Source organism: Mustela lutreola, chromosome 1 (genome assembly GCF_030435805.1).
Source record: "Mustela lutreola isolate mMusLut2 chromosome 1, mMusLut2.pri, whole genome shotgun sequence".
In the NCBI taxonomy this organism is placed as follows: Eukaryota; Metazoa; Chordata; class Mammalia; order Carnivora; family Mustelidae; genus Mustela; species Mustela lutreola.
The window spans coordinates 73,455,373-73,599,551 of NC_081290.1; the positions used below are offsets into that span (position 1 = coordinate 73,455,373).

Here is a 144,179-nt window from a genome sequence, read left to right on the forward strand (position 1 = left end):
CAGAATATGAAGTATAGCATCTCTAAAAAATTATTCCAATGAATGCTGGCATAAACCATATTGTAGAGATGCCGTCAGTAGTAATGAAGGGTGTATCCTTTTCAGAGATTATAAGATTTCCTGCTTCTTGAAAGAGGAAGGAGTAGAAATCCAAGTTGAGACTTGCCCGTAGCTATTGTGATGACTCTATATCATGGTTGAAATCAAAGTACATACTTTTTTTTTATAGTATCAATTATTGAAATGGAAATACCATGAGAATCATGGTAGTTCAGTTGTACACATGACCCATATTTAAATGTATAAGTTACATTTGTAATTTCCCCTTCATTGCTTCTGAAATTTTCTCTGGAGCTCACACGTTTTCCAAAAAATTGCAATAGAAAAATTGAAGATTTTAATTACTTTAAGTGTTTTGAAATTGCTCATCTATGAATGATTTTAGTTTGTTTAGTTTTAATATAACCTCAACCATCTGTTATAAAAAAGTACTTTCTGCTATTCCCTGATGACTGATAAAAATTTATATTATAGGAGGACAAGTAATCTTACCAAAATCTCTTTCATGTCACAGTTTAGGCTAAGTTGAGTCAAATAATTACTAACAAAACTGGACGTATCTTACCATTCCAAGGATTCCAGTGATTCCCTTCTATGTGTGCTACAAATTCTCACTAGAGCTAATCATGGTTATGGGACTTTAGGTAAAGGTTGAGATGTCAAATTATTTTGTTACAGAATTCAATGAAATTTTATTGTTGAAATAATTCAGACCTATAGAAAAATTTAAAAAATAATGTAACAAACACAGGGTACACAATTTGGATTGAACAGGTATTATTTTATCATGTTTTCTTTTCACACCTTATTTTTATTTGAAAGAAATGAAATATTAAAGATCCCTACAAAACCTCATCCTTGTAACCCTTTCCTCTTTTGCCTCCTCAAAAGTAAATGGGAAACCACTCTTCTGGAGTTAGTTGTACCCCTCTATGTGTTTTGGGGGTTTTTATTACACATGGACTAGATTCATAAACAATATGCAAAATTGTATTGTGTACTTTAAAAAAATTATTTATTTGAGAGAGTGTGTGAGCTGGGGGAGGGTCAGAAGGAGAAGGTAGGATTCTTGCCCTGGTGAGCACTAGCCCAATGTGGGGCTTGATCTCATGAAGTGAGATCATTGCCCGAGATGAAACCAAGAATTGATCTCTCAACTGACAGGCCCCCAGTTGTACTTTCAAACTTTACAGAAATGGCTTATACTGTGCCATTATGTACTTTAAACTTTACAGAAATGGCATATACTGTGTGAATCCTAGTGCAACTTCGTTTTATGTTTTGGAGATATTAATGCATGCAAACTTAGTTCACACATCTTATCAGTTATATAGAATAAACTGCACCTTAAATTCTCCTTGTGATGAATATATGGGCATTTCCACATTTTTGCAGTTGTAAGCAGTAGTGCAGGGAATGGCCCCTTGTACTTGTCTCCTTTGAGCAGTTGTATGGGAATTATGAAATGAAATTTGTAACTCATAGGGCAAGTGCGACTTTAACTTTTTTAGGTATTTCTACATAGTTCTCTGAAGTTGTATAAATTTTATGCTCTCAGATTAACATTAAGGTTTATTTTTCCCCATATCTATACCAACATGTGGAAGTTATCCATCTTAAATATTCGTCAGCCTGGGAGGGGTGAAACAGCCCCTCTTTATTTCATTTCCCTGCATAAAATATCTGGGTAAGATTTGTTACTAGGAGGGGCGCCTGGGTGGCTCAGTGGGTTAAAGCCTCTGCCTTCAGCTCAGGTCATGATCCCAGGGTCCTGGGATCGAGCCCCGCATTGGGCTCTCTGCTCGGCAGGGAGCCTGCTTCCTCCTCTCTCTCTGCCTGCCTCTTTGCCTACTTGTGATTTCTGTCTGTCAAATAAATAAATAAAAAATCCTAAAAAAAAAAAAAAAAAAAAAAAAAAAAAAAAAAAAAAAAGATTTGTTACTAGGAGAGGAGAAGATAGAGCTATTCCCCTTTATTTCCTAGGATCTCTAAAAGAATTGCAGATAATGTTATGGACACCGCTGAACTTTTAAACCTCTATCTCTTATAACCCTGAATTTTAAGGTGTTTATCATTTCCTTGTTTTCTAGGAAATGTGCATTTGTGTGTGTTTGCATTAGCTTTTTTGAACATCATGAAAAGAGTATCATATTGAACGATTTTGGAGACTTAATTTTACTTACCATTATATAAGATTCATCCATGTTGTTGCAAGCAGTTATAGTTTCTACTTTCTCACATTCCATTGTGTGAATAAAACACAATTTTATTTTTTTTTTATAAAATGTAATTTTAAAAATATTCTCCAGCAGAGGGAATTTACATTTTTTGTAATATTTTGCTTTTTGCTTTTTTTTTGGTGAACATCTCATAGTGCACATGTGTGAGCAATGCTCTTAGCTAAACTGCTATGAGTAGAATTGACCAGTTGTATGGTATGCAAGTTACCAATTGTACTACTCTTTGGGAGTTTAGTAAGACTCACCTGTGAAACCATCTTGATCTATGTTACTCTCTTTAGCTTTTGCAACTCTCCGGTTTCCTTAATAGTTATAGTACCGTTCAGACATTTCATGTCATCACAGGTTAGTTTCGTTAGGCTAGCTTTCTCTAATACTTGTCACCTAGGTTTTGATTACATTTGAATAGGTTGTTGATAATAGTCGTATATTACCTTTTTAATTTCAATTGCATTATTAGTATTCTGTCTCCTTTATCATTCATATTGTTTATGTACTCCCTTTCTCTTCTTATCCCTCAGCATTATAAGAGGTTATACTTCTATGTTGTCACCTTTCAGAGATCTGACTTACACGTGTATGGAGCGTCCCTATTTCATCTTTCTAATGATTTCCTTTACTTTCTATGAGCTTGGTATTTGTTTCTAATTTTTTGTTAGATGTTTACTCTAATTCTCTAGTCTTCTTTTCTAACATGAACAGTTAAGGCTGTGTATTCTCTTCAGTGAGACCTTAACCAATGTCCCTAAATTTAAATATAGCATTTTTATTTTTATTAATTAATTTCATTTTTATTAATCTCTCAAATTTTTAAATTTCTTACCATTTATGTTGTGACCAATGAGTTCTTAATGGGTCTTTATATTTCCTATGCACAACTTATAACTTAATTGTGTTGTGGTCAGAGAACATGACCTGTATGATACCTTTCATCTGAAAAATTGTGAGATTTGTTTTATGGCCTAGTGTGTGGTCAGCTGTGATAATCATTGCATATGTATTCAAGAAGAATGTGTTTTTTTCTTCTGATTCTAGTTTGGATGAAACTATGTTAGCCGAGGGTGGGTGAGGAAGCTGGATGAAGATAGTTCATGTCTAGGCGTAACACAGGGTAACTTGCAATCATATTGTAGATTGTATACTTCTGAGATTGATGAGATAAACCTGGCCCAGATGAGGTGGTTTTGGCACTTACCCAGATTAGTTCACATGTAGAAGTAGTCCAGGATTATTTATGTCAGGCTAGGTCTGGAGAGTGGATGTCATGCAAACAGAAAGCCAGGGGGGACCTCTCTCATTCACATGTTCTGTTCTGCCCCTGGTAAGATGGACCCTCCATCGCTGTTGAAGAATGTAGCTGACATCTCTGAGGTAGGTCTTGGGTGCACTCGCTTCCTTCTCTGTGTTTTAGGTAGGTAAGCCTCACTTGATTTTTTGAAGCGGTGCTGGAAGTAGCATATTTACTATTACCGTTTGTCAGTAAAGTGGTTGTGTACCTAACGTGGTACACATTTTCATGTTACTTGCCTGGTAGATCTTCTTTTCTGTGACTAGTCTAATTAAATCTTATCTTTCATACTCTTCTTTTCTTATAGATTTGCACATATCTTTATATATTTTGGACTTTAAGTCCTTCTCTTAGGGGGAATGTAAATATCTTTCAGATATAGCTTATTTCTATGTAGATGAAGATTTATATACAAAAATTTGAGCTCACTGTGGTAAATTTATTAATACTTTTTAAAACTTTTTTGCATTTTTATAATTCTACAAATGCTATTGAGAGAATAATATGTATGAGCTACTAGATCTTGGGAACAGAGGACTGAACACTATAAAGTTCCTACTCCCATCTCAACAGTGGTACCAGTTTCTGTGATGACAACTAAAACAGAATAATAATATAGAGAATATCAAGCGTCAAGAATGGGGGCCAGTATTCTTTATCTGGTGGTCAAAGAAGGCCTTTATTATAAGGTAACATTAGAGCAGAGAACTCATCAAATGTGGAAGTAAGCCATATAGATATCTTTCTTGTGTAAGAAATCTTTCACAATGCAGTGACATAAAATTTACTCCTATATATTCTTATAAAATATTTTTTAAATTTGATTTCTATTGTTTAAAGCTTTATCTGTCAAAAATATTTGTGTGTGTATGTGTGTGCGTGTGTGCGTTTGAGTGTGTGTGTGTGTGTGTGTGTGTGATGTGAGGTAGGGGTATAATTTCAACCTTTTCTGCATAGATATCTTTTCCTATACTGTGCATTAAACAGACCACTCTGTCTCCATTGTGCTGTAGTGCTACCTGTCAAATACCAATACTCTGTATATAATTAAGTCTTTTTAATAACCTATCTGTTCTCTTCCACTGGTCTATTTGTTTTTGTACCAGTATCTTATGAATTTAGTCACCATGTGTTTTTAATAAGTCATGACTTCCAGTTGGTTGAATCCTCTTCATACTAGCGTTTTTTGTTTTTTGTTTTTTTTAATGTGTCCTGGATATTTCTGGCTTTTCACCATAACATAAATTTGAGGATGAGCTATCTAGTTTCATAAAATGCTAAGTTCTGATTTTAGTTTGATATAGCAGTTCTCATTTAGTGAGAAATGACATCTTTAAAATAAAGAGTTTTGTCATTCAAGAAGAGGGTATAGGTCTGCTCAATAAATCTTGTAAGTCAGTAAATACTACAGTTTTTTTCCTAAAATTTGAACTTACTTTTAGGTATTCTGCATTTTTAAAAAATCATTAATGACACATTTTTTTTAGAAGGGGTAACTTGACATTTCACTTTTGATTGCTTGCTAGGTGGAAATAATATATATTTCCATATATTGGCATATTTAATTCTCTGTCACAGACCCATCACTTAGCAAATTTCAATTAATGATACTTTTTAAAGGATTATATTTTATAGTTATTTGTTTTATGTTTAGAAATGTAATTTTTTATGTAATAATCTTATATCCAGCAACTGTACTGAAAATTCTTCTTACTTTTAATATTCTGATTTGTAGGTTCTCTTGGGCTTTTGTTTAGACAGTAATATCACCTGTGAATAACCAGGATATTTTAAAAATAATTATTATACTTTCAACTTCCTTTTCTGTCCTTTTTGTGTTGGTTATGAATTTCAATAAAATACTGAATAGAATATGTATGTGTATATTTTACTATATAAGCATATATAAAATAACATACATAAAAATGTGAAATTTATAATTATTAGCATCCATTAATTACATAATTTAAAATTTGCACTGATTTTTCTGTTGTTAAACTTACTTTATATTGTTGAGATCACATGATTTGATTATTGTGAATTGTTTAATACATTATTGATTATAGTTAACTAATATTTAATGATTTATGTTAATACTTCAGCATGCATTTATCTGTGTTTCAAGTAAAACTGGACCCTCATTTTCCTTGTTTTTACTCTCATTTTTTTTTTGGAGATTAGTTTTTCTCTTTCTACTTTGGGTAACAATTTGCCCAAGACAGAAAGTATTTTTTTTTTTAAGATTTTATTTATTTATTTGACAGAGATCACAAGTAGGCGGGGATGGGGAGAAGCAGGCTCCTTGCTGAGCAGAGAGCTTGATGCGGGGCTCGATCCCATGACCCTGGGATCATGACGAGAGCCAAAGGCAAAGGCTTAACCCACTGAGCCACCCAGGCGCCACCACAAATTATGTTTTATTTGAATGTAGATTTTCCTATATTTACTTGTATATTTTTTGTTCATTCATTATATATGATTGTTAAACTGCTGATTAGTTTCTAACTATTAAAGGCTTCAAAATTTCTATTCTTGAGTCATTTTGGTGATGGTGATTATTCTAGAAAGTTGTGTTTAATGTGATTTTTTCAAATGAATTAGCTTGAATTTGGACCACTTTATTAGTTTTTAAGCCTGTATTTTGTTGGTGGTTAAGACCCCTATATTTCTTTCATGAAGATTTGCTTTTACCTTGTTTGTTTATACCTTAATCCATCCTGTCAAAAGTATGCTTAGCTTGTCAGTTTTTCTTTCTCTCTTTTTTTTTTTTAAAGATTTTATTTATTTATTTGAGAGAGAGACAGTGAGAGAGAGCATGAGAGGTGAGAAGGTCAGAGAGAGAAGCAGACTCCCCATGGAGCTGGGAGCCTGATGCGGGACTCAATCCCGGGACTCCGGGACTGTGACCTGAGCCGAAGGCAGTTGCCTAACCAACTGAGCCACCCAGGCGCCCCAGCTTGTCAGTTTTTCATAGAATCATATAATGTTTCTTTTTTGTTATTATCATCATTTATGCCAATTTCTGTTATTGCCTTATTATCTTCTTTCTTTCTACATTTTTGAGCTTTCTATATTATTGTACTTTGTTAAAACTGTTGTTGCTACAATAAGTATTAATTCACAGTGATTAAATATCAAATTAAATATCAAATGGCACTGAAAAAAGTATATAGTGAGAATTTCTTTCCTACTTTGACCCCATCTACTCAATTTCCATGCGGAGATTTTATGTAGTCATATTTATACACACACCCACACAATGATTGTTCTTCCTTTGTTACTTATTAGCATATATAATTTAGAAATCTATGTATCTTGACATTAAGAAATTTGAAGGTTGGGGTTTTTAAAAATAGCTGGCTAGTATTATGTTGTATATTTGGATAATTATTTGACCATTCCAGTTCTGATGGGCATTGATGTTTTTGAAACATTGGCTACCACAAACTATAACACAATGTTAATATTTTTCTGCATTTCACTTATCTCTCTTTACACATATTTTTGCTGAACCATTTAGAAATACATTAGATACATCGTGATACCTTACCCATATATATTATATATTCAGTTGTAAAGAAAAATTATATTTTCCTATGTAATCACAATTTTATTGTCATACTTAAGAAAATTAACAAAATTCCATATATTATCCAAAACATAATTGTTATTCAAACTTCCTCAGTTGCTGCAAATATATTTAGTATATCCTTTTTAAAAAATCTGAGAATCAGTCAAGTTTCACAGACTGCCTTAGGTTGTAATATCTCCTTAATTTCTTCTAATATAGAATAGTTCCCCACCTCCCTTGTCTTGTATCACCTTGAATTTTTTTAAAAAAATCATAGGCTACTTGTTAAATAAATGTTCTCTGATTATGGATGTCTCTAATTTTTCCCCCATCATTGAATTCAAGTTAAATATTTTGGGCAAGAATTCTACATAGGTAATATTGGATTATCAGTATTGATTACATCTATAGGCCCTATTGATGGTATTTACTTTGAACACTTAATTAAGGTAGTGACAGTCATATCTCTGTGTTGTAAAAGGTCTGTTTCCTTCTTTGAAAATTATAAATATTTTTTGGAGAGATAATTCAGACTTATGTAAATATTCTTTCAACAAGGTTTCACCTGGTGGTTTTTGCACTCATAGTGATTGTTATATGAATCAATTATTGCAATGAATTGCAAAATAACTGATTTTCTAATTCTTCACTCCTTTCACGTATATTAGCTGTGATTCTTTAAAGAACAAATTTCCTTTTTTTCCCTTCTCTCCCTTCCCTCTTTCTCTCCTAGGAAAACTACACTTAATCATTTTTTAAAATGATTTAAAAATTATTTTAAAAATTATTTTTCTTTGCAATCATTATCTTTCATGATGCTCAAATTATTCCAAGTTTGAACAATAAGAGCTGCTTCAAGAAAGCTTCTCTTCTTGACCAGCTCTACTTATTATTAAGCACATCCTTGATTTATGGAATTGCATTTCTCTCAATATGAGTAAGCTTGAGTGTCTTTTCATATGTATGAAAGCATTTGTATTTTCTTTTCTGTGAAGAATTTATTAATATTCTTTGCTAATTTTCTATTAGTTTTGGTATCTTTTTTCCTATTGATTTGTATAAAGTTGTTAAATTTAAAGAGACTAGATCTTTGGCTGTAACAATATAATATATAATAATATAATATATAATATTATCCATTTTCATTTTTTACTATGTTTTTTTGCAACATGGATTTTAAAATTTGTATTCTCCTAATATTATGATTTTTTTAATGGCTTCTGGATTTTGTGTCATTTAGATAAACTTTCTCCACTCTTAGATTTTACAGGAATTCTACTATGTTTTGTTATAGGACTTGTGTAATTTCCTTTTTACATTGACACCCTGGATCTATTAGGATTTTATTTCTGTTGTAAGATATGTAGGACTGATTCTTCTTTCATCACTTGATAAAATTCTGAATGTATTTAGGTCAATTCCTGGGTTTTGTATTCTATTCTATAACTCTGTTTTTAAAAATACTGATGTCTCAGAGTTTTAACTACTAAAGAGTTATAATACATCTTGATAGTCTAGAATTCCCTCAATGCTCTTATTTTTCAGGATTAAGAGACAGCATTCTCATATAACTGCACAATCACTTTTTCTAGTTAAATATTTGGCATTTTCAGTTGGATTGTATTCTACTTTCAAATTAATTATAAAAATTGGCAGCTATATATTAGTCTTCCAATCCAAGAGCATAACATACCTTTTCATTTGCTCAAGCTGGTTTTTTAAGTATATGCTTTACCAATTTCCTGTTAATTTCATTTTAGTTTTAAATTCATCATTGTTATTTTATTTTATTTTATTTTATTTTATTTTTTAAAGATTTTATTTATTTATTTGACAGAGAGAAATCACAAGTAGATGGAGAGGCAGGCAGAGAGACAGAGAGGGAAGCAGGCTCTCCGATGAGCAGAGAGCCCGATGCGGGACTCGATCCCAGGACTCTGAGATCATGACCTGAGCCGAAGGCAGCAGCTTAACCCACTGAGCCACCCAGGCGCCCCACATCATTGTTATTTTAAATGACATAAGTGCTTTCATTATTTCATATAATTGTTTTTATATATAAACACACATATATACAATGTATGAAATTTACTGCTTTTCTGTTCATTTAATTTTATTCATTACCTTATAATACTTTGATTATGGTAGTAATTTTTCATTGCTGTTGTTAAATGTCTTATTTTTTCCAGGTAATTAAAAAATAATGAGAATTTTTGCCTTTATTTTTCATTTTTTAATGCCTAAGTTCTTTTTCTTATCTAATTGAGGTGGCTAGTACCAAATAGATATTAAATGATAACAGTGACAGTAAATTTGTCTTATTCCTAACATTAAGGGAATGTTTCTACTGTTCCCAAATACCAAAGAGTTTGTGCAAGGCAGTGCATCCCTTTCCAACTGTGTTTTATCCCAGTTCACCTCAGGGGAAAGTCTTAGCAATTGCAATACAATAGCCTGACAGTTGATGTAAGTATTCTACTTGCCTCTAATGTTGGGGTCCTTACTGCTATTTGACAGGTGAGCGAGTAAACTACAAATCTCTTTCCTAGAGTTCGGATTCTAGACTACTTTCAGTATCAACCATCTTAGATCAGATTCTCCAGACAAATACTGTGAGATGAAGAATCACATACAAGTGATCTACTAAAGAATGTTTTAATGAGTACTGTATGTAAGAACATACAGAAAGCAGGTCAGGGAGGATACATAAAATAAAGATACAATTTCAGATAAGGTCCTGGTCTGTTCCTACAGTAAGAATTTTAAGTCTCTTAAATAACTTCTCTAAGAAAGGAATTATTTAGTTCATGAAAATTTGGTAGGTTTTCATGTAAAACAAATAGGGCCTAACTTTTATTTGTTGTTGTTGTTTGGTTTTTTTGAGTCAAGCTTATCTTTGATTATCACTTTAAATTGTTATTCAATTTTTCTTATTTATTCAATGTTTCTATTTCAGTGCCATTTCAAATTCTAATATTTGTTTTCCAGAATATGTCCATTTACACTAGGTTTTCGTATTATTTGCCATATAGTTGTTCATTATAACCCTTTGTTATTTAAAAACTGTCTAGCTCTCCACGGTATTTTCTCTTTTTCATTCCAGATATAATTAACTTCCTAATTTTTCTTTGTTTACTTTTGTCAGACTTTTATCTATATTGGTCTTTACAAATAATTAAAGTTTGCTTGTGGGAATAGTTTCTTTCATCTTTTCATTCTTAATTTCTTGATTCCTTGAATTATCTTTCTTTTCTTCTTTAAATATAGTCTTTTTCTCCCAAATTCTGTGTTGGATATTCGGCTTATTTGATCTAAATTTTTCCCATTTTTAATTTTTTAAATTAAAAAAATAATTCCAGCATAGTTAACAAACAGTGTTGCATTAGTTGCAGGTATGCAACATAGCGATCTAAACATTACCCAGTGCTCATCCTGATAAGTATACTTTTAATCTCTGCATCTATTTCACCTATCTGCCCTTCCACTTCCCCTCTGGTAATCAACAGTTTGTTCTCTATAATTAGGAGTCTTATTTTTAGTTAATCTTTTTTTTTTTAAATTTTGTTCATTTGTTTTATTTCTTAAATCCTGCATATGAATGAAATCATGGAGTATTTGTATTTCTTGGGGGATTTATTTCACTTAGCATTATACCCTCTAGATCTATCCATGTTGTACAAATGGCATAATACCATTCTTTTTTATGGCTGAATAATATTCTATTATATATATGTATATATGTCTCATATATATATATATATATATATATATATATATAAACTTGTATATTAATATATCTCTTCTTTATCCATAGACATTTTGGCTGCTTCCATAATTTGGCTATTGGAAATAATGATGCAGTAAACATAGAGGAGCATATATCTTTTTGAATTAGTGTTTTCATATTCTTTCAGCAAGTAATCAGTAGTTGAATTACTAGATCCTTTGGTAATTCTATTTTTAATTTTTAGAGGAACCTCCATATTGTTTCCCACAGTGTTTGCACAAATTTGCACTCCTCCCAACAGTGCTTAAGTGTTTCTTATTTTTTGATTAGTAACTTATAGCTTTGAATGTTTTTCTTTCTTTATTTTTTACTGAGTCTCACAAATTTGAACATATACTTTCTTATTTATTTTTAAGTAATTTGTATATTTTTCTCATGTTTCTTCTTCAATGTAAAGATAAATTGATAATATATTTTTAAATTAAATTAAAATTAAAATTAAATTAAATTACTATAAATTAATGTAAATTTTTTAACAGTTGTTATTTTTAATTTTGTTGCATTGTGATAAGAATGTAGTGTTGGTGTTAATTCTTTGGAATGTATTAGAGTTTCCTTTTATCATAGATCTACACAGTTTCCTCTGTGAAAGCTTTATATACACTTTAAAATAATCTGTGTTTTCTATTTGGTGGATAGGAAGTTTTCTATAGAGCTACTATCCTAAGCTTATTAATTATATTCTTCAGATTTTTCTCATGTTTTGCTTAATTAATCTGCTTCATCTGCTTTTGAGAGGCTATTATAAATTTTCAACTGAAATGCTAATTTTTTTAAATCGAATTTTGACATAGATACAATAAAGTACAAAAATGCAAGTGTACAGCCCAGTGAATTATCACAAAGTTGAAAGACTACTGTAATTACTACCAAAGTTGTTGAATAGTACATTACTAGGACCCTGGAACTGCCTTTGTGTCGTTCCAATCACTAGAATCCAGTTATCTCCAAAGACAACTATCAGAGTTTTTACCCTATAGAGTCATTTGCTTGTTTTTTTATATGTTAATTAAATTATATAGTATTTTATTTTGTATACGTTGTCTAATATTATGTGAGAGTTATCCATATTATTGTACATAGCTGTTGTTCCTTTTTTATTGTCTTGTTGTATTTCACTGAAAAAATACAATACATTTGTGTTATTTTTATTATTTGGCATTATAAATAAAGCTACTATGAATATTTTTCATCCATATCTTTTGGCATGTGAATGTCCTGCATTTTTTGGTTTATATTCCTAGAAATGGAATTTATTAGTCAAAGCATATGTGTACATTTAACTTTAGTAGGTTTTACTAGTTGTGCCACACTCTTACTGTTCCAGGTGTTGTCATCTTTCTCATGTGGGCCGCTATGATCATGGGAATTAATACCACATTGTAGTTTTAGTTTTAATTCCCCTAATGACTAATTTGGTTTTGCAGTTTTTAAAAAAAAATTCATTGGCCATTTATCAAGTGTTTGTTCAGATTTTTTGCGGATTTTCTATTAGGTTGCCCATCTTATTCCTATTGATTTATAGGAATTTATTATTTATTCTGGATATGAGATCTTTGCCAGTTGGAAATACTCTCTCTTATTTTATGGTTCACTTTTACAATCTCTCAATCATGTCTTTTGATGAACTGAAATTCTTAATTTTAATATATTACAATATATTTTGTTTTTGTGATTAGTACTTTGTATGTCCCTTTTAAGAAATCCCTTCTTATACCTGTTGAGAACACATTTTATGTTTTTTTTAGATCAGCACTGTCTATTAGAGATATAATGGGAGCCAGATATTTGTACAACATATATAATTTTATCTATCTATTTATTTGAGAGAGGGAAAGAGAGAGAGGGCATGGGGTGGGAGGGGCAGAGGGAGAGAGAGAAATATTAAGCGGACTCCATGCCTACTGTAGAGCCCAACATGGGGCTCGATTTCATAACTCTGAGACTGTGACCAGAGGTACAATCAAGAGTTGGACGTTTAACAGACTGAGCCACTCAGGTGCCCCATGTACCACATGTATAATTTTGATTTTAAGTAGCCTCTTTAAAAAAATAGGAACAGGTGAAATTAATATGAATGATACAATTATCAACTGAAGTTTTTTCTTTCTCTAAAAATAAAATTTCAAATTCTAGTGACTATTTTACATGTATAGTACATCCCAGTTGGCCTAGCCATGCTTCAGTTGCTGATGATCCCATGTGCTAATAATCCCATGTGCTAATGAGCATCATAAATCAACCCATTTGATAAGCTTTAATGATACGTCATTTACCTTTAGCTCTACCACCCATGTCACTGTTTTGTGTGTGTGGTGTGAAGTAGCATATCTAACAAGGAAACTATGTAGCTTCTAGAATTGAAGGAGAATCTTCAGGACCTCGAGCCAACCTGGGTCCCTTTGGAATGAAATCAGGCCTTGATGATTCAGGACTTTAAAAGTGTCTCTCATCTCTGCATACTCTCTTTCGTTTCATGAGGACTTACTCAACATGGCAGGGCACATGGTCACCATTTGTTCTGAGTCACTTTCACTGGTTGAGGAAAGATAAATCTCATTCTGTTTAGTAATGTCCTGGCTCAGGTTACATTTATACCTGGCAGCCAGGAAGAGGATTACTTTTGGCCACATCATTACATGCACATATTTATTTTTATTTTTTTGAGATTTTTTTTCTTAATTTTAATTTATTTGTTAGAGAGAGAGAGCGAGCACGGGCAGACAGAGTGGTAGGCAGAGGCAGAGGGAGAAGCAGGCTCCCTGCTGAGCAAGGAGTCCAATGTGGGACTCCCTGGATGCTGGGATCATGGCCTGAGCCAAAGGCAACCACTTAAACAACTGAGCCACCCAGGCGTCCCTACATGCACATATTTATAATCATGAGACAGAAATTATTACCAGAAAAGGGAACCAACCACAGTATATCACATTTGTTTTTTTCCTAAGATACTTTTAGAGAGCTGGGGGTATCCATTGTGCATAGAAAGCACTAGCTAAATATTTGTGAATAGCACTAATTTGACAGGAATGCTTAAAATGAAGCCTGAATTAGGAGGAATATAAATGTACTGGCTTAGGAGTCATTTTTATGATACACACGTATTTGAAGACTATAAATTCTTAGTTTACAAAGTTTAAGACTGTAGATTAGAAGAGTTCGTTAATGTTGATGTTTACTCAACATTTTCCTTAGAACCTGAAATTTCTGCAAATATGTGGGTGGTTGGAAGAGGTATGTTGTGTCTTTGGTGATTATCTGCAGCTTTGCAAAATTTTTGAATATGGCTCTCTTATATGATAGTACAGTCTTTTTGGTCATTAGTCAAACTTCAAGTTTTTCATAATACTACAAAAGAGGACAAAGTTATTTGATATTAAAAGAACATTTTTTTCTTCTTTTAGAATTTACCTGACTTCCTGTCTGAGTGGGGTTGTAGTCTCAATTTATTAGTTCAGTCATTTAGCACAAAATTTAAAATCAAAGTGTCATTCTGTGTGAGGTAAAGATAAAAAGTTATTCCCTGGGATTTCTAGTGTTCTAATTTTAACTTATATTTCTTCAGCACTAATCAGTTCTCTTTTTGGGGGAAACAGAAAGCTCACTCCTCACTTGTGTGAGGGGAAAGACAGGTAGGGAGAGGAGAAGTGAAGAAGAATCTTCCCTTAGCTTCCTTTTTTATAGAAGTGTCCACAGATTGAATGAGGGAAACTACCCATTTTTACTTTATGAAAAGTGTAACAGCTGGGAAAAACTTTTTATTTTGGCTGTATAAAAACCCTGACTTGAAACACCCAAAGCAAATTAGACAGGATTTAGGTGTGATAATATACAAAGGAAGTGATAAAGGCTCAATTATTTGGATGGAAGAGCTTGGAGGTGGTAGAATTTTCTCAGGTGCCAAAATAACAGAAATGATTCTGACCTTCTCTGTGCTAACTTTCCTAGTGGCTGTTTCTTTCCTGCACCCTCCTGAACTTCCCACTCACCTCATCTCCACCTCTCTCTCACACTTTTTGTTTGTTATTCCTGTTCAGACATTTAGAAGTGTATTTAATGGTGTTTGTAAATGTAGCTTCAGGGTAATGATAATGTTAAATTCTCACTGAATCCGAAACCGTGTATAACCACAGCCAAAAGGAATCTAGGAATTTTTTTTTTTTTTTTTTTTTTTGGTGTTTGTTTTATGGACACTAAATTAGGAAAGTTAGTGGGGTTTAAAATGTTTTGTCTTTCTTACTGTTTTAAGAATTTTAACAGCACATTTTAACATTAACTTACACTTCCAATTCATTTTAAATTTATAATCATGATATAACAAAGTTTATACACTTTAGAAAAAAAAATCATACATATCACATTTTCCAAAACTATTATTCTATGTGTTCCTTTTCAGGTTTTTGCCATATGCATAGTTTTATGTCATTGTAATCATTGCTTAATTTTGAAATTGATTTTTTTGGAAATTCAATGAAACAACATGCAAATGAAGAATGTGTATCTTTGACTTAGTTTTGGGGATCACCTAGAGTTTAGGAGAATCAGAAAATGGCTATTTTCTGGAGTCACTATGATTTTTAAATCTCTTACACTCAGGTGGTGGTTTTAAATATACATTTATTACAGGTAGCAAGAAATCATTTTTATCTTTTTAATGTTGAGTAAGTCTCACAACTGCTCTGTGCACGACAGCAGCTATGCAGAATCATCCTAGCTTCGTAAAAACTAGATTTGACTGTATTACTCAGATACCCTCTCCCCACCAAAAAAAAAAAAAAAAACCTCAGCAGGAAATGTTATGAAATCTAAAAACTTTTTGTCACAAACAATGCAGCTTTGGGTTGTGTTCTATTATCAAAGTAGTTGCATGTGATATGTTTCACCCGTAAGTTAAAAAAGAAACTCCTCACAAAGCAGTGATCATTTCCTGTTTCATTTTTCATTTTCTTTTCGCATGAAGAGCTTTTGTCCCTCACTAGGAGTTGCTTTAAATCTCTGAGAAGGTCTGTTCCGAATTTACTACTTCTGGATTGGTTAAGATCCCTTTAAAGTGTGTGCTTTGTTCTCTGAAAAGCTTAGGTCAGTTGAGCAACATGCTGTTTTTTTTTTTTTGTTGTTTTTTTTTTTTTTTTTTTTTTTTAAAGAGCTGAGTAATGCTGGAGCCTTCTCATGTGGCTGATGCAAACCTGGAGAATTTGCATCATCATTAAGCTGGAATAAGTTGGTGTGACAGGCAGGAGCTTAAATACCAGCCCCTGAGGAAGCTGAGCTGGTCTGTAATCATAGGGCGGTAGCAGCAGCCGCAGCAGCAGAGGTAGTCTGAGGTGGTGGAGGAGCGGGAGCACCATGAACACACAGGTGTTTTCTGAGGAGTAATTAGATAGCTGTGAAGGAGAAAATACACCTTTGAGTTCCTACCTGTGAATACAATAGCGCTGAAAGAGACAGTCTGAAAGCAGAGAGGAAGAGGTTTGGTCAGTCCCACCAAGAGACACAAAGTTGAAAGTTTGGGGTTTTTATTTTTATTTTTTTTTCCTCCATTTCATTTTTCCTGTGTGTCACTACAATGGTCAGAAAGCCTGTCGTGTCCACCATCTCCAGTGGAGGTTACCTGCAGGGGAATGTTAATGGGAAGCTGCCTTCCTTGGGTGGCAAGGAGCTCCCTGGGGAGGAGAAAGTGGTGCTGAAGAAGAAAATCACTTTGCTGAGGGGCATCTCCATCATCATTGGCACCATCATTGGAGCAGGAATCTTCATCTCTCCCAAGGGCGTGCTCCAGAACACGGGCAGCGTGGGCATGTCTCTGATTATCTGGACAGTCTGTGGGGTCCTGTCACTATTTGGTGAGTGCAGCTTCTTCTCCGGGGGGGTATGACTGTGGTGCTGGGCAGTTTACTTTCTGAGAAAGCAAAGAGTCATTTTTAAGGAGTGGATGAATGGCACAGACTACGTCAAACTTTCTGATTTTTGTTTAAGTGTGCGAACTGCCCAAACACAGTGTTCACTGTTGGCAGGACCCTGAATTCCACCACCTTCCTTCCTGCAGCCCGGAGTCCCTTTTCCTGACTAAGACAGACTGTTTCTGACTTCCCCGTGGCGGTGAGAACGAATGCGAACTGATGACCCAGTAAAATCTACCAGGCAGTATGCTTCCTTACGTATGTTTGAGGCGTCTTGGAAGCCGGCACGCTAAATGAAACACCTGTGAAGTGAAACCCAGCGTGGCCTATTTAGACACAGAACTGAGCATTCAGCAGAAGTGTTATCGTGTTTTTATTGCCAAAACAAACCAGGGGGGATGGGGTGCAGTCTTTTTAACTTTTTAACCTCGCGTGCTTGTCAGTTCCTAATGTTTTCTCAACAGTCCTTGCCATGATATAGTGTGTGTTGGCACACAACTTGATTCCTGTGATAGGTGGGAATATTGCAAGGGTCTGAGCATATTTCAATTTTTTTTCAATCTTTCATCTCTCCCTAACACTTGTAAACTTTTAAAGTATGAAGAGTAAAATTGGAATTGGGTGTTAGCTTGCTGTGCTCTGTTTCCTTCATTTATAGTTCACTGGGTCTTCCGGGACATGGATAACCTGTTCACCTGTCTACCTGTCTGCCAAGTCAGTCTGAATAGAACTACTACTAGAAGTATGATGATCAATTTTGCTTCCAAATCTAGATCTCTTTTATTGATTGATGTTAATAGCAAATAATAAATCTCTTTTATGGGGTCGGCAAATTACTAGAAACCTACCTGAGGTAGTTATAGAGGTGACAAAAACTGGTGGACGGTCAAAAATATTTAAGTTTTGCTTACACTGTGCAGTAAATGTCTAAGATATATTTGCTCTTTTGTGGCAACTAGTGTGTTTTAATTCTAAAAGGCTCTACTCTGTAAAGGTATTAACCCAAAGATTTGCCCTAACTCTAGGGCTGAGTCCTATCTCTTGGTCCTATGTGTACCCATCCTTCCATTCTTAAGGCCTTGTCATGTTTTAATTGTTACTTTGGGTGTTCATCTAGAGAACCTAAATATCCATTGTTAGGAAGAAAGTATTTCAAGGAAAACTTGTCAAAACAGAGCCTTAGTATAGAAAGATCTGTAGAAGAATTGTTTTTCAGTTTTTAGAAAGTTTGTGGTATTCTGTGTGGGTCTAGCATGCCCATCAATAGACAAACAGAAACCTAACTCTTGTGCTTTTTAAATGACTTTGTGCACCTTTAACCTTTAATTGTCTACAAATACTTGGTAAATTGAGAATAAATCGATGTCTAATAGGAAAAAACATAACCAATTTCCTGGACTTTTCATACTTCTATACATGCAGCTCCTACTCTGTGATTGGATGTGTGTACAAAATAAAGTTATTCAGGTATAATAAAATGGATTGGTCTGAGGACTGAACTAGTTAAAATGCTATTATGCTATGAAAATATGGTTCTGTGTAAGTATACCAACTCAAGCAGATGCTCAGGGGAAAAAAAAAGTTAAAAGGACTCGCTTGGTGACACTTGAGCTGATATTCTTTGGTTACTAATCACAGGGCGCATGCTCCTGGATTAATCTACTTATCTGTATTTACATTTTGTCATTTAAATTCCTAGGAATTTTTGACAGGAGTGCCTTTCTAACAGGAAGCAAAGTAAACTGTAAGGAAAACAAATCTTTTTCTTAAAACTCTAGAACTCTGGGACTAATAGTAAAGAATCTGTGTATTTGGTTTACAATTTTTTTAAAGCCAGGGACAGTACATGGATCTTTACATCCTGTTCTGCACTTTTTTCATCTGGGTAAAATGGTTATGGAGCTTGAGACTTTTCAATGAAAATCTCATTCCTCCAGAACTCTATTTAAACCTAGGGCAACTATCCTGGAGTTTCAGCAAAGCATACACAGGTTAGGTATTGATTCTCTGGCAATAAATTTTGAGGTACTTAAGACTTCCCAATAACATTTTGTATTGGAAGCTTTTTTTGTACAGACTACCAACATGGCTACTAACAGAGTAAATTGCAGGTAGTTACAAATAAACAAGCTATATTAGTGATCCTCAATATCAAACTGTAGATTAGTTACCTTTAAAATCATCTGTACAAATTTTAAAATAATAGATTTCTCTGGATCCCTCTATTGGAGATATGGACTCACTTGGTAGAGAATAGGTGTGGGGCCTTATTCCTTATGTGTATTTAAATAAAAATTTACTTACAGGTGATTCTGATACAGAGCTAAGTTCAAGAATAGGATAAATGATAGTAAGATTCCACTGAATATCCAAATTTTGCTCCTTTTGGACAGTTCTGCCTAAAGCTTTTCTGATCAATAATAATTTCCCACACTTTCAGACTCTGAAGTAGCTCAGCCAAAAATTTTGCTACATTTGAGTACTTTGCAATATGAAGAGAATTTTTTACATAGTATCAAGATGTATTTTTCATTTTCTTGATAGTTAGTTACTCAAATTAATAAGTATATTTCATGAGGTGTCCTCAATGTATCAGGCCCGGTACTGTCTTTGGAGCCCATTATCACATATATACACACAACTCTCTTATGAGGTGAGAACCGAGATTTTCCTTTTACCAAGGAAGAAATATAGTTTTGGGGAGGCTATGTAACTTGCTCAGGTCCATGTAAATTGTATTGATAAATGCTGAAATTGCTAGCTGTTTATAATTAATTTTACCTAATATACGTAAGTTATAGCATCTCTTTTAAGCAGTATGTTATTTCAACAACCCAGAAGTGTGCACTTCAAAAAAGTCCAATAAAACCTTTTCTAGAAATAGAATATGGGAGTCAAAATTCATTTTGTTGATGAACCATATCCTACAAATTAAGTGAGGTCTTGCAAGGCCTAGAGTCTATATTTTTATGAAGAACAAATTAATCTTGTTAATTTTGATGTGCAACAGAAATATCATTAAAAGGATTCTTAATATAATGAGGTCAATTTGAGACACTTCCTTGTCTTGGTGTGAGTTACTTTAAAAATAGGTTAGTGTTACTGGCATCTATCTTCTCTTTTCCTCAGATTTGAGATTAAAAATTCTTAATAATATGGTACTATTTTAGAAGTTTATCTTTACCATTGCAAACAAAATTATACTGTTTGAATACAATGAACTCGATCCCAAATATGAGGAAGATACAAAAAGATTTTGGTGGCTTCTAACAATCAAATGACTATTTCTTCTTTTGAAATAAGGATCTCATTCAGACCAAATGATGTCACAACATCTCATATAACATAAACATTAATATATAAATTCTACTACTGGATGACTTGGTACTATTTTAACTTTATACCTTTTTATTATGTACATTTCACAGGAGCCTTGTCCTATGCTGAGTTGGGAACAAGTATAAAGAAATCTGGTGGTCATTATACATACATCCTGGAGGTCTTTGGCCCATTACCAGCTTTTGTACGAGTCTGGGTAGAACTGCTCATAATACGGTAAGAGCATAAATAAGAAAAAAAAATTAAGGAAAAGTAAATCCATTTATTATACCCTTTCTAAATCATCTTAATTATTTTTAACTGATTAGGAATCTGCATGTCATGTGACTATGTTGTAGACATGTCTGTTTCAGGGTTTGAAATGTGTATGAAATACCTCTGTCAATTATTGTGTTTATGCAGTTTTGTCACTGGCAGTAGTTCTCGAACCATGCCAGACTTTTAAGGTAACTAATTTTCTTTAATGTTCAATTATTCTCTGACATTTCTAGAAAATATGTTGACCTGAAAGGATATGAAGCATGAAAATCTGACTTGATAAATCATACCTTTTGGCTGGCCAGACAAAATTGAATGCTATGCTAATAGTTTTCTTCTTGTAGATTACATCGTTCTTTAACTTCACTGTATCGTGACCAGGAAACTTCTGTGCCTAACAACTTAATGTGTCACTGAGTTTACTACTTTATAAAAAACAAAACAAAACAAAGCTTGAGTGACTCACTTCCTCATGTTAGGCAAATCAGTGAACTATAGTTGCGAAAAAAAATTTTATTGTTGTAAGATACATTCTTCTTTCTAATTATCTTGGCTTAAATTCAAACCAAATAGTGCTAAGTCACTCTGAATAGCAAATTTCTTTTACCTTTGTGGGAAATCTTTGATGTCATCTGAGAAGTGTAGAGTATCATAGTTTCTTAAGGCTGAATGCTACCATAAAATGTGACTTGGACATTCTGATTGCAGAGTTTAACAGAAATAGCTGGAGAAACTTGCTCTTACTGTAAACTTATCAGACATATGCAGCTGAGAGCTCCTGTGAGCTTTTATCCTAACACTTGGGGCAGAAGGGGCAAATGCGGAGCTAATAAGTATCGATTTGACACTAAGCATAATTTTTATAGTCGTAGGTATCTCTTTTCTAACAAAGAGCTTAGAATAGTATTTACTCCTATAAGTCTGTTCTCATTTTAGACAATTCAGCATTATTTTAAACTCATTATAATGGAATAATGATATAGAAGTATTTTTGTCCTTTTCTAAAATCTGGGGTTTGCCAGGGATATATACCTTCAGCTCTTTTTTGATTTATTTGAATACTACTCTTCAAAGGCTAACTTAAATCCTGTCTTTTCCACAGGTCATTTCCTGTTCACCGTAGTTTATATTTCTTTTCTCTCTTAATTCTTCTGAAAAAATGCAGTGTCTCCTTCTTTGACATTCAGCATATCTTGTATTCTTACTTAGTATTTCCAGGTGTCTATGTTCTGTTTCTCCCATCAGAACTGCAGGCATTTGAAGTACATAAAACCAACTCTCACACTTTTTGAAACCATTATACTTCTTAATCAGTGTCTTGAGTATCACAGTAAATTCTTTTTGAGTGGCAATATTAAATTATTTTCAAGTAATTTAGTTCTTTTTGACCAAAAGTTTAAGTTTCAATATTTTGAATACAACATTCTCAGTATTCAAATGAGGACACTACTTATTCTGAGCACTGGCCTATCAGGATGGTGGGCTTTGTCGCCTGATATAGCTGCACTTGAATTCCTCTTCAGCTATGTATTTGTTGCATGGCTTTGGCTCATTGCTTAGCATCATAATGAACACAATCTCTCTGTTCACAGTAGTACAGATACAGTGCTCATTCACTTATTTATTCATTCCTTAAACAGCTACTGAGTTTGCTTAGTGGTATGTTAAAGAGATCTTAAAGTGGAATGAACCACAATTCCTGTTCCCAAGTAGCACATAATTAAACCTTAGTTTAACTGCAAAAGATCTGCTTCTGGTGTGTGTGTGTGTGTGTGTGTGTGTGTGTGTGTGTGTGTGTGTACTGACAGAGGAAATAACCTAGATATATTCTAGAAGCTTATTATGAAGGGTTCATCTATTGCTTTGTAATAAGGGACTCACAGTGCTTGGTTGGTCTTCCAAATAAGCAGAATAATGAATGTCTTGAGGATTGACAAGATGCCTAGGTACTTTAATATTTCTCATCTGTTGACAGCACCCATGGTGTCTAAATACTTAAAATGATGATTCAGACTTTCCAGGAATAACCTGTAGAACATAGATTTCAAGAAAAAAAAATCATACATCAGTACATAGCAGAGGTCATTAGATTGAACTTAAGCATTAACCACATATTTAAATATTTATTGGTTTTCTACTTAGGATAGATACTGTACTAAACACTGGGAATAAAACAGTGATTAAAATGGACAGAATCTTAGAGGCGCCTGGGTGGCTCAGTCGTTAAGCATCTGTCTTCAGCTCCGGTCATGATCCTGGGGTCCTGGGATCGAGTCCCATGTTGGGCTCCTTGCTTGGCTGGAAGCTTGCTTCTCAGTCTCCCACTTCCCCCTGTTTGTGATCCCTCTCCCACAGTGTCTCTCTCTGTCAAATAAATAAATAAAGGCTTAAAAAAAAAAAAAAGATGGACAGAGTCTGGAATTCATTTAGCTCAGGGTCACATGAGGGAAATAGTTATCAATCAAGAATCACATACTGAGGATAAAGTTGCTACTGTGATCAGGACCATGAAAGGGAAACCATGAGACTCGGTAAGAGGGTGTACTCATGGAACTCTCACCCAATCGGAAGATTAAAGGAACTTCCTTGAACATAAAAAGATTGAACAAAGATATGAGGTATAAAAAAATTGTCAATAAGTCGCAGGGGCTCCTGGCAAAGAGTATTCAGCTCCTTCTAGTGGGAAGAAGCAAACCAAGAGGAAGGGAAAGCTTAGACCAGATGGAGCCGTAACTAAAGGATTTTGCATATCCTGAGCATGTTTTGAAAGCACTAAAATGATGTGATCAGATTTTAATTTATACATTAAAAATTTGCAAATGATGAAGAATAAGAAAAATCATCTTTTGAGGGTTGAAGAGGAGAGGGTCTTTAGGAAAAGAAGAAAATCAAAAAATATATGGTGCTGTCTAGTACAAGCAGGCTGACCTTGGAACATAATGGTGGTTGGTTTTTCTGACAATCTAGGGATTGAGCATGGGTGCTGAGTAACTATGAGAAGAGAAGCTGAAAGTGAAGATTGGTATGAGAAATTAGATAATTCCATGAATTTGCCTGTGTATCTAAAGAGCATGCATTCTTATAGAAGTGAATGTAAAGGCACATGCAATTTTCTCTTAGAAATATTTGAAGAATTAAAGTAGAGTGGTTTGTTACCTCTTTTATTATAGACCTGAACTTATTTAATTTTCTTATCTCTGGGTATTTATTCAGTTGTGTAAAATCATAACAGCATTTCTATTTTTTAACTTATACTTTGCATCTGAATATTTCTGTGAAATTAAGAATAATCACTTGGCTCTTCAAGTTTTTGTACTGGAAAAAATAGGAAGAATACAATGTCAAGATCAAAAGCATATATTTTCAATGAGCACTTATGAATAATAATTTCTGAAGTTGGGTTTTGTATTCATTCTCCTGACCATGCTCCATTCATTAGCACTGTACCCTTACCCCATTTGTGCTTGCGGCTGGAGTTTAGTTGTTGACTTATTGAGAGGACTGCTTCTTGTAAAGCCCAGCTCCATCAGGATCTCAAATAATAAACTAGATTTTTAAGGGGGAAAAAAAGTCAGATCTAGGAAAGCAGGGACAAAATTGATAGGACCCAGTCTTGCTTTCATGCATTTGAGAAGTTTAAACTAACCACCAATGTTATAGGCCATATTTTACTTGGAATGTCTGTGACAACCTAATCAAATACGAAGTTTGGAAAATTACAGGATTTTATATTTAACATGTTCTTTATGTTGAATAACATTACCTCAAGATAGAAAAAGTTTAATGAGGATGCTATTTGTTTTTTCCTTTGTTAACCTATTTTTTTGTTTGTTTGTTTGTTTTTTCCCAGCCCTGCAGCCACTGCTGTGATTTCTCTGGCCTTTGGACGCTACATTCTGGAACCCTTTTTTATTCAATGTGAAATTCCTGAACTTGCAATCAAGCTCATTACAGCTGTGGGCATAAGTGAGTATCATTGATATAAATAAGGAAAGGAGAAAAAAAAGCACAAGTGATTAATGACAAAGTTTCTGTAAACTTTTTGCATGATGGGACTGCTCTCCACATCCTGCTCCTTTGGCTTCAGTTCCTTGACAAATTCATGTTGGAAAATAAAGAAAAAAAATAAGTATTCAGAGTGATCCCTGGTATTACATTACATGCTAGTTTTGCAATGGATCAATAGATATGATGGGTAACCTTCTGAGATGGTCAAACAAAAACCACCTTATTTGTAGAAATTTAAAGATGAAAACCCAACGATTTTATGGATTTTTGAATTAGAAATTTATCCTTCCTCACTGATAATATGTTGAATGATAACTCCCTTATCTTCCTGGAGTGCTGTTCATGTGTAGGTTGTGTATGTTGTATTTGTGCATTTTATAGTGTTAGCAAACTGTCACCCTCAGTGTTGTAGTTTTAGCTGTCCATTGATGGTCATGATAAAATTCTACTTTTAATATGTGATTATTAGTACCACTTCTTAGATTAGGTCTCCAGATTGGGAATTTATTCATTTTTATCAATGTGCCCAAATATTAGGCAATTTTTGAAAGAAATAAAAGAGGAAAATACATAACATTACATAAGTGATATGAAGCCACGCCTTTCAATATTATGGGAAACAATAAATTAAGACCAGGTGCTAATTAAATCAGTTTTAAGAATCAGTATGGTCATTTTTGAATAAGAACTATCTGGAAATAGTAAACAACACAAGAATAACTGAATTGGGTACTCTTGAAGAAAATTTCAGTTATGCATGGCTAAAGTGTTTCAGTAGAACAATGAAGAGAACAATGCGCATTTGCCAGTAGAGAGGTGAGTGTTTTGTTTACAGGAAAGAGTTAATTACATATAAAAATATCTTATGTGTAGATACATATGTTTTTGAAATTAGGCTCATTCTGGATTTGCTACTTTATCCACTAAACATGCAAACACTATTATTCTGTGAAATCTTTGAAGAAAGACAAAGAAAAATACTCGAGATAGACATTTCTGAGTTCTGGAGAGGTAATGGCAAACTTAGCTCATCATGCCCTTAACATACACTACGGATGTGAGACTCAGGGACAATTCGTTGAACCATTCCACACCTCAGTATTCTTACCTGTAAATCCACCGGAGTCTTCATAGGGTGTTTTGTGAGGATTAAATGATATTAACCAAGACAGCATATGTATAGTGGTTTGGGTAATGCCTGCAATTTCTTAAGAACAAATTGCAAAATGGTAACTATTGATACTCTTGTGAGAAAACACCATTGGCAGTTCCATAAGACCAAGGGCCCTTTCACTGCTGTATTTCTAGCCCTTCACATGGCTCTGTGTGTGGTATTTGTGTTTAATAAATATTTGTTGACTGACTGATTCTATGAGAAGAGGTCGAAGAATTTTTCTTTAACAGAAAAATCTACTTGTTAAACCTGGAGGATTACATATTTTCAGTTTTCTCAGGCAGTAGGACAATGGTGGTAAATTAAACAGAATTTGTTCAATGTAATCTTCGGATCTAATACCATGAGCTTTTGTAGGATGAACTGTCTTAGCATAGTAGTTACAGCTTTGGCTTTGAAGGCAAACAGGCTGGAATTGAAATTTATTTGTGACAGTTTCTTAGTTTTGTGATTTGGAGCTAAATATTAAAACTTCTTAAGCATTACTTTTATTTATTGGTAAAATATCTGTGAAAAGATAATCTGTCTTAGATGACTGCAGAAAGATGAAATTACGTCAGATTTTTAAGGCCTTTTGCAAAATGCCTTATCTGTATAAAGTTCTTGATAAATCTGGTCTCCCACTTGGACTAACAGTCATTATTATAACCATTATATTCTTGTCCCTCAAATCACTGAGGCAGAATCATACCGTGATCATTATATTTGAAAAGAAGATAGAGATAATGTTTTGGGGAGGTTTGTATATTTACAATAGAAGTTTTAAAAACTATATCTATTTTAGGCACAATGTATTTATGTATTTATCAACTTAAATAAAAGAATTAGCAAAGTTTCAGTAGATTTTATGTAAACATTTACAAGTCTGCAAATATTACCTAATTTGGACTTCAAATGAGACAGATAGTCACGACATACTACTACATGAAAGAGTCTGGATGATTCTTTTTGTTTATCCCAGTGCTATTAACTTTTTGAAGGGAAAATTTGTATTTTGGAGGAGAAAATGGAAACTGTTCAAAGCAAAATTTTAATGCAATTATAGGTGAGGCTAACTAAGCAAGTTGTGGTCTACCAAACTCTTGTAGTAGAGATTCGTGATGGAAGAGTTCACAAAGCCTGAGTAAATCTTGAATGAACCTGAACATTTTCTTCATTTTTGCCATTATTATAACATTAGCTTATATATTTTGATGTTCTCTAAGTCTGCAAGCTTGAGATGCTGAGGAAATATATTTCTAAAATTAGAAGCACTGAAAGGGAAAACAAGGAATTGGTATGACCCAGTGGTAGGTAATGTAAGTCAGTGGCCTCACTGGGAGAGTGAGACCTTTATAAGAAGAATTTAGCTTTAATGGAGCAACAGGGTGGATATGGAGATGGAGAAGGAGAAATTTACCTGGGGCAAATCTGTCCTATTCTGTATTCCTGAAAGTGAGTATCAGTGATTTTCTGCCTGTGAAGGATGGAAGGTTAGTCAGGTATGGAAACAGAGTTTAATTTCCTGGATTGCTTCCTTGTATTTCTTAGGGGAAGAAAGGTTTTGTGGTAGTTTGCAATCTCTAGTTCAAGTGTAGAAGAAGTGTAAACCTGAAGGATCTTGTTAGAATCAAGTCACAGGAAAAAAAGGGGATTTCAGGTTTTGTGAAATGTTAACCAGCCATTTGAGAAATGATAGTGGGGTAGGAGTGGGTAGTTACTAAATACTCATTTATCTGCCCTTTGTTGAAAGTACTCGAAAGTACTCTGTCAGTTTAATAAGGATGGAAAGTTTTTGCTTATCCGAACTCCTATCCATTTGGGTAAAGATGTCAGGCACAGGGAAGTGTAGCTGGGACATCTTATACATTCACATAAGGTGCTCTCCTCTAGCCTAGTCTGAACCTCACACCCGTGCAACACCAGCAAGTTTCCCTGCCCATGGAGCTTTGGCAAGCACTGAAGGATGTTCGATATGTAAAATGATATCCAATCTTTTGTTCTGGTCTCCTAAAACTCTTCCCTATATAATATACACTTGAATGGCAAAATATTATAACGAAAATACTTTCTTTAAAATATGAAATCTCATCCCAGATCCATTCCTAACCGTCTCCGAGCACCATTTCCTTCCTCACTGACTGTGGGTATAGGTGAGTAAAGAGCTCCACCCTGCTTCTCACGCCTGGCGGGAATAATTAGAAGAAGCAAAGAAAAGAACACTTGTGGCTGCATTATTAAAAAAAAAAAAGAAGCCAGTTCTATTCTATATCACTGTACTTGCTTTTTCCATACCATTTTCCTGGCATCATTGAATTACATGAAAGAAAATGAAGGATCCGTTCTGGGCCAGCATTTCAAATACAGCATGTGGAGTGGTTTTGCTTAAATATTCTGAAGTCTGGCTCTACCCACCCCTTTTCTACCATACCTAGGTAGGTATACTTGGTATTGAAATATATAAGCACTGAAAATCAATAACCATGTCCTTCAGGAGGATGACAAATAAAATGTAGGATCAAAGTATCTTGAAATCCTAGCCAAGATAATCATGTATCTTAGCAGAGAGGCAGGGCCACTAGGAGTTTGAAGGAACTAGGTATACTAGTGAGATCATGTGTGTCTTTTGAGCTACTTCCTTATTGTTACTTGTGAGCTCGGAATAAAAGTGTGGACTCTGATATCAGTTTACCTAGGCTCCAGTCCTATCTTTATGCTTACCTGTGTGAATGTAAGCCTGTTAAATACTAACCCAAGTTTCAGCTGCCCATCTGGAAGCTAAAGCCAATGATGGTGTCCCCATCATAGGGAGATGAGGACTAGATAACATTTTCCATGTAAAGTCCTTATACAATGCCTGCCATATAATAACAGTTTACAATTATGTAATGCTTACCAATTTTATTTTTAATATCAAGATCCTCGACATAGACTGTCTGTCCTTTATAAAGATGTTTATGGCTAGAGGTGTTTATCTTCTCTGAGATCAATACATCCAGGAAATGACTGCTAACAAAGAGAAAGGTAACCCAGGCAGCTGTTATAAAAAAACCATGGAATGATCACTTTAACCCACCACATGGCTTACCTATGGTATCCATATATTTTGTCAATTTAGCATGAAGGAGTCAGAAGTAAGAAGCCAGAGAGAACCTGAATCTGGGAGAAAAACCCATATATTCAGGCTCAGTAATCTTACTCAACAAATCCAAAGACGGACTTGAATTATAGAAGTACAAAAGGAAACACTTGCCAGTCCAGTCCTTCACATTTCCTTAAAGATCCTCTTCAGAAACAGCTCTCTTCCAATATGTATTTCTTGTCTCCAGTATTTATACATATAGCTTTTATGGCTGGGTTTCAGTCTTAGAAAACTGCACTATAAATAAGTAATTAAAAATTATATCTCCCTGTATTTTTATTCTGGTAAGAAAAAAGAGGCCAAAATTAATATAAATATAGTTTCTAATGTGTGAATTTTGCATTTATTATTCAAAGGAAGTAAAGCTAGGGGGGACCACAGAACTTACTCAAATTTCTTTTATTACAATGTGGGTAGATAATCTATAAAAAACAAAATAGATATTATTCGTTGCAGAAACCCAGAAAGCTCTTGCATTTTGTGAATCCCAAAGCCCCTTTTCAATATTGTTGGATAAGCGACATATGTAGACTTAAGTTTCTGTGTAAAGACACATGATGAAACAGCATTTCTAGTCACTTGAGGACCTTCATGGTCCCCCTGTACTGGCTGCCTTGTTACTTGTTAAGCCATGTACTTTAGGGTCATAGAGGTACATCGCAGCTGGAATTGGGTGTACCAAATAATTAGCATTCCACTCATTATTATGTGTCCACCTTCACTTCCTCCTAACTTTCCTCCCTCCCCTCCTCTCCCCTCTCCTCGCCTCTCTATTCCTTTCCATTCCTTTTTCCTCTTTCCTTTCCTTTCCCGCTTTCTCTTTCCTTTGTCCTTTTTTTCTCTCTATACAACAGCTCTTTTCTATAGTGAAGTACTTTCAGAAATAGTGTTTTAGGTTTTAGGAGCTCTATTTAAAAGGAAACAGTGCTCTTTTGTTGGTGGTGGGAACATGAGTCCAATTTTTTTCAGGCCAATGCTGCATCTCCTTAACTAAAAAAAATAATGCTTTCATATGATGACTCATTTATCACAGAGTCATTTGCATAGAAAAAAGAAAAAAAAAGAATAACTGGATGATGAAGTGGGGAGCAGGGTTGCATTAAATTATTTTCAGCACGTAAGTGTTTTATGTTGGAGAAAGAAAAGTAATTTTATTTTTTATCCTTCTTCTGATAAAGTAAAGCACTCTGCCATTAACAATAGACCTGTCTTTCTTTATGTGTTTAGCTTCAAACATAGGTAAAATATTTCTGTTAGCCTTCCATGGAGATCATTTGAGGTTCCAGCTTTTCTGATCATTCTCATCATTACTTCTTTGAAACACTTCATCATTAGTAAACCCTTATTTAACTTTATATGAGATCTTCTGATTTCTTATTTTCCCATCCTTGAATTTTTCAAAAGTTAAAGTTGTTTTACTGATTTTCACTTAAAATGCTGCATGTTCATTATAAAAATTATTAAATACAGAAAAAATAAATAAAAATAAAACAAAATGCAACATTCGGTCATCTATAGATACCTTCTGTTAGTGTTTTGGTAAAGACTCTTTCAGATTTCTTTCCTTTCATTTCTCTCTGTCTTTGCGTCCTTTATCTCTCTCTCTCTGTCCATCCATCCATCCATCCATCCATTCATCCTTCTCTCTGTAACTTGCTATACTGATCAGTAATATATCATGAACATCCTTTCATGCAATACATATCTAGCAGCACCATGATTTTTAAATGGCTGCATAATAAATCATTAAAAGCCTTCCTTTAGGGCCCGAGGTTATTTTAAAATTTTTGCCATTACTGTATATGTTATGTGTTGGTAACATTTGCACTGATTCTAAAGTTCTGAAATGAGCTAGTGATTGTATAAGCCAATGGAGACTATGAAGATAATCGATGACTGTATAATAGGAAAACTTCCTATTGCACCTGGAATTATAAAAGTCTTGTGTGTTATTTTGTCCCCTGAGAAATATGTTCATACATTTGTGTTATTTGTTTAAGAGGGATACACCTTTTAAAAAAAATAAAGCTTATAGATGATAACTGCAAACATCAGGTAGTTTGCAGGAAGTAGCTTTGGCAGGGGTGGGAGAGCTAACAATGAATATAAACTTCTGGAAAGAGCATTAAGTTGAAACCTGTGGTCTAGAAGAACCTCTGGAAGTCATTCCAGCTGAGTATAGAAGTCCGGTCTTAGAATATCATCATTCATTTCATGCCTTCTTAGCTGAAAGACAGTTTTTTTTTAAGCTGAAGATCCAACTCATTCATTCATTCAACAAAATTGTGTTGATTATCATCTTGGGCCAAGCATGGAGATGGACACTAGCAATACAGAGATAGAAAATGCTTGTTCTATCCTCTGGGTTATCATGGGTGACTATGTGGGGAAAGTGGATAGTTGAATGTTACTCCGGAAACTGTAGATGGCATCATTTAGAAAGTCTGCTGGCTTCACACTCAAGGGGTGTCCTAGTCCGGGAACACTTTAGGACTCATTACCTATAACTCTTTTTGTCTAAGTCCCTAAACACATCTTGGAAGCCTATATTTTTTAGGGTAGGTTGAAAGTCTCTCCTTCATGTGCTGATTGGAAGGTGGAGTGGAAAACCAGAGTGCTCACTAGGGCTAGTTCTGAGAGTAGAGAATAAGGTCCTAACCAAATTCTTGACATCTTTCTTGAGTCTCTCCATTCCTTTCCATTCTGGCAGGTGCATATGTGTAACATCATTACAGTAGGAAAGAGTTACCTGACTTACCAAGCTGCAGAGTCATGTTCAGCAATTTGATTGCATATTATGATGACTTCAGGATTTGGTTAGAAGATATTTTTATATGACTTTTAGGAAACTATAGTATATGCCCACTCTTATTGACATATACAAAGACCAAGAAATGAAATTTTACTGTCTGATAGTTTTGTCCAAGCTTCTCAAACTTCAATGTGCATTAAAAATCACCTAGACATCTTGTTGAAAAGTATCTATTAGGTCTAGGGCAGTGCCTGAAATTCTGCATTCCAGAATGCCCCCAGGTAATGCCAACTTTGCTGGTTAATGGGTGGCATGTGAATAGCAAGGACTTAAGATGTCTTCATGCCAATGAGAATTCACCTTCTGTACCTTCATCTGTTTGTTTGCAGCTGTAGTGATGGTCCTAAACAGCATGAGTGTCAGCTGGAGTGCCCGGATTCAGATTTTCCTAACCTTTTGCAAGCTCACAGCAATTCTGATAATTATAGTCCCTGGAGTTATGCAGCTAATTAAAGGTATGGACTGGAAAGTAAATGCTTTTTAAAACACGTATCTGCTTTTGATCTTTCCTAGCACTAACTTTCACTTGTACTAGCAGAATCTCTTAATTAGTCTCTGTTTGTGGAACTTAGACTCTATACTGTCATCTAATTGATTTGAAAGACTGCCGCATTGGGGGTGCATTGGTATTTACAGCTGAATGGCAACAAGAGAATTAAGACTGGGCCAAGCAACAAAATAAGGCATCAGTGAATTCTCTCCAAATAAATGCTTTGGAGTGAAAACTCCAAGTGGAAAAACAAATCTGCCATTGGTTTTAATGACAGATAACCATATCTCCTTGTATTTACTTTAAAATCATTCACTAATAGTAATAAAGACTAAAGAAAAAAGGATAACTGGAAAATAAGATAGCCAAAAATTCTTTTACTCTATAGCTATTGTAACTTTTACCTTGAGAATAGTCTTGAATGAAGGAGAGGCAGATACGGGAGTAACATTCCTAAAAATCAAATATCTGACCAAAAAAAACCTTATAAAAACTTAATTTTTATTGTTACATTATTTTTATTTCTTTTCTTTTTTTTTCATTTTATTTTATTTTCAGTGTTCCAAAATTCATTGTTTATGCACCACACCCAGTCCTCCATGTAATACATGCCCTCCTTAATACCCACCACCAGGCTCACCCAATCTCCCATTCCCCTCCCCTCCAAAACCCTCGGTTTGTTTCTCAGAGTCCACAGTCTCTCATGGTTTGTCTCCCAGTCTGATTTCCCCCAACTCCGTTCTCCTCCTCATCTCCCAATATCCTCTGTGTTATTCCTTATGTTCCTCAAGTAAGTGAAACCATATGATAATTAACTCTCTCTGCTAGACTTATTTTACTCAGCATAATCTCTTCCATTCCCATCTATGCTGATACAAAAGTTGGGTGTTCATCCTTTATGATGGAGGCATAATACTCCGTTGTATATATGGACCATATCTTCTTTATCCATTCGTCCATTGAAGGGCATCTTGGTTACATTATTTTTAAAGTAAAATATGCATTTCTATGGGAAATGTAATATCATCTTGGGAGAGTATTTGTAGAGTTGAAATAGGAAAAGATGAGATGGTTGAGCAGGTGATGTTATTTAGAGTTATAGGGAAGAAGGAACATGTGATTGCTTGGATTCAGTGGAAGTTGTTGGAAGAATAGGAGGTCCAGGTGAATTGATTAGTTAACAATGGGTTTGATAGTAGGAATTAAAAAAGTGAGATGAAATTATGAAAGAGTGACATATAACTTGGGCATGTTAAGTATGTAATGTTTACATTGATATGATCTGTTCCAGGAAAGGGAATTTAGGGAGAAATTTTGTGAAGTTGCAGGAGAAGAATTATACAAGACAAAAGGAAACACCAAAATTTAGCAAAATCATGGCTGATGATAGAGACATCAAACAATAACACTGAAAGAGCTGTCATTCTGCAGTTAGGGAAAGGGAGCAGCTATGGTCCATTTACTAATGGAAGATCTTAGAACTCTCTGGGCTTAATGGTCGTATCAAATCCAGCAACTTCAGCAAACTCAGAGTAAACACAATAAAGATTTTAATGCTATGGCTTACACTAAAGAGAAGACGTGAGCTTGCTCTTCTAATTCACATTGGCTGCCACAGAGCTGGCCTGCTCATTTTATCTGATCCCTTAGAAATGTAGAGAACATTATTAGTGCTTCCTTTTTACGGGCTAACTCTTCAGTCTTTTCTTCCATTTTTGTAAGGCATTTTTTCCATTTTTAGAAAATACAGAGATCCTGACTCATTGACCCTACTTAAGTTCTAGTTTAGGTTCCAAAAGATGATATAGTATCCTTTAAAGCTAAGATTTTTTTTTTTTTTTTTTTTGTCTAATGTAAGACTGTAGTCATTTTTTTTACCACCTATTTATATATGAATGTGAGATGAGGTGAGGTTTCCCAAATGTTATTTTATTGCAAATTCCTTAAGAGCAGAGATTATAATGTATCTTTTGGATCTTTTTCAACACTAAAAATAGAATGATCCTTTAATTAATACTTACGATACCTATCAGTGTTTAATGTGAACAGGCTTCCTTTTATAGCCCACCTAACAGGAACAGCTGTAAGAATATTACTACATTTAAAGTAAAATTTTAATATTTTGGAGAATATTCTTAGCAATCATATTTACTCTATTAATACAAAATGTTGATTTTTCTTTCTGTCTAACTCAATCACAAATTACTCACATTAATTTGTAACTCTAGGAAGAGAAAAACTTTACTAATACAGAGAGTACATTTATTTCCACTCTAATCAGATCCTGAAAACAGTTGTATGTTCTGCATTTACTTATGAGGACTTGTTAAAAACTTTCCTTTGAATATTATTACTCTCATATTTTTGAGACCCCTGTTATTCATCCAAAATATTCCTGAAGTCTAGAAAAGCCTCTCTTCTGTAATACTCTCAAAATGACATTTTTTTTAGGATTTATGCTTTAGGACCTGATCTTTAATAAAGTTTGGTTTTTCTTATTGCTTATTCAGTACTCTACTCTTAGAATATTATCTCTTTAGGCCAAGGAGACCATATGTCATGATAAAAGAATATTCAACAGATGTTTTTATCTGAGCTCCAGTATTTATATTTCCCCTGTATGAGGATACAGAGATGTTTTAGTAAAATAGGCATTTTTTAATTCACTGTGTCATTTTTCTTAAATGAACTATACTTTGGAATTGGATACTTTGAGGCAAAGTTATTTATTGTACAACTCAACCTTCTCCATTTTTGGTCTCAAAGCTCATACATATTGTATTAATATAAATTGTCTGTACAACCCAGGGAACAACTGAGGTTTCAGTGAAGAGAGAGCATCATAATCAGATACATTATCTACCTTCCAACCCTTTTTTCCCCCCAGATAAACAATGGATTTTATTTTATATAAGTGTATCTCAAATATTACAAGGGACACAGTTAAACTAAAAAAAAATGATTTCTACAGAAAAATAACATAGTGATAAATATTCTGAATCTTTCATATACTCACCCCTCTTTTATTTACTTGAGTGAAGACCAATTTTGAAGCAAAGTCACATTTCCCATTTGGGTGATCTCATTTGCTATTTTCTTCGAGAAAGAGACTTTTTATGCTTATCTTTGAATATTGTCTAAGTCTGAATTTTTTTAATCATCCAAAGGATATATAAGAAGAGGCCGAGTATGATTCACAAAATAGGAAAAAATGTTATGAATTAAAGCATTCAATCTACATGCTGATGTAAAATTTGCTAAGATCTATCTGTTTCAAAATTCAGCATAATTTCTTTTCAGTGTTTCTAGAAGGAAACCATGCCATTCTCTAAGAGTCAGTGGACTTCCCCTGTAAAGGGCCAGTCAGTAAATATTTTCAACTTTGCTTGCCATACAGTTTCTGTCACAACTACCCAACTCTGCCATTTCAGAGTGAAATCAGCCATAGACTGATAATATCAATCCTAAAACACAACTAAGTGGGCCTGGCTGTGTGCCAATGAAACTTATTTTTCAAAAGAAGCATTGGAAGGCAGATTTGGTCCACAGGGTTTTGTACCACTGGAGTACTTAATAGACTATAGGGGAAAACAGAAAACAGAATGAAAGTTAAATGATATGAGAAGGTGGTTCTTGGGTTTTTTGCTTCCTTCTCATTGAGAGTAGACCTGTTGATATTTCTTTCCAAGTGTAGATGCCAAAGACAGTCTGCCCCAAGATGGGCCACTTTGATATGAACATTATTTTGAGTTAAAAGCAATCAAAACCTAGCAGATTCAGGAAAAGCTCTTTACCTCCCCCTCAACTACCTGCTTATACTAGGAAGAGAGCTAATAGCAGAGATTCCTCTTTACTTAAGAGACTCGTCTTACATAGTAGGGCAACTTTTGTTTTCCCAAACTCTCCTTCTACCTTCCCGCTAATGTTCTTTCTCCTCTTTATACCCTCAGAACACTACCCCTCTTCTTAGTTCATGTAACTATCATATTGCTTCCCTGTCTTTGGAATTTCCATCTCTGTGGGGGTTCCCCTTATGTACAGTATTAAATTTGATTTTCTCCAATTAATCTGTCTTATGTTAGTTTGATTCTTAGTCCAGCTAGAAGGATCATGGAGGGCAGAGAAAATTCTTTTTCCACAACACAAGCATTATATTATCTTTAGTTAAAAGAATTCTATCATACTCCTATCAACTATAGCTTACAGAGTATTCTTTAGTCTCCTTTCATGCTCAAACTCTGTAAGAGTAGAGGCATGCTCAGACAGGAACCATTTTTCTCTTTGCTATAATTTTATTAAAAGAGAAATATGAAATAGCATTAATGGTAAGCAATATGCTTTGGGGACTCCTCCTCTACAATGGACAGTTTTAATAGATGCATCTGACAATGATCAGGGAATGAGAAATATGAATCTGAAACAGTATAGTTCATTCCCAACCCTTATATTTCTTTCTCCATGTTTATGGTTAAAATATGAATAATAAACAATTCTTTGAAAAGTCCTAAAATCTTTCTGTTCTCATTGCAGGGCAAACACATCACTTTAAAGATGCCTTCTCAGGAAGAGACGCGAGTATTATGGGGTTGCCACTGGCTTTTTATTATGGGATGTATGCATACGCTGGCTGGTAAGTTGATATCTCTAGATCTGGTGGTTTGCATGTTTCATTGATTCCTTCATTTATTTTGGTTAAGTGCCAGGCAAGGTGCTCGAAGAGTGTGAATAGTCACAATCTAGCACATTCTGCCTTTCTTGAAGTGGGAAGGATGGTGCTGCTTCCTCCCCCTGGCCAGTTACTGTGCGTATGGCTTAATGTAAGCATAACTGAGTTTTTCAGTCAAGTTGACCATTAAATTTAGCCTGATATAAAAAACAAACACATCTAGGTCTTAATGTTGCCAAAAAATCTGTTACGGACACTGACTCAGGAAACAAATGGGGAGCCCTGGTGCACATTGCCAGGGCCAACTGCTCCATCTTGGGGAATCCTGAGGGGACTGGGCAAATCGGAAGCTCCTAGCTGGGCTTGCCAATATCGTTGCTGAACAAACTCTGATGAACCTGTTGCTAGAGAAACCAACAACTCAAGCAATGAGGGTTTGGAAAAGAGAAAGAGAGAAATTTATTTCAGATGCTGGCACCTTGGGCTCAATCCTTAACAGCTGACCTCTCTGCCTATAAGATGGACACCTAGAGTTTTACAGGGAGAGGTTCGGGGTTAGAGGGTAAGTGTGAGAGCAGACAGGGTACACATAATCTTGGGTGGGGTGGGAATGTGTTCAGCCTATGATCATGGGTAGGGAAGGAGTCGTGTGGGTTTGTGGTCTTCTAGCATTCTGTTACTATCAGGACTTTTCTGGTCCAGTGGTTAGAATGTTTTGGTCATTGCAAAATGTCTTTGTGCCTCAAGAAAGTACAAGAAATAAGCACAATAAGTTTTGTTAGAGCATGAGTTAAATGGTTTTATTTCCGGTTTTAACTGTTAGGGTCTACAACTGAGCAAGGGAACTAACTGACATTAAGAACCAAAACAAATCACTTATAAGTCTGTATCAGTGAAAATATAATAGTGCCATGAGAAATTAAAGATTAATTTTTTGTTTGCCAAAAGGCCTTTAAGTTGAAGCTACAAGGGTATTTGTGAATAGTGATTAATTGATTTTTCTCTACTTTCCTATGAGAATGAAATAATTCAGATATAGAAATAAGTGAGATGTTCCCAGGAGATAAAATGATATTCTAAAAGCAGGGTAGGAAGAACTAAGATAGTGAAATCAGGTATACTAGATAATGTTACATTAAAGGTTCTTACAAATTCTTTAAAATTTCCTCAACATTTGAAAAACAAAATATGCAGCAAAGATTATTAAAATCACTATACCCTGGGTTCATTTCCTTTGTGCATGTTCAACTGTGATAGTCATTCTGGTTGATGCATTAGAACTTTGTATTTATGACTTACTTTATTCAGGAATTTGAATAACAATAATCATGGAGAAGAGTGATTTTTTTTTACTAATTAAATTTTATTGACTTAAGAGTCAGTGGGAATGACTGTTACAAGAAAGCCCACAAGGTAGAAGAGTGTTGCTTAAATATCAAAATCATTGTAGTAAAATTATATTTCACTCTTTTGGAGTAATTAGCCAAATCTCTTTTTAAAAATGATTTATAGAGCTAATACTTGTAGAGCTTTAGCTGTGAAAATGTTCTATGAACATAAAAATAGTATCAAAACCACACTAACTCAAAAATTATACAAATGCATTTAATATAAAATCTATTTACTTCTGTTTCTTTAATTTTTTGATTCGTACCTTCCAGCTAGTGCATGGAATATAAATATATGTTTCAAAATAAATAGGGTATTTACCCTATTAATCTCACTGAATTGTGAAAATATAGCATTAGAGGAAAATTAAGAGGGTATAGGATTTTAAAACTTTAACCTAGCTTTTGAAACAAAGTACGTTTGAAAGGTGTTAGAAGATTGTAGCTCTAAATGATATAGTGTAAAATATTTGTATATTCAAGAAATATTCTTACAGCCATTGTGGGTAAGTATTAATCTTGAATCACACAGTACATTTGAAGTTTTTTTATTTTTGTCCAAAGCACAATGTGGTGCTGGGCAGGGAAGAACAGAGTTGTGATCACAGGGTTAGTAGCAGAATCAACTATTCTATGGCTATTCAGCCTGGATCAAAGCTCTGGTGCCCTGGGGCAGCAGCCAAGCTACTGGGAGGGTAACCCAGAGACCAGAGTGAAGTGGGGAGGTGGTAAAAGCTTTCAGCTAGAGCCAAGTGTTGGGAGCCCAGCAATATTCAATCAGGAATGTGGAATGTGGAGATAGTCACAAGGGAGATCTGATTAATTCTATTGAATGAAGTTTCTTTTGCCTGTGAGTGTCGTGCGTCTGTTCCCACGGAATCTTAAAATATTCTTCTATCCAGCTCACTCTCCTGCTCCCAGCACCAGATATTCAGGTCAGCAGCTTCACGTTGAGAAAACCTTCTCTACTTCTGTCAGCTTTGGAGGGCTGAGAGAGTTTTCCATTTTTCTCACTCTTTTCACTTTGAATTATTTTATTATCTTAATATTCCATTTTATTGATGCTGAACCTAAAGTGCTACTCGTGTTAAAATAATTTAAAAAATAATTTAGGTGATATAGGCAGACTTTATTTAACAGTTCATGAAGTGGGCAGTCTCTACTTTAAAGAATCTCCAAAACCACAGAATGGGGTGGAAGACAGGAAGCTTTTATAGGCTAGGCTTTTATAGAATTCTTTCAAAGAATAAGGAAGAGAAAAATAGAAAATGAATAAGGAACAAGGAAATAAGTATAGATCCCAGAGTTGGCGTTTGGGGACTAAGTGGCCCCGTTTTGGGCCTAGAAATGTATTTCAGCACTCTCTTTACAGGGAACGCGGGTGTTATGTGAACTTTTGTTTATACTTTTACCCATGTGATCTTTCTCTCCACTCCCTATTTTAAAGAAGAGAAAACTGTTGATTTCTCATCGTTTCCTCATCCCTCTCTAAGGGAGGTTCAATTACTGTGCTGGTAATGAAGGCTGGGATTTTAAATGAAATGTTACCTGATACAAGTGCCTCCTGCAGAGACAGAAAAGTAACTGCTTTTCTCTATCCGGGTGGTTATACTACCCAGATGCTGCTTTGTTGGATAGGTAGAAATAATCTGATTGTTAATCTACGGCCATCGGTTTTAGAAAAAAGGAAGCCATGTCTAGAAGAAATAGTCTGTGGGTTCAGAGTTTCCGAGGAAAAGCTAATGTCTGCTTGTAAATGGAGCAAGATGGAGACGAAAGGAGTTCACAGAGAGGGTTATTCATTCCCTTCCTAAATGTGATCCTGCCTGTCTGACCTCTCTCTGTCTTTCACAGTATAATGACAAGACTAGATGGTGGAATTATAAATGGGGCACCGTAAATGAGTCTTCACTCCCGGTGCTGCTGCCCTGACAACGTTTGATGCAAATAAAACGTGTGGGGGGCATTGCAAATAAGTCAGACAGAAGCAGCTACTGTCATCAGAACTTAACCACCTAGGGTGTAAGTAAAAGCAGGGAGACCTTTGTTTTCCAGGAGGCCTTGCTCTGTTAGCAATTCAACTTCTACATGGTAAATTCAGGAAAAAGACCCTGCCAACACTTGGGTCTGAATAGAGCAGGCTTTTGGCTATGAGGAGTGCAGAACCTTTTTAGAATGATGAAAACTCCTTCACAGAAACATGATTAGGGGGAAAGAAATCATTAACCCAGCCAGGTCACAGAGTTGGGTCAGAGCAACTTTAATATTATTGCCAATGTCTGCATTCAGAGAGATAGGTCTGCTAGTCTTTCTCGTGGCCCAAGGGAACTCAACCAATTTCAGTCCCATATCCTGATCCAAAGCTAAATATTGCTTCGTGGGGTTTTTTAAAACTGTGTAATAGAAAGTTTTTCAGTGTCTTTTTTCCTCCCTTTTAAATCCTATCCTCGGTAGATTTAGTCTTTCTAAAGCACCTGCTGGGATTATTTTGTACCATTGTGTCAAATCTAATCTAAAGAATAAGCTTCTTTTTAAAAATAATTCACATAGTTGGGTACTGGAATGCATTGCCAGCTTTGTGGTACTTTTATACTCCATTATGGAAAAGCTGAAACAATAGATCTTGTGAACGTTCTCTAGAGGCCTTGAGGAGATGTAAAGCAAGGAGAATGCTATGGACTCATTGCTGGAGACTAGGAAAGCATAAAGGTGTATTTCCCACAGGATGTGAATGTTTGGACCAAAATAAGAAGCTTTCTCCTTCACACCCCCACCCTGCCCCAAGCCCTTTCCTTTTCTCTATTCTCTGGAGCTATGGCAAGTATTTGAAATTGTGTTCCTTTTTTCACAAATATTTCCTTTCTTGCTATAAACATTGTTGGAAAACACCAGTTTTTAAAACAACTATTAAGAAGGAACTGGATTATTTTTGACATGAGAAGCCTGGAAACATTTCTGTGTGTGAACGTGTTTATTTTATGTTTTTTTTTTTCTTTCTTTTTTTGCCTACATGTCCTTCCTGTACTTCCCATTGCTTAAGCCTTATAACAAACACATGAAATCCCTCAGAGTGCATATCCCAGACATAAGTATTGATTGTTGCTTGCCTTCCTGGTATAACTATAGCCTCTATCTTTAGAAAACTTACTTTCTAGTCATTAAAAAATACCCTTGATTGCTAACTTGTTAGATCACCTTACTCCTCCTGTTCTGTCAGCTATTCAAATATTTCTACTTAAGACATAGTCCTTAAAATATTAGATGCCTTAACCTTGTTAAAAGATAAACTGAAGCCTATTAAAATGTTTAAGAGTTTATTTAAGCAAAAGTTGATTTGAATCAGGCAGCATTTCATCTCGCAGATAGAAAGGAGCTCTGAGGAACTGTACAAAATGAAAGTTTTATAGGCAGGAGGGAGCAGGAACAAAGAAGTTTGTGTAGGCAAGAAAGCAGGTTGGTTTTTGCAAGGTTATTTTCATGTAAGCAATGGTGGGGATCTGTCAGGCAGATTACCTAACTAGTACCAATCAAGTGATTCTGATTGGTTTAAAATTCCTTTACTGGGAGAGCAGAAACTGGAATTGTCTTGGTTTGGTGCTGCAGGGCTATGCATAAGCACTCCTTTTTGGACTTATTGTCTAGTTTTTGACAACCATGAACGTCAACTTCCTAGTTGTGAATTTAGGTGGGTTTTAATAAAAAATGAGATAATGAGATAAAAATTTAGAATTTAGATGGGTTTTTATAAAAAAATGAGATAAAACTGATTTTCTATTTCTTATTTTAAATTACAAGATACTTTAAATATATTTAAGTCTGTTGGGCTAATATTCTAGCCATTTGGTTTTAGGTAGAAGAAAATTCATACTTATAGACCCAAGCTTCTGTGTACATATATAATGGCTGTTTTACCTTCTGCAGAATGGTAAGAGAACAGAAGAATGTTTTGAAAATATGACTCTTTTATTTTGTGGAAATGGCCTAAACCTATCAAATGAAGAGGTAGAAATGTGTTTGTCCTTATATGTTTAGCTTTCCCAGTATGAGCCCTTGGTTTTCCCATCTTCATAATTCAGTCATCTATGAATGCTTATTTGAGGATGGAATCTGCCTCAACTGTACATCTTGGAACCTTGAAAAAGAACTATATGTTGGCTAACTGAAAATAATAATAATAACAATAAAGAACTCTAAAGGCTTCAGAGACTCTCCAGCCATCCCTTTTGATTGGAAAAATAAGGGTGAAAGGTGGTAGACATTTTCTGGGTGGAACAAGTAGAGTCACAAAGTGAAAGAAAGGAATCTGAATTTGTCTAGGGTCATAACTTTAGGGTAATAGTTGAAATCTTATGAAACTTGAAAGTGAAATATTGTATGTCTAGAATACCTTTTGCCATATAAGGGGCCCATAAAAGTCTTCAGAACTTGGCAGAAGTGTCCAAAACTTTTTGTTCTTTACTTATCCACTAATAATGTAGCGACCAACAATGTGTCAAAAAACAACTTCATAATCTTGTGACTTGAGGTTATTTGGATGAGCATATACCAGAAAACAGTGCATGGAAAGGAAAAAGTGCACCTTGAGAATCTAATATCTTTGATACCATTGTTGGTTCCTACTTGCCTTTTGTGCTTATATATCGCCAACTCCCTAAAACTGAGAAATGCTATTGTGTTGTAATACTTCTCTTGCCCTACAAGCTTCGACTGACTTGCCAACACCACTAAAACCTGGATTCCTGGAAGCCAAAGGCCATTTGGTACTTAAATTCTGTTCTTACTGCTTCTGCCACACTTCGCACTGCAAAATATTGTACATTGTTGCTCCTACCCCTGTGCTCATGCAGTGTACTGAGTCTCGACAGTCCTTACACCACTTCACCAGGGATAGATGTTAGGCATCTTTGGAGACTCCACTAGGGTGATCCTTTCTCTAGAAAAGCTTCCCAACTTGCCAGTCTGGGTTAGGCCTTGTCCCTGGCTCCCATTGTGCCCTGTGCTGGTCCAGCAGTGACACCTGTGCTGTGTCCCACTATTCTATAGGCTATTCTATAAACTGTGAGCTCCTTGAGGAGAAATACTGTGGATACCCAGCTTTGTCTTCCACTGAAACATAATAATCTCCTATATTGCTGGGAGTGCAAAAATGGGGAAAAAAATAGCTTGGTAGTAAACATACATCTACCCCGTAACCCAGTGATTGTATTCTGAGTATATGTTGAAAAGAAATGATTGCATGGTCCCCCCAAAACATGTACAGGCATATTTATGGTATCTATTTATAATAGCTCTAAGTTGGAAGTAATCCAAAACCATCAACAGTAGAATGGATGGTGTAATAAAATGTGCAATGTCAATAAAAATAATGAATTATGGCTATATAAAACAGTGTGGATAAGACTCCCAAAGAAAAGTCCAGAAAAAAAGCCAGACACACACAAGTAATTATTGTGTAGTAGTAATATAAGCAAATGTTTAGTCTACTTTTTTTTTTTTAAGATTGTATTTATTTATTCAACAGAGAGAGAGAGAGCACAAGTAGGCAGAGAGGCAGGCAGAGGGAGGGGGAGAAGCAGACTAAGCAGGGAGCCTGATGGGGGACTCGATCTCAGGACCCTGGGATCATGACTTGAGCTGAAGGCAGACACTTAACTGACTGAGCCACCCAGGTGCCCCAATATTAGTCTGTTGTAATGAAAGAAGTAAAACTAACTAAAGGTGATAAAAGTCAAAATAATGGTTGCCTTGACAACAGAATGGTATTGGCTAGAAAGGGCCATAAGGGAAACTTCCAGGGTTCTAGGAATGTTTCATCTCTTGATCTTTTTGTTGGTTCTATAAGTGTATAAATATGTGAAGATTCATCAAGTTGTAGATTAAGATTTGTGCACTTTACTGTTCATCTAGTACCTCTATAAAAATGTTAAAAAATAAAAAACAACTCCATACATATGGTTTAATAGAAAAATGATTTGTGAGAGCTTTGATTGTTGGATATTTTTATCTTATAATAAGTATTGGTTTTTAAATGTTTAATAATTCTGAATTGGAAGGTTCATATTTAAAATTTGACACTTTGGGTTCTAATTGTAAAATATATTGATGATTTATAATTCATTTATATCTTTTTAGGTTTTATCTCAATTTTGTTACTGAAGAAGTGGAAAATCCTGAAAAGTAAGTGACCATATTTACTCTGAAATATTTATGAGGAATAAAATATAAGTTTAGACAGTTGAAAAAACAGAGCTAAAGAATGTCCTCAGTGTGGGCTATTTAACTTTATCCTTTTCCTCCTCCTCATCATCATTTTCTTAGGTAGATAAATTTTATTTGACTTCATTATAAATGAGATATAAAAAACTTTATTGTATATTCCACATTAAAAACTAAATTATCTGATAACCTGAAAGTATAAAATAATAAAGTTATATTTTAGGTAATCCATCTCATAAAAACTTGCATACAACTTAACATGGACTTTCAGTTGCCCACAAATGTTCCATGAAACGTGAAGTCTAAAAATTATTTTTAATAATTCATGTGAATTTTTTCATAACTGTTCAATTAAAGAGAATAATGCAATTAATGAATAGCTGGTTATTTGAAAGCTGCAAAGTAAGTGCAGAATACTGTAAGAACTTGTAAATTTTTGTAGCTGGATGATTGTTTTTACTTTTTGTTTGTAGGTAATCCTTTTGATGATGAGGTAATTTAATGATGATTTATATATTGCTCCTAAATTGAATTATTTTTTAACTCAGAACTTAGATAAGTGAATTTTGTGATTTGTATAAAAACATTTGACTCTATACAGGAAAGCAACATAATCTATGGGCAGAAGAGGGAAATTTTAAGAAGTGCCGCATAAGATATGGACTGAATTATAAAGTAATTTAACTCATCTGGCATTCATTAAACATCTACCATGTTTCAACCATTGTGCTAGGATCTTCTTACCTGATGAATAAGACTTGTGTTTATGATTTCATGGTCTAGTCAGTTAGTCGAATGTGAAAACAAATGAAAGTAACATCATATGATGCCATAATAGATTTTTAACTTCGTCTGACAGAGTAAAGGGCATACTTAACTCTGTCTAAGGAGATGTGCTTATTATGTAGAGTGTCAAATGATGAACAGGTGTTGTTTGGTTAGAATAGAGTGAGGAAGGGTGAGGGTGAGAGAGAAAGAAAAAGAGAGAAAGACATTCAAGAAATAAAACATGTACAAAGGTGAATCAGTGTGAAATTGCTTAAGTATCAGAGAATAAATTCAAGTGTTCACAGTTCACATTAAGGTAGACAAATTTTGGCACTAAGTATATCAGGAGGGAGATGGTAAGCCGGTTAGATCAGGCCACGTACCTGGGTTGTCAGAATTTTGAACTTGCAAACCAGCAATTGAGGTTAAAATGATGTTTCATACTATCTGATTGAACTGTTATGCAAATCAATATGTAATTTAAACATGTGAAAAAGTTATTTTATTGAGAAACATGAGAAATTTATGACAGTACTTTCATATTTATAACTGGGATTGTAGTAGAGAACACACATTTACCAGGAACTAGTTTCTTTTAGCATTACTTTGAAATAATAAGCCAGTTGATGACTCTAAATCTATTAATTATGGAGATAAGTAGGTTGTCCCATTTTTACTGTTTTTGAGAATAGTGTGTAAGTGGTAACACAGAGAACATACTACTCATACTAGATTTTATATATGTATATGTAAAATATGCATTGAGTTTTCATTTTATAAAAGAGATTACTATGGTTTATGTCTTTTAAGTCTAAAGATTCTTTAAAGAGCCCAGTTACTAAAATCTAGTATCAGAGAATATTTCTTGGGGGAAAAAATGGCAAGTTGTAGATTTGGGGATGGGACCTATAATGTGATATTTGCTATATGGTACATCAGTGGCATAGATATAGTTCAGATTTTCTTGTAATGATATTTAACAGTTGTTTTTTTTTTTTTTAAGGATTTTATTTATTTATTTGACAAACAGAGATCACAAGCAGGCAGAGAGGCAGGCAGAGAGAGAAGGGGAAGCATGCTCCCCGCTGAGCAGAGAGCCCCATGCGGGGCTCCATCCCAGGACCCTGGGATCATGACCTGAGTGGAAGGCAGAGGTTTTAACCCATTGAGCCACCCAGGCACCCCGATATTTAACAGTTTAAGTCCAGTTTTACTTGCTGTACATATAATAGTATTGTATATATTAAGCATATTTTAAAATTATTTATGCCATGATTACCTTGATCTGAATTTCTGATGCATTCTACTGGAAATGTATGCCATTCAAGAATTTCTCTCTCTCTCTCTTTTTCTTAATTTAAGGGTCTTAGTTTCACATATTGATGAGGTCTCTGATTCAATATGTACAACTACTAGAGAAGAGTTTCTTATTGATTCAGTGTTTTGTCATTGTTGTTGCAAAGAAGTTTCCTCATCTCAAAAAAGTGAGAATAATTACAGCACTTACCTCATTGGGTTATGGTAATGAGTTAATGTGTACAAAGTACCTAGATTAGTGATAGTACTTTTTAACCTCTACATAATTGGTGGTTGTTCCTGTAATTATATTATGATTTTATGAACAACATGAAGTATTACTCATATAAGAGTATTTCCTTGGGGGGCACCTGGGTGGCTCAGTGGGTTAAAGCCTCTGCCTTCAGCTCAGGTCATGATCTCAGGGTCCTGGGATTGAGCCCCGCATTGGGCTCTCTGCTCAGCAGGGATCCTGCTTCCCCTTCTCTCTGTCTGCCTCTCTGCCTGCTTATGATCTCTGTCTGTAAAATGAATAAATAAAATCTTTTAAAAAAAGAGTATTTCCTTGGTTACAATATCCTAAGCAATTCTCCTTTTCCAGTATTTTTGAAGGAAATATGAAAAATTATTTCATACCATATTGAAGCCTATCCCATACACTTTCAGGACTGAAATTGAATATGCATTTTATGATCTCTCCTCTTGTGTACAGATTTTGTTTAATTTTTTTATATTTAGGGAAAAATGCATTTTTAAAGGAATAAATAAGATATGAGTGTCATAATAATTTAAAAGTCACTATCAAAGCTGATTTAGACTGATTATCAGTGGTTATGCCAGATGAAATATTTTCATTTTCTGAAAATCATGATTCTGTAAATGTCATGAAATATTTCTGGAACACTTTTAATTTGATTATTTTAAGGTCTTAAACTAAGGATTTCTCAGGATAGATTAAGTAAGAATCTATGGAATTTTAGGTCAAGATAATTAGTAATTGCTAAGACTTATGCAGAAAAAAAGAAACCTCTGGTACTTTTTGTTCTGCTATCCTAGGTTCTTGAGTATTCAGTTTTTGCCCAAAAGATTCTGTGTAAAACTTAGCTAATATGTTTATTTTCTCAAAATAAGAACGTGAGAAATACACAAAATCCCCTTAATGGGAAGCAAAGATTAAATTTGTACTGTGTACTTATCAACCAAAGAAATTCAGGGTTTTAAGCAATTTATTCAGTGTTTTAATTTTAAAAGTAACATTTCTCTATAATGTTGACAATCAGTCCAGGTCTTTAAAAACTAAATCTTATTTTTTAGACACAATGAAAAATTTGGGAAATATTTATGGTTGAACATAGAGAACAGATGGTAAAATTACGTGAACCTTGTCCAGATGTGTAATTTGTATTATTTTGTACGTAGATACAGCTCCAAAATATCTTTAGTTACAAGGGAGAATAATTATAATTCCATCTCCTTTGTGATATGCCAAGATAAATGTGTTTTCCAATCAGTCACAAATGCATGTGTCCAGGTGTGCTGCAACGTGTAACTTTCTGGCAGCTGGTGAAATGTATCATCCCTGAACATACAACACCTTTTACTCTCCTCCTCCAACTAGGCAATACAATATTGCTAAAATTGTGACCTAATAGGAAAAGTGATCATTAATTTATATCACTGAATATAACAATGTGATTTTAAATATAAAGAATGTAGAATAAGTTTCCATGATCACAATTGACTACCCTTTACATATAATTTAATTTCAGTGGAAATCTTTCAGATTACCTAACGCCACTCCATGGAGTAATTCCAGAACCGCTATTACAAGCATGACTTATAGAACAGTTCCCTAAGTGTTAGAACAAGTGAGAGATAAACTGGGAGATTAATAGAATCAAAATAACTAGCTCATGACTTCTTTCTTGTATTATGTCTCACTTTCTCTTTAAAGCTTGTAAAGCACTAATCTTAAAAATAGGGGCAAAATTCCTACTAAATGTTTACATTTATAAGGCTATAAATATTCCCAGTGTCTTTTTATAATGTTTTCTTCTCTAAGAGTAGTTTTGGGTCAATGGAAGTAGCAATTCTTTAAGAGGCATTTAACATATTTATGTAAAATGACAGTAATTATCATGGAAATTTAGGTAACAATTTGTAATTATCTATAACATGGTGGCTGACTCCATAAGAGTAAAAATAGTATTTTGAGGTGCAAGTATGTTCAAAGCTTGGACCAGGAAGGTGATAGGATCCCAAAGAATATCTGAATTTTGAAATTTCCCCCATCAAATGAAATGCCCAGTAGTAGTAAGGATAGCTAGTGTGTACCTCTGTTTTTAAAGAGTAAAGTGTTTTTCTTTGTAAATATAATGAGGTTTGCCTTATGATATTACTTGCATGGCGACTGTGCAATCTATCATTGTTCCCAAAGTTACACAGTGCAAAGAACATATCATTGAGATGTATAATGTTTGTAATCCTGCTCTTTGATTGATCAATCATGTCTTGTGTTGATGAAAGCCAAGAAATGAATTGCTTTACTTTGACCTTGGGGGTCTGAGATTAGTCGGTTTGTCTATTAGACTTGTGCCATTGTTCTTCTCACTTCATTTATTCCCTCTGTCTTCAAGAGTTGGAAACAGTCGACTTGGTGGAAGTCAGTAAAGCTTGATATCATCAGTCATTTTTAAAGAACAGGCTATCAACATGGTCTGAATAATCAGCTTTAATAGAAGGTTTAAATAATCAGAGTGTCATGTTTAATTAATACTTTGCCTGCTTCCAATTTATATTAATTGATGCCTGAAAGTCATCACACCTTGTACCAATGATAACTTAGAAGAAGAGAAACTTGGCTTGGGGAAGATGTCCAGAGACCTATATTTAGGGCAGTGTGATTAATCAGACTGGATCATAAAGGGTCCATAATCATGTTATTTGCATTCAATTCAGATATAGCCATTTTAAATTCTTAGTATATGTGTTTCTATCCTTATTGATTTGTATTAAGTCAGTGTAAAGGCATTTCTTAATAACAGTATACTGTTTTATAAGGCCTATTGTTTATAGGACATGTAAAACTGTTAAACTGATTAAAGACACAGCAAAATAAACCAATCTAAAAATCTTACCCAAATGCACTATAGCTAGGTTGCAGGACAGAACATTAAAGGCTGATTTGAGGTCTTTTTTTTTTTTTTTTTCATTTTGTCATTTTAGGGATTCAGTTTTCTATGAGAGACAAATCTTCATCTTTATATACATTGTAGCTTTCTACCTTAACAGTTGCTAGAAAATAGCATATAATGTTTTGACTATATATGTGTGGATTACAGAAGTATTATGTGTTGTGATTTTTTAAAATTACAAAACAATGTAATCTGCATTCTTAGAATATTTCTAAAGTTTATTTTACAAATACTCAAGTGATATATGTTCTTAAGGAATGTAAACTAATTTTCACAGAAAATTTGCTCACTGCAAATAAATGCATATAGAAAAATCTGAATTATTAAACAGAATTAATTTGTAAAAGTATTTGCTGAATGTATTTCTTAAAAGTGATGTCTCCTAGTTGAGTTAATTTATAAACATTTTTAAGTATGAGCAGGGGGAAGTGGGAGAAGCACGGTTCCCGCTGAGCAGAAAGCCGGATGTGGGACTTGATCCTAGGGTTCTGAGATCATGACCCAATCTGAAAGCAGATACCCAACCAAATGAGCGACCCAGGTACTCCTAAATTGAATTTATACTCAAGTTACAAAGATTTCTTTGGCAAAATGAGGTATCTCTTTATTAATAACAATAAGGAACTTTTAGAATTATCTTAATATGTGACAATGGTTCTCTTCAATTATTGAAATAATTGATGTCTAAATTAAAATAATTATATTTTGCGCATTTCTTCTGGAAATATGTTTTAAAATTTGGCATATCCATTTTTAAGTATGTTTCAAAATACATATATAATTACAGTGGTTGAGCCACTGATGTCACAGAGAGGAGATGGTTCTATGTTCAGAGAACAAGGTCACTAAGTTACTCTTCCTGCCTTTGCTTAGTCTAAAAATTTGTCAGTGATGGAACATGTGTTTGATGAAGCCTAGGATCAAAATTCTTGCATTTCTTAGCTTCACATATGCATAAAAAATACATTTAGCTAAAAAATAGTTTGTTCATATAAAGCTGAAGTGTCAAATAAGTGGTGCAGAAATTATAGGATTATATTATAATATTTTATCAAGCAGTAATTAAGGAAAACAGATATTAGTCCTTCAAGTGCTTTGTGGAAGCTTTTAGTTATTTAGGTTTTGTTTTTTGTTGTTGTTTTCTTTTGGTTTTTAAGGATAATCCCATTATGTGGCAAAAATTTGAAGGTCAGTGCTTTTGACGGTTTTACATCCTTTCATATTACTTGTTTCTTTTTTTTTTTTTTAAGATTTTATTTATTTATTTGACAGAGAGGGATCACAAGTAGGCAGAGAGGCAGGCAGAGAGAGAGAGAGGAGGAAGCAGGCTCCCTGCTGAGCAGAGAGCCCGATGCGGGACTCGATCCCGGGACCCCGAGATCATGACCTGAGCCGAAGGCAGCGGCTTAACCCACTGAGCCACCCAGGTGCCCTCATATTACTTGTTTCTAAATTTTAATTTTAATTTTAATTTTATTGAAGTTTATATTTTGAGTTTAGAATCATGAGCTAATGTTTTAGGTGAAGTAATCGTGGCTGATCTAAATTTACCCTATGTTTCTGTTTCCTTTAGTTATTCATAAAATAAGAGACCAGAAATGGTATAATGAGTAGAATAATGAAGTTTCAGAATGAGGAGGGCTCCTGGACACTATGTAATCTAGCTTTCCACTGGAGGCATGAATCTCCTCTATAATATCTTTATACAGCTGTAACTTATATAAAGTAAAATGAGAAAGTGGCTATCCTTCCGTACACTGGGCTACCAATATTTTTTGCTTTGACATGTTGATTAGCAACCTGTTCATTTCTGTGACCATTTTAAGCTTTGATAAGTTGTAGGCTGGGTGGCACAGAGAGGGTAGGGCAGATGTTTTGACTGTAATAGGTACAACGCGAAGGAAAAATTAAATGACACACATCAGAGGTTACAGAGTTAGAATCCTTTTATCTGAAAGTAAATGTCAGTCTTTAGATTGTCTCCTGCTTTTGAGTTCACAGTTTAGTGATTCCCTTATCCATATTCTCATTTATGCAAATAAACTACTTTTCTCTGTGCCTGGATTTGAATGTTAATGATTATACCCAAAAAGTAGTGCACAAATGTGTTTTACATGCTGGGTTATACTTGGTGAACAATTTCTTTAGACCACTAATAGCTAGTGTGTGGGCTGCTGCTGGCATTCATTCAGATTCAGTGTTGTGTCAGATTCTCTCAAAAGTAGAATAATAGCCCATGTTGTTCTTTATGCACAGAGCCAAGATGTATCCAGGCCATTATATTTACACTGGTCATGCACTGGCATAATTTTGATAATTTTGTTCTAGTCATAATCAAACATTGACTCAGCTTATCGATCTACTCAGGAAAATGAGTAACTTTTGAATTTGTATGGGCACAAGCTAAAACTGTATTACCAATGTAAACATCTAAAATGAAGCAAATGAAGTTGAGACTTTCCAGTGAAGAAAGACTTCCTTCAGGTTTATGAACTGTGAAAATATTTACTTACTGGGTCTTTGAAAATAGCACTAGTTTAGAAAATCAAAATGCTAAGACCGTCTCCTCTTAACTAGTTATTTGACCTTGGGCAGGCCTCTAAGTTGCCTCCGAATCTTTGTTTGCCAGTTTTAAATAGAGGGTGTTAATCCCCATATTAGAGTTCTCATGGGGTTGCGAGGATAAAATATATGAAATTCAAAAATGTTAATGAGCTTGACAAGTAATATGCAAACGCCATCTGCAACTCAAACCTATATTCTTGAAAGATTAGAATATTTTATAATTTTTAAAAAAAGAGGATTAGCATAATTGTTTTATGAACAGGGGTGCCTTTTCTACACAAATGACCTGTTAATCAGCTTGAAAAGTTGTTCTGCATCATCAGCAAAGTACCCAATTATTAGTAGTTAAAAGGTTCAAAAGATGATGAGAACTGCTTTTTATTTAGTAGTCTCTAATCTCCCTTAGGTGGCAATATGCTCACGCATCATAATCAGGATAAATTTCTTGGCAGATTTTTTTTTTCCTTCTAAACCAAATATTTGTGTGCCCACACCCACACTGTCACCAGCATACTGTGGGCTGATGGTGCTGATATAATGGATGGACTGTTTGTACTTCCACTGCAGTCACTTATTTTTAGGTTCAGTGCCTTACCAAGAAACTCCTTTATGAAATCTGACAAACAAGGGTTGATCTGAGTGACTGGTGTCATGTATTTAAATTTTTATTCTTATTTCCAGAAAAGAAGTTATTGAGTTGGTATAAGACAAGAGGACACAAGTGTTGGTTTACCCCTCCCCATGTTTTTTTTTTTTTTCTTTAATGGATTTTCATCTAACTGAAAATGGATAGCCTTTATTAAAAATATAAATAGTATTTTTTATCTGAGTAATAGATGGATTACAAAGTAGCACTTCAGATTATTTTCAGTAATATGATGCATATTGTTTCATTCTTTTTTTTTTTAACATGAGGCCCAAACTCATTACCCCAAAATCAAGAGTCAGATCCTCTATCCACTGAACCAGTCAGGTGCCCCTATTTCCATTCTTCAGTTGAGAAAATTAAAGTGAAGTGAAGTAATTTTTCACAGTTGTGTAATTAGTGAGAAGATTAGGATTATAATCTGTGGTTAGTATAGTGCATGGACTGTTTGGCTTTATAGCTCGTACTCTTTACAGCATGCTTGCTGGTGTCTTTAAGAGGCAAAGCAGAAGTGACTCATGTGTGTACAAGGTGTTGTAATGGCTAAGAAAGTAACTTTGCTGTAGAAGAGGAAGTTGGAAGAGAAGTAGAATTTACAAAGGCAGAATAGAGAAGTAAAGCCATCTCAGTTGGGGATGGGCATACACAAATCCATAGTTTCAAGGAATAATGTGTAGACTTCTCTAGGTTTAGCAAAAGATTGTAAAAAAGAGTAGAAGGCAAAATGGTAGTAAGATGTGGATGCTGATATGGGGTGAGCCTCCATTGTAAGAATTTTAGACCTGATCCAGTAGCCAATGGGATGGGGTAAGTCGGGGTATGTTGTAAGTTTGGGGTATATACGAAATGTTGTTTAGGGAAGATGAAACTGTGGGTAGTTTCAGTGGATTTTCTTTTTGCAACATATGTACAGTTTAAAGAGAGTTAAAATCCACAAAGTCACATTTCAGTCTTCTTTTATACATTTATTTTCAATAAAAGCAAATATTTTTGAAAAGTTAATTGCCTTCTGTACATGAACACTACTGTAGTCAGACGTGGTGACAAATAATGTGCCAGAAAATTCTAGCAAATAGCATCATAATGGCCACATTGTCCCAGCTCAAATATATGAACCAAACTGCTTAGAGAAAATGAATGAGTCAACATGATGTTTACATACTCTCTTAAAAAATAGATTGGTCCTTTTTTCTTTTAATGAAAAAAAAATGGGATCATTTTTTCTCTATGCCAGAAGATCAAATGAGATCAAGTTAAATGAGAAGAAAGTTCATTTTAAGATAAAATTATATTCAAAAGTAATGAAACAAGAGAATTTGTTTAGGCATTGGAAATTGCAAAAGAGAGATCAAAGAAATGATCATTTAGCTATGGTTCTTTAGATACTCAGGTGGAAAAATGAGGGAGACCATTGCTTAAGCTTGCTTCTAATTCTATAATATTTTGGTTCTATTTTTATATTGTGAGTATATGGGAGCCAATGTGGGGAATCACGTACTACCCTACAGGTCTATGTTACCAGAGAGGTGTTGTATGCTAGGAAGATAAAGGAAATCCTTACTTAAAATTTAAGGCCAAATAGAATCCTCAGCCAAAGTTTGGAAATATTTCAAATAAGATGTGTCAAAGCTCTGGCTTTCAAACATTTAGTATTCGAGGAAAGGGTAGGTTAAGGAGGAGAAGGAAATAGCAATGCCAGTAAAGGGAAAGATTTGGGCTGGAAAGCAACTGGCACTACCAAGCCCAGTGAGATTCACATTGGTGTTGTGGAAAGAGCTCTGTACCTGGAGTTAAGTGACTAAGGTTCTACTTCCAGTTCTGGAGATACATAATTTTGTGACCACAGCTATGTTCTTTATCCTCTCTGGGCCTCTGATTTCTCAGCTGTGGAAATGGAATGGTAGAGTATCAAATTCTGAGTTTCCTTCCAACTCTAGTATGTTCTATGCTTCTTGTAGATGACTTGGAATTACCTACTTGACATGAAGATATCATTTGGGGATATGACCAATGAAGAGAAACTCAGACAAGAGACCTGTCTCAGGAAGAAAAACACACACACAGAAAGGGATTTTGCAGCCAGTTTCTAGATTTCATGATGATTGGGAGATTAGGTAGGACTATAACTTTCTAAGTTATTTCAGGAAATGATAAATTGAATGGATAAATGGTGGGGGAGGGGAGGGAGAACAAAGCCAGAGTGATAATCTACCACATCAGAGCTTAATTTTTAGATCTGAAGATCAAGGATTAGAACCAAGCTGTGTAATCTAATTCAGTGGGATCACATGAAGTACAAAATCTTGTGATGTGTAGAGTGCAACAAGAGGGACATTGGTAGGTGCTAATATACTTGTTAATGTACAGTAACATGTGTGATGGTGAATCCAAGATTCTGCTTGCCATTTTTATCCTATGTGCCTGTAGAAGGTATAAAATGGTCTATAACCTTCTGTGGTACATGCACAATGTTGTTCATACTAGTTTTTTTTTCTATGCATTTCATATTTTCTCAAGAAAAATTAAACAGATTGGTGAGAGAATTGCCTATGCAGAGAGGTATCATCTCTGATAGGTCTAATACTTTAAACATTAGACATTTCTAATAGTCTGGTTAGTATTTAATTAATTAATTTATAATAATAAATAGTTTATGTTGCCTACCTAAGGAGAGAAAGAAAGGGTAAGGAAGAGTGAGAGCGACATTTGTAATAACTTGTAAAAATGTTTATTAATTCCTGTAGTCATCTGTTAAGTGGACCTTCTAATGTTTATATTGCATAATTTTTGTGAGAATTAGAAATTATATACTGATGTCTCTGACAATACTTTGCTCATAGTAGACAAGTTGACATAGTAGACATAGTAGACATAGTTTGCTCATGACAGACCGTTTACTTTTTATTTTTATTATGAAAAGTGTCATTAGCTCATTTGTAATCCAAGAGGGATTATCAGATCAGGGTTTGGTGAAACTGTTTCTTTTTTTCTGCACTGCTTAAATGTTGGATTTGAAATTCATTGTGACAAGGGAAAAGACACCCTTGTTTGAAACACCTTGCCAAGGAAAGCAGAAAAATTATCTCAGTCTCAGAAGTAGGCATTTTTAATCTCTTATATTGAAGGTTCCTTTTCCAAAACACATAGAACTTGTTGATTTTCTAAAGAGATGAGCTCATGGCTTTTAATAGTCAGATGGTTTTCCCAACTAATTGTTTACTACTGCGTCATTTTCTCATTTGTCCCTTTTCTCATTCTCTCTCTTTTAAATTTTATCTTTTTAAGATTTACTTATTTTAGAGAGAGAGAGAGAGAGAGTGCAAGCAGGAGGATGGGCAGAAAGAGAGGGAGACAACTAGACTCCATGCTGAGTGGGGAGCCAGACAGGGGGCTCAATCCCATGACCCAGAGATCATGACCTGAGCAGAAACCAAGAGTCAGCTGTTTAATCGACTGAGCCATCAAGGCACCCCCCCCACACACCTTTCTATCTTTTAAAGTTAGATATGTGGAACAGATAGGGAGATCTATCTGTGACAAAAGCTTAATAACAGTCAATACTAATGCATATTAATTGAGAATGCAGTGATAAAACATCATGGCTACTGTTTTATATGGTAAGATATTGAATGGACAAGGGTTTATGAAATTAACTCTATGGCATAACACTCAAATATTTCATAATATGTAGAACTAAAGTTTATAATATATAGTCATACAACACAAAATAAGAGATTAAAAACTATCATGTTTGACTTTGTAAGCAGAGTTATTTTTAGAGCCTGGTTGGTTGGCTGTCATAGAGCTTTTTATAGACATTTCATGTCCCACCTCCTCCAAAGTGTCTCTCCTGTTGGCCTTTCATGAGGTCATTTTTTTTTCCCCTTTCTTCCCAACATTCTACAGTCATGGTCATTCTCTTAGGGATAGATAGCAAAGGATGTGATAATGTCTCTAAATTTCTAAATTGTTTCAGTTGTTCATGTTACCTGTGTGGACAAATAGTTCTCCACACATTCACCTTCCACCTGTCACACATTAGTATGGTTGGCCTAGTTTATTAGACTACCTACCTATTATGATTAAACACACAATGGACTTGACCTTGAGGAAATATCACAAAGCCTGAGATTTTTGAGTTGGGAGAGAAGTAGCCATCAAATTTTCTATCCCTTACATTGTAAAGATAAAGAACCGAAGCCAGAGAGAGGGGTTAATTTGTCTATGTTTATGCTTGTTTATATTTAAAATACTGATCCCGGTCTCATCCTCTTTTCAAACACTTAGTGTTGTTGAATACAAATCTAAGAGTGATGGATATGGCAAGATTTTAGCCTCAAAATTAGCTGAGGGAAGAATGTAATCATTAAGAGTGACCTGAATGTTATTTGAGAATGGAACAAAACTGCTTTTAAAAATGTATAAAAGCATTAACATTTGCCTGCATTCGACTTTCTAAAGCTGTTTTTCAAACACATAATGAAAGGGGTCCTAGGCTAGCTGAATTAAATAATCTATTCCAGGTTGTTTATTGAAGGTCATTTGGTTAAATGATTAAAACAGAAACTTTATGATGAGGAAATGCTAAAATTCTAGGATATTGTAAGGAAATAGTTGCTTTTTATTTTCTCTAAGATTTTTACTGACATGCTGATTCTCAAAATAGTTCTGATATTACTTTGGGGGGGCAATATTTAATTTTCCTATATTGATATTATCAAACAATCAAGATATCACTTGCAGGGGCACCTGAGTGGCTCAGTGGGTTAAGCCTCTGCCTTCGGCTCAGGTCATGGTCTTGGGGTCCTGGGATCGAGTCCCACGTCGGGCTCTCTGCTCAGCAGGGAGCCTGCTTCCCCCTCTCTCTCTCTCTCTCTCTCTGCCAGCCTCTCTACCTACCTGTGATCTCTCTCTCTGTCAAATAAATAAATAAAATATTTAAAAAAAAAAGATATCACTTGCATATTCTGGCCTGAGGCAAGCAAAAGAGAAACTGGTATAGAAGACATGATTAATTTTGTTTTGAGCCAGAAAATGACAAAATAAATGAGTGAGATAGATCGTAAGAGGAGTTTATGCTTCTAAACTACTGATTTGTAACTGCTCAGGTTGTGGTGGAGGAAAGGTTAAATGTATTTTAAATGTATGTAAGTATTTTGCTATTTGATCCTCTTCTTGCCTGGCCTCTGGCCAAGGAGAGGTGATCAGTGGCAAATGCTCGGAGAAGACAACTGCAAATTGAACTCTGAGATGTCCCTCTCTGGTAACACGGAGCCCTTTGTCTTTTTGTGGAGCCACAACCTGAACTCTGAACTGCGGTGAGGGAGACAGTGTCAGCCTGGGCATGGAGGTGTTTTCCAACTGTCAAGTTTCTGATGTAAGTCTGACGAGGCAGAACCACAGGTTCCTGTTCTCCAAAAGACAGGGCTGCTTCTGCTCCTTTAGTTACTATTTTGAAGGCATCTCCCTGCAGGCTTCCCTTCACCTCTTGAGCCTGGCCTCCCCCGCTCCACAGCTCAGATCCTGGGGCTCCTGGGAGCACAAGACAACCTAATGATCTCCTTCTCCTATTTCTCCTAACAGACACCTCTTGTTGGAGCCGTTTTTAAACGGCTAGGGTGCAAATTTCCACCTAGCAATTATGGTCAAACGATCTATTTAATTAAGTTATAGAAATGAAAACTTCTTTCTGTGTTTTCTATACCCTGTTTGAGAAAGTAAAACTTTATTATTTTCATACTATTTTCATAAACAGTATCGGGTCTTTCTCCCTTTTATTTTAATAACAGTTGATAATCAGATTTTAAAATACCAAAAACTATGTAGAAGAAAATGAAAATCACCTGTTATCTCATAATCACATCGCATAGAAGTCCTTCTTCTATCTTGATGTTTTGCTTTTCTCCCCTCTGTATGTAATGTGCTTTGCATGTATGTATTGCATTATATTACTTGAGATAATGTACATATGCACTTTTCTTCGTCATTCTGGCATTACATTATGAGTTTACTCGTTTATGTATTATCTGTTTCCCCTGCGAGGACCAGGCCTCCATCTGTGTCATTCATTGCTCTATGCCCCAAAACTTGAAGGCACTGGGAAGTCTGTCCCGCCGTCCCAATTTATTGGATCTCAAGCTCAGCTCTAGCGCTTTTGAGTCATCTGGATCTATGCTGCTTTTTTCATTTAATAATTTCATTAGATTTCGTAGATCTTGTGAATTTTAGCAAACACCATTATAATGGTGGGTAGGTGTACCAGCATTTACTCATTTTTCTGTTACTCTTGGCTTTTCTTTTAGTGTAATAATGCTGTGTTATACATTTAATAGATAAATCTTTGTACATATTCAATTATTTTCTTAGGAAAATTGCTGGATCAAAATTACTACGTCAAATGCAATAAACTTTTAGAAAGTATCCCTTTGTATTACCAAGATGCTTTCCAAAGCATGTACATTGGTTTCCTCACTCAATAGCAATAATTAAGAGTACTTAATCAGCATTGAGTGTCATTATTTACAAAAATATTTGTTAATTGAAAAGCAAAGCTCATACCTCATTGTTTTAAATTGTATTTTTAAAAATCACATATGAAGCTTAATATTTCCCCCATGTTTAATAGCTGGATGTGGTTGACATTTTGGGGCATGAATATTTGTGATTCAACAGAATTCTTTGTATAGTATGGGTACTAATTATTATATTGGTTGCCAAATTCTGTCACAGTTTTTCATGCAACTAAGTTTTCTTAATGATTCAGTTCATAAAACTTTGAATTTATTATATATCATAATTTAATTAGTTAACTATTTAAGTTTACTACATTTAAATGTAAGTTTTTAAACTATTTCTGTGTATTGGCTTTCTATTATAAATCTTTTTGCAACATCACTCATATTTTTTGTGTATTTGTTTGTTCCTGATTTCTTTTTGACATTAAGCTTTTTCACTTATCTGGAATGGATTTCTTTTAGCGTGATATAATGTAGGCTTTTGATTCCCCCTGCAATTTTTCAATATCTCTGCATTTACTGAACAGTCATATTATCCCTTAGTTTATTATATTTACTTACTTAGCTTATAATGCTAACTCATAAATTATAACAATTGTCATATATTGTTTTTATGTTATATACTAAGTTGTATTTCGAGGTAATTTATTCTACTTGACTTATCTTTCTATTGATATGTCAGCCAATTACTATACAATTTTTTATTGAAAGTTTTAATACTCTTTCTTATCTGGACAGAAAGATGGCCTTACTTACTATTTTTTCTCTCTGAATAAATCAATATTCAGTATAACATATTTGTACAAAAGCAGTTTCTACTCTTGGCTTTTCATGAATAGGAAGAAAACTTGTATAATGCTTTGAAATTTAAGACTCAGTTTCTCAAATTATCTTGGTAGTATTATCTTATAGTATAATCTGCCCTGTATATAAAGATATATTCTACATGTATGACTAAATCCGTTATAGTCCAAACATTTCTTTTCCTGTATCCTACAGTTAATTATTAACTTGTTTTCTTCTTTTTCTTCTTCCACATTTTGAAAATACTAATTAAAGTAACCTACAAGATAACTGTTAGGGATATTAGTCTCACTCTTTTCCCCTTTCTTTTTTAATCCCTGAACTCTACTAATGGAGCTCCTTTTATAATGATTTTTTATTTCCCAGAATATTTTTTTAACAAAACAGCAAATGTCAAAATATTAATGGAAATAGCAATGGAAACATGCAAAAAAATTTCCTCATGATCCTGATAATTGTTGAAACTGCCCTGTAAGGGATTAAACATAAATGAAGTTAATTATTTTATATATGTATTTATGTATTATGTATATTATATTGTATTATATTTGAACCAGTTGAATTTATATTCCTGAGAAAAAATCCTTTACCACATAGGTTATAAATAGGGTAATAAACACAGTTCCTAAGCAAAAATACATTAGAAAGAATAAGATACATTTTTTTCTTGAAACCTTTCTTATCTCTGAACCAAGTATCTGTTAGAAACTATTGGAGTCACATTTTTAGACATCTTTTAGCAGTTTACTCCTTTTTTTTTTTTTTTACAAAACAAGAATGGCAATGTTGGAATATTTTATTACCAGCCTCTGTTTTCTTATGGTGGTTCCCATTCACTTGGTATATTCTAAATTTATGCATCAAATTCAACACAAAAGCACAATTGCGTTGCTCTCTGAAGTCCAGCAGCCAACCAGGAAGCTCGGTGTTTTGACCAGGACTGTGAGTTGGCTGCCGTAGTACATTTAGAAATGAGTCTTCCTTGAGCCCCTTTGCCTCCCTCATTGACATCAGCTCAGTCTGTCCATTTCCATTGGCTGCTTCACTTTGATTGCGGGGCCTGATCCCTCCCATGGTTCCAACACCCTGTTTGTTTGTTCTGCTGACACCCCACTGATGGCTGCCAGCCCATTGTGCCGTGCTGTGTTTGTGTTTTATGGGGAAATGTTCATGCGTGGCTGCTGTGTTTGATATTAAATCTGAAATGAACTTCAGGAGGTTTCCTGCCTTTTATTAAAAATGATTTTGGCTAGGGGCTGTGTTATCCTGTTCGTAAATCAGGTGTTCTCTGAGATTTGATAATTTAGAATTCTTATGAGGTTTTGGTGGAATAAACATTTCATTTTTCTCTGTTAAAGCTGCCTCTTAACTTTTTTATTTCCTTTTTCCTCTTCACTTCCATTTATTTATTCCGTTTATTTCCGTTTATTTATTTCCATTCATTTCATTTCATTCCATTCATTTCATTCACTTCCATTTTTTTTTTAAGTCTTCTTTTGGAAGATTTGTGCAGTTCTATCTCATGACTGTGAACATAGTGTAAAAGAAAGTCAAATGATAGCTTCGTTTGGTTGAAGTAATTTAAATTTGGTAACTTTCATGAGTCCTCCCATCCCTATTGTAAACAAGTTTCTATTTTAAAAATTTCTTAAATCCTATGTTGTATCTTCCAAAATAGTTCTCTCCTCTCCCTATTTTAATGAACCACATGTCCTAGAAATAAAAGATTGATTAGGAAAAAAAAAAAAAAAGAAGAAGAAGAAGAAGCCAAAGAAGCTGGGAACTCTTTCCATATGTGGTTACAAGCTAAATGAAAAGCAGAGGTATCTTTGAGGGTAATAAGAAGTCCTGTCAATTCCTCTCCAAAATGTTTGCACTACAGATTTAAAGGAAACACTTTGAGGGCACTTTACAATGCTCAGTGAATGGCCTTAAATTCTTTGTAAAATTAGGCGGGTATGAATAGATGGAGATTACAAGTGATAATAGTACTACAAATGTCCTCCTAAAATTCAGATGATTTGTAAAAATGTGTTTACAATGACGTTTTCATAAAAGCTGAGGCATAAAATATAGTGACTTGCAAAGACATTTCACGAGAGTCTGTGATAAAATGGTCTTATAAGGTGGCCTTCCAGAGCTCTGACCTGATCTACAGATATCATTTTAGAATCTGGAAGAAAGGACAAAGCACTTTTCCTTTAAGTGGTCTTTAGTAATGATCAATATTTGCAGCCAGGGTGACACTTTGAAGTTGCAATGATAGAAGGTGCTTTGATGTGCTGGTATTCCTGGCTGAGGATAGAATCATCATCTCCAGAGCCCATGAAAAGAGATTGTAAAGTCGGCGGCATCCTATTCCTTCCTCCAAACAACAGAACAAGGCAATGGCAGGCATATCTTCAGAATGCTCTGGTACATGAACAAGTGCTCCATTGAGTTTTTAAAATGTTCTGTTGAACAATCTTCACGGATTAGCTTTATTTGCTAAAGTGGTTGAATAATAAACTTTCAGGTAAAATAGACTTTAGACTCTATTCACTCAATACCTTTTAAAAAAAATATTTACTTACTTATTCGAGAGAGACAGAGAGAGTGCACACATGTGCAAGTTTGTGTGTTCATGAGTCAAGGGAGGGCAGAGGGAGAGAATCTCAAACAGATTCCCTGCTGAGCATGGAGTCTGACTTGGAGCTCAGTCTCAGGACCCATGAGATCATGACCTGAACCAAAACCAAGAGTCTGAGGCGTGCCTCAATTCAATACTCTTTTTAGCTGATACAGAAGTTTAAACCTAGAGCGATCCAGGTATCTCCTTGAGTCTCTGCAAGTGATCGGAATGTGATTAGACCTAGTCTTTGGATTGGGGTACAGAACATGTTTCAAAACTCTATGAGCTGAAGGCAAAATCAAAGGCAAAACTCTAGAGAAAAGATGTTATGAAAGGTAATTTGCAACTGGGATGATACACACACACACACACACACACACACACACAGTATATATATATATTGGTTGTAGGATTTGGCGAAATGGAGCTGAAAATATAAAGGAAAGGGGGGATTATAAAGTGGGCAAATGTGAGGACTGCTTCTATTTTCCTAGTCCCTCAGCCACTACACAATATAGTTGACTTAAGGAAACTATTCCTAGCGAGAGGTTTGCCTAAGAATCCTTGTAGTCTTAAAAAGGACATTAGTAAATATAAACTACAACACAAAAGCTTATTGTTCAGAGGGTTTAACTTCTGAGCCGAAGATAAAAGATTACAAAATTTCCATTTCTGCTGAGAGTAGGAATCTCAGTGAACTGACAGCCGGCAGAGAGGAGAGGGACGGCTTGCAGGAAATTCTGCCAATCTCTGGGCCTCTGTGACCTTTTCGGGGAGCTGTGAACTGTTCCAATCAGGAGTCTTCATCATCACTTTCTTGACAATGACCTATTACCTCTCTCAACTGGCAGGGTACTTGGCCCATCAATTCTATGTCTTCTCATCGTCGCCTTCCTCTACTGCTTCATCAGCCTGCTGTGTCACGTTCTCATGTGGATCTACCACGGACTGAAGCCGGGCCATAGTTCTTGGCTCATCTGTCAACCTTGTACCCTTCCTACTAAGAATGACCCTATGAGTAAGGAGTATAAATAGGAACTTGTTACAGTAAAAAACATCATTTTCAACTTTATAAGGTCAAATATATACATACATACCTGTATAATCATTCATATATAGCTACTTTATGGAAATAATCTATATATTTTCAAAACTGTACTTTAGGAAGCCAGTATTGGGTCCAAAAAAGAATCTGAAGACATAATTCAACTTGTAGAATCTAGAAGAGTGATCTTAAAACTTTTTGAAATCCTCAGTTGTGTGGCAGAATATCAACGCATCAAACAAATAAGAGGGGATGGATGTGGTTGGAGTGAGTGAGAACAGGGTGGTCTGTAATCTTTCCAGGTGTCCCGTTTCTGTTCTGATTCCCAGAGCACTCAACTGGAGAGTCACTTATCTATAAGACCACCTGATACAGATGTGAAATTATTACTAAGGATTAGATTGGTCCTTGTTGGTCAGAAATGTCGAAGGCGATTTTTGATGGTAGGAGCGGTAGTTTATTCGTCGTGGCTGAATGTCTCCATGTTTATCTGTTCCATTTCTTATCACGTGGCTGATCAGAAATGTGCCTGGACCTGATTTATGCATGTATAGTAGGAGAAATGTTGTCTGTTCCTTCCAAGATAGTGCTTCTGGCCTGAGGGAATTTTGACTCTAATTCTTATTTACTATGCCAAAGTGGGTATATTTATTTATGTGGCCTTTTCCTGGCATAAAAGTATATTTATTTAACATTGCATTGTGTTATTGTATGTCCTTGGTCAAAACAAGAAGCGGTTGTGCTTTGATCTTTGTTGGATTGGTGGCAATTGTTATAAGTGCAGGAGATTTTATATTTTAAAGTGGCAAACAAGGCAATCTATCTTTGCTCTGTATCTGGGAAGTTTGAATAATGACTAATTTTTACTATTCTCAGATATGAATGTTTTCATTTGGCTTTTGTAATTTGGGACATTGTTTGAAGAATTTTATATTAGATACTGATCCCTTATAAAACAATGTAATATAGGAGACAATTTAATGAGGACCCATTTCAACTCTTATACAAAAGAATTAATTAAAATCTTGATATAATGAGGACTTCCATTCTTTTATTAGTTAGAATAATGCCAACTTCAACAGTAGACACACTGCAAGTTTTTAATGGCTTTAAACAATCAAAAATTTAATTTTTATATCATGTAACAGTCCAATGTTGGTGTCTCTGGCTATCTGATGGGCCTTCATCCACATGTTAGTTTTGTGACCTAGATTCCTCTCATAGTGTGGCTTTTTGCCTCTCTAGAGACCCTTTGTGATTAGCAGTCAGTTAGTCAAAGTGGGTAACGAGGTTGCCCACTTCTTATGCAGCTGGACCTTTAACTGCCACATCAATTGACATCAAGGTTAAGGCAACATCTCACCTAAATACAAGAGCATCTGGCAAATGTGGTTTATGTGGGTAGGTCTTCTCAAGAACAATTCGTACTGTGGAGGTACAGAATTGTGTGGTAGGTAGTTAATGTTTCAGCCATACATCTGAATGTCAGGGACTCTGTTACAAAGAATGGTTCATTTAGATGTTGTGTTATTGTAGTGTATATCAGTTCAAATACTGAGGAAAATAATGAAATTTTAAAAGGCATATTGTAAAAACAGTTTTACAAACATAAGAATTGAATGAACATTGGTGTGAAATGTAATTTCTTGTTATTAAAAGATTTTTATCTTTTCAGTTATTTAATTGCTAACATTGTATTGGAAACCAATCATGGTTCTATACGTTCAAACTTGCCTTCTAATATCTTTATCGTTACCCATGGTAAACATGAATAATTGTAATGTATCTGAAAGACATACTCTAAATCTCTGGAAAATGAGAAAAAGTGTTACATATTAATTTTTTTGAATGAAATTCAAGCAGATGAAAATTCACTTTCAAGCTTAATTTTATTTAGTGATGAATTTAAATAGGATAAAAATTTAAGCGTGTTTAGGGATTGAATGGTTCTTCTAATTGCTTCTCACCCTCTGTGTCTGAATTGTAAGTTTCCGTTTTAGTTCTTTGTTCTTGGTGCTGCTGTACCTACTTCCCTCACATTCTCCCACAAGCATCTTTCAGTCCTGCAGTCTTGTAATCTGTGTCTGTTCATTTCTTACATCTCTCTACAGGTCTCTCTGTCTTCTCTTTCTGTTTATGGACTTCTTCATCTGTGGACAATGGAGAATGGTGAGATTTAGATTAGACATCAGTGGTATTGAAATTTAAAACGTTTCATTGAAAACATGCATAGCCTTGCTGTGATCCTGTAAGGAGCAGAGGGCAGGTATTTAATGCCTGAAATCAGTGGGATGACTGTGTATCTTTATGAGACAATCTGCTTGTCATATCTCTGCATTCATCCTTGGCCCAGAAATTGTCCTTAAGTTAGATGCTTCCTCTGCTACATATTTTTTTCTTTCAGTGACAGCCCACACATTTCCCTCAACTACTTGCTATGTCTCCTTAAGTGCATTTCTTTTATGTTACTAACAGTCCAATTCCCACTCACCATGGATAACTAGAGATACAGTGATAGCTAAATGACAATGAGGCAAAATCACTGAAAACACACAAAGGAATTTGTGATTCCAGCCATCTGTCATCTAATTGTTTCAATTCTGGAAAGCTATCGAAAACACTTATTTGTAATTCAATCCCTGCTAGAAATGTCAGAAATCACATAGCCGGGGGCGCCTGGGTGGATCAGTTGGTTAAGCATCTGCCCTTTGCTCAGGTGATGATGGAATCCTGCATCGGGATCCCTGTTCAGAGGGGAGACTGCTTCTCCCTCTCCCACTCTCTCTGCTTGTGTTCCCTTTCTCGCTGTGTCTCTGTCAAATAAATAAATAAAACCTAAAAAGAAGAAAAAAGAAAAAAAGAAAGAAATCACATGGCTAGATAGGATGATTCTGTGCCCAGAGCTCTGTGGGGGATTTGGTATAAGCGAGAGTCAGGGAAAGTATACAAAAATGTATGGGGGAAAAATCATGTGAATGAAAAGTATGGATTGATTTTTCTTTAAGATACACTATTACTTATCTTTTTGTCTATAACACATGACTGAAGTTTGAGGAGTGAGATAAAATTAATACCAGTGTATAAACAGAGTGATTCAGCAAAAATTAATTAATTGATTGTTGGATACAAAAGAGAAATAAAAGAGGTGCTTGAGTCATTTCTGTGTCAGAGCTATAGAAAAGCTTTCAAGGTCTTATAGTGTAATTATAAAGAAAATGTGAAACAAGTATGATTCTAAAAAACTTGGAATCAAGAGGTACTTAATATAATTTTAAAATACTTTGTGTTAGGATGAATCACACTTACATTTCAATTTTATATGAATAAATAGTGCCTAGTTTATTAATAGAAATGAGAAATATTTTGAAAGTTGTCTTACTTTTTTTTTGCCTCTCACATATTAAGTTTACCATTTTCTTCCACTTCTGAATCCCTCCCTCCCCTGATCCTTTCTCCTGAATGTCACATACATGTGTTAAAATATTAATGATTATTAAATAGAAAGTGTGAAGCATCAGTCACTTCCCTTAGAAGATTCTTGAACGTAAAAGAACAGGCTTTAACAGAACTGACTGTCCTCACACCCAGTCCCCCGTCTCAAAGACAACTTTAGATGCTCCAGGATGAGTGAGTTCTGTGGTCCCCATTGTATGTGTGTAACACTGGGGAGTGTGTGGAACTTATTTTCGTTCACACCAATCTTAGAAAATTTTTATCAAGTTATAAAACAATGTTAGGAATATTCTAAATTCAAGTAATGACTACATGACACATATAGGTTTGAAAATCAGAAATCCCTGAAACCTTCAGATGTCCTCATATATCTTCTGGAGAATCAAGCTAGCTTATGACGCGTTCTGTGTTTGCAGCAAGGAGTCTTTCTAGCCAATATAAAGCATTGGAAGCAATGGTCATTTCTGATGCTCTATTGTATAGTTGCAAAGCATATTAAGAAATGCATCCCATGCTGCATTACTTGTAAGTTTATTTGCAATGGCTATTCCATGCATGGAGAAATACACTTGGCATAAAACGTGTCACATTGTTACATTCAGCCATCAGGTATTTATATTACTTATACAAAATAACACACATGTTTGTCAGCTCATGAGAATCCTAGGGACCTTGTCCACGGAGTTAAACCAGGCACAAAGCAGCCATGATATCACGACAAGATATACGGTGAATGTGGAACTTAGAGCTGGAAGACCAGGCTCAAGTTTCAGCCCTCCCACTTAACTGTTTTTATGACCTTGGCCACATCATTTAACTTTCGGAGTCTTGGTTCCCTTATTTGAAAATGGCATGAACAGCTTTAGCAACCTCTTGTTTCATTCAGTTGATGTGAATTTTGTTTGTTATTCATTCATATTCTCTCTCATTCCACAAAGGATTTGGAATGGCATGTGTATATTTGAAGATAAAGTGTATTTGTCAGTGCTTTGTAGATTATACAAATAGAAGCTACCAGCCATTTGGATTCCTGGGAAGGTCTATTCCTTAGAATGAAATGCTTTTAAGCAGATGTTGCAGAGACCTCCATTTAATAATTTCAAAGAAAACAAATATTTATCCACATGTGACATAGACGGGTTATGGGTACCAATTTAAAGTAAGCCCACAGGAAAAGAGGACTATCCAAGACCTTTTGATTGAAACTAAGTGCAGCTAATAATGTGATTGGATTCTCACATACTTAATGGCCTTTAATTGAAAAGACTTTGTATAATGACAAGAGGTCTTAAGGATTAAGTAACCCTTTTAATACATATGTATTTTGTTAATATAACAAATGTGCACAAACATTCAAAAAAGAGTAGAATTTATAATTGTGGGTCATTTTTATTCCGACAGTGCTTTTGTTGCACTTAGAATTGGAGGATACCTCACAATAACACAGAGGCTTTGAAATATCAGTGGTCTACTAGTCCCTTTAATTCATTTTATTATCCTGTGCCATTTGCCTTAATCTTGAGTTACTAACCGTGCTTATCTGCCCTCTGCATCTAAAGCCTCCAGAAAGATTGCTCTGGCATGGCCTAATAGCTTTTATCAGCTCACCCAGTGGCTCTTAAGCTTTGATGCTTGAAACCCAGGAGTTAACCACATGGTGCCAAGCCCTTCTGAACACGTCAGCTGCTTTCCTTGGTAATTGATTGCTGTTTATGCCAAGGCAGCCACAAACTCTTCTCCTCCTTCCCTTTGTCGGAGTGAAATGGGACCTGGGGACAGAAGATAGTGGCTCTTTTGCCACACCCCTTCCAATTCTCATGGCTTAATTTACTTAGAGAGGAATTATTGGGCATGTTATAAATTGCAACAAGGTTAGACCCTTTCTCAATTTTGTCTTGCATTTTAAGCTCCTTTGATTTTTTTCCCTCTGGTATCTGTATATTATATCTGGCTGATAATAAAATTGTTAATAACCTGTACATTTCAGCTTCTCTGACGAACGTACCTGCTCTTCCTCCTTTCCTGCAAAAACTGTCCAGGGAAATTTATTAAGTGAGCTTCTGTTGTCTTCTAAATCTAAAAAAATAAAATAAAAAATAAAAAACAAAACAAAAAACCCTTTTCTAAAAATTGAAACTTTTGAAAACATTCACTTGACATTACAGTTCGTGTCATGCAGAAAAATGATAAAAATCATGGAATAACTCTTTTCCTCCTTTATGGTAAATAAAACTGCATTTTCAGTGACTACATGAGAAATAGTGTCTTGCTAGGAGATTTGCAGTAAGCATATTCAACAGTTATGATTTCTCTGAAAATTAAGGGTGGAGAGATTGAGGATCCACACGCATGAGAGGGAGAGAGAGAGAGTACGCTTTCATGGTTAAAATGCTGTGACTTCCGCGAGGATCGATCAGCTGACTTCTAGGTTCCCGTTTGCCAGTTGTATATCCTTAAACAGCTATTTAGACTCTCTAAGACTTCATTTCCTCACATATTAAGATGGTGATGATGCTCCTAACTCACAGCATTTTCCAAAGATTAAATGAGGCAAATATGGAAAGTACCTAATAAAATATCCGGCACATAACGGCCACCAAGTAAAAGGCAGCAGCTATTTGCTATAGTTTTTGTCATTGACAAACGGAGGAAAAAAAAAAAAAGTTGGATTTTTTTTTAGGATTCCTTCTGCTAAAATCAATTTAGAAAACTTCCCTCAGATGTACCATGATCTTGAAGCAGGAAGCAGGGAGGTTTCTTTGGAAGAGCTGAGCGGAGGCTAGAATTTGCTGGGAGGGCCACAGCCCACGTTTCAGACTGACTTGTCCCTGCTAATTTGCAGCACCGTACGATGTGACAGGACTGCCTGTCCCGGACAGGTCAGTTGCTTCACTGCACTTAACAATGTCACCTCAGTTTTTATTACCAGAAACTTTACACTTCTTAATCCCGAATCCTTGCAAGGAATAGAGATTCTCTCTCTCTCTCCCCCTCTCCCTCTCTGCTTCTCTCCTCCAGAGAAGGAGCTTAACACACCATTTGGGATGTTATAAAAACAGAAAAGATTCAAGTTTAAAATAATACTGCGAGTGGTTGAAACGCTGCACATATACCTTCATGTTTGCCTTCTTAGCCCTTTGCATTTACATCTCGTCTTTCTTTCAGAGAAACAGAATTCATCTTTAATATGCCTCATGCCACTTACTCCTTTGTATTTAATTGGCCTGGTGATTTCCTCTCCTTAAATTTAGCATATATCAATCACAACTAGCAATGCATGTTATAGTGTTAACAGAAAATTCCACAGGACCCTCTTCACACTGGGGAAGGGGAACATCTGCTACTTTTATATTAGGATGCCAGGATTTAGAGGTCGATGTGTTTCCCCATCAAGGCTTAAGGCTTTGGGGATCAGGGGAAGTGTCAGGCTCCAAGCAGCATAATGAATGGCAGTTGCTGACTGGCTAGGTTTGCCCGTTCTCAACAGGGGATAGTGCTGTTCAGCATAATGAGCTGGGACTTCGTGTCCTAAACATACCCAGCTTGGGGAGTGAGGCAGGCTGTGCCTCTCCCCCCACACCCCGCCCCCCAGTTCTGAACTATATTTTCATCTTGGAAGAAATGATATTGAGGTCTTCATTAGTGGCACCCAGCAGGGTTAAGGCTCCATGAGGGCCGATAAGCTGTATGGCTAAAAAACCCATCAGCCTTTGTGCAGGGAGCTGAAGGTTTAAGTTGCTTGAACTGGAAAGAGTCTGAAGAGGTGATTATGTTAAGCAAGTAATGTGTATCGGTAACATGGAATCAAATTATTAGGGTCAGTAACTTCTGGCTTTCCCGGTGCATTAAATGAAGACATAACATTGCATTTGTGCCCGGTACTTGTGGCTGCCACAGAGTGTCAGCACGGTCCGGTCATATGTACTTCACAGCATGTCACCTCTAATTTCATGGGATTATCTGCACTGGCGCTTTAATAGATACTCATGATCTTGAGCTTCCTTTGAACTCACAGCAGGGCAGTGCAAAGTCATTATTGCGAGCCCTTCTGTGCTTTTTGTGTTATATATAAAATTATCATTACTATCATTTGGAATGGTAGATACATCTTGCTCTCATACATTTAGAAATGTACAACTTATTTGCTGATAAGGAAGTTACTGAAGGGGAAAAGCTGAATGTGAAAGACTTTCCTGGGGTCTAGGATTAGAAAGGTGTCGAGACAGTAAATTAGTATTCGAAAGGTATATGGGCCCATGGTTCTCAAAGTTTGGGTCCCTGGCCAACAGCAGCTCAATTACAGAGGAACTTGTTAGAAATGCAAATCCCACTGAGTCAGAAACTCTGAGGTGGGATCAGCAAACTGTGTTTCAACAAGCCCTCTAGGTGATGCATGATCAAGTGTGAGAAACACTGTAGCATTTATGGAGCACAAGAATGGGACGGACCCATGTGTTCTGGGGGTAGAGCAGCAGACAAGACAAATGAAGTACCTGGTCCCATGACCTTATTAAGTTACAAAGCACTCTGTAGTACTTCACCCTGATAAAATATGCATACGCAACAGAGCCTGTAATTATCATACATACTATTTTATTCTTTATTTGAATTAGCCTGTTATCAGATCATCTTTGCTGTCAGAGAATGACTAACAAAAGATGACTAATAAACAATTCCTTTGTGCATTTCAGAAACATCCCCCTTGCCATATGTATATCCATGGCCATCGTCACCGTTGGCTATGTGCTAACAAATGTGGCCTACTTTACGACCATTAGTGCCGAGGAGCTGTTGCTTTCCAATGCAGTGGCGGTGGTAAGTCCAAGTTGGAAAAATGCCAATTTGAATTTAGGCTAATGAATTGATGCAATTTCATAGTAGTTCCCTCCAGCAGCAAGTGTTTTGAAATTCAGTAATCTTTTCTTGACCTGAATGGTCATGAGCACTTAAGACATTTAGGGTACACCTTGGCATACTCCATTTAACTGATACAGCCCAAATCCTATATGATTTCTCTGCATTGTCCATTTTGTGTAAAATGTTTCCCCATATTCATACTTGAAAACACATTTTTATGTGTGCATGTTGAATGGAAGATAGTGTTCTTCCGACATGACTTTCAGGATAGGTGGGCAGTTGGGTAGTTCCTGACTTTAAATGAAGGTATTTTTTGGTATGAAAATTGTAATTTATTCTGTACCCTTTCCTGTTTGTAAACTTTTCAAATGCTAACTTAAAGTCTTTTTTCCCAACGTACAACTTAAGGATTTCCAAGGGATTGACCGTATATATTTGCTTGTTCTAGTATATTTTTCGAATACCAGTAATGGGATATTATTAATTTTTGGAAATATTGAGTTATTCAAAGTTAAACAGATGTCATTGCTATAGCACTTATCAGAATACTTAGGATACTAATGTGCAGTTTAGCTCTGTAAGAAGTGGATACTCATAATTTTATAGCATTTTCCAAAATTTATTTGACTTCAGGACCGTCTTTGCTTTCAAAGTTCATGTTATCGGACTGTTATTCTGTGACACATACTTTTTTTTTTTTTTGTATAAAAACTTAGCTGGTAAGGGGGCATTTATTCATGACCTCATAACAATGAAGGGTGAAAAAATAACTTCCCATCACTAGATGTCAGTTCTTTTTAAAATAGTCACTATTACCTCATATTGGCAATACCCATAGGGAACAAATTATCTCATTTCATGTGAACCTATGTACGTGTCCACTGTATTAAAAAAAAAAAAGACTTTGCCACTGCTATAATTCCTACCAGAAACCCAGTGTCCAGAGCTTGCTGATGTCAGGTCAGTCATTTCAGCTTAGTAGAAAGGGCAGTATTTACTCCGTGAGCGTAATGTGGTCCATTAATTACACGGCTGCATCAAGGACAACTCAAAGAATCCCATGTAGTTTTTTTTTAAAGATTTTATTTATTTATTTGACAGAGGTCACAAATAGGCGGAGAGGCAGGCAGAGAGAGAGGAGGAAGCAGGCTCCCCGCTGAGCAGGGAGCCTGATGAGGGGCTTGATCCCAGGACTCTGGGATCACAACCTGATCCGAAGGCAGAGGCTTTAACCCACTGAGCCACCCAGGCGCCCCTCCCATGTAGTTTGTGTGTGTGTGTATTGTGTGTATGTTTTTTTTTTTAAATACATCCTTTATGGAAATTTGCAGTGTTGCCTATGTCGTGGCATAAAAGGAAATTCCAAAAGTTTTGTTGTTTATCTTTCGTATTTTCTGTGGCTTGATTTTCCCAGACTTGTATTTATATCCTAGTCTTTTTATAGGAAGCCACAGAAGGAACTGGCAAGTACCTGAGAGGGAGGAAGGGACTCAATAAACAGATATTCAGCTACTGTGATTATTTGGAGCAAAAGATTTTCAGAACTGCTCGTGTATGCAGTATAAATGATTGAGTCATCAGTCATGTCTCACTGGTACTTCTGTGTCATAACAGGAGAGCTGGTGTAAGAAACAAGTATCTGTGATACTTCTCAGTGGACATTTGTATTTCACTATCAAAATGTGGCTTTCCAGGCTACAGAGAAGGCATTTTGCAGAAGGATTTCTGTCTCCAATAGGAGAACTTCTGAACTGAGCTTTTTCTACTTACCAGAATCAGAGAATGTGGATACCACAGTTGATAAAGATTCAATAAATGGATCGTTGCTTTTTGAAAGTGGAGAGAAGGTGCTTGTTTAGACCTTTGCCCATAGTTTTGCAAGAAGCAATGCCATGGTACTTGCTTTTGATTATTGTCTAAGAAGTTAGTCTGACCCTAACCAAAAAGAAGAACTATAAAACATACACGTATCAGCAGGCTAAAAGAAAGTCATAGAGTGAGTTTGGCCTAAATTGCTTCATTTTATTCCACTTTCTGGCAGAGCATTAATTTGCTTCGTTCTGTCTTTCACTAGACCTTTTCTGAGCGGCTACTGGGAAATTTCTCATTAGCAGTTCCGATCTTTGTTGCCCTCTCCTGCTTTGGCTCCATGAATGGTGGTGTGTTTGCTGTCTCCAGGTGAGTGAGTTCAAGCATTTCCAGAAATGCATTTCTGTTTTTGAGATTGGATGTGATAAGAGTAGGTTTAAAAAGAAAAGAAATAGTGCCTCCAAACCTGTTGTTTTTAAAGAGACATGTAAGATCGAAGTCTTGGTCCAAGTACGTCCCATTCTGCCCATTAGAGGGCACTGCTTGTCTACTCATAGCCCATGCTGAAGCCAGACGTGGAGCTTTTCTTTTTCTTCTTTCTTTCTTTCTTTCTTTCTTTCTTTCTTTCTTTCTTTCTTTCTTAACAGTATGTCTACAGAGTCTAACAACAGTATTTTATTTCTGGTGATAAAATCTTTCGTTTCTCTAAAGGTGACAAGAAAAAAAGTAGAGTAAGAGACACCAGAAATCACCACCCCATCATCCGTATACCTTTTGTTTTGATGCCAAAGCCCCTTTTATTTTAACATAAGATTAAGATCCAATCAGAAAAATGTAAATGGTGTGTGCACATGGGTATGTCTGTGTTTGTACGTGTGTGTATGTGTGCATGTGTTTGTATATTGGGCTGGATTGGATTGATAGGGCACATACAATCCTAGGAATCCAGAGCTATTTATATGTAGCAAGAGCCATGCTGAGTCAGATGTTGCTATTGTTTCTCCTCAAAGAATAAGAGAATACGTTGGCAGATTTTATGCAATTTGAAGTCAGATTTCTCTTGATGATTCTCTGCCTTATCTGAACAATGAAATGGAAGTAATCACCTCAGAAATGCCAAACCATTTGGTATCGAATTAGATGCAAGTTTTCTCATAGATTTCTGGATTTTTCCCTTTGAAATGATCAATTATACAGTCAATTCCACCCACATTTTTCTCCCATCAGGTTATTCTATGTTGCGTCTCGAGAGGGTCACCTTCCAGAAATCCTCTCCATGATTCATGTCCGCAAGCATACTCCTCTGCCAGCTGTTATTGTTTTGGTAATGCATATTAAAAAGTATACCTAGATATAAGCTTGAATAACAGGTTAGCAAGGAGGATTTCAAAGCAGACGTTAGATCATGCTTTACTTTCTCATTCATTGCTGAACTGGCTCTGTGTGTACCTTGGTGGAGTTTGGGACGCAGGATATTTTCCATCGCTTCCCTTTATTCAGTATTCGCGATGCATATCTGATGCTATGGGGCAATAACCACACCACTTCTTTTTCGCCTTTGTCCAAATTTGCGAGGTCTAAGGGAAGTGATGGCCTAGGCTCCTGTCAGTGACCCAGAGCCACTCAGGAAACGATATAGAGCAACAAGTCCCAATTCTGTGTACTGAAAGTGGAGCTAAAAGTCACAGTCCCCAAACACCTAGATGTACCTCACAGTATCATAGGCCCCTTATAAGGAAATGCATGCAAAATTAACAGAAAAAATTGCTTGAAGTACTAGATAGTGCAGGAATTCCATGATTAAAAGTGAGGTATTTGAGACCAGCTCTTAAAGAGAAGAAATAAAAGCACCCAAACTGAAATTTGTAGAATTGTGAAAGATTATAGAGTTTTAGAATTCTTAAAGCAAAGTCTTTGTGAAGCATGGGATACAAAAAAACTGCATAAGGTATAAAAATCTGATCTAATACCCATTGGCAATGTTATATTCATTTTCACCTACTATTTTTGTAACATTTTTGTCAAATGGACTCTGCTGTCAGGAACACCATAGAATACATTGGGCATTTTGTTTCATGCATTTAATCTGTTTCAGAATGTTTCCTTGAAATCTCTTTGTAAAGTCTGCGGACTCTCTGCATGGAATCTGGAAGTTAACGTCACTTGTGGGAACAGAATGTATTATTCGGTGGAGAGGGCTTTCATTTTAAGCCTCTCCTATCAGTCGTGCTGTCCTTGGTGTGTGCAGCTGCAGAGACTTGCTATGCTGATCTCTGAGCTCCATTCTTTTCTGTGGTCTTGAGGGTCACACATGGCCAGCACATGGGGAGAGTAAGTGTGGAGGAAGGAAAGGTCACTATTTTGCATTCAGGGGATGACAGAGTCACCTCGAAGTGGCTGTGTTTCATGCGTGTGCTTAGCCAAGGCCTTGTCAGTAACCATTTACAGAGGGCTCAGCAAATTTTCTAATTGGGTACCCTTTTGATTCTTTGTATTAGCTATTTGCTAATCATCTCAATCTCTGGGCCTTTAAATTTAAGTCATGGAATATCCTGTGTTTCACTCTTTGAAAACATGTTCTCTTCTGTCAAATGAAAAACAACTAAGAACTAAACATCCATGTGACATTCCATCTGATTAAGTGGTAATGATGATGACCTTCTCATGCCGTCACTGGTGCGTAATGGGGTATAAGAGCAGAATATAGATAGGAAGTTAGTTGAATATAGGCTTTAATCACTGCGGTAGTTTATCAGTATAAATATCATATGAAAAAGATGATCATAATGTTTAGTGATTTGATTGTTTTATCAGCTGTGCTCTCTTTGAACTCACCCAGTCTGGTCTCTCGCCCCCTTGCTTCCCCCTAGCACCCTTTGACGATGATAATGCTCTTCTCTGGGGACCTCTACAGTCTTCTGAATTTCCTCAGTTTTGCCAGGTGGCTTTTTATTGGGCTGGCGGTTGCTGGGCTGATTTATCTTCGATACAAACGCCCAGATATGCATCGTCCTTTCAAGGTAACCTCAGTAATCTTGATGGGTTTACATAAATCTTTCTTCTAATACCTAGTCCTCCCTTTGTCATAACTTGATGATGAGGAGCTTGGGGGGGGGGCAGCATCCTCTGGAACAAAATGTTTAACTCTTGCAGGTAGTGCCTTCATGTTGAATTTATTTGAGCTTGGAAAAATAATTCATCCTGGCGTTTATGTGACGAACTCAACTCTGTATGTCATAGCTCTGAAAAGGGGTAGATACACTGGGCATTTGTTATGTTGCTTTTTCTTGGATATGTCGAATGACCTGATGTGTTCAAAGTGTGGGATATTTTTATCTTTATGCTAAGTAATTGTGGGTAGCCATGCTGAGAAAGAGGGAGGCAGACCCATGTGGAATTGTCACTAACTAAAACTCTAAAAAGGATGCTGCTTTACAAAACGGGCGTTTTAAGTATTCTTAAATGTTATGACTTGGGACATTGCTCTTTTTTACATTATATATTCTAGAAGGAATAAAAGTGTAACTACATAGGAAAGTGAAGGTGTATGAACGTACCACTTAATAGAATAAATACCCTTTACTATAACTAAGCATTTCCTTTCGGGAGAGTTGACGAATATATTTCTAATCTCCTTTAGCCGTGAAGGTTCATGGATTGATTTGACCTCACTGTTTATTTGCTTTTAAGAAATAACACAGATAATGTTGTCAGTCATGTTGTCAGAATTTGTTTCTAATTACATCCATTGTCTAATGTGAGCAACATCTTTATTAGCGGTCGAATAGGAGTTGGTCTGTTTTATTCCTGTCAGTTCTTATTGTGAGTCTCCAACAGAAAATCAATATGCACTGTAAGGCTTTAACATGTAACAAGCAGCCCGTGCTCTTGACTCTACATTAAAGCAGATTCTAATCATAATTATCAAAGAGCCAACCTTTTAAAATCAGAAACATAAATCATAATTGTACTTCTCTAGTCAAACCATTTAAATAAAACATCTCTAATGAAACACACTTGTTTATCCTCAGGTTTTATTCTATTTAAAGATTTATAAAAAATTTAAGGGAGTATGTTTGCTACATTCTCTGTGCCCTATCAAAAGCTGTTGCTGTTAAGGTAAGCTGGGATGGTGCCTGTTACCTGCTCACGTGACCAGTGGGGGATCATCCGATCCTTTGACTGCTGTCCTTCTCTTGAATACATCTTCTGTCTCTGGAACTGTTTGAAGTGATGTTTTTTCTCCCCCTGTGCTGTGTTCCAGGTGCCGCTGTTCATCCCAGCTTTGTTTTCCTTCACGTGTCTCTTCATGGTTGCCCTTTCCCTGTATTCGGACCCATTTAGTACAGGAATTGGCTTCATCATTACTCTGACTGGGGTTCCTGCATACTATCTCTTTATTATATGGGACAAGAAACCCAAGTGGTTTAGAAGAATGTCAGGTAAGACTTTTATACAGTTTCAGGACCATGTTGTAGGAAACCCATCTGTGTGTCCATCCCCTCCCCTCCTTAAAGTCTAAGAATAGAAGTAAGGCAACTGTTAGTTCAAATACATTATTGCCTTTTAATTAGAACTAGGAGATGGAAAGTGGGAAAGATGTTTAGGGTACAGCCACTCAGTCCTTTCAGGATATTTAGTTTGAGCTGCTCTGATCACGTCTGAAGAGAACAGCTTTTTTAGATAGAATTTTATCAACAGTTCTATAAATGACCTAATTGCTTTCCTAAATCCCTTACTACCTATTTATTTTTTGTTTTGGGTTGAACTCAGTTTATTGATTCTATATCATAACATGCTATTTGCTGAGTGATTATGAGACTTGGCACGGAGTGAGACAGAGACCCACAGGGGTCCTAAATATTAGCGTTATGACACAACCCTATTTAATAGGCATGTAAATCACAGAAAGGTCATAAGAACAGCAGGAACGATGAAGAGAAGAATAACAATTCACAATTTATTGGGTGGTTTCCGTGTGTCAGCACAGAATATGACCTTATTTCTTCATTATAACAACCTTCTGAGGTAGCAAAAGTTCTCATCCCCATTTTAGAGATTTTTGAGTTATACCATGGAAGAATTCATGTGAGTTGTTCCAAGTCATGCAGATACTAAGTAGACCAACTAGAATTCAAACTCAGGTAGTGTTTTATTTTATAAAAATCATGCTGGGTACAGTGAGGATGGATTAGAGAGGATCAAGACTGAAAAGACTCGGGATTGGTAGTAATCACAGTGACCCTACACAAGGATGAAGAAGGATCTGAACAGGGACGGTGTTGGCAGGGTCCAAGAGAAAGTGAAAGCTGTTAAAGAAGAAAAACCCAAAGGGCTTGGTGACCAGGTAAGTTGGGGAAAGAGGAAATACAGGATATGAGTAGGTAGAAAGGGTGCCTAGGAGCAGTCTCGGTGGAAAGCCTGCCTCTCTGTCAGGGGCCGTGCTGAGTGCGGCCTTTCACTCACATCAGCTCACCCCATCTGCCACAGTTCCCTGTGTGAGATACTGTTTGTTCTTTCTATACCTGGTGGGAAACCAGGACTCAGAGAGATATAGAATTTATTTTTAAGTGTACAGATTTTAGACCATTGAGCTAGGATTTGAGCCCACATCTGCTGGACTTCAAAGTCCATGCTCTTTCTAAAGTGGGTGCCTGGGAGACAAGAAAGAAGTAAAAAAAAAAAAAAAAGTAGCCAGAAGAACATCTATGTTCTTGCTGGTCAGTTTGGTGAGTTTAGTGAGTTTAGAAAACAACTATTGTTCTTATCTTTTATTTTAATTTGCTTCTTTAAACATAATTAATTTTTAAAAGCCCAGTATGGAGTTCAGGGAGATTTCTGATATTTCTGGTAAAACAGTAAAACTGCTAATAAATAATGTCAGTGTTTATTATTATTTAGTAAAACTAAAAAACAAAAAAACCCCGGAATATGAATATATATCTCTTGACCCTCCAGTGTGTTACCCAAACTCATTTAGAAGTCAGCCATTTAAAATAGACTTTTGCTACTACTCTTCATTAGCTTTTAATTGGTATTTGGTATCTTTAGACCTTATGCTACTATTTATATCTGAATTTTGTTTTCTAGCCAGCAACACTGACTCCCTGAAGAGGTATTACTCTTCTTAGTTGGGCTCCTTAAGGTTAACCCGGGCACACTGCTTGTCTGGCAGGGTATTTAATCTCTATTTCCTTTTAGATCACACTAGTTATCTGTGGAATATTTTTAGTTACATCTTCTCTGTTGCAGGCAATAGATATAGAGGCTTTCCTAAAAAAAAAAAAAAAAAAAAAAAAAAAGAATATAGTTTAACAATAACTATCCTGAGAATTGCTGTCCTCATTACCAGTGTTGGGAACAGATTGGCATTCATCATTTCAAGGTCTGTGTCTGTGTCCTATTTTGGCTAGAGACATTTGAAACCCCTGAGTGCCATGGAGAGCAGGTGAATTGATGAAGAGAGAGCTAGTAGCCTTAGAATTGGATGAGGAGGAGGCAGAGGGTGATGAGAGAGCAGGTTCTGTGCTTTCTCCCTCGTAGTAGGCATTGTGCTCCTCCCATCGGGAGGCCGCCCACTCTAAACATCCTTTCCCAACACTACCATGTACATATTTTTCACCCTTTCTTTGTCAGTGCCTACCAGCTGCCAGTTTTCATACTTGATCCTTCTTTGATGGTTTTCCATGCTTGTGTGATTTTGAAGGTTTTTGTTGCTTTTCCATCTCTAATGATGTTTCAAACATCTCCAAGGACTCCAAATTTAGTATGGCCGTTTGTGAAAGCAGCCGCGATGCAGTAGTCCCATAATAGTTATTTGGATCTCAAAATGCCATTAAGTCTTACCAGGGAGCATGGCAATTCTGCCTTTAAATTGCGAGCCTTGTAACCCTTTATCTTTATAGCCGCCTTGAAAGTGAGTAGCAAAAAACAACAATCCTCCATAATTTTGTTTGATTTTCCTCTTAGGCAGCATTCTTGTAGGAAAATAAAGAAAATTCGTAATATTTATTGCTGCAATAGCAAGTAGTTTCCTCGCCTTTGGCCAAAACAAAACACTCATACATAGACACACGGAACAGCGGAGTCCTGCCCACCACCTTGCCTCTTTTCCCAACTGCCTCCTTGTTAGGAAAAGCTCAGTGTGAACTTGGAGAGCTTCTGTGATTTCATATTAGATTTTTGTTGGTGTTGTTGGGTAACAGTCTCTAGAATTTCTATTATCTTTTTTTTTTCACCCTGATGTATATGAATGCATTAGCCTTCTAAAATGAGAATTGATCAAAACATAACTCACCTAAGGGGCTTTCACAAACAATGTGAAGCAGATGAACAGCCTTCAGAAAATGGTGAAGAGCTGCTTGGTACAGATAGCCAGGCATGTTCAGAACCAAGGATCTGAGATTTTCCTAGATTTGATGAATTTCTCTGGCCACAGGATGCCAGTATTGAACCACGGTTTGTTTGATAGCATTCCTAGGGTGAGGAGAAAATGTGCTCTTAAGGGAATAGTCAGATACACAGAACACAGTTCTCTGCCATCTGTGACAGAGTAGTGAATTTTTCTAGGTATTTATTTATTTACAGAAGCATGAGTTTCTCACCCAAGGAAAATTGGGGCAGATACCCCACTGACATACTCACATGCATGGAGGAAGCTAGACCTGGCAAACTTTGGTGAGGGCTTGCAGTAGGTGTTCGGCTTGGCTGTCTCCCTTTACCAGCCAGACCTTGTCACAGCTGAGATGAGTGGGATGACTGGAAGTCGGTCCCTCTTGCTAAAGCAAGATATGGGGGACAGCTGTGTTTAGGCAGCATCTGTGATGATGAAGAATCGTACTGGGGAGCACCAGCAAAATGGTCATAGTCCATTTTTGTAGACAATGACTTTGCAATTCCAGGGTTCTGAAAGCATATGATGCTAATGGTGTATCATGGGTAACTTAGCTTATGAGAGATTCCGCACTGGAAGCTCCTGAGTGCATCCGACTGGCTCTTCACGAAGTCTGCAGTGCAGTATTTTAATTTTTTATAAACATATATTTTTTATAAACATATATTTTTATCCCCAGGTCTGTGAATCACCAGGTTTACGCAGTGCAGTATTTTAAATTAGTTAAGCTTGCTTACATCTCTTGGGGGCCTAAACCATCTTCATTGTAAAGATCAAAGGAGACCATACACGTGAAAAGGTTTGGAAGCCTTTTTTAAAAAATAGAAAAACAATATACTTACTATTATTTTAACTATGACCTGTGGGGAAGATTGGTTTGGTGCTAATACTTCATAGAGTTACTCAGTTTGGCTGTAGGTCCTGTGCTTGTACCAAGTGTGGTTGGGTAAATCCGATTTTGCAAGGTCAGTTGTTTGAGCTGATTTCAAAAACTACTTTACTACTGAAAAGTAAAGCTAAAAATACTGCAATTACTATTTGTTCTTGTAACTTGCAGTTACTGAAAACATCAAGTGTAGACTCATTGGCTCATTTGTGTTTAAAAGAATAGTATCATAGAGGGATGCCTGGGAATCTCAGTCAATTAAGCGTCTGCCTTCGGCTCAGGTCATGATCCCAGGGTCCTGGATTGAGCCCTGAATGGGCTTCCTGCTCAGCAGGAAGTCTGCTTCCCCCTCTCTCTGCCCCTCCTCCTGCTTGTGCTCTCTCTCTTGCTTTCTCTCTCAAGTAAATAAAAAGTAAATAAAATAGTGTTTATATATATATATATATATATATAAAATATATTATATTATATATATTATGTAGTATCATGGAGGTGATTATTCCCAGTCAAGACGTTTATATGAGCGTGGATGCAGTTGAATAACACATGCACCACATTTCTCCTGGGCAAGCAGGAAGCTTCCACAGAGGCTTATTTGTGTCTGCTGAGTACCACTATCTGACCCCATCGCTGTAGATGACCTGGAAGAAAAAGCTGGTATAGTTCCAACAGCTTACTCAGGGCCAAAATCTGTCACTGTGGCCAAACCTCCATCACAATGAGAATTTTTCAAATCTTGAGATCCCAAGAGAGAACATAGGAAAGTCATAGGAGAGAATGTAATAGGACTGATTGAACGTGGAAGAAGAGAAAGGGTGTGGAGAACTGGAAGACAGAGTCTTTGGTCCCTTATGTGCTGCTGAATAGAAGATCTAAATCAAGCTTGCAAAGAAGAATGTCACACAAGCAAAGCTTCAAGATCTCTAAGTTGCTAACCATTTCCCTGGAGCTGATGTAGTGTTGTGACATGGGTAAGGAAGATATCTAAGAAAGCAAAGGACAGGGGCTCAGAACACAGAAACAGGCATTCAGAAAAGGCTTTTGTTCAGTAGATACATGCATGAATAGTCTCTCACACATACACACTACACACACACACACAAATACTCAAATGTCAGTCATTTTAGAGATTAGTTCAGGGAGGAAGAGATGGAGAGAATATAAACTTAACCCCAATGCTTTGCACTCCAGCATTGCAGATGCCTAAAATCTCCTACTGTTTCAACCTATCAGATAGCCCTGGCTCCTTCTCGTATTACAAGATTCACATATTCCGTACTATTGGTTGATACTTACTTTTCCACCATCTCTTTATCTCAGATAATTTTACCACTTCCCTTTTCTGTAAGCATGGACTTTTATTACTCTTGAGCACTCCCTTGTGTTCCACCTGTATCTCAGTGTAGAGTACGCTGTAATAAATATTCAAGAAAGATTTACATGGAGTTTATCACTTGCTGAGCTCTTGATAATTAATGTGCATTATAAAAATCAGTGTGTGGAGAAAAACAACTTTGGGGGAACACTGTTATAAAGCAACAGATGAAAAATACATCTTCTAGTGATGTGAAATACTGCTTGAAAGGGACCATTACAGATGACAAGTCATGAAAGAGGAGAAACACTGCATGTCTGGATGAGAGACGATATGGGTCTGAAACTGTTAAGAAGATAGGCTCCAGAGGTTCCAGGATCAGTAACATTTTAAGGAGATTCTGTAAGGATTGATTACAAAGATTAGAGATGAACAAGAATGAACTCTGGGAAACTAGCATCACAGAGTTCTAGGGCTGCCAAGACCTTAGAAATGATCCAGCCCACTGGTTTCTATATTTTAGTGTCTAGCAGAATCACGGATTTCTGAGCCCTGCCTTCAGTTTCCGATTTAGTAGGTCTGGGATAGCACTTTGAACAGTTGCCTTTCTGATAACTCAGGCTATGCTCATATTCCTAGTCCAGGGATTACACTTCGAGAACTACTTTCTAGTTCAAGCCCCTTCTTCTTCTCTCAGTTATCTTTTTCATTGAGATATGATTTCCATTATGACATTATATAAGTTTAAGGTGTATTATGTGTTGATTTGATATAGTTGTATATCGCAATATGATTACTATACTAGCATTAGTTAATACCTTTTATAATGTCATTTATTTATAATTTCTTTTTTAGTGTTGAGAATGGTTCAGATTTAGTCCCTTAGCAATTTTTATAATTTATTATATAGTATAGTCACTATGTTGTGCATTATATCTCCATACCTAAGTTTGTACCCTTAAGCAACATCTCCCCAATTTCCTAACCCTCTAGTCCTTGGTAATCATCATTCTACTCTCTATTTTAACAAGTTCATTTTTTGGATTCCATAATGTAAGTGGTATTATATAATATTTGTCTTTGTCTGAGGCATCTCACTTAGCATAATGTTGTTGCAAATGGCAGGATTTCCTTCTTTCCCATGGCTGAATATATTCCATAATCACATCTTCTTCATCCATTTGTCTGTTGATGAACACTTAGCTTGTTTCCGTATCTTGGCTATTGTGAATAATGTTGCGGTTAACCTAGGTGTGAAGATATTCCTTTGAGATACTGACTTCAGCTTCTTAGTACACATAACCAGGAATAGAATTGCTGAATCATAGGTAGTTCAATGTTTACTTTTTTGAGGAACTGCCATTATGTTTTCCGTAATGGTTATAGCAATTCATATTCCCACCAATAGTGTTCACATCCCCACCAATATTTGTTGTCTCTTGTCTTTTTGATAAAAGCCATCCTGCCAGGTGTAATACCACATTATGGTTTTGATTTGTATTTCCCTGGTGATTACTAATGCTAAACGTCTTTTCATATACCTGTTGGTCATTTGTATATAATCTTTGAAAAAATGTCTATTCAAGTTTTTGCTTATTTTTCATTGGGTTATTTTATTTTTTGCTATTAAGTTGTATGAGTTCTTCATGTATTTTGGATAACAGCCCCTTATCAGACATGATTTGTGAATATTTTCTCTCATTCAATAGGTTGTTTTTTTCAATTTGTTGATTGTCTCTTTTGCTGTCCAGAGCTGTCTAGTTTAATATAGTCATACTTGTTTATTTTAGTTTTTATTGACACTGCTCTTGGTGACTTATCCAAGAAATCATTGCCTAGATCAACGTCAAGGATCTTTTCTCCTATGTTTTTTCTAAGAATTTTATGATCTCAGGCCTTACATTTTAATCTTTGATCCACTTTGAGTTCATTTTGTGAATGATGTAAGGTACAGGTACAAGTTAAGGTTTCTTTTGCATGTGGAGATATATATATATATATATTTTTTTCCATTCCTCTATGTGCTTCTTTTTATGCCAGTACCATGCTGTTTTGATTACTGTAGCTCTGTAATATGGCTTGAAATCAAGTATTGTGATGCCTCCAACTTAGTTCTTCTTTCTCAAGATTGCTTTGGTTATTCAGGGTCTTTTGGGGTTCCAAACTAATTTTAGGATAGCTTTTCCTATATCTGTGAAAAACATCATTGGGATTTTGATTGGAATTGTGTTGAATCTGTAGATCATTTGGATATGACCCCATTAGATCTGTGGACATTTTCACAATATTAATTCTTCAAGTTTAGGAACACGAGATATCTTTCCATTTATTTTTATCTTTTCAATCTCTTTTATCAATGTCTTACAACTGTCAGAATACATATCTTTCAACTCCTTGGTTAAATTTATTCCTAAGTGTTTGATTGTTTTCAATGCTATTGTAAATGGAATTGCTTTCGTACTTTCTCTTTCAGATAATTTATTGTTACTCTATAGAAATACAATTGATTTGTATATGTTGATTTTGTATCCTGCAATTTTACTGAATTCATGTTAATAGTTAAAATAGTTTTTATCTAGTTGAGTTTTTAGGGTTTTCTGTATATGAGATCACCCATCTGTAGGGTTTTCTGTATTTGAGATCATTTTACTTCCTTCCTTCTGATATGAGTGCCATTTATTTCTTTTTCTTGTTTAATTGATCTGGCTAGGACTTCCAGTAATGTTTAATGCATCCTTACATCCCAGAGATAAATCCCACTTGACTATAAGTATTTGATCCTTCTATTGTGTTGCTGAATTTTACTTGCTAATATTTTTGAGAATTTTTACATCTATATTCATTAGGAATATTGGTCTATGATTTTTTTTTAATAATGTCTTTGTCTGACTTTGGTGTCAGCATAATGCTGACCTCATAAAATGAGTTTGGGAGTTTTTCTTCGTTTAGAATTTTTTGGAACAGTTTGAGAAGGATTAGTGTTAATATTTCCTTGCAGGTTTGCTAGAATTACCAGCACAAACTATTTATTCCTAGGCTTTTCTGTGTTGGGAGGTTTTTTTTATTACTGATTGAATCTCCTTACTTGGTATTGGTTTATTTAGATTTTCTATTTCTTCTTGATTTAATCTTGGGAGAACATATGTTTCGAGGATTTAGCTAGTTATTCTAGGTTATTCAGTTTGTTGGTATATAAGTGTTCATAGAAGTCTCTCATAATCCTTTGTATTTCTGTGGTATCAATTGTAATGTTTTCTTTCTTTTTTCTTTCTTTCTTTCTTTCTTTCTTTCTTTCTTTCTTTCTCTCCTTTTCTTTCTTTCTGAGAGGGGGACAGATGGAGAGAAAGGGGTAGTGAAGGGGCAGAAGGAGAAAGAGAAAGAGAATCTTAAGTAGGCTACATGCCCAGTGTGAAGTCCAATGCAGGGCTCCATCTCATGACCATGAGATCAAGACCCTAGCTGAAATTGGGTCAGATGCTTAACTACCACCCAAACACCCCTCCTCTTTCTTTTTGATTTTATTTTTTGAATCCTCTTCTTAGTTAATCTAGATAAAGTTTTATCTTTTCAAATAATCAGTTCTTAATTTCCTTGATCTTTTTTGCTGTTTTTCTGTCTCTATTTCATTTATTTCTTCTCTGATCAACACGAGAGTATTTTGAATTTGACTATAGATTCATCCTCACCAGTGAATTTTCTACTTTCGTATATTTTCATTTACTATACATATGGTTGAAGAACTCTCTTTAGCATTTCTTATAGGCAGGTCCATTGGCTATAAATTCCCTCAGCTTTTGTTTGTCTGGGAAAATATTTATCTCTTTTTTGTTTCCGAATGACAGCCTTTCTGGATGAAGTATTCTTGATTGATGCAGCTTTTTTTTTTTTTTTTTTTTTCCCTTTGAGTCCTTTGACTATATAATCCCATTCTCTCCTGGCCTGCAAATTTTCTGCTGAGAAATCTGCTGATAGCCTTACTGGGATATTTATGCCCATGGGAGGAAGCTCTAGTTAAGGAGTCCCTCCTTGGCACCTGGTCAGTCATACTAACCCTCAGAGCCCTCAGAGCAGTATTGGACCTGCCATCCTAGGATCAGATTTATATGAAACCATCACAGTGCCTGGATCCTGGGGCATAGGTGTGCTTTCTGTGGCTCTGACACTAATGTCTGGAGTGTGAGAATATGCAGATACCCCATGTAACTGGTACCTGGGTCTCAAAGACTCGCCACTATGACTCATCCTGGTAGGAAGGAATGCAGCAGTGGCAAGTGTCCTGGAATAACAAGATGTGATGGTAGCATAGCCTAAGGATGTGGGTGAAAGCCTCAATTCTGGCACCAGGACACTTACAAAATAGCAAAAGCACAACTCTGGTAGTGGTCTTTTTAAGGTACATGTGGGGACCCAGGGATCTGGCCACAAAACAGTAGCAGCACTGACCTGGCAATGACATTTCAGAGCTGCAACCCAGGACCTGGAGGGTAGGGTCAAGGGCAGTAGTAGCCTTGTCCCAGCAATCATGGGTCGAACCCCAACTTGAAACTTGAGAGGTGGGGCCCAGGGTAGTGTCAGTGCCCATAGCAATGAAGAATCAGAACTGTGACCTAGAACCCACAGGACAGAAATCAGGGCAGCAAGAGTCCATTTCAGGAATGACAGCTCAGAGTCTTGAGCTGAGATGGGGGTTCTTAGAGCAGCACAGTTCTGATAATAGTAGGCAAAGTATGACTCAGGACATACTAAGTGAGTGACATTTAGGGTAGTGGCAATGCCCCTGGCAATGATAAGTCTGAGCGGGGACCTAGAACCCAGGGGAGGATTCAGGACAGTAACAGAAGTCTCAGTAATTATGGTTCAGAGTCTTGTTGGAGGAGGGCTCAGGGTGACAGTAGCACAGTCCCAAAAATGACAGCCAAAGAGTAACTTGGGATCCTGAGGGCAGGGCTCAAGTGAGGAGAGGTTGCCTCAGTAATTATGGGACAAAGCCCCAGTCTGGGGCTGGAGTGGGCAAAGAATAGTAGTATCTCCAGTCTTGTATAAGTGATGTGCTATGGCACCCAGTCCTTGAGAATGGTCACATCAACAACCAAGACCCAGCAACAGCCCCAGCTTCTGGGACCAGATGCAGAGTGGGGGCACTCCAGGCTACTCCATCGTCTGGGCCCAGTGTCATTGAGGAGGACCGTGGAAGACCTTTGTAGCAAAAGCTGCATACATCCACAACACTGAGGCTTTCTGGAGTTCTCCAGCTTCTGACTGAGGGATGGAGTGATGGAGGCAAAATTCTTTCTTTACTTTTCTGGGCAGACATCCTCAATGTTTTAGCTCTGTCAGACTTTTGCCCCCTTTTCTTTGTTGTTTAGAATTTCCCTGATCTGTTATCTTCAGTTTATATCTGTTTATTTATTGTTCTTGGTGTATTTTTTGGTTCCCTTGTCTTTTCATTTTTGTTTTGTTTTGTTTTGTGGGGAGGCAAGTGTTGGGACCTCCTAGCCCTCTATCTTGCTGATGGCACTCCCAAGTCCCTCATTCTGCAGATGAGGAAATAAGGCCTTGGGACATAATGTGTTTTACTCAGTGATATGTGACAAGTTTAAGGCCAGACATTATAGTATGAGTCTTTTGATTTTTCTGAGGAATTGTTTATAATCTCATAGGTACTAAAATAATAAACTAATTTCAAAGGGAATAAGAAGTGTATTTTTAAAATTTATTTATCTTGGTTCTATTGCCTTGAAATATTTTCAGCCTCCTGGTTTATGAATAGAAGTTCTTATTTGAATACAAAATATTAATGTATTCTTGCTGAGAAGCCATCATGGGAAGTTACAGTAGTGACAAATAATTAATTGAGCATGATGAGATTCTAATGAAGTAAACAGTTCTTGAAAGTGCTCTATGAAATAGACGGTTATGTGTTTTCAGTATTCAACCCCCAATAATTCACATTTTGCTGTTTTTACGCATTTCTTAGTTCTGTGCATGTTTAATTTATTTTTTATTTCTTTGTAGATGGAATAACAAGAACATTGCAAATAATACTGGAAGTTGTACCAGAAGAAGATTGTCGTAAATTATGAATTAATGCATCTGAAATATTGGCAATCTATTCTTGGCCTTGTGTCTGCCCAGAGGGCTGAAACAAAATGTGCATCTTCAGGCATTTTATGAAAATCCAGAGGATTGCAAATTTGGTGATGGACTAAAGGAATCAGTTGTTGCTATTCATATCTTTTAATGTGTTTAAGCTGGTTTCTAAGAAATTTAGTTATAACTCCAGGTAGTTACTGAAATCAGATGTGTTATGCAAGTATTCAATGAGTTCACATGATTTTGGAAGTTCTGATACCTACATGAAGTGAGAGGAAAAAGACTACCGAGTGAACAATTCCTTTAGTGATCTTTATAACATATCTCATCATGAACACTGAGATGTTTTCTGTGTATATGGCTTTTATAGAAATAATTTTTATACACTGTAGATGACTATACTGTGAAAAGTGTTTTCTGCTCTTCTGGGGGGAAAATTGTACATCATCATTCTGAACTGAGGAAAGAAAGAAATACATTTTATGTTGGCATTGCATTGCTTCCTCTTAGACACCAACTTAGATATCACTCATCTTTTACTGCATTACACCTAGAGCATTCTGAACAAATGACAGAGAGAAAATGCCTAATTTTAATGAATACATTAAAGAAGAGCTTCCAGGGGCTATTGTTCATGAGAAAAATCCAGGAATTTTGTATAAAAATTCCGATAATTGATTATGTTAAGATTTTTTTTTTTCTCTTTATCAGGAAAACCCACTTTGTTTTCATGGCAGCCTACTTGATCATGAAAGAATGTAACATCTTTCTTAGAGAAAGCAATAGTCAATTTGTTATTAAAGCCTCTTAAGCACAATCATTTGTTTCCCTAATAACTTACCCCTTGATAATATAGCTAAATATATGCATTTTTAAATCTTCAAATTACAATTTCCTTATAAGACAGAAATCAACAAGAAAGAGAATACCCAAAATATTATGCCCAACCCTATAATCATATCTATTTGCAGTGTTAGTGATTATGAACAGTTTTTAATCTCATAGCTATTTTTACATGGTAATAAATTTTGACAGTTTGTACATTTCCTTTATATATTTTATATTCTGTTAAAATAGCTCTTCGGATGAAACTGTCCAGATTAATTAGGAAAAGGCATATATTTACATAAAAATTGAGGAAGAAATGTCACTGCTAAATAAGATTTACAACTGATGTTTCTAAAAATTTTCCACTTCTTTATCTTAACTTTGTCAGTTATTTCCTCACCTTAATTATCATTCAGCTTGCAAAAGAGATAACTGATAACAAATTCACTAAAAGTAGGAGAAATGTGTGTATGTATTCGACAGGTGTTTTTATGCTATGTTTAGAAAATATTGTGGAATTTTCAAATAGGGTAATATAATGATGGAATGTGTAAACCATTATTTACATACATCTAAGATCAAATAGTCATCCCAGAGTATGTTTCATCCTCTAATTTTAAAAGTAACAATTTTTGAAAGAACTACACTGATTAAAATCATTGAGCTGATACAGAGTTCATAGAAAATTGACCAAAGCAGAAATGATGATTTATAATTTGAGGCAATTCCAAGTCACCAATTTCAGTTTTTGCTCTTGATAACATTTAATACACATCCAAGATTGACATTATTTTCAGCCAAACCTGGTGTTTGGGTCTTTAAGTAAATTCATAAAAATTCCTTCCCTTTTCTCTTACCATCTGGTTTTCAAATTTGATCTGTAGCCTCTGCTTCTTATATCCATTTGTCTGTATCTCTTGCCACTCTGTTGCTGAGGTAGAAATTGGTTGTGTTTACATTCCTTTTTTTTTTTTTTAACCGTCTAAGCCCATGTAATGTAAACCAGAAAACTCTTCTTAAGGGTTTTTATGGGGTTTGTTTGTTTTTTGGTTGTTTGTTTTGTCTAATGAAAAAAAGAATAGTAAGATCACATGGAGAGGTTTACATAGCTCTTGATTATTCCTGAGAATTATGTGTTTAAAACCACAGTGACAGATAGGTCTCATTTTATTTTGTTATTTTTTGTTTTAATTTCTTTTCAAATATAACATCATAAGAGCTAACTAGCATGCATTTCATTATTTTTCCCATCATTTAAAAAAATGATTTTTGCATTGTTAAATTTCTAATGCTACTATAATTTTTAACCCGACAGAGAGTAAGTCGGTCAGGAACTTTTTTTGTTTTAAAGATTTTATTTATTTATTTGACAGAGAGAGAGATCACAAGTAGGCAGAGAGATAGGCAAAGAGAGGGAGGCAGGCTCCCCACTGAGCAGAGAGCCCAATGAGGGGCTTGATCCCAGGACCCTGAGATCATGACCTGAGCTGAAGGCAGAGGCTTTAACCCACTGAGCCACCCAGGCACCCCAGTCAGTAATATTTTTAAAAGTAATAAAGACTAAGTTGTACTTCAATTTATTTTTAGGATACACCATGAAAAGATGCAGGGTTTCAATAATCTGGAAATCGATATTTATAATTTTTATTCAGATAATATCAAATCAACTCTATTTGAAAACTCTCCCGAACATAAATATGTATAATATATATATACCATATATATATATATATATATACCATTACATTATACCCTTACCATTGTGGATATTCAAATGTTTATATACATATTATGAGTTTATTATAACACAAAAAGTAAAAGTGGCCAATACTGTTTAAGACAACAAATATACTATTTTCAAATGTACTACTTTTTGGGTAACATGGAGTCTCAAGTATTTAATTATGAATTAAACGGATTTAGTAAAGACTTCCAAAGCTAAAACAATTTGATTAAAAAAATGGACTGATTCTCCTTATGCAATTACAAATATTTCAGTAAATGTTTTTTGACTCACTTTTAAAAATGTTAGATTATTTTCCTCAGATTTTTCTTTGGTCAGTTGAGGAAAATTGGACTATTATAAATGTTTAGGTCGGCTGGAAATAGACCTTGTTCTTGTCTTTCTTCGAGAGATTAAATAAAGATTTGTCTTAGAAAAGATGGCGGACTCCAGTACCCAACATAAATGTTAGGTGTGTGCACCCACAATATACATGTGTGCTTATACTGTATTCTTTCCCATCTCTGCTGGGACAAAAGTAGGATAGATTATTAGGTTACATTAGCAATGCATAGCAGTTTCTCTAACACTAAAATAGGTATGTCGAAACAAATTTCTGTATTATTTTATGTGTCTGGTGAAAATGTTTCCCCAGTGCTATTTGGTATATTAACAGACAGTTAACCCAAGTATAATTACTTAACTCAACATAATTTTTATGAACCGTAATCAGTCTTCAGGAAACTCATTATTTTACCTCTATTTGTAGATGAATGTAATACCAACCAAGAAAGAGGGCATCTTTGACCTATAGAAGATTTCTTATAATTGAGGTATAGGTTATGAGAATATAGAATACTGAAGGCCTGAGTAGCAGGAAATGAAAGATAGCATGTGACTGGAAGTAATGATATTTCAATGTAACTTATTATGCCGCATGATCAGAGAAGTATTAAAAATTAATTGTCTGTAGTACGTAAGTGGATATCCCAAGTAACTAATGGAATGTGGCTTCAGTGCCCCTCACTTAGACATGTCCCTTCCTAATGTTGTATTTGGAAATTTATATGAATTTTTTTGAAGAAGATCAGAATTGTATACATTTCTGGCCCTACAAAATCTGCATCTGTCCCTGTGAGTATAGTAAAATAACTTCCATTACTTTTTCTAGTAGAAATAAACACAGGCCATTTATAGAATATATCTTTAAATAATAAAGTTTTGAGTTAATTGAAGTATCTATGTATAATTTTACATGGCTCTCATGTATTTTTATATTTTGCGATATATAAGGAGAGTGTTCACTTTTGATGTATTTTATGATTCAGTTCTGAGTGACAGAAAAGCAACAAATAGGGTTTTAATTGTAATTATTTTTCTTAGGAAAGAAATATAGTGAGATTTGGAATTTGAATGCAGATGAGTAAAAGATTGATTTTACTTAAATGTAATCTTGCTTCATTTTACCCAACATGATATGCTGTATGTTGGTGCTGATAATGTTTACAGAGTCACATTTTACTTTGTTAACAATTTTAGCAATTCAAAGTCAGGAATTAAAGTATGACATTGTGTAACGGGCAAGAAACTTGTGGCGGATATATAGGTAATGAGACATCTTGACAGCTTCTGTTTACATAATTTATATGTAAGGTAAAAATTTATTACCTATAAGTGTATTTTAGGTTAATTTTCTCATAAACAGTATTTTAAATGTATCTCAATATATATAATACCTCAAAGTAAACTCTAGGTAGTTTTAATACTGTTTTTAAAAAGTTACCTTAACAGCTAAATTTTGAAGATAATCCTTAGTTCTTTTTGTTGCATTTTCAAATTAGTTGGTGTCTAAAATGAATGCTTGGTCTATTTTCAGATTCACAACAAATTCACAAAGGTGTAAATCCCAGTCTCACAGAAAGTTCACCAGGTCTCCATGTTGTGAGATATTGTCTATCTTTACAACCTCCTAAGGATATTAGCTTGATCTATTTGAACCATTTCTGTTTTTTCTTTTAAATGAATCCATAATTTCCTTTGTTTTATTTGTCATATTTTGACATGATAGCCTCGAGATGGGAGTGAGTCTTAATTTGAACTTACACAATGACCCTAGATATCCTTAGTGTGAAACTGCCCCTTGGTTTATTTCCTTGAGAGTCCTCACCTCTTTTGTCTTTGTTACCATTGGCTTTAAAATATCAGTGGGAGATGGTTATCTCAATAGTTATCTATTACATGTGTATACTTCAAGTACTTGGATCAAGGGTGCATTTATGGTATCAGTAACAGCATTAACAGTTGTACAGAGAAAAATTCTCTCAAGAAAACTGTGGAGTAGTAGGCATCTGAGAGCCATGCAGATGGACACAATGGTTTGAAAATGAATATACTTGTTCTTCGCTCCACCTATACACTACTGACTTTTTTTTTAAGTATGACTTTCAAGCACATTAATTTATTGGTTAGAAGACTTGTTTGCTGAGTTCTTCCTCTTGAAGTCTTTAAAGGTCATGCTAAAGCTACAGAAACAAACAAAAAGACTGAATCACAGTTATGTCTTTTGCAGAAGGGATTGTATTGTGAGCACCTTGGGTGACAGTGTACTTTGCACAAAATCTTATAGGAAAACTTATTAGGCCTTTGGGTGTTACATGTGTATAACTGGTTGGGTTGGGAGGGATTTGACTTAGATGATGATTGTGAAAGATAGACCTCACTTACTCCTACTAGTTAGATGGCTAACATGTTCAGTACATGCTCGGAAGCTCATTTGTATCAGACCTGGAGGCAATGCAATGTGGTTCCTTGTTTTTTATTTGAACTGTCTTATTTCGAAAGATTTTGGAATAATTTTTTTCCCTAGAATTTCTCCTTCATTCAAAATTTTCATTTACTGGCTAATGTAATATAAAGAAAATTATCTTAAAGTAAAATAATACTTTGGGGAAATAAAACAGATTGTTCCAAATGAATGTATGTGCTTTTAACAGAATAGGAGTAATCTACATTAAACTACTGTTGTTTTAAGGATTTCATACACTACCATATAGCACTTTTTAATTACTCTGAAAGCAAAAAAAAACAAAAAAAAAAGACCCCCATATATATCTATATATCTATGGTTATCACATAAACCACAAGAATCCTCCAAAAATTTTAAGTAGTCTTGGATTTTTTTTAAATCCTCTCCTTGAAGAAATTTTTTACTTAATAGTTTTCATTGTGGATAGTATTTCCAATGCTATAAATCTGGAACTAAACTGTTGATACTTAAATGTTGAAAACCAGGTTCTTCTTTTGACATTATCCATGAACAGAGAGGGATATATGACTTTGCTTTTTCAGGATATTTGAGGCCAATGTTATTTTAAACACAAGCATGAGCCTAGTGTTTCTATTTCTTTTTAGATGTGTTGCAATGTAATAGTAATGAGTTTTCAGTGGTACCCCTCAACGTTTTGAAAACTGTGGAAACATAAGTGCTAGATGTGTTAGGAGTTCATTGTTTGGTACCATGAAATATAGTCTTCTCTCTGTGCCAAATTGGTGAACAAACATGTAGTTGTGTTTTATTAATATTAAATGTTAGCTACCTGTGTTTTTATAATAAGCACAAGTCAGAAAAAAGCAAGACAAATGGTGTCTTGCATTGAATGCTTGACAAACTTTATTTGTCCTACTTTTCTGACAAATATTTGATTCCAGATTTCATAGAGTTTTTTTTGTTTGTTTGTTTTAATGTATTGTAGGATGGATTAGGTGGTAGTGTTGCACTGGTAGAGATGGCATTTAGTTATTGACTCAGAATTCATGTCATGATGAATTTTTTGTGTCTTCTTATTGTATGTATATCTGTATTTACTTTATATAAAAATGGATTTAGTGAGCTTTGTGCTAAATCTGCCTAGTAACAGTGACTTCTTTTTCAATTATCAAGGGATAGAAAATACGTGTGTTGGTATGTTCATATTAACATATTATTAGGTACTGTATATGAATGTGTTTAAATGCTTCTGACATTATATATGGCAAGCATCAATAATTTGCACCCACGGAATCAGGTTAGACCAGTGGAAAAAGTGATAGTCAAAATCCTCTGGAGGATTGTGCTGACAGCCATCTTTTTGATGTATATTTCAATTGTAATTTATAGACCAGCTCTAACCCCTAACATGAATCTGGAATGCATTTGTCATGACCTTGTACCATTCCCCTAACTGAGGGGTGGGGGTATAGCATTTGGCCTGGTCATCTAAAATACAAGAACAGAACAATCCATTTGGGGAAGAATGAGCCTCAGTATCCTAAATGGTCCTCCTCTATGGTGGGGTTTCTTCACTCTGACAGTATGATGATAAAACTTGGTAAAGGGGTCTGTATGTATTTAGTGCAAATTTTACACGATGTTTTATATTGATAAATGCTTAAATAGCAAAATCCCTTTTCTGTGTCTACATTCCAACCATATTAGGAGTACTGATTTATTTAGATATTGAACTATGAAACTATAAATGGCACAAAGGGACTTTCATGTGTGGATTGTGTTGTGTTTCTTAAGGTTCTCTGGCACTGATGCCTATACCATCATGAGATATGTGAAAAAAAATGGATTTTTGTACAATTTAATGATTTCCCTCTGGGGAGAGTTCTGGTGCAGCAATTACACTGCCAGATGGTGTTTATGGGCTATTTGTGTGAGTGGTAAGATACTATGAAATAAGAGTGCTTTCATCTGATGGAAAGTCTTGACACGTGTGTTTTTGTATGGAATAAATTTTGGTGCAATATGATGTAACTCCGTTTTGCAATGAATTTAATTTCATTTGTATTATGTATCTGTATACCCATCATGCTTCTAGTTGCTTCAACCCTTGTATATGTATTTTTGTCCGTATTTTTTACTTGAAAATATTTTAAATGGAAATGAAATAAACATTTGATAGTTACATAAAAAAGTCATATTTTGCTTTTTTTTAAAAGCAATGTACATGTTTTGCTTTTTTTTTTTTTTAAACAGTGTACATCCCAACAAGTTGAAGCCTTTGGTTTTGATGATTGGATTTATCTATCATTGATTCTGTGAATTTGTTGGGTATTTCCCTTGGCATCAATTCTCTATACAAGAAACTGAAAGTGGTGGCAAACACTACAAAGACTACAGACATTCTTCTTCCTTAATGGATTATGTCCATCTGTGCTCTGGTCTGAAATATCGTACCAACTTCTCTCTTCTGTTTTCCCCTGTCGTAGTTCAGTCTTATTTCTTGCCTCTTAGCAGTCTCATGTCTTGTCTGTCTCTATTTCAACCTTCACATGTTTCCCCAGGATGTTCTTGCAGAAACACAAATAGAGTAAAAGTCTTCAATGGCTTTCCATTTACTTATTTATTTTTCTGGATAGATAAATCCAAACTCCTCCGCATAACACAGTGTTTTGCATAATCTGCTATCCTTCTCTGTGCAGTTACAAATGGCCACTTCCACGTTCTCTGCAGCCATAGAAAATGTTCTTTTTTTCCCAGTAGTTTAACAACAACAACAAGAATGCTATTATTTCATTTGACACACTGTAGATTATAGGAATTATATTTTTCTTTGCCCATTGCTATCTTCTACATTCCACATAGCGAATTTCTACCCAACATTCAAGACCAAGTTTAAAAGTCACCTCTTCCAGAACCCTTCCCCAAGATTGATCCTTGAATACCTTCACCATCTTAGGTGCACATTTTCTATAGAACGCATCACGTCATTGACACTGCAGTACTCGACTCCTTCCTCTGCCTAGATTTGAAATTATCTGTGTGTGTATGTGCGTGTGCCTTTCACTGACTAAATCATAGTAATCATAGTAAGTACTCAATGTTTATTAAATTAATATATTTAGTGAATGAGTGAATGAATGAGTGAATGGCTTATATTCGTTAGGTTTTGTGGTAGGTTTTTCTCAGATGCGGTTTTTATTACCTCTAAATTTAAGCAATCCATTAGAGTCTATGGAAAGAATATTTCCATAGACTATCTTAACGTCAGAATAAGAAAACTAAGGAGTTTCAGTCTCTGCCATCCCATGTTCTCCCCACCCGTTCTTTCTTTTTCTCTTTCTCCCATTGTACCCATCTCCAGTTCATGTCAGTAAGTGGGTCCTGAGGGAGGAAATGAAGAGTCAAATGACCTACTATGAACTTTTCCTGTGGAAAGACACTTAGTTATTTGGTTTTTTTAATTTTCAATAAGGTATTGTTTTCATAATAAGTTGAAAAAATGCTCAGAAATGTAGAGCAGAAAGATCCTAAAATTTTGATGAACAAAACTCTCTTTGAAGTAGATGCAGGAGGTTCAGTAGCACTTTCCCTGCTGAAATGCTTTAGGAAAATAAAAAGTAAACTAATAACTTTGGCACCTGTTAAATTAAAACTATTTTGAAAATAATTATAAACCATCCCATATGCCATATACTTATTTTAAAGTTAATGAATGTGACTGGAAATGTGTTTAGTAAAAATATACAGAAAAACTTAGATATTACATGATGGGTAATAATTTGCTTTTATACTACCATTAGGCCCTTAAACATGCTGGTTTAGGTTTGCAAATCCTTTTGCTTCTGGAATACCTCTAATAATTTTCTACTTGAATTTTTAGTCTACTTGAATTTTTCTAATGTATAAAGATTTGAGATCATTATATATGCTGGGATGGGGTTGTTGGGCCATGGATAACTACTGTTGCTTTTGCCTCCACATGCCCTAAAAATTATATTTGCAGACTTCCTGGAGATCTGGCTTTGAAGGTCAGGTCTTTATAGCCATCTTATTGTTTTTATAGTCTTAAGCTTAAGAACACCTGGTCACCAGCAGTCATGGGCTCATTCTTTCAAGAAATGTTTGATGTTTGAAAGAATTCAGAAATAAAACTATAATTATGATTCAATACTTTTAAAAACTTTAGCTTTGAAGATTTATTAATCTCTGAAAGATGTGAAACAGGGTTTCAAAGTTATTAATTCAGGTTAAATACTACAAAAATTGAAATACCCTCTAGCTATAATAAAATAACGAAGTATAAATGAGGATAACCCTAAGAAAAATGTGAGCAAGCTTGTTATTTTCCTCTCATTTTACTTTTTCTTAAAAATAAGAGAAACTAATCTTACTTCTGTCATAGTAATTAACATTGTGATTCTATAACTGCATGTTCTTTTGTCATCATGCATTCCATTTCCTAAAATCTGAAGACACCATAAACATTTCTTTCATATTCTGAATTCTGCCTTAAACTTATATTTACTTTTTATTCTCCCATTGTTATGTTCCTGTCAGAATTCGTTACTTAAGTAAGTAAAGTCAAAGTTTTAAGCAACTACCCAGTGCCAGCCATATGGTTGGTGCTAGAGATACAAAATGGTTGACAATTTGTATTACCTCGGCTTCTTGAAGCTGGGGGGTACAAATATTTTTTTTTCTCCTAGTCATTCAAACGTATTGATAAAATTAGGGTCTCAGGTGCTATAAAACAATATACCCAGATGTGATCAAGTCCTAGGACGTTGGTGAAGGCTTTCCTAGAGATGTATTATTTGATATTGAAGGATGGGTGCACATTAATAGGTAAAGTAGAATTTGGATGAGGAGTGTTATAGGCAATGCAAACTGTGATAAAGGCCCTGAGCCAGAAAAAGTAGGGCTTGTTTAAGGAAATAAATGCAGGACCAGTGGAACCAGAGCATGGGACAACATACATAATGTATCTCTAGAGAGGAGCACTTGTGGAAGACTTATTAGCCAATGTTCAAGACATTGGTTTTTACCCAGTGTTATGGAGATGGCTTAGACGAATGAAAATCACACATAATATGCACATTGAACTTTATCAAAATTTCAAATCTTATCCTCTGTTAACATCTCTGAATAGAATCACTTCAAATAGTAAAACGTAATTTCCATTTTATTATTTATTTATTATTATTTATTAGTATTATTATTAGTAGTAGTAGCAGTATATTTTATCTAATTAATTTACACTGCCCAAAGTGTTTGTAAACTGAAATAAGTTCAGGACATATATTTTGAAAAGGAAAGTAACTGCAGGAATTACATAATCAACAAACGGAAATCTTTTTTTTTCCCCAAGAAATTTTATTGTTGTCTCTCCTTACCATGTTTTCCTTCCTTTTTCAAGTTAGATTACATCTGACCTATACTGTTAAGTGTTCACCAATGTTCATCTCAAGGCCAATTTGTAATTTCTGTTTTTGAGAAATATTTCTCTGGTGTTATAATTTTTTAAGATTTTAATCTTAACTTCTAATTTTTTTTTTTTGCTCAAGTGAAAACATTAAACAAAAACTACTTCGCATGACATATTATTCAACAAAGTTATTATCTTAGAAGAAAAGAAAATCTTCATTTTATTATGATAAAAATGAGTACAGTAAAATTATTTGAAGTTTTTCTGGTTTTGTAGAAATAGAATGGATTTTTTTTTTATTTCTTTTTAGCATAACAGTATTCATTGTTTTTGCACCACACCCAGTGCTCCATGCAATACACGCCCTCCTTAAAACCCACTACCTGGCTCCCCCAACCTCCCACCCCCTGTCCCTTCAAAATCCTCAGGTTGCTTTTCAGAGTCCATAGTATCTCATGGTTCACCTCCTCTTCCAATTTCCCTCAACTCCCTTCTCCTCTCTATCTCCCCATGTCCTCCAAGTTACTTGTTATGCTCCACAAATAAGTGAAACCATATGATAATTGACTCTCTCTGCTTGACTTATTTCACTCAGAATGGATTTTTAGTGCTTTCTACTCTTTATGATTCACAATGGATAAAAGGTGACTCTTCTAGCAAGATTACATTTGTTTAAAGAATTAGAGAAATACAGAAATTTGAGATTATTTAAAGAACACTTACTTGGAAAACAGGGAATTATCTGATACAGTTCCCCCGCACCCTAGCTTTATTAAGATGTAATTGACAAATAATATTGCATAAGTTTAATGTATATGATGTGATGAAATTACATATGTAGAAATTGTGAAAATGATCACCACATTAAAGTTAGTTATCACATCCATCACCTCATATAGTTACCACTTTTTTGTGGCAGTAACATTTAAGATTTACTCTCTTAGTAAATTTCATTTTCATCATCCATCTGCCATCAGACACTTAGGTTGTTTTTATATTTTAGCAATTATAAATAATGGTGTAATGAACAAGGTTGTGTAGATATGTCTGGGAGATTCTGGTTTCTTCTCCTTTGTATGTACATCCATAAGTGGGATTGCTGGATCATATTGTAATTCTTTTTTTTTAAGAATCTCCAAACTGTTTTCCATAGTGACTGTACCAGTGTACATCCCTACCAATAGTGTACAGGGACACACTTCCTCCACATTTTCATCAATATTTGTTATTTCTTGTCTTTTTGATACTTGTCATTCTAACAAGTATTGAAGTGGTATCTCTTTGTGGTTTTGATTTGGATTTTCTTGATGATTAGTGATGTTGAGCACATTTGCATGTCCCTGTTGGCTATTTGTATATAATTTTAGAAAATGTCTATTCAGGCCCTCGGCCCATTTTGTTTTATTTTGTTATTTTATTTGTTTGTTTGTTTGTTTATTATTTTGAGAGACCGAGAGAAAGAGCATTAGTGGAGAGAGGAGCAAAGGGAGAGAGAGAATCTCAAGCAGACTCCACTGAGCATGGAACCTGTCATGGGGTTCCATCTCAGGACCCTGATAACATGACCTGAGCCAAAATCAAGAGTTAGACACCCAAATGACTTAGGCACCCTATGCCCTCTCTTCTGCTCATTTTATTTTTTATTTTTTATAAACATATATTTTTTATATACATATATTTTAAAAACAGATCTTAAAATATTTGGGGGGGATTTTTTTGCTATCAAGTTATAGGAATTCCTTATATATTTTGGACATTAACCCCTTATCAAATATATGGTTTACAAATATTTTTCTCCTTTTTCACAGGTTGCCTTTACATTTTGTTGATTATTGCTTTTGCTGAGCAGAAACTTTTTATTTTATTGTAGCTCCATTTGTTTAATATGCTTTTGTTACTCTTGCTTTTGGTGTCATCTTTATAAAATTTTCACCAAGAACAGTATCAAGGAAATTTTTCTTACTGTTTTCTTTGGGACTTTTATGGTTTCAAGATTTACATGCAAGTCTTTAATCTATTTTGAGTTAATTTTTTAAAAAGATTTCATTTATTTATTTGACAGAGAGAGCAGAGCAGGGTGGGGGTGGGGCAGAAAGAGAGGGAGAAGCAGACTTCCTGTTCAGCAGAAAGCTAGACCTGAGGCTTTATCTCAGGATCCTTCAATCATGACCTGAGCCAAAGGCAGATGCTTAGCCAACTGAGCCACCCAGGTGCCCCTTTCTTGAGTTAATTTGCATGAGTTGTTTCAGATACAGGTTAAATTTCATTATTCTGCAAGTGATTATCCTGATTTCTTAGCACCATTTATTGAAGATTATCTTTCCCTATTGAGCATTCTGGTTTCCTTGTCAAATACTAGTTGGCTGTATCTACATGGATGTATTTCTGGGCTCTTGATTCTATTCCATTGATCTATGTGTCCACGTTTATGCCAGTGCCATACTATTTGATTACTACAGCGCCATAATAAAGTGAGAAATCAGGAGTATGGTGCCTCCAGCTTCATTCTTCTTTCTCAAGATTGCTTTGGATATTTGAGATCTGTTGTGGGTTCCATACAAATTTTAGAATTCTTTTCTTATTCTGTGAAATATGCTATTGGAGTTTTGGTATGGATTGCACTGAATATATAGTTTGCTTTGGGTTATAAGGACATTTGGTAATATTAATTCTTCTGACCCAATAATGACATATCATCCCATTTATTTGTGTCTTCAGTTTCTTTAATCATTTTCTTAATTTTCAGTGTACAAATTTTTTATCTCCTTGGTTAAACTTATTCTTAAGTTTTTAGTGTTTTCAATAATATTGTGAATATGATTGTTTTCTTTATTTTATTTTCAGATAATTTGTTGTTGGTGTACAGAAATGCAACAGATTTTTATGTATTGATTTTGTATCCTACTACTTCCCTGAATTAGTTTATTAGATCTAATAGTTTTTTGATAGAGTATTTAGAGTTTAGTGAATATATGATCTTGTCATCTTCAAACAGAAAATTTTTGTTCTTCCTTTCTGATTTGGATTCCCTTTATTTCTTTTTCTTGCCTAATCACTCCAGCTAGGACTCCCAATACTATGTTGAAAAAGAGTGGTAAGAGTTGCTGCTGGTCTTAGAAAAACTTTCAACATTTCACCATTAAAGTGACAACTATGGTTTGTCATATAATAGCCTTTATTATGTCAAGATGTTTCTTCCATACTCATTTGTTGAGAGTTTTTATCATTGAAGGATATTCTATTGTCAAATGTTTTTTCTGCATTTATTGAGATTATATGATTTTTACCTTTCATTTTATTAATGTGGTACATGACATTTATCAATTTGCATATATTATACCATCTTTGCATCCCAAGAATAAATCCCACTTGGTCATTGTGTATGACTCTTTCAGTGTGCTTCTGAATTTGGTTTGCTAGCACTTTGTTGGTAATTTTTGAGTCTATGTTCATCTGACTTGGCTCCCCAGCCATATGTAAGGTGCCACTGGCTAGACTCTGTATCCAGGCTGGGCTTCATGATTGGCAGTATGCTGGCTATGCTCCACTCTTTGGCAGGGCTTCTGGCTGAGGTCCCTGGTCAATCAGGGCCACCAGCTGTGCCTTATACTTGTGTGGGCTGTTGGCTATGCTCCATGATTGGGTGGGGTTGCTGGCTGGTCCCTGTGTCTGGAAGAGACCACAGCCTGTGGCAGTACGTCAGCTCAGGTCCAAGTCTGCTTGGGGTCACTGTTTGGGCTCCGTTGTAGACAGTGCCAGAGGTTATGATCTTTAGTTGGGCAAGCCTGCTGACTTGACTCAGTCTGAGGAAGGCTACAGAACAGACTCCACAGGTGCCCAGAATCTCTGGCCAGGCTTGTTGCTGAGGCAGGACTAGATAGAGAATATACTCAGCAATTGGATGGGGCACTGACTTTCCTCCCTAACCAGGAGGGCTCAAAGACATGCTTAGTGGTTTTCTACAGTGCTTGGATAAAATATTAAAATCTTTGTCTGAGCTTTTTATTGATTGGAGATGTATAAACTTAACTGTTTTATAGCAGAAGTTAGTACCTGGAAGAATAGGATTATTAAGAATCACATAAACTACAGAGATTAAGAAATGGAGAAAGAATGTTTCCTGGTTTCCTGTAACTTTGTAGTGCAAGATTTGGGGCCCTTTCTGAGGCCAAACTAATAATGGTTCTTTAAGACATGGTTATTTCCTTATAATATTCCCTCTTTTACTTTAATTACTTGAATTGGCTTCTGTTACTTACATCCAAAAGTTTTAGATAATATGATACTAATACATCATAATGAGCTTGTTAAGGCTGAGAGTATGTTTTTGACTGCTCCTGGTAGCAGAAGATAATACAATACAGTAATTATCATTGGGAATATTTTCACTAACTACATACCTGAAACTACAAAGTCCAGGATAGCTGCCAACTTGAACAAAATACGAGAAATAGAGGAAAACATCAAAGAAATGCAATATATAGTGTCATCATCCCAAACAGACATTCATCTTGTATTCAAAGTCTTAGTAGGTTCTCACTGCTCTTTTCCCTTTTAGTTCCTCTGCTTCCTTCCATTCTTCTCCAAATCATGCAAGCTTACTCCATGGTGGCTAAGCTCTTCTCTTTTACATGCTTCAATGGAAAGCTATCAGCGATCGTCTCCAACTGTCAATTTTATTTGCTTGTGTAATCATAAAGTATTTGTTGAGTAACTGAAATTTTCTAAGTACCATGCTTGAGTTAGATTATGGGTACAAAGTACAAAAGGCATGTTTTCTGAACTCAAGGTGCATTTCTACTCAGAATACTCCTAAATGTGATGGGTAGGGGAGAAGAGGAGATGGTTCTTTCTTATATCTGATATGTACTTCCATGTAGAAGCAGCCATGTTAGGGAAACACTCTTAGCCTCATTCTAGAAGAGAAGTGTCCTAATTTTATTTGTGAGTTTCAAAAGAAAAAAAAAAAGACTAAACTAATTATGTGTCTTTTCTCTTTTGGGAGACATCTGGACCTCAGAGGGCATAAATTCTATCATGCTGCTCCATACCTTTCCAGAGTCAGATATCCTTGAGATGAGGTAAGAAATGGTACAATACTTGTAATGGGATGGCCAAATCTTCCTAATTCTGGAGTTCAATATTACAAAGTCCACTTGCCCTTAGCAATGAATCACACTCTTCTACATTAGCTGTATTAGCAATAAAGGTGATTTTTTTAAAGATTTATTTACTTATTTATTTGACAGGGAGAGAGAGATCACAAGTAGGCAGAGAGGCAGGCAGAGAGAGAGAGAGGAGGAAGCAGGCTCCCCACTGAGCAGAGAGCCCGACACGGGACTCTATCCCAGGACCCTGAGATCATGACCCGAGCCGAAGGCAACCGCCTAACCCACTGAGCCACCCAGGCACCCCTTAAAGGTGATTTTTTAATGCTCCTTTCTGCCTTACAATTTTGACTTATGGCTTCTTGATTTATAAGTCAAGTGGAGAAGAGAAGTGATAGTTATCAGCCTCCCCAGGAATATTAACAATGTGTATCTTGAATCATCTCCTCTCACCTGAGCATTTGCCTGTAACCTAATAATTAGGAGCTGTATCCAGAAGGAATTTTCACTACCTCAAACTCAGCTCTTTGTCAATGGAAATGTGTTCAAATTCCCAATCACTTCATGAAAAGAAATCAGAAGTTTGCCACTAAACATGCCTTATTCAGTGGCATGCTCCTCTATTCATTAGCTCAATCAGGCTTGAAAGCTAGGAGTCTCTTTGGACTTCTCCTCTTTATCCTCCATGATAAATCAAGCACAAACACTTGTTTTTTTTCTCCGGAATTTCTAATTCATCTGCCCTTTTATCTCTGATCACAATCTGGGCTTTATGCTTATATTTTGTAAAATACTCATCAGGTAGATTTTGCTGATCTTAGATTTCTCCTCACAAACTCTCTAGCAGAGCTGACAATATAACCTTGCTCAGTAGCCACTTTGACTGAATTTTTTCCCTTCAGAAATGCCTTCAGTGGCTTTGGTCTTCATATCAAACTCATTTTCCTAATCTAAAGGCTTTGCCATAAACAGACATGATACAATCAACTCTTCTGTATCAACAACCCTTGAATTTACCCAGACTTAACTCTTAGAAACCCAAAACATGGTATACTTGGCATACATGTCTTTTCTCAAATTGCAGACCACATGCACACATTATTGAAAATGAACTTCTGCCCTCCTTACCATTTTCTCCAAATATTTAAGGACCAATGCAAAGCCCACTACTCATATGCTTTAGTGAATTTAAAGTTGTAACCCACAGTCTTATAGTTAACCACATGCTGATTTATATTGTGTGTTTCTGTGCTTTATTACAGATTCTTCTTTATCCAAGCTGAATTACTGTGAGTTCCTAGGGCTGAAAAATTATGGTATATTTTCTATATCATAAAATGTATTATTAATTACATAGCAGATAAGAAAAATATTTAATGACTAATTAACTTACAAATAAAACAAAGTTACTGTCTTCACCTAAGAAATTTTTTTTAAAGATTTTATTTATTTATTTAACAGACAGAGATCATAAGTAGTTGGAGAGGCAGGCAGAGAGAGAGAGAGGAGGAAGCAGGTTCCCTGCTGAGCAGAGAGTGCGACACAGGGCTTGCTCTCAGGACCCTGAAATCATCCCAGGACCCTGAGATCATGACCTGAGCTGAAAGCAGAGGCTTTAACCCACTGAGCCACCCAGGCACCCCCTAAGAAATGTTTTGATTTAATAGCCTGAAATTTAAGAGTGACTTGATAATCTTAATTTCTACGCTGACCTCTTTGACTTTCTCTGTTGCTCTAGGCAAGTCTTTTAGCTATTCTGGATGCATTTTCTTAATCCTAAAATGGAAGTCAGACTTGTCATCTGTCTTATTCATAAAGAGTGGTGAGGAGTGTTCTAGTCAATGCAAAGCACATGGCTAATACAAAGTTTAATGAAAATGATAAATAATGTCTAAAATTGAAAAATTATTCAATTTCTTCTGCCCTTTCAGTTCTTTGATTCAATATTCTCTCACTGAAATCTGAGAGCTTTAATTTGAGAAAGTATTTTACTAATAATCATAGACTTTCTACATTAATCTTTTCTTAACATTAGGTACACCTGGATGATATCAAATTATTCTTTTAAGGAAATAAATATATCACTATAAGTGCATAGAGAAACATCTGGTAATGGAACTTCAGGTAAGGCAAACCTGGGTATGAAAAAGCTGTATTAGAGCAAGATGACAAAAAAGATGGTTCCCAACTTAAATTCTCTTTGCAGAAAGAACAACTAGCAACTGCCTATAGAAAATATGCCTTTGGAAGATTCCAGAACCTGAGGGTGAGGCTGAAGCACTCCCTTGGATAACAAAAACCAAGAAAAATCACATGAGAGGGGTAGGAGGGCTGATTTCATTTCGACCATATCTACCTTTCCTCAGGCCAGTGTGACACCTCATGTAGGGTGGTCCCCTGGCCTATGATTTCTCTAGTGAGCAAAGGAAAGCTCACTAGTGGAGGTGGACTAGTGAAGGTGGACACCTCATTTCCCCATTATTCTGGGAAGTTTCTTATGAGCCCCACTTAGGTATTATCTCACAGGGATCACGGGGGAAATCTTCTAGAAATGGAGAAGGGGAGCAAGACTCACAATAACAAGCACGTGGATCTTGGCAGACAACGTTCCTATCCGCAGTGGTGCCCATATGCAGACCCAATCCAGTGGCTCTGTCTAGCCATGGAGCATGGTTGGCAGTCTGCCTAGTTCGGAGCCAATGCCATCGGGCTGTCCCAATGCAGAGCCCATTCCATGATTCCATCCAGACACTAAGCAAGTTAGCAGTTCCATTTAAGTACTAGACATAGCTTCCTGCTCTGCCCAACCACAAAGACTCAAATCTTTTGTCTGGCCAGATACTTGGAGACGCCATAGGTCTTTTAGTCACAATGACATGTAACTAATTTTAACACCAAGCAGAATTCATTAATGGTCCTCAGGTCCCTGCACAAGTGCATGGGTTTTGAGGAAACAGAATTCCTAGTCGCTTTACTAACTGTAAAAGGTTTTTCTCTGGACACATATATACTGTCCCCCTGCCCCAAAACACAGATGTACATGCATATATAGCATGAATAAATTAAAAAATTAGAAAGAATAGAAAGTGTGAGATACAGCCAGAGACAAGATAAAAATAATTAATGTTTAACAAGTGTGTACTATGTGCCTTTAGCACTATTGTGAGCACTAAGTAAAAAACAACTAATTTAATTCTCATAACAATTTTCTGAGGTCCACACTTTAAAAATAAAATATCTTTATCTATTTATTGGAGGGGGGAATCAGGGAGGGGGTGGGAGAAACAGACTCTCCCTGAGCAGGGAGCCTGTTATGGGGCTTGATCCCAGGACCCTGAGGTGATAGCCTGAGCTGAAAGCAGATGCTTAACCAACTGAGTCACCTAAATGTCCCAAAGATTTATTTATTTATTTTATTTAGAGAGAGAGAGAGAGAGACAGAGAGACCAGCTGGAGTGGCAGAGGGAGAGAGAATCTCGAGCAAACTCCACACTGAGCTCAAATCCTGATGCAGGGCGTCATCTCCTAATCCTGAGATCTGAAACCAGGAGTCAGTTTCTTAACTCACTTTGCCACCCAGGCATCCATTAGGTCCACCTTATTAGGAAGAAACAGAAATAAGTTGGAGTCAAATAATTTGTTCAACGTCACATAGGAAGTGTTTGGCACACTTTAGGTGCCTTTAAATAAAGCATTTAAAACTATTCTTATTATCCAACCACCAAATGTTTTATTTTCCACTCTGTTTTTAAGTATTGAAATTTCTTTGCATACTGGGCAAAGGGAAAAGAAAATCCCATCAACAAGAGTACAGCTGATGAATATTACTGATTTGTTAAGATATCCATAGGTAATGGGACATACTAGTGTTTATCTGGACAATGCCTTACTTAGCTGTGGGAAGATGTTAGGAGTGGAAGTGTAATTTGGGGCATTCTCTCATCACTGAAAAATCCTACAAAGAGTAATGGATTTCAGGACAAATTACAGTCATCATTTCCACATCCTGCCATGAAGCCATAAATAGTAAAAATGATTTCACATTCTAATTAACAATTCCATATTCTTCTTAGTGTCTTGCTTCCAGAGTGGTTTTGTTTTTGTTTTTGTTTTATTTTGTTTTTGGTAGAATATAGGTGACCTGTGGATAGAACAACAGGGAGATTTGGATGAATTACTAATTTTAGTTGGAGATTTTTAATGCTTCTTCAGAAATTGTTTGGTTCAAACCCACAAGACAGGAAGATATAGAATGTTTGAAAATCATAATGAATTATACATGTAATCATGTATTTATATATAATCACATATAATTGTATATAGGTTATATATTTATGTATAAAATTATGTGTATATATATGTAATACCCAGTAGGGAATTATTATTTATAGAATTTATTTATATTATTATTAATTATTCATAATAATAATATCATTCATGGATCATTCACAAAAACTGAGTTTCTGTTGAGACTTGATGAAAACCAACTAAATTGCAAGGAATCAATATTTGAGAGACTATGTGGAAATCAATAATAAAAGGATAGCTTTAAAAAGTTTGTATATCTTAAAAATAGACTGATAAGAAACTCCCAGGTAGAAGAAATTTACAAAATACTTGGAATGAGATAGTAATGAAGAAAACAAGCCAACATTTTGGGGCTGCAGCTGAAGCACTCGAAGGAGGAAATTTGGAAGGAAAGAGGAATGTAGAGTTAGGTATAGTGGAAAATCTCAAGAACAGCACAGCATAACAGCAGCTATAAAACCAGGAGACCTACTGTCCCTTCTGATTATGAACTGAAGAACTAGCTAATAGTATTTTTTTTTAAAAGATAACAGTTTTGTGCGAATTAGCTGTAATGATGTAATAATAATATGGTCCATTAAAATCGGTTTTTAGAAAAGAAGGGAAGTTATTTAACAAGAAATTAAGGAGATCCTAGGTGGTTCAGTTGGTTAAATGACTAACTCTTGGTTTCAGATCCAGTCATGATCTCAGGGTTGTGAGATGAAGTCCTACTTCGGGCTGAGCACTTAGCATGGAGTCAGCTTGAAATTGTCTCTCTCCCTCTCCCTCTGCTCTTCCCCACCACTTGCACTCTTTCTCATAAATAAATAAACACATAAATAAAATCTTTAAAAAAAAAGAAATTAAAATGTTGCTGAGGTGCAATGATGGAAATGCATTTACCGATGAGATCATTGTCAAGATATGTGGTGAAGTACCCCAACTTTTTCAGTTATTCATGCATCTGAGATCCATAAATGAGAAAGGAAAAAATAAAGAAGAATAAGGATGGTTATTCTACTCAGCATAATCTCTTCAAGTACCGTCCATGTTGATACGAAAGTTGGGTATTCTGCTGAGTGAAATAAGTCAAGCAGAGAGAGTCAATTATCATAGGGTTTCACTTAGTTGTGGAGCATAAGGAATAACACGGAGGACACTGGGAGATGGAGAGGAGAAGATGAACTTCCGAGAAATCGGAAAGGGAGATGAACCATGAGAGACTGTGGACTCTGCGAAACGAACTGAGGGTTTTGGAGGGGAGGGGAATGGGGGCTTGGGTAAGCCTGGTGGTGGGTATTAAGGAGGGCACGTATTGCATGGATGACTGGGTGTGGTGCATGAACAATGAATTCTGGAACACTGAAAAAAAAAATAAAGTTAAAAAAAAAAAAAGGATGGTTAATCTATCTTACTTGTAGATCAGTGCCATTCACTATTTCACTGTCCAGGGAAATCACTATTGCTTTCCAGATTTCAGAGAAAAACCAAGTGTAGAACAAACTTTCTTACTTCTCAGTTTCCCTGACAGAATCTTTGACCTAATAATTAGAAGTTTCTCTATAGTATAATTTTTAAGTACTAGTATCATATGAATAATAAGATATTCTCCACAATTTATCTTTAATTCTATAGTAAAGGAAGAAAAAAAGAAGCCTTTAGATGAGTTTATTAACTTTTTAGCTATATAATAAGACAAATGTGGTAGTGGAAAATCATTTCAGAGACTTTCATTTGAGTTCCAGTATGAATATGGATTTTAAATTACTGCTTTATCCTATAAAATCTTTTTCCTTCATTTACCAAACTTGAGTCTTATCTCCATAATACAAGTGCAAAGGTAATTTATACTTTTAAGTTGGAAATGTACAATTGCAACCCTGATTTGCTTTATACAACATTTCCTGTCATAGATGAATTTTCTAGGTTGTAAATAACAGAATAAGTTGTACTGTTTTATAACATGCATTCAAATTTCTTTTGCCAATGACATATGTTTCTATCACAGTTTCTCAGTATTATTCCAATTTGCTGCTAAATAAGCCCCTTCCCTTTGCTAGAAAATGAGAAATGTGCAATATGATGTAGTTTAATTCAAAAATTTAATTCATTCAACAAATAATAAACCACTACGACGGGTCAGGTTGAGTGTTGTGCATTCAAAGGTAAAGCCCAGTTTTGCTCAAGTAATTGAGTCTGATGATGAAAGAGACCTATAAACAGATCTAAGATAATATTTTAAGGGCCTGGTAGAAGCACACATGGGCATTATAATACTAATACCTAATTCCATGTAAGGAGAGTAGAGATGAAATCCTGGAGGGATGATTTGTAAACTGAGCATTAATGGCTAAGAACGCAAAGGGTTACAGGTTTACCTTTGAACGCAAAGGATTGTGATTGTGGGAAGCATTTCAGCATGTGTACTATCAAGGAAGGAGGGAAGGAATTGTGCAGAGTGCACGGGGACCTCACTCTGAGTTTGAGGAAGAAAGAAAGACATGAGGCTGGAGAGAAATAGGCAAGGGCCAGGTTGTACAGGACCACATAGGCCCTATAACAATGGTGATCATTGTTTATGTGACTCCTTTGGATGGTAAGCAAGGGGAAGCTTTCAGAAATGTCTATATTGAGCAGAGGCTAGATTCTAGAGAATCAACATGTAAGAAGGGTTGCAAAGAAGAAGTTATGACAGTGTTCCAGTCATGAGGAGAGCAAAACCAGAGCTGTGGGCATAGAGCTTGAGGTAAGGGGATGTGTTGGTTTCCTATTGGTACTATAATGAATTACTGCATACTTAGTGGCTCCAAAACAATACAAACTTGTTATCTTACAGTTGTGGTGCTCAGAAGTTTGAAGTGGGTCTTAGAGAGCTAAAGTCAAGGCGACAACAGAGCTGTGTTTTTCTGGTTGCTCTAGGGGAGGATCTGTTTCTTTGCCTTTTCCAGCTCTCCTGCATTCCTTGGCTTGTCTTGCGGCTTCTTCTTTGCATCACTCTGACCTCTGTTCTGTTGTCATGTGTCCTCCAACTGTGATCGTCCTGCTCCCCCTTTGGAATGACTGTGATCACAGTGGATTTGGCTCACCCACATAATACTGGATAATCTCCTCATCTCAAAATCCTTAATCACATCTGCAAAGTCCCTTTTGCTTGGTATGGTAATGTATTCACAGGAGTGAGGGATTGGGATGCAGCATCTTTGGCTGGCCCTTATTCTCTCTACTGAAGGGAACACATTAAAGAAGTATTTGGGAAGACTGGTCATTTATGGAGATGGTACAGGATGAGGGAGAGACAAAGTGAAATCTCCCAGGTATTTAACTTACCTGATTTTAAGAAATGTTACCAACTGAAATGAAGACTACTGGGGGAAAACCTCATTCAGGTGTGGAGCATGTGGAGTTGGGGATACCTGTTAAACTTCAAGCCAATAGGAGATGTCCAGCATCTCCGAAGCCTGGAGGAAAGCTGCATTGAGTTTTAGATTTGCCTGTTCTCAGTCTCTAGAGAGTAGAGATAAATCTATGTTGGAGGAAAATACACAGGAAGAGATTGATAATAGGAAACACAAGGAGTGTTTGGGTAATGGTCAGCTCTCAACGTTGGATGGGGAGGACTTGTCAGAAATGGAACATCTGGAGAAGAGTGTGTCTTACAGCAGAACAATGGTGCTTCCCCTGTGCCCCCCAAAGTCCCACTAGGGGTCGCTGCACTTCACAATAGAAAAGGGAGGGTATAGATGGGACTCCACAGCTCTCATCACAATTAGAATAGCTGCTTTTATTTGGGTAATTGGTTTATATTTTTTCCTGGGGTTTAACTTAAGTAACGCATTTTGCGATAAAACTGCATTTACATTTGGAAAGCCTCTAGAGAGTATGAAGTAGAGTGAATGATGAATGTCCCATGGTTGTTTGGCTAGAGCATCCTGCCAAAACTGTGCAGCTACTGATTGCTTGTATATATCTATATAATTGATGACGAGTGTCACTGCTTCCCTGTGTTCTCAGAGCATCTTGGCTACAGTTCTAGCCTGGCCCTTCTCACATTCTTATTTTCCTTTTTGGTTTACCTTCTATGTTTCCCCCTGTAGACTGAAAACACACTAAAAATCTCTCCAGTGACTTTCCTCTTTGTATTGCAAGTGTAAAAAGATGAAGAAATATGTGTTCACTAGACCTCATCTTAACAAGAAAACTACCTGTCTTCAGATAGAGAGAGACAGACCTCATAAACATGCTCAAACGTGATATGATGCTTCCTAAACTGCTATGTAGGAGGAACTTTTTGTTTCTGAGGCAAAGGGAGAGGGAAAGGAAGAATGAACAAAGAATAAAGGAAAAAAGCAAGATCCTAAAGAGAAGTCAGATCTGATGATGCACCTTTGGTCTGTAAATTATCAATAATGTTTCTATGCTTATAAATCCTTCTCTTTAAATTAATACTGATAGAAGCAATGAAGTTTTGGCTGAGCTGATATGGAGCAAAATAGAAACTGTGTTCAGAGGAGGTATTTGACAAAAGTGCCATGAAAATGTAATATACTGAGAATTTGAGGAGATTGTGAAGAGGCTTTGTACTGTAAGAGGTGAAGGGTATTTGAAATAAGATATTTTAGGTCAGTGTTGCTCAATAAAAATATTATGTGAGTTACAAAAAGCAAATTACATATGTAATTTTAAATGTCCTTAACAGTTACATTGAAAAAGTAACAATAAAAAGTGGAGTTCATTTCAATAATAAACTTTATTTAACAAAATATATCCAAAATATTTTCATGCAAGCATTCAGTCATTATAAAAATTATCAATGGAATGTTTTATTTATTTTTTTTGTACTAAATCTTCAAAATCTGATGTGCATTTTATATTTTCTGTACATCTCATTTTGAACTGGCCACATTTCAAGGGCTCGATAGCCTCACGTGTTTAGTGGCTTCCATATTAGACATCTAAACTCTAGACCTCCATAGTATAGATAACCTGCAGCCCATATTAAGATTTCATTTTCAGTGCTCCTCTGCGATTGTTGAACTGAGACCAATTATGGAACTGCATCCTGTATGGTGCTTTTATCATCTTTGCAGCTGGGCTGTCAATGATTGCCTTTGGCAGTCTGTGGAGTTTTGGAGAATGAAATCTATGGATGTGAGGACATGGCTTTCTAGGCCATGTCATAAAAGCCGTTTGGCATGAAATGTATATATTTCATAATTAAAAGAGATTTCTTCTGTGTAAGGAGTGTAGTTACATACATCCTTATTGACATCATATATAATCAGTGCCAGAAGGTATTCTGAAATGATGAAGAAGCACGAGGAACCACACCAGGGATTTTTTTTTTTTTTAAGATTTTATTTATTTATTTAACAGAGAGATAGTACAAGTAGGCAGAGTGGCTGGCAGAGGGAGATGGAGAAGCAGGCTCCCTGCTGAGCAGGGAACCCGATGTGGGACTCCATCCCAGGACCCTGGGATCATGACCTGAGAGCTGAAGGCAGCGGCTTAATCCACTGAGCCACCCAGGTGCCCCTGTGTCATGAATTATTTTTTAATTATTTTCATTAACTTATAATGTATTATTTGCCCCAGGGGTACAGGTCTGTGAATCATCAGGCTTACACATTTCACAGCACTCACCATAGCACATATGCTCCCCAATGTCCATCATGCAACCACCCTCTCCCCCACCCCAACCCCTAGCAACCCTTAGTTTGTTTGTGAGATGAAGAGTCTCTCATGTCATGGATTATTTTAAAACTCAAAATTATTACTAAAGCTTGAAATTCTGATTCATGTGAGTCTGGTTTGATAGTTCAGTCCTTTTTTTTTTTTATTAAGAGGATAGAATATTTAATATGAAGAAAATGAAGTCTACGAAGATAAGCCTAATAACATGGTTGTTAATATAGTCTCAATTATTTAGCAAGTACTTGACTGCTTAGCAAAACTTACTTCAGCTATAGTGGTGGTGTTCTACATGGTAGTCATTAGCCACATATGGTTATTTAAATTTTAATTAATTAAAATTAAATAAAAATTCAGGACTTTACTTGCACTAGCTATATCTAAAATATTCAATAGGCACATATGACTAGTGGCTATTCTGTGGACAAGATGAATATCCTACATTCCCATCAGAGCAGAAAGTTCTGTTGAACAACACCACTTGATGAATTAAAGAAACAATTGGGAAATAGAATGTCACAAGCTAAAGAGAGACTTTGTTTTGAGTTAGAACATTCCAATAAAATAACACAGAGATGTCAAGCATGCGACAAGGAAAATAATTTGTTTTGGTTTGAGGAGATGAAAGTGCAGGGAAGGTGAATATTCAAATGGGGAGAGAGGCAGGGAGTGAGAGAGCTGGGGGAAGCCATGCGTTCTACCTTGTCATTCAATCCTTGTGGGTACTCAATGTTTAATAGCATTGCTGCATTTGAGAATAGGCAAAAATGTGTGTGTGTGCATGTGTGTGTAAATGTGTGCATTTCCTGTTAAAGCATCTAAGTTTCAGGTATGAATAGGTCTGAAAATAGATGGTGCCAGGAATAAGGAGGGCTCTGGAATCCCAGCAGTTGTAAGAATGACTTGACTTTCCTAGTTTTTCAGAATTTGTGATTCAAGCCATGTATCTAGGTTTCTAAGAGAGACAAGGGATATACATATAATATTTTAATTATATTAATACATGACATGGTGTCTGGCATTAAATAAATCCTCAACGTAATGGTCGAATAAATGAATTAATCCAGTACCAGTTGACTTTCTGGAAGCAACTTTTGTTCTTAGATAATTATGAGTGTATGGAAGGTTAACACAGCCTAATCTTTGACTTGCTTTGATTTCACAATGACAACGTAACTTTAGATCAATGGTAGTTCAGAGAGAATGACTTTTAGAAGCTGAAAGGTAGACTAGCTTGTACTGAAGGCCCTTTCACCTTTGGAAATCCATAATGTTTCTTTATGTTGGATTTATGGCTATCTTCAAAAGTCTGAAGTGTCTCAGTATGCCCTAATCTGCAGCACACCTTCTTAAACTACAGAATAAACCTTAAAAATGGAAAAGAACTTTGCAGACACCATCAAGTTGAAAAGTGCAAAAAAGTAGGTAATATGAAGACACTGATCCTTTTGACTCATTCCAATAAAGACAACTCGAATTGCATCTCAGTTTTGATCCCAGCAAACCAGTCCTGAGGTCTGATTTTAGTGCCAAATTGTCTTGCCTGGAAGCTGGTTAGATTCAATGTTACTAAACTGTATAAAAAAGACTTTATTAAGTTGGCTTTCATTTTATTTATGTCTTTGTGATTTCCTTATGTGTTTAAGTGAAAATAACACATAGGAAATCATTGCTGACAGGCCTAAAATTTATCTTCTATTATTTATTGTGATAGTCCCCTCTCCACCCACCATTACATTCTAACAAGTCAAATATCAGTTAAAGGGATGTTTAAGACCCAGTAATTCACAGCATGGTATCTGTTTTGACTATATTTAATGGCCAGCACTTACTCCAAATGAGTTAAAGCATATTATTGTGTAAGCATTTATTTTCACTACTTTACTGCCTTGGTAAGACATTTTCCTATTTCTCCACTTTCTTTTTCTGTTCTCTTGTAAAATTAAATCACAGGATGTAACTAGCTAATGAACAGAATTAGACCCTAACCAACTAGGTTGATAAGTATACAAAATTACTGTCACACTGTTGTGTATGTATATGTTTATCCATTTGTCAGATACCCCATCGTCACATTTTTATGCATGTCCATAACTACACGAGACTTTTTCCCTTTTACCTAATCTGCTTGCCTTGGGTTTCCCTCTCTTGGAGAATGATATCACCATTTATTTTGTTGCTCACATCAGAAGTTTGGCTATCATTCTCAACTCTGTCTCATACATTGCATTCAGTGAATGTAGCATTTAATTGTATAGCATACAAGGTAATTAGGGCGAAGCTAAATTCTCTCACTTCAGCCCCTTTTAGAATCATCTAGATTGTGTAAATGTGTACCGTTTATAGACGATTAATTCTAGGACTTCAGTTTTTCTTTTATTTACATTACTTTTGTTTCACAATTGAATTAATCGTGATCTTGACTTTGTAAAATCACATTGTGTTTAGTTATTGAATAAGGAGGGAAGTAAGAATTTGAATATATTAAAATATTGGCTTTTACTATTTTCCTTATAGTGTCTTCCAAAGAATTCTGATGAAAACCTATGGCCATCTGTGCCAAATGTAGAATAAAACTCAGTTCACATGCTGACATTAGCCTTCCTATAAATACATGTAAATATTTATGCAGTTAGGTCACCCATATAGCAGCTACTCTTAAGAAAATGTTCCACCATCATTTCAGTTGTCCTTATGAGTCAGAGAAAAGCATGTTTATAGTACTATTTGGTTAGTTGGCTAGTTATAATTATTGTATGCATTAGCTCTGTGTAATTTACTGGAATAAGTATCAAGGGAAATTAAGAGAAAATAATGAACATAATATGTGCATATAAGGAGCTACAATCGAATGCAAAGTACAACACAAAAAGATATTTTAAATAAGTAAAATCCATAGTCAACTAAAGCTGTAAAATTACATTCCAAATTTGAGTATCAAAATAAAGATATTAATCATAGTGTCATTGATGATGATAAACAATAGGAGACAACCTAGAAGTCAATAGCACAATAAGTAAATTAATGAGATAAGACATAACCATTAAAAATGTGCTTTCCAAAAGTGTTTAAACCCCAAAACTTCTCACAATATTATGTTGAATAAAAATAATGTATGAGTCAAAATCAAATACATAGCGCAAAAACTGAATCTGCACAGCTTCCAGAAATGTATCTTTTACTCTTATGTAAAAAACCAAATCTTTTTTGCAGCCCAGTTCTTACAGCTGTTTTGCACTACCCTTTATTGTTAGTGTTCTCTATTATATCCCCCATTAGTTCCTGAAAGCTTTGGCACCTGGCCTACATCCATCAGAATAAGTCATTCTGCATTGTAGTAATCAACAGCACAAAAATCTTGTTAACTAGTAATGATAAATGTTTATTTCTCTTATGTTAATGTCCTGCACTGTTGAGCTCTAGTACTCTTGTATTTCCTCTAGAATTCAGGGTAATAGAGGTATCTTTCTCTGGGAAGTTGTCACTACAGAGAGAAAAGAGACAAGGTAAACCACACACAGGTTCTTAGAGACTACATCTCATCAACTCACACCACTTCATGCACACTTAATTGGTCTAAACAAGTCCAAGTTTACAAGAGTGAGAATATGGAAGCATCCCTTTAAGAAGGACACTGAGCAAAGAGGAGTAATAACGTGTGATCTCATAGTAAACAGTGACCCTCATCTCTCACTTCTTCCAGTGTCTTATATTAAATAATTTTGGCCATTACTCCAATTTTAATTATCCGTACTCAAGGCACATCTTGGGCTATGGTTTTGGCCTCTCAGAGGAGCTCAAATCCTCTTTCCCCACACAACCTCTTGACTTCTTATTCAAGAAGAGATGGAAATACTTCATTTAATGAGCCCCTGAGGATATGTTATCATTCACTTTAAAATAGTTGGGGATTTCTTCATGATGAAGTAGAATGGTTTGGTAAGATGGGTAGCCTGAAGCACCCTGAAGCATTTGCTTTCTTAGAGATGGTTGGATCAATTATATTTACCCTCTCTCCCCCTTTTAGATCTTTTTCTCACGTAACCAGGTAGGATGGGTGAGTAGAATGGGGATAGGACCAATCAGCCTCAGTAAAAATCAAGGTAACTATTCTTTTTCTCTTGACTATCTTAAATATTCTTTCTGCTTGTTTTTGAAATGGTGGCCTTCTCCTTGCATTGAATATGCAACACATGGGACCACTATTTGGGCTTTGGTCTAGAAGTAGAAAGAAATTTCCTATTTAACACTTTAGTTTAGCTGCAGAACTTTTAGACTTCAACCAGTAGGTTCTCTAAAATGCTGTGATTGTCTCTAGACTGGGGGACTATATATGAGTTTTTATTTCTTTTATTTTTGTAGTTTCCCAAATTTTTCAAATTTTTATTTTACAATAAATACATCATACTTTCGTGTTTAGAAAAAACACAATAAAATGTGAGAAAAAAATTTGGTAAAATTTTAAAAAAACAATAGAAGAGAAAATAAAGAGTCCTATTAGGAAAAACTGGCATTAAGGAAATCAGAATTAATTCCAGGTCATTTATGAGTATGTGTAGTACCTTTTTCATTTTTATATTTCTCATAATTCCCAGTATTGAAAGGTGTTAGTGTGATCTTATGGTGGCGTTAGTCCTAGAAACACACAAATACTCCAAATCTACACTAGACAAATCAGCCATTTTTTGGCACTTTGGGGGCAAGATAAACAGGGAAGCTACCTCTAATAAATATTTAATAGCCAATAATTGAAACAAAATGTAGTGCAAATGGCTCTCTTAATTTGACTCTTTGACTCTTTGCCCATGGCCTCATCTTTCTTCATCATTTTTTTCTTCCTTTTTGGTTTTTTCACTATTAGAAGCTGTGGGAGTATGTGATTGTGCACATCTGGTCCAATTTTGGCCACCAGGAGGGGTTACTTTCTTGGAGTTCCCACAGGATTCAGTTTGTCTCCTTATACCAGGACTTTCATGCTTTTTAGGAACTACTTCTCAGTCCACCAACATCCCTCTTCCTCATCACTTCCACCATCACTTCCTCAGCAAGTCTCCATAGTTTTCTATAGCCTAATTTCTTCTACAAATTCTATAAAATCCTTTCTTCTTAACTGGAGACCGATGAGTTCAATGGCATTACATAGCACCTTAGCCTCCAATTATAATCTCTGACCTTTTTGGATCGTGTTTGGTCCCTACCTTGAAATCTCTGTGTTCTCTGTTTACTTCGAACTTCCCTGATGATGTAACACGTGCAGCATCACTGCTAGCCTACACATCTGTTCTTTGTACCAGGTCAAAAGGAGTTAAAGGAGTTCCTCACCCATTCTATGAATAAGAGAATAGAATGAATAGAATTAGAAATGAAACAGGAAAGTTTCTGGGCAGTTGTCTTCTAGGGTCACTCCTTAAACTATTTAGGAAAGAAGGAAGGAGAGAGGGAAAGAGAGAGGGAAAGAGGAAGGGAAAGAAGGGAAACAGTCAATATAGTAAATATCTCCAAGATTTCCACACATGTTAAAATCTGTTCTCTATCTTCTATCTCTCTTTGGGTCTTTACTGGACTATCTCTCCCTATCTTACCTCTGTTAGGTGAATAGATACAAAAATGCAAATCTTCTCCATGTCTAAGAAAACATTCAAACAAGCAGTCAAGGCTCGGTATGTTGTTTCCTGTGCTCTGTTCTGCTTACTGGTGGGAATGATTTAAATTAAAAAAATGCTTAAGCATATTTGTGCTTCAGGAAGCAAATAACAAGACAAGACACGTGGTCTACTTCTATGTTCTAGAACCTACACGGGTTAGATGGATGAACTACATCTAAAATGTTCTCCAACTTTGTGGTTCAGGGTAACTTAGACGAATTTTATGTTGGAGTGTGAGTCACCAGTAGTATCTGTGGGTAGGAGGCAGGAAAGAGAGAACCAGAGAAGAGAGTGAAAGGAAAGATTGATTTTCTCAAGAGGATTAGGTCACAGGACACTATTTTCATTGTCCCAGAAACAAAGTATTTAGAGAAGGTATGCTCACATGCATTCACTAACCAAGTATCCAATAAAATATCCTGTGGTCTGAGCATTTCATAGCAACACTGTTTCTTGAAGTAAGGTGAAACTTGTTCAGAACATTCTAAAGCCAAGTTAGCACAAATGCAGAAGCTAGTCACTGAATGTTGAAGTGAAGAGACAAATATTAAAATGAATGAATCTTCCACTATTTCAAATGGGATGGAGGTAGATTAGGGTATTTTTTCTTAGAGACACAATCTTTGGCTTTTGTTCATCACCACGTTAAGTCTTTATCCCAACCAAATGGAAGATTTATCATCAAATTTTCATGCATAAGTATTGTGAATAATATTAAAATCCCAACATGTAATCATATATCTTCTAAGGAACATGTGCCTGAATTTTCAAGTTAGTGATCATAAAATAGACAAAGTTAACCTTTCATACATATAATCCCCTGTCTTAGAAACAGCTTTACTAACTACTACTTGTGTTCTTTTACAAATTGCTTTTAGGGATGTTATGGTTTTACCAGAGCAATATGTTTGTCTCATCATTGCTTCTCTGGCTGTTACAGCATTTCTTTTTGAAAACATTTCAGAAGATATTTCTGACAAAAATGTGAGGTGAAATTAATTAAAATTTTTTTAAAAATCTGAGGTCAAACCTGACCATGTCAGAAGTGAGTAAAATGTGGTATAAGAAGAAAAGTTAAAGCAATCTCCAAGAGTTTAAAAAACTAGCATTTTTGTATGAAAAGAATTCTTTACCACCTTAATCCATTATTAAAGGTGACCATTCATCCTTAGTAATCAGATCAATTTGTGCTGAAAATTTAGTTCTATATGTGTGAATTGGAAGTGATCTTATTAGTGTTCTACTACATCAAGTTTGATAAAATCCCCAATCCATTTCAGTTAAGTTTCTATTGATCCACTTAAGAGATCAATTTGGACTTGTTCGATTCTTTTGTCAAGGGATTTCATCTGGCTTGAGTTTAACATTATGAAATAAATGTGATTTAGAAATGTAAGGTGAAATAAAAAGGAGTCCAGATGAGTGTTGACAATTATTTGAACTCAAGTTTTTGCATTTGAGCATTTGATAGGGTATTGCCATTTAGAAATGGACTAGAAAAACTATAGGACAAAGGAGTCAAAGAGTGCCTTGCAAAGTAGTTAGTCATACCTTCCCTCACTTTCACTAGTGATTGTTTCCTGTGTCTTTTAACAATTTGACATCTATTTGCCAATCAAAACATAGGTTTAGTTTTATTCTTAAATATGTTTTACATTGTCTTATACTGACTTTCAGTAACTACCTATTTCCTTCATACCAATTATTCTGTTTTCTGGCATTTTCTGCATTTAATTCTTTTTTTTTTTTTTTTTAGAAGATAGAGAACAGATTTTAACATGTGTGGAAATCTTGGAGATATTTATTATATTGACTGTTTCCCTTCTTTCCCTTCCTCTTTCCCTCTCTCCTTCCTTCTTTCCTAAATAGTTTAAGGAGTGACCCTAGAAGACAACTGCCCAGAAACTTTCCTGTTTCATTTCTAATTCTATTCATTCTATTCTCTTATTCATAGAATGGGTGAGGAACTCCTTTAACTCCTTTTGACCTGGTACAAAGAACAGATGTGTAGGCTAGCAGTGATGCTGCACGTGTTACATCATCAGGGAAGTTCGAAGTAAACAGAGAACACAGAGATTTCAAGGTAGGGACCAAACACGATCCAAAAAGGTCAGAGATTATAATTGGAGGCTAAGGTGCTATGTAATGCCATTGAACTCATCGGTCTCCAGTTAAGAAGAAAGGATTTTATAGAATTTGTAGAAGAAATTAGGCTATAGAAAACTATGGAGACTTGCTGAGGAAGTGATGGTGGAAGTGATGAGGAAGAGGGATGTTGGTGGACTGAGAAGTAGTTCCTAAAAAGCATGAAAGTCCTGGTATAAGGAGACAAACTGAATCCTGTGGGAACTCCAAGAAAGTAACCCCTCCTGGTGGCCAAAATTGGACCAGATGTGCACAATCACATACTCCCACAGCTTCTAATAGTGAAAAAACCAAAAAGGAAGAAAAAAATGATGAAGAAAGATGAGGCCATGGGCAAAGAGTCAAATTAAGAGAGCCATTTGCACTACATTTTTGTTTCAATTATTGGCTATTAAATATTTATTAGAGGTCAATTTTAAAGACCTCTGTTAAAGATTTCTTACGTTTGTTGGTTTACCAGATGAAAGGTATAGTACACTAGTTGGAAAATTTCATCCTGGCATATATATATTTTTGGGTTCATTTTTTGCTTCATTTTACAGATGAGAAAATGGAGACCAGGAATGTGAAAGAGATTCACCCAGTATGACAGAGCAGAGATCCGTCAGCCAACGTCTGCCTCAGTGCTTCCTCTGCTCTGCCTTCTTTCTCCTCGAAGAGACATTTTAACTCAACTGCTGGTGAGGTCTCTTTAAAGCTCTTTGATCTGTAACTGGCCTTATTGACATGTACTTTAGCGAATCTACTTTTCAAGGCTTAGTCTTGAGGGGCGGGATGATGTCTTGTCTCCTCAGAGACCATATCGAAAGGGATGGGTGACAAATTGTAATTTACTACATCTTTATAACATAAGAATATTTATCTTTAACGAATTTCCCCCAGAATTCCTGGGAACCTGTTATTTGCCTTACAGCATAGTTGGCAATATGAAGAGGTGCCGAGGAGATCGGAGATGACCCCTTTGCTTTCAGGTAACTGAGGTTTTAGGTGTTTCTACCATTCCATTCTGTTTTCTTATGTCATATTCTGCTTCCTTCATCTTAGCTTTTCAATGATTGAAAAATACTTGCTGAGGCCCATGGACTAAAAATTCAGCTCAAATTTATTCCAGTAGCAGAAAAAATATATAGAGAGGATATAAAAAGGGGTTAAAGGTGTTTTTTTATTTGTTTGTTTTTGTTTTTGTTTTTGTTTTTAAGATACATGAAGATAGAGGGAAAAAAGTACCAGTAATTGTGGACTATATTTTGGCATAAGAAAACTTGACTTCTTTGAAAATTGGAACACATTCTGAACCAAAGTCTATCCTAAAATTTTACAATTTAAAATCAAACTCTGCAGGTGCAGTAGTTACGAAAATTGGAATGTCTAGATTTCTGTACCATTTAATATCCATGTTGTTTTCCATTTTCATAAGAATTCTGATCACCTGAACAAATTATAACTGAATTTAGTTGTTTGTCAGTTTCTCACTGTTGCTCAGTTGATGTCATGTAAAGTAGTGAGCTGCTAATGCCATCAATTAATAATAGTCATAGCGACACTTGAAAGCTTAATCAATCTTCAAAATAATGTATTGTTTGTGCAGTTTACAGTCAATGCCACAACAGAGATTTTTCCTCTCATAACTTTAAAAATCACAGAGAAATTACCTTTCTTTCTCCTTCAGGGTGTGGGCTGTTCCTTCTCTGACTTTCTGGAAGTTGTTGGGAGGAATGAATTATTGTCAGCCTTTCAATAAGCTACTGCAGATGCAATCAATTTTTCAGAAGAATAGTGGCCATTTTACTATCCTGTTTCTTATGCCATGAGAGGGTTGAGAGCAAAAGTGTATTTGGGTAGATGAGAATATAACTAATGGCAGTGATACAGCATCAGTTCCTAGGGTGAACTTATTGAAGAATAAATGAGCCAGAAGGAAAGGGTGGTGAATGTACACTGAGCATGCAGAGACATTTCTGCTCCAGATCGTGATGTATACGCTCTGCCCGACTGCTTCTGCTCCCCGTTGCTGGAAGCTCTCCACACACGCATGTGCTCTTGTCTATCCTGCAACTCCACTTCTAGTCTACTGGCTTTCCTATCTGCTGTGCCAAGGAAATCTGTCCCCTCTGTTCTATCTGAACAGAGAGCATTGACAAAAACACGCACGCAACTCGAATTCAGGCCTGAGGTTGGCTGCTTTACAGAACATATAAAAAGCCCAAGGCATGGATGTGGGAGAGATTCCCGGTGGCAGAGTTCCCACTCTTTCCACTTTGACACTGTTCATTCAGCAAGCTGAGGAGACACGGCTTCCTCTCTTCTTCATTTCAGTGGGCTTCATGAGAGCTCCTCTCTGTTTCATTTCCTCACAGATTTGTTGTGCTGTTTATTTTAACTATACTTTATAGGGAAGAAGAAAAACCAATTTTGATTTGCCCCGGGTCTGATACCTCTGCCCTTTGGAGATCATCATTACACTGAATTTAAAGAGCTTACAAATGGTCAAGGAAGAGCCTAAAGATGATAAAATTAGAGGGAAATAGAGCCCTATGAGAAAATATGTTTACAGAAATTGAATCATTTATCATAAAGAAATAAAAGAAGGGCAGGGATGTTGAAGGCATGGCAGCAAAGATCCCAGACAATGAGCTAATGGTGTGTAAACAGAGACACAGAACCCCTAAACATACATAGGAGGGAAACCTAAACCCTGAATTGTGTGATTGTACCCACAGGTAACAAGGCACTGGAAGGGATTCCCTGGTTCCCATATGTCAGAATTACATCCTTGTGTATATATTGTTATTACATTATTAAATCGTATTTCCCAATCACATTTTTAAGACTCCCCTCTGATGCTACCCTTTTGATGGTCCCTTTTGTTTCTCCCGCTAGTTGGCCTGTCCATCTACATCCCCGAGACTCTTCTACTGTGCACAGGACCTGCCATCATTTTTATAGTAGTTTGTATTCAAGTGCATTGCTCTTGTGGTGACTTTCACAGGGACCTTGAGCTCTATGAAGGTAACAATCTCATCCTTTTAATATTTTTATAATTGAAGAGATATGGTTCTTCCTGTATAATTGGTGCTCAATGAGTAATTTTTTTTTTTTAATCATCTGAAGTTGTTGGAGGGGTAGTTTGATTCTGAAACAAAGACTTTTACAGAAGATGTTTCATGCACCTAGATCTCTGCAGGGTGCTAGGAAGCCAGAAACCCAGCTGCTCACATCCCTGCACCAGCCTTGTTTTTTCCCCAGATTTTTGTTTGTTGGTTTTTTTTTTTTTTCTTCCTGCCATCTTCTCAGCTCCTTCTGAAAAATTCCAACAAACTACAGAAACCTAATAATTAGCATTCAAAATGAACTCAATGTAAAATTTTAAAACCCTAACTAATGGAACAAAAAGGAGGACATACAAGCGGTCCTTTGCCACTTACCCACATGATTCATTGACTTTTCCATAGAATCTGGGGCACCATATGGATGTGCTGAATGAGCTGATTCCCTGAGCAAGAAGTCTGAAGCAGCAACCCTTTGTGCTTCTATGGGAACAAAATAGTACAAATAATATGTTCATTGTTTGAAACTGGCCTACAAAGCCAGAAAGTGTCTATTTGTTCAATATTCCATTATTTTTATGACCAGTCATAAAAGACTGGTCATAAAAGGTCAAAAGACTTATAGTCTATTGTTATAAGTAGCAATTACTAATCTAAATATTCAACAACAAAATAAAATTCCCTGGCACTTGTCCTAGGTTCCTTGTTACCTTCAGCAAAAAGCAACCAGGAACAAACCACTGACCACTTAAAGTTTGTTTTTGACATTTCATGATCTCTTTTCCTCTGATATTTGCCACTTACCATCCTCACTGCTTTCTTGGAGCATGGCCACAATGTTTAATACAGCATTCTTTCTGCATAAAATGAATTTACTTCTTAAGTCTAATCAAACCAAGGAATTTCAGATTCCTTTCTAAAGGATTTTGGGAAAAGTGAAAAAAAATCAGGCACTTCTGGGGCGCCTGGGTGGCTCAGTGGGTTAAGCCGCTGCCTTCGGCTCAGGTCATGATCTCAGGGTCCTGGGATCGAGTCCCACATCAGGCTCTCTGCTCAGCAGGAAGCCTGCTTCCTCCTCTCTCTCTCTCTGCCTGCCTCTCTGCCTACTTGTGATCTCTGTCTGTCAAATAAATAAATAAAATCTTTAAAAAAAAAAAATCAGGCACTTCAATGAACTTGAAGAAGGAAACAGTTTATGGCATTGGGGGAGGAGCATATTTGAGGCACTGAAGTCTGAGCCTGTAGGTGACCACCTCCTCTGTATAGGTAGGCACATCATGGGATTCAGTAACAAGGGGGATTTGGAAGTATTTTTCTTTTTTTTTTCTTTTTTTTTTTTTTAAGATTTTATTTATTTATTTGACAGAGAGAGATCACAAGTAGGCAGAGAGGCAGGCAGAGAGAGAGGAGGAAGCAGGCTCCCTGCTGAGCAGAGAGCCCGATGCGGGACTCGATTCCAGGACCCTGAGATCATGACCTGAGCCGAAGGCAGCGGCTTAACCCACTGAGCCACCCAGGCGCCCCTGGAAGTATTTTTCAAGTTTAATAGCTAATTCATTGCTTTGAATAATTCGTTTCTTAAAAAAAAAATTTAATCTGAGTCTTATTGTATCCTAACTACGTGAAGGAATATGAGTCCCATAGTAAATAAATAGGCTCTGTATGTTCTAAATGCATGGAATATTGACCTCTACTCTGCCAGCAGTGTGGTAGAGCGGAATGGCAGAGATGACTTATGAGGCGAGTCTACTACATTAATTTAGGTGACATAGTCTTCTCTTCACAAATGGCTTCGACATTCTCTGCCCACACAGCAAGTCCCTTCCTCACAGTCAGCAGTCAGCAGTAACATTTGCTCACTTCCACACATTTAAATAACCAGTTCATAAATAGACTCATGAAGAGTTTGTTTATACACATCAAAAGAGAATAGACCCTAGGGTTTGGGAAACTTCATAGTTAGCACTGGCCTTTCAATGACTATTTTTAGTCAAAATATTAATTTTTTGAACATTTTAATTGGGAAATGAATTAGCCATTAAACTTGAGCAAATAAAAGCAAAACATGCCATAACATTACTAGAAATGTGAAAGTTGTGGAAACAAAAAGAGAAGTTATGACAAAATTTCATTGCCCTTGCAATAATTGTGCTGTTCATCAGCTTCAAATCCAAAGTTTTCATCTTATTTTAGTGAAAGAACTACATATTTTACAGGGTCTTTTAAGTGCAGCATAGCCAAAAATGTATCATATTTATGGTTTATTTTCTTGATGCACTCCTGTAGCTTTGAAAAGCAAGGTCCGTAATGAATATGACCGCTCTGCATTTTTTACAGTCTTTCAGCTCTGTAAATATTATGAAGTACTTTGAAAGTCAAGATTTCTCACCTTTATATGTACTTTATGTTCAAATTATAAAAGTAAGGTAGATGGGCAGATGAGAGTTTATTTATCTTACCCTTTAGAGGAGAAAGTAAGAGATAAAATTAATAAATGGCTTTCTTCAATGTTAGGAGCAAATTAGGAGACCAGTAGAGTTTTCCTGAAACCTCTAGCTAGTTTTGAAATGACTGTACTTTCAAGAAGATGTACCTAAAAGGGGAAATTTCTTTTTTTTTTATTTAATAATTTTATACTTCTTTGTAACAGGATGTTACACAGGATGTCGAAGTGTAAATAACAGTACATGCTTTAGGGGCACTTGGGTGGTTCGGTCAGTTAAGTTTCTGCCTTCAGCTCAGGTCATGATCCCAGGGTTCTGGGATTGAGCCAGCATTGAGTTCCCTGCTCAGTGGGGAGTCTGCTTCTCCTCCTTCTCCCCACTTGTGCTCTCTGTCACTAACTCTGTCTCTCTCTCTCTCAAATAAATAAAATCTTAAAAAAACAGTGCATCACTTTGATTTTATTTGTATTTATTATGCATACTCACCATTGTTAAAAATAAAAGTATTTAAAGCACCTTATGATATATCAATTACTTATTTATTCTTTTTTTTTTTTTTTTTTAGAGTGGGAGAGCAGGGGAGAGGGAGAGAGATCTAAGCAGGCTCTATGTCCAGCATGGAGTCCAACATGAGTCTTGATCTCACAATCCTGAGATCATGACCTGAGCCAAAATCAAGAGTTGGATGCTTAACTGATTGAGCCTTGCAGGAAGCCCTAAATACCATTTTTTTAAAAAATAAGAAAGTTAAAGAGTGGGAAAATAAATAGGAGGATAGGAGGAATAAGATAAATTTGGGGATAATATTTAATCATAAAATATATCTTATAATATCCAATAGATTTTACTAGGAGCTTAGCTAAAAATTTGACCTTACTCTTCCTGGTAACTAACCCAAAGAGCACTCAAGGAGTATTTTATTCCTGATACTGTTAAGATTTTTCGTGTGGATTATACCATTAGTTTATATGAAATATGTATTTCAAGCATATACTTCCAAAATGATGGACTTAACAAAGGGATAATATAGTGAGAAAAGATTGTTACATTAAGAAAGGCAAACTGAATTTTTATCAAAACATAACCTAAATCAGTCTTGGTATCGGAATTTTAGTTGGGATGAAATGATTTCTTGGCTGTCCAAGAAAAATGAAGAGAATATGAAAGTGGACATTATTGTGTTTTTGTGGTAATATTTATTCAACATCTTCCATTTAACTTAAGATTATAGTGAATCATTGTATTTTGACAAATTATCAAATTGGCCTCTGAGGAACTGTAAGTGAATATCGAATATAAGCTGAAGAGAGCTAGCTATCTCTGTAAAACATACTGTAGGAATGCCAGTGATACTGGCCAACTGGGAAAGCATCCAGAGACATATTTGGACCTTGATACCATTTTCCTTATTTCATAGATCATGCAAATATCTATACCCCATCCAGATATTAGTTAAAATAATGTTAAATTATTTATTGAATAACAATTACACATCACAGTTTGCAGTTGCTATGGCTGATATTAAGAAAGAACGAATCCATAATTTGCAATGTCTATAATATAATAAGTATATGAGACAAATAAACCAAAGACTGTAATCCACAATCTGCCTAGGGAAGGTCACTGAATACTACCAGCCATATCTGTTGGAATGCCAAAGAGGTAAGGGTGGCCTCTTTTGAAGGGATGGAAAAGGTTTTCATGGAAAAGATGCTATTTGGGATAGGTCTTTAATCATGAATATGAGTGGAGCTGGTGAAGGAAAATGTTCCATGCAGAAAGAATGCCACGAAGCACTGAAGTGGCATTTAGTTCCACTCACATCCTTAATTCTCTGTCCTGAGCCATCCAGAGAAGTAGCCACTATAGAAAAAAACAATTAATCTCTCCTCTCCTTTATACAGTGTTAGACTGTGTCTCAAATCCTCCACTTCGAAACTTGTCCCCTTGTTCTATCTCTATCCTCCTGGTGTCCCCACAGACTCCTTATCTGTAACATTTATCTAAACCTATAATTTGGGGTGCCTGGGTGGCTCAGTCAGTTAAGCATCTGCCTTCAACTCAGGTTGTGATTTCCAGGTCCTGGGATTGAGCCCCGAGTCAGGCTCCGAGCTCAGCAGGGAGCCTGCTTCTCCCTCTCCTTCTGCCCCTCTCATTGCTTGAGCTATCTGTGTCTCTATCTCAAATGAATAGATTAAATCTTTAAAAAAACAATCAATAACTTATTTAGATGTCTGCATGATTTTTCTCATTAGCAACTCTAAGAGATGATCTGACTCTTATCATGCCCTTAGTGGCTAGCCAGCTGCCTAGAGATAAGACTACAAGGAACACCTCTTCCTCCCTGTGCTTCTCCCTATCTTCCGTTGTGGCAGGCATCCAACACCAATACTTCAGATGAGTGACTCAGGGTCTCTGATTCTCTGCTTATCTAGGAGGCAGGGCCAGATAATGGGAACAGCCAATGATACAGGAACTGCAAGTTATCTGGTTTATTAGGAATAGGAGATACACTCAGTAGATTGGTAAAACCCAGGCTGGAACGATAATCTAGACTCATAATGTAGAAGGGTTTGAATGACAGGCTGAGAAAATTGTATTTGATTTGATAAGAAATGGGAGTCCAATAGAGGATTTTGAACGGGGTCTACTCTTTATATTCATTTCTCTCTCTCTAGAGACTGCGTGAATGTGTGTGTGTGTTTTCCATGATACAGTCTTTTTTATTTTTTGAGAGAGAGATAGCGTACACATGAGCCGGGGAAGAGGCAGAGGGAGAGACAGAATCCTTAGCACTAGGTGGGGCTCGATCTCAGAACCCTGCGATTTCCGTGATACATTTTTATAGAAAAAAAGGATGGGGTCTATTAGATTTTCTTCTCAGTGCCATTCACAACTGTGTGCACAAGAGAAAGATTCTGTGGAGAAGAGGATGATTATGAAAGTTGGGGAAGTTTGTTATACCACGGCGTGTTTCAGAATGCCATCTTCATAAAAGGTTCAAGCATCCTTGAAAGGGAAACGTATTGCTTATAAGAGAGAAAGTAGACAGTGCCAGTAAAAATGGAAATATGTATTTGCTCTGTGGAAGTCTTTAGTTTTAACTGGCAGAGACCGGATGGAAACTGAAACAAATCTCAGAGTTTCATGCTCTACTGACAGCAGAGATGTGGTTCAGTTAGCTTCTAGCCGAGTGTTTAAAGGATATTGAAACCCTTCCAGTTTACAGTACATTTGGCAGCTCTCTGTTGGATAATCTTTTTTATGTGTATTCTGTTTGGAAGTGAATTGTACACCAGTTATTTTAAGTAGTATTTTTTAATCTGTTGCTGTGTTAATTATAGCAAGGACAATGGCAACACAATCATAGACTGATGTGAATGTTTTATTCAATGAACCAAAGAAATATCCACCAGGGCTGTATAGAAATTGCAGTGGACTGAAAATAATCAAATATGAATGGGTTTAGGTAGCCAATGGCACTGACAGCTTATGAAGCTGAACACTAGATTTTTTTTTTTTTTTCTGCTGCAGTTTATGTGAGAGTCACTGAAGAAAGAAACCCTTGGCATGATTATATTTTCTTGCGGAATGTAACTAATTTCACAGTGGAATAATTTTGACAAGAGTTCTTAGTTTCCTTCCATATGTTTTATTTCATTTTCTAGAAAAGGGGTACTTGCCCTGGCACATTTGAATACTATTGAACACCGTAGGAAAACTGTTTGTTTTTTGTGTAGTCATCAGTGGCAAACAAACAAACACACACACACACACACACACACACACACACACACACAAGACAAGAAGGAAAGACCAAAAAAGAAAGAAACGCAAAGGGAAGGTGAGTCAGGGTGAATGCTTTTATGCCACTGCATGCTAGCTGGGAGACCTAAAAACCAAACAAAGCAAGGGGATATCTCAGTTTCTCATCAAGGTCTGAACCAAAGAAAACATTCTGGATGAACATGTGCGTGGAGTTCCACACCTTATTTCCACCCCTGCTGACCAAGTATATAACAAACTTCGTTCTAAAGACAGCCTGAGGGGTTACTGTATTTTCATTTAACTACAGAAACACTTCAGAAGCAGTAACATGAGAAGGGGCTGATTCTAGAAAATTAAATTTTAACTTTTTTTTTTCTATAAAAAGCTATCCTAAAATTTATGTCTAGGATATGCAAGGAGGAAAATAAAGGATAAATAGATGTAGTACTAACTGATGTAGGATTCACTGAAGGGCAGGTCTCTTGTTTCCTTGAATTTCCTATTGATTTACTTCAAAGGTATCATTTCTAAATAGGTTTCTGGGACTAAGGATCTTGGCACAAAATCTTCAATATGTTCCAGAAAGCTTTACTCTGGTACTCAAGTATTTCATAGGCCAGAAAAGAAGCTTAGGACCATAAATGATCCTTCCACCCCATATGCACACAAACATAGACACTCCTGACATTTTTTTGACTTGTACTCCAGATAAAAACCAATCTGCTAAATAACTGCTGCTTGTTATTGTTAAGTATTATAGAATAGGGAAAGGAGAAGTAGAGCTGCAAAAAAGCAGTGCTATAAATGTTGTTACATGTAGCTAACACCAATTTAGTAGCATTAAAGCCCAGAAGAAAAAAGTAAGCAGACATGAATGATTCATTCACAGAAAATTTATTGCTGACTTCTAGATGCCTAGTATTGTGCTAACATACAAATGTGTGGAAAGTGAATGAGAAATGATACTTGAGATCTTCAAAATCTAAGAACAATAGTATTTGCTTCTATATAATAGCAAAGATAGAAACATTTATGACATGATGTAATGAGCTCAATAATAAATGAATAGTTAATAGGCAGAGAATAAAGAGGGTTATTATAAACAGAATCAAAAGCAAACAACACAAATCAAAAAAAAAATTCAGCTCATATTATAGAAAAAGATCTAATTTCCTTAATATATAAAGATTGTCTATAAATGAATGAGATTACCCAGTAGAAGAATATAGAAATAGTATAAACAAATAATTAAAAAGGAGATCCACAACACTCTTTAGATTTTCTTTAGAAAATCTAGAACTGTGGAAAAGAATCTGAGTCATAATTAAAGAAATGGAAATTAATATTATGCTGAAATAATGTCTTTTACCTATTAAGATTGATAAAGATACATAAGTTTGAAAATACTGTGTTATCGAAAATATGGGTCAAATAAACACTTCACATATTGGTTGAGAAAGTGTAAATTGCTGCTCAGTTATATGCAGGACAATGAAAAGTGTTTATGAAAATTTTATGCTCTCAGAACAATTCCAATTTATTCTTTAAATATAATAATATGTATTTGCAAGATGACATATTATGAGGCTTTTAATCACTATGAGACTATTATTGCTCAAAGTTCCATCAATAGGAGACGGGTTAAATACACTATGCTCTACCTCTGTCATAAAATACCATATAGCTACAGAATGAAGCATTAATAGGTACTCTACGTATTAAATACCTCTCTCCAAAGCATTTCTCATTTACTAAGAAAAAAAGCAGTGTGCAGAACATACCGAATAGTATGCTACCACTTGTGTAAAACCAGAGGAAAATTATGCTTATCTTGGCTTATTTATGCATAAATATCTTTGGAAATGCAAAAACCAAGTGATGGGAAGGAAAACTGGGTAACACAAAATGGTGGTGCAAAGCAGACTCTTTAGTACATGCCTCTTTCTATTTTCAGCTTTAGAATCCTGTGAATGAATTACCTGTTTAAAAAATTGGGCATATTTTTAAAAAAGAAAAGAGGAAGGAACAAATAATTCCAGTCTAGATGGTCAGGAAGGGCCTTAGAAAGGAAGTGGTATTTGAGATGAATATTGGAAGATGAGACGTTCAAGCAGAGAGGAAAAAAGAAAGAATATCATGAGCAAATACTCAAAAGTATGAAAATATGTGGAGGGTCAGAAAAGCTGTAAAATGGCACTCGGAAGGCAGCTTCAAAGAGCTGAGAAGAGAGCGGCGATATATAAAACAAAGGGAATGGAAGGTTCAGGAATGAGGGCATGATCATTAGCATGGAGAGCTGCAGAGAGGTCACTCAAGGCTAGAGCACTCCCGCGGTTTGCCTGCGGCTGATTCCACTTTCAGCTCTTAGCTTGTTGCCATTGGCCTCTGCGGTAAGGGTGTTGGTTGTAGGTCTAGTTTTGTTAACCAGTAATCTGCACCTTGTTTTCTATAAATAGAGCTCTTTGTTAGACACCTGCGTAATTAAAATAATAAATAAATAACAGGGGTATAAGAGAGGACTGAAAAGATTTAAAAAATCTATTTTGGGAGAGCAATTGCACGTGCTAAACAAATTATGAATGGCTACAAAGCAGTCTATCTAAAGGTAAAAACAGTACAAATAAATTCTTGATTTTCCTAGCACTGGGTTTATTAAGATACTTCAACACATTTGTTGACGTCATCAAATGAAGTAACATGTCATTAAATGAAGTAACATGTGTGTGAATAAGCCATTCTAGAGTGCCATCCCTTATAAATGTAAGGGGTGATGATGGAGATGTTTGTGATGACACAGTCATGGTGATCGTATTAGTAGTAATGATCCTGAAATGAAATGGAGTTTTCACTCAAGCCTTGGGTTTTCCTTCACACCTAGAGCCAGTTCTCCTCCTCCGCACCCTGGGTAAGTACTTAGCTCTGTGGTTAAATGAATAAAATTGGTTAGAGTTCCAAAACAGTTCCATGGTTTTCTGCTAGAGAAATAAGTAGGGCCTGCCAGGGAGAAAAAGTGTGTTAGAAAATGTAGACAGAGGAACCAAGAGCATGAGCCAAGCCCTAGTCTTCGGAAAGGGCCTGATGGGTTCTAGTGTCCGAAGTAGGAAGAGTTACTGCTGTTCTGACCTGGTCATTAACGAGGTGGGTGACATGGCCTCAACATTTCACTTCTCACAGCTCCAGTTTACTCACTTATCAAATGAGGAGTATCCTAGTCAAGATGCATGGTTTTTTATTTTTCCCTTAGCAGCACCATTTTATTTTTCCAAGAGAACCCTGCTTAAAGAGACCATAAGAGAAGAATGGTGGGAGCGGCTCTGAATGAAGCAGGTGTGGGCAGCTGCTCTCTCTCCTTAGCACCTTTGAAGGAGGTATTGCAACCCATTTGTAAATGACCAAATCAGATCATCTTATGGCCCTCCTCAAATGCAAGGTTTATAACTGTTCATGCCTTCAGTATTCTGAGAGCACTAAAAAGATGAATAGCCTAAAGGGTGTGTGTGTGGGGGGTTAATATAAGAGAGCTTTCATTTTAGTTTTTCGACTTTTCATTGTAATAAAGCCATTCATCTGGATATCTGGGTGGTTTATGCTTGCCGAATGACCTTACTGAAATACCTATATACCAATTTTGAAATCACATAACTGAAAGATACACAGATTGGCGATAATTTATCATGTAGACCCTAAAGGCAAAGGCAACGTGAGACATTTAAAACAATCTTATCTTATTACCAAATTATATTTACTAACAATGTATTTTTCTCCTATATTATTCTCCGGTTAATCTCTTGTATTTTTACAAGATGATCAATTACTTTAGGACAAATAAATAATGTATCAAAAGTTTGTTTTGTTTTGTTTTGTTTTGTTTTTTCCACAGTGTGGCTAGATTTCTATTTATAATTGATTAGGGCACACATGTGAAAGTTCATGAAATTAAAAGCCTACATGTTGTCATGAATTGAGCTAACCTTGTAGGCTGTACTTGAAGTGGTCCAAGTTGTTTATTACAGAGAAACGGTATCACGCAAATAGTTAACTAATCTACATTTCTAACCCTTATACGATGCAAAACTTGGTAAGCCAGCATCTTGCTTGCCAGAAAGATCCATTGATGGTACCTTACTAAAATTAAACAACATTCTCGGAGCATTTGCCAAAGTGGATCCTGTAGGAGAAAAATTCAAGGTGCTCAGTGGCCACTTTATTCAATAAAATTGACGGCAAAGGATTAAAAGCTGGTGAGTGAGAAATGTAGTGGCTTTGGCTGCCCTCCGATAGCTTGGGCAGGTGTGTGTCAGCGGCATGTTTTTCTTTGTGCAAGGGGGTTAAGGAAGTCCCCTTGTGTATATGTCCAAGACTGGCTTCTGTTGCTGGAGTAAATATTGGAATGTTGTGCAGTCCTTGTAGTTCCTAGTAAGTACTCTGTATGATTGGCATGTGCTCCAGAAAGTAGCCAGACTGGATAGGAGACAGAAGGGAAAGGGAGAATGATATGGATAGCCTCCAGGGGGATTTATTTTAAAGCCTGCCATCTTGTCAACATTGTTTCAATTCGACAGCTGAGTCTGTTGCCAAGTATTGAACATCTGACCCACTTGGCTCATCACTTTAAGCTGTGCCTTGTTCTAAATGGAAGGGCTGACCCTCAGAGAAGCCATAGTCTGAATCGGAGTTTGGTTCAACACCAAGTTCAAGATGATTATCTGAAGTTTGTTTCAACCTCAAGGGAGTTTAAAATTGAACTGAAAAATCTCACCGGGACAAATTTCTCCAGTGATTTTTTTGGCCTTTTAGCTTTTGCTTAGAAATGACATGAAAGCAGCTTTTGTCCTCTGGCCATTTGGGATTGGATGGTAGATTCCAGATATATCACATGCCAATCTGGTGATATCCCAGCAGGGAAAGACATTTCTTTAATCATTTTTGAAATGAGCACTAGGATGTAGAGTTTAGTGTCACGTTCGAACATTGTTTAAATTGTGTTTCTTCTGCTGACATTTTCATATGCAGCAGTTTATATATTTCATTCAGCTCCCAGAGACCGAGATTTTTTTTCCCCACTAAAACTTTAACAAGGATAAGTCAAATTAACCCTCAGAAATAGTTAATAAAAGTGTAAACTTCAGAGTTAGACCTGGGTTTGAATTTTGGCTCTACCACTACTTAGAGATGAAACCAAGAGCAAGTTATTAACCTCTTTGAACTTCAGTCTACTTATCTTTAAAACAAGGGCAGGCAATGGTCCCCTTACAGGCCTGAAATGAGGATTAGATAACCTCTAAGAATAGGGTCTGGATCATAGTAAATTCTTTAGAAATGGTTAATTATCTTTATGTTAATAGAGGACACAGTAGACAGGTAATATATGCAATTAATCTACCAACTTTTTAAAGTCACTTAGCCACCATTCTTTCCAAGGCAAGAGATTTTATTGAAAACAATAGTGGCAGTAATGCAATAATTTTGGAGAGGGATTATGAGACTAAATATTGCCATTATATTTTATATGTTTTTGTAAGACAGGACTCATACCCTTATATTTCACTACATACTGTTGGTATTTGCTATTTTTTCCTTAAAAAAATCTGCCATGCTACTGTACTCCATCAGCCAATATTTTAACTATTTTATTTATTTTTTTATTAACATATAATGTATTATTTGTTTCAGAGGTACAGGTCTGTGATATTTTAACAATTTTTAAGTAACAATTCTTTTCATCATGATAAGATGTGACAGGCTTTGTTTAGTTGGAGATTATAATTTAAGAGGTTTTGATCCTCAGAGTTTTGTCTTCCTAAAAATGGAGGAACATGGCCATTTTTAGAGTTGTAAACAACTATGCCAGGCATGATAATAGTCCCAAGCTGGCTGCAGAATTTGGACTAGTATTGAACTGGTTTAAAGTGGCAATTAAGGACCAAAATTTATTAACTAACTTGTGACATTTAGGCAGGACTGTGTAGGCAACTTTTCTTCCAAAGTGTTTATCTGGTGATACAATGTGCCCTAATGTAACCAAATCAATAGTAAAGTGGCAGTGGGTTAGTGAATCCATTCATGACCACTCACATAGGTTATTTAGCATACCATGGTACAAAAATTTAAGAATCATGAATCTGTATTTAAATTGGAAGTTCTAAGAGTTTAATTATTTATTTATTTTTTAATTATTCAGTTTAATTGTATGGCTCTGTCCACGAAATAAGGAGGCAGCAAATATTCTGAGTGGAGAGTACTTATTTTGATATATTGAGGGAGGCAGCAGAATTCAAGCTATTCCATAGGATATGGGAAGTTAGAGAGCCTGATTTCCTATATAACTGGAATTATGCACAATGTCCATTCCAAAAAATGAGGCTTTAAAAATACTTAGAACTTATTATTGGCTTTTGTGTAGGTCACTTTGAAAAGAAATACTCAATTAATTGATAGGTAGTTTAATGCTTAAACAATTTTGTTTCTTTACCATGTTGCTTTTATTTACAAATCTAGTCTTTCTCCTGAACACTAGCCTTAGTCTGTGTATTTCCCCTATGTCTCTTTATTTAGAAAACTGAAAATATGAAATAGATTCTTAAAAACTCATTTCAATTCCATATCAAAAGAACCTGATACTAGTAGCCAGTCATTATGCCATCCTAAGTCACTCTTAAACATCAGTCAATTTTCACAGGAAAAGAACACTGTGGATGTTTGATTGTTTTTAGCTTTCTAAAAATAGGTCCTTGATTTTCTTCAAAGTAAAATGAACATTTCCCCCTCAAAGTTGACTAGTTAAGTGTATGAGTAATGAAAGCAACCAACTATAGAGCGAAAGGCAGTCGCTTATGATTTGGTCCATTTACTAAGTGCACAAACTTATTTTCTAAACTGCATCATAGGGAATAATAACGGGACTAATCATGATTAACAGGCCCATAAGAAGGATGGCCTTCAACTATTCAAAACATGACAGTATATGCATTTATTAAAGACTCAGAAGAAAGGCTGGTATCTTTCAGGTACTGTGTACATTTTGCTTGATTAAACATCAATCTTTCCTACTATATTCTCAATTTCATATGTGTGTATGTATTCTTAGGAACTATGAAAAACAGAGTTATCACCTTTTACCAAAGTCTGTTCCATGGTAGAATATCCTCTGGGTTCAATGCATTCTATTCCTTTTAGAAAATACATATCATATCATTATATGTGTGTGTGTGTGTGTGTGTGTGTGTGTGTATTCATATGATATATATCATACACCTTAAACTATTCTCTCCTCTAAACTCTGTGAATGTTTCTATCTCCCTGATTACTTAAGGACTATAAAATGACCAGACTATTTTGTCAAACATCTAATCATTCCAGTGGCTCATCTCCTGAATTATCTAATTTACCCCAAGGAGAGATGACTATATTCAATAGGAAAATTATGTCATCATTCTTATTCATCACACATAGGCTAATAATGTTTTTGTTCTTTTTAGCAACAGCATTACCTTGTTGGTAATTATTTCTGTTAATCTGACCAAAGGCATTTAAAAAAACTAATTGTACTCTGCCTAGTCTCTTCATAACTGTGTTCTATTAGTTTCTCATCACTTTTTGATTTAATCAGTGCTGTTTTGAATACCACTCCAATCTGCTAAGAATGGCTGGGTACCTGGAAGGTTAGAGGGAAAAATTGGGTGAAACAGATTTAATGATAAGTAAACCTTCCCTGAACATTTTATTTTTTTCTGTTCTTTATTAATGTGTATGGTCCCATCTCAAAGGGGCTTTATCTTATCTTTCATTGAATGATGGAGTTGACTACGAATACTATAATGCAAATTTCACTCAAGTTTTCCTTTTAAAAATGTAATAGATTTTATTTTGCACAATTAGTTTTAGTCTTCAGATCTCTGCCATGCTTTCTAATTTAGTCTTACAATGCCATGAGCACAAGCAACACAGGTCATGTCTTCTATGAATTATTATGAAATAAAATGAAATGGTTATAAACTATGCAGTACCACTGGCCTATTTTTTCTTAATAAAATTCCTTCTCTTGAGTACACCCTACTGATAGTAGGAGGGTGCTTCAGACCTATTTTTCCTCCTTCATGTTCTAGTACTTCTTTCTTTCGTTTTGCTCATTCATTATTCATATATTCTAAGGAGTCACACTTTCAAGGCGGGCTGTGTTCTTTTATTCAACCAGGAATCTTGGTATTCTCATCTCCTCTTGTTCCTCCCTCCTTGCAAAAGTTCTGTTTCTCAGCTGATCTCATAGGAGGATGAAGAGTTGGTTCCTCCCTGTGCTTTTCAGAGTCGTCTTAATGACTCTGCATTGCTCAAAGGCTTTTCTCCCAAACTCTAGTCTTCAGAAAACATGATTCCACTTTTTTTCTTGTTTGTCCTTATAACTAGTGGGTGTTGTTTGGAGAGTTAAAGTTCCTAGTCTAACACTTGAAAGCGACAAGCCTAATATAAATTTCATAGTCATTATTTCCTAGAAAATATACCAACATAACAGGGTGATATAATTAATTTATAAAGAAAACACAGACAATTTGGTCATGGATACTGAACCAAAGAAATAAAGAAACATGACAAATGGAGGTAAAAGAATGTTTTCCAATTAAAAAGAAGCAATTTATATCTTAGGTCTATAAAAATCCCTTCTAAGATAGTGCGGAGGCCAGAAAATATACAATGATTTCTCTACCCAAGAATGGTGTGTGATTGGAATGCTGGACTAATTTGGGGAAGAAACTCAAATTGCTTTAGTTATATTACTGCTTTGTTCTCATAAGCCAGCTCCCTTTGCTACAGCCAAAGGGCTGTTAACCTAGAGTTTGAAGTTTTAAAGTGTCCTGAATCCTGTTTTCTGTGAACAACTGAAATCCTCATGTACTAGACAAAGTGGAATTTCAACAACTGAACATACGATCCGAAGATCCTCTTATGAGGGGTTGATAGTGAACGAAATTAATGGCAGCATTTGATATCATGCAGCAATTTTCACAAAAGACAGAGAGCACACAAAACTCCACGAGTTGCATTGTAATCAAACTACTCTTGTAATGAATGCAGGCCCTTAATTTATTGAAACTAATTTTGAAATCATGGTACCATACATACCATCTACTGTAGAAATAATTTATAAACATTAATTGCAGGGAAGAGAGGAGCCATTTGCTTCAAAGAGCCCATCAGCAAGCTGTCCTTCCTGTTTTATCAGTAAGCAAAGCTGAGAGCAAATAACAGATGGAACTGTCCCTTGGTGGTGGCACAGAGCACTCATGAAATATAGCACAATCTTTCTCCAGTGTGTTAGGTTTTTAACAGCGGAAGATCAGAAGCAGGCGAGGTGTGGGCTAGGATGAATGACTGCCTCTGATGAAACATTCTTTTCCTCTAAGAAGATTCCTGGAGCAACTGGGCTTTGGCAGTTGATCTCACTGGCTTGAGACAGTGTCATTACAGAATGCATCTGGAAGATTCTGTAGAAAGGGACAAACTTCGGAAGACCAAGGTGAATCTCAGGCCTGATCTGTGCTCTTAATGAGTGGTTAAATTCTAGTTCCTTTAAATAGCCATCAAAGACGCCACAAAGCCAAAGATAAAGCTGCCCCAGACACAGAAATTTGGGACTCATTTACCATCTGCCACAATCATTTCATCCTCTTGCAATATTTTATCCTACTTACTAAAACTATAAGAAGGTATTTGTGCATTGCACGTGTGTGGGTGTGTGGCTAAAATCTCCTTCTGCGTCTGTTGTTTGTGTAATCACATTGAAGGCTGTTACTAGGGCTGGGGAAGCTGGATTTAGTATATCCTTTTTTTTCCCCTAATGGAAAAACCTATCAGCCCAACTTCAGGGGTTGTTATGAAACAGCTTTTTAGGCAGTGAGATAGGAAGTATTCCTCAATTCTACCAGTGCATCATTTATTCATGCGTCGTTCACTATCGCTTTTCATCATAGCTTTACTAAATGTTTTCCACTCGCCCCAGATTCTTAACTCTGACTCATTCTCTCAGCACTGAACACTGTTCTTATTTTCTGTTTAAGTGAAAGGATCAAGACTATTTGAGAGAACTTTTTCTTATAAACAACTGCAACCTTCCTTCCTCCAACTTACAGTATCCCTGCCGTAGTTAGTTCTTTCCTCTTCTCTAATTTTGGGTAGAAAATTACCCTCCTCCTCCTCATGAAGTTAATCCAAACACATGTGTTCTTAATTTTACCCAATTCCACTCATTTTTCCATTAATCTCTCAGTTACTGAAATATTCAGCCTTTTTCTCATAAGTGTGTCCTCTGATTGACTTGTCTTTATCCCTTATAAAGGAAAAGAAATAAAACAATACTTTCAAGACTGTTGTCCTTCAAGCTACTATCACTTCTATTCCTCCAAAACTTCCGGGAAGATTAGTCTCCAGTTCCTGTCATCAAGTTTCATGGACTCTGCTCCCATTTTCTGCTCCCCCATTCTTTGAAACTCTTCTATAAAAGTGCCCATTTTCTATCTGTTGAGTACAATTGCCATAGTTTTATACTATGCTGCAGCTGAGTGCTCTTTCTGCTTGATTTAAATCCTTGGGTTTCTACTTCTTGGCAGAAAGCAGAGTTTCATGTTCAAGAAGAAAGAGATCAGATGCTCCTTGTACATCTCAGAAGCTAGGACAAAGGGACCAATTCTTGGTTTGGCAGTCATAGGGTCCCGCGTAAGGATAGAGGAGATTTTTTTTCCACAGAGGGGCAGCCATGGAGTCTGGAACACAGGAGATGATGCTAGCTACAGAGTCTCTGGTGTCCTAAACTAGACTTTCTCTCTTTAGTGCTTCCTGTTGATTATCTCTCTTGGTTCCTTTCTGTATTTCCTGTTCTCTGAACCTGATTTTCCAAGTTTTACATAATTCTGAATGCTAACTAATATCTTTGTCATAAATCCTGTTAATTTTACCATATTTGGTTCATGTTCTTTTGGGTTAGAGACCTCACTGATACACAGAAACGTACTTGGGAATGGGTTTAATGTAATGGAGCCTTAGGGAGAGGGGGGTGAGGAGTGAGGATGTGGCTGGTTTTCAGACTGGGGCTGAAAACAGTGAAATTCCATTCATCTTTGGGGACTTCAGCAGCTCATTGCCTGCCATGGTGAAAGAGCTAATTAAACGTAGCCTCTGGTCTCTGGAATGAAAGACTCCCTTGGAATCAAATGCCTATTCAAGGTAAGGCTTTGGGAGAACCAAGTTGCCACTGTCATTAAACAGATAAAATAAAAGGCTATAGGGATACGGGGATGTTTTGAGAGCATTGAACAGATGACAAAGGTAAATGGTAAGTTTCTCTCCTTAGATTCTTGATGATGGCAAAGACTGAATCGCAGAGACTCTGACAATGAAAGAGTCTCTGAATTCTTTCGGCTTCTTTCAACTTGCATGTACTTGAAAATGAAACTCAAGGTTTGATATGGTTGCTGAATTATAATAAAAATTAACCTTACAGTCTTGCTGTCTTCTTATGTGAAAGTGAGAGCACTGATCAGAAAAACGCAGCATCCTAAGCCTCAGAATTAGACCATGAGAGCTGATCCCAAAGACTTGCAAGTCCTTGAATTCCTACCCTCCTGCACACCCAGCTTCACCCTGCCCTCTGTGGTGGTGTCCTGGACCCAGTTCTTTATGGCTCATGAGTGTGATTGTATTCATTTCCTCACTGTGTTCAGTGATACCATGTTGACCACTTGA

At 35.8% G+C, this 144,179-nt stretch overlaps 1 protein-coding gene across 2 annotated transcripts; it reads left to right on the top strand.

Annotated features, from left to right (window-relative positions):
* The first annotated feature begins 16,156 nt into the window (after positions 1–16,156).
* SLC7A11 (solute carrier family 7 member 11) lies at positions 16,157–93,565 on the top strand. 2 transcript variants are annotated; one of them, XM_059168662.1, is made up of 12 exons: positions 16,157–16,789; positions 20,275–20,401; positions 24,294–24,409; positions 31,888–32,013; positions 36,579–36,678; positions 44,235–44,279; positions 71,907–72,030; positions 74,147–74,250; positions 75,109–75,205; positions 76,752–76,901; positions 78,146–78,323; positions 89,491–93,565. In XM_059168662.1, exons 1-12 carry the CDS (start codon positions 16,513–16,515, stop codon positions 89,556–89,558), a joined length of 1,512 nt encoding a protein of 503 aa, XP_059024645.1. In that variant the 5' UTR covers positions 16,157–16,512; the 3' UTR covers positions 89,559–93,565. The 2 variants fall into 2 exon arrangements, with proteins under 2 accessions (XP_059024645.1, XP_059024647.1); XM_059168664.1 differs by lacking the exons at positions 74,147–74,250; positions 75,109–75,205.
* The last annotated feature ends 50,614 nt before the right edge of the window (positions 93,566–144,179 follow it).

Coding starts and splice junctions, on each gene's coding strand:
- SLC7A11 (XM_059168662.1), top strand. CDS start 16,513: ATGGTCAGAAAGCCTGTCGTGTCCACCATCTCCAGTGGAGGTTACCTG. Junction 24,410..31,887: donor CATTACAGCTGTGGGCATAA/GTGAGTATCATT, acceptor GTTTGTTTGCAG/CTGTAGTGATGGTCCTAAAC. Junction 76,902..78,145: donor ATATGCATCGTCCTTTCAAG/GTAACCTCAGTA, acceptor GCTGTGTTCCAG/GTGCCGCTGTTCATCCCAGC.